At 42.6% G+C, this 129,819-nt stretch overlaps 3 protein-coding genes across 3 annotated transcripts; 2 read left to right on the top strand and 1 right to left on the bottom strand.

Annotated features, from left to right (window-relative positions):
• Positions 1-25,910: 25,910 nt before the first annotated feature.
• Positions 25,911-39,320, top strand: PCNP (PEST proteolytic signal containing nuclear protein). Its single transcript, XM_082245655.1, has 5 exons — positions 25,911-25,980; positions 33,435-33,655; positions 33,745-33,816; positions 37,502-37,557; positions 38,944-39,320. Exons 1-5 carry the CDS (start codon positions 25,938-25,940, stop codon positions 39,062-39,064), a joined length of 513 nt encoding a protein of 170 aa, XP_082101781.1. The 5' UTR covers positions 25,911-25,937; the 3' UTR covers positions 39,065-39,320.
• Positions 39,321-57,497: 18,177 nt separating this feature from the next.
• On the bottom strand, positions 57,498-100,429 carry ZBTB11 (zinc finger and BTB domain containing 11). Its single transcript, XM_082244960.1, has 11 exons — positions 99,899-100,429; positions 94,391-94,614; positions 93,845-94,076; positions 86,440-87,548; positions 80,504-80,674; positions 77,706-77,927; positions 75,973-76,117; positions 73,903-74,020; positions 68,521-68,679; positions 64,330-64,505; positions 57,498-58,270 (listed from the first exon to the last, which is right to left on the bottom strand). The coding sequence occupies exons 1-11, from the start codon at positions 100,206-100,208 to the stop codon at positions 57,759-57,761; spliced, it is 3,378 nt and encodes a 1,125-aa protein (XP_082101086.1). The 5' UTR covers positions 100,209-100,429; the 3' UTR covers positions 57,498-57,758.
• Positions 100,430-100,451: 22 nt separating this feature from the next.
• Positions 100,452-121,062, top strand: LOC309545684 (ribonuclease P protein subunit p21-like). Its single transcript, XM_082244962.1, has 6 exons — positions 100,452-100,659; positions 109,793-109,852; positions 114,239-114,339; positions 117,729-117,811; positions 120,699-120,830; positions 120,907-121,062. Exons 2-6 carry the CDS (start codon positions 109,796-109,798, stop codon positions 120,990-120,992), a joined length of 459 nt encoding a protein of 152 aa, XP_082101088.1. The 5' UTR covers positions 100,452-100,659; positions 109,793-109,795; the 3' UTR covers positions 120,993-121,062.
• Positions 121,063-129,819: the final 8,757 nt, after the last annotated feature.

Genomic DNA, 129,819 nt, shown 5'->3' on the forward strand with positions numbered 1-129,819 from the left:
CTCTGCCAGGCCTCTACTGCAACTGTCTTCAGTTCCTGCTTGTTCTTGGGGCATTTTCCCTTCAGTTTTGTCTTCAGCAAGTGAAATGCATGCTCAATCGGATTCAGGTCAGGTGATTGACTTGGCCATTGCATAACATTCCACTTCTTTCTCTTAATGGTCATTGTCCATCTGCACTGTGAAGCGCCATCCAATGAGTTCTGAAGCATTTGGCTGAATATGAGCAGATAATATTGCCCGAAACACTTCAGAATTCATCCTGCTGCTTTTGTCAGCAGTCACATCATCAATAAATACAAGAGAACCAGTTCCATTGGCAGCCATACATGCCCACGCCATGACACTACCACCACCATGCTTCACTGATGAGGTGGTAGGCTTTAGATCATGAGCAGTTCCTTTCCTTCTCCATAATCTTCTCTTCCCATCACTCTGGTACAAGTTGATCTTGGTCTCATCTGTCCGTAGGATATTGTTCCAGAACTGTGGAGGCTTTTTTAGATGTTGTTTGGCAAACTCTAATCTGGCCTTCCTGTTTTTGAGGCTCACCAATGGTTTACATCTTGTGGTGAACCCTCTGTATTCACTCTGGTGAAGTCTTCTCTTGATTGTTCACTTTGGCACACATACACCTACCTCCTGGAAAGTGTTCTTGATCTGGCCAACTGTTGTGAAGGGTGTTTTCTTCACCAGGGAAAGGATTATTCGCTCATCCACCACAGTTGTTTTCCTTGGTCTTCCGGGTCTTTTGGTGTTGCTGAGCTCACCAGTGTGTTCTTTCTTTTTAAGGATGTTCCAAACAGTTGATGTGGCCACACCTAATGTTTTTGATATCTCTCTGATGGGTTTGTTTTGTTTTTTTTTCAGCTTAATGATGGCTTGCTTCACTGATAGTGACAGCTCTATGGATCTCATATTGAGAGTTGACAGCAACAGATTCCAAATGCAAATAGCACACTTTAAATGAACTCTAGACCTTTTATCTGCTCCTTGTAAATGGGATATTGAGGGAATAACACACACCTGACCATGGAACAGCTGAGCAGCCAATTGTCCCATTACTTTTGGTCCCTTAAAAAGTGGGAGGCACATATACAAACTGTTGTAATTCCTACACCTTCCACATGATTTGGATGTAAATAACAAATTAAAGCTGAAAGTCTGCAGTTAAAGCACGTCTTGTTTGTTTCATTTCAAATCCATTATAGAGCCAAAAAGATTATTATTGTGCCGATGGCCCAATATTTATGGACATGACTGTATGATACAGTCCTGGCTAAAAAGGTTTTTCTTATTTTTTTTTCCTTTCTCTTCATATAGCTGATTATTTATATTTACTGCTGCATCTACATATTTAAGAATAATTAGTAGGGTTTTTTTTTTTTTTTTTTTACTTTACATAATAACTAAATTGCACACCACACTTGTTTTGAGGTTTTTATCTAATTATTTAAAACAGTAATTGGCCAACTAATTGATCATGAAAATATTTGTTAGTTGCAGCCCTGGTCTCAGCTGTTCAACCTGTTTTTAGATCTTGGACTGAACTGTTCAATCTATTTTCAGACCCTTAATCCATTTTTAGATCCCAGTCTCAATTGTTCGATCAATTTTTAGATCCTGGTCCAAACAGTTTAATCTACTTTTAGATCCTGACAAGAATCCAGAGTCCAGTCTGGTTATATCCAGTGCCACATCCCATAAATTGAATATGAGAAGAATAATAGCAAAACTCCGGGATTTTTAGGGCACCAAAAGACAATAAAACATTAATTAAAACCAAAATATTTATTATGCTAGGTTTAAAAAGTATAAGAAACACTGTGCATAGAAAAAAAAAAATTTGGTCCGTACTCAAATAGACAAAACCACAATATTATATATACAGTGCCTTGCGAAAGTATTCCCGACCTTTTGCCACATTTTCAGGCTTCAAACATAAAGATATAAAACTGTAATTTTTTATGAAGAATCAACAACAAGTGGGACACAATCATGAAGTGGAACGAAATTTATTGGATATTTCAAACTTTTTTAACAAATAAAAAACTGAAAAATTGGGCGTGCAAAATTATTCAGCCCCCTTAAGTTAATACTTTGTAGCGCCACCTTTTGCTGCGATTACAGCTGTAAGTCGCTTGGGGTATGTCTCTATCAGTTTTGCACATCGAGAGACTGAAATTTTTGCCCATTCCTCCTTGCAAAACAGCTCGAGCTCAGTGAGATTGGATGGAGAGCGTTTGTGAACAGCAGTTTTTAGTTCTTTCCACAGATTCTCGATTGGATTCAGGTCTGGACTTTGACTTGGCCATTCTAATCCTGGATATGTTTATTTGTGAACCATTCCATTGTAAATTTTTTTACATAGTTACATAGTAGGTGAGGTTGAATAAAGACAATAGTCCATCCAGTTCAACCTGTGTAGGTGTGTGTGGCTGTAATCATCTCACATACCCCTGAATGTTCTGATCCTTGAGATGCACATCCAATAGTCTTTTGAAAGCCACCATACTACCCGCAGAAACCACCTCTTGTGGTAGAGAATTCCACAATCTTGTAGCCCTAACAGTAAAGAACCCCCCACGTTGCCTGAGGTTAAAACGCTTTTCCTCTAATCGCATTGTATGCCCCCGAGTCCTCATGCAATCCCTTCGACTGAACAGCTTTTTTTCTAAGCTGAGATCCCCATTGAGATATTTAAAAATTGCTATCATGTCCCCCCTCAGGCGTCTCTTCTCCAGGGAGAATAAATCAAGCGATTGCAGACGCTCTTCATAATCAAGGTCCTCCAATCCCCTAATTAGTTTAGTTGCCCTTCTCTGGACTTTCTCCAGCTCCAACACATCCCTTCTGAGGACTGGCGACCAGAACTGGACAGAATACTCCAGATGCGGTCGGACCAGAGTTTTATAAAGTGGAAAGATTATAGTCTTATCTCTGGAATACATCCCTTTCTTTATGCATGCTAATATTCTGCTAGCTTTGGCAGCTGCCGCTTGACATTGCATGCTGTTGCCTAGTCTATCATCAACCAAGACTCCTAGATCCTTCTCCATTTTTGATTCCCCCAAGGGTTCCCCTCCTAACGTGTATTGTGCTTTTATGTTTCTAGTCCCCAAGTGCAAAACCTTACACTTCTCTACGTTAAACCTCATTTACCAAGTCGTTGCCCACTCAGTTATTTTGTCCAGGTCATCCTGTAGGATATCTGCTTCATGCTGTGCAGTTATTGCCCTGCCCAATTTTGTGTCATCTGCAAAAATTGCTATTTAACTACTGACCCCGATCTCAATGCTGTTTATGAATAAATTGAACAAGGTTGGTCCCAGGACTGAGCCTTGGGGGACCCCGCTTACTACCTCAGACCAGTCTGAGTATGCACTGTTTATTACCACCCTTTGGACACGCCCTTTTAGCCAGTTCCGTATCCAAAAGCAAACCCTGCTGTCGATACCTGCAGACCTTATTTTATAAATTAAGCGCTTATGGGGAACTGTATCAAACGCCTTAGCGAAATCTAGGTACACCACATCCACTGGTCTGCCCCTATCTAGCTCACAGCTCACCTCCTCGTAGAATGCTAATAGATTGGTTTGACAAGAACGCCCATTTGTAAACTGGTGCTGGTTATTACTGATGATGCTGTTGTCTTTAGCAAACTCTACGATATAGTCCCTTATCATCCCCTCCAGAAGTTTACATACTATCGATGTCAAACTGACAGGCCTATAATTTCCCGGGACATGCCTCTGACCCTTTTTGAATATCGGAATCACGTTAGCTTTCCTCCAATCTCCTGGTACATCTCCTGTCCTAATACTGTCCGCAAAGATCAGGAACAGTGGTCTGGATATAACCTTACTGAGTTCCTTGAGTACTCTCGGATGTATGCCACCCGGGCCTGGTGATTTATTTGTGTTAAGTTTATCCAGCCTTTCCCTGATTTCACCCTCTGTTAGCCATAGTGGCAAGTCCTGTGTATTACTACTAACCAAACAGTCATGGTCAGTGTACCCCTCCGTTTCCTGTGTAAATACTGACGAGAAAAAAGCATTCAGCACAGTTGCTTTTTCAGTGTCCTCTGTAACCATCCCCCCATCATCGCTAATTATGTGTGCAATATGCTCTGCCCTAGTTTTTTTGCTGTTGATATACTTAAAGAATTTCTTTGGGTTTTTTTTTTACTATCCTCCGCTATTTGTCTCCCAAAGTCTATTTTAGCCATCTTGATTTCGTGTTTACACTTCTTATTTGCCTCCTTGTATTGGTCGAAAGCCAATACTGTGCCTTCTGATTTATATTTCCTGAAGGCCAATTTTTTTCCCCTAATAAGATTTTTAACGCTACGGTTTAGCCAGCCAGGTTTGGCCTTGTCTCTTCTAAATTTATTTCCCATAGGAATGCACAGCAAGATGCCTTTGCTTAATATGTTCCTAAAGCATTCTCATTTTTCCTCTGTGGTCAGGGATCCTAGGGTTCGGTCCCAGTTTACCCTTTCCATCAATGAGTACAATTTTGGAAAGTCTGCCCTTCTGAAGTTAAGGGTTCTTATGTTCCCCACTTGCCTTGTTCTATTGTTATTTACACTAAATGTGATCATCCTGTGATCGCTAGAGCCCAGGTTGTCCTGGACTCCTACCTCCGAGATTATGTCTGGGTCATTAGTGATCAATAGATCCAGGATTGCGTTTTCTCTAGTAGGAGAATCCACCAGCTGTGACATGTAATTATCCTGTAAGGTTTCCGTGAATAGACGGGCCTTATGTGAGTGTGTAATCCCCTCTCCCCAGTCAATGTCGGGATAATTGAAGTCCCCCAATATGATGACTGATCCTAGCTTTGCCACTTTACCCAAAAGTACTAAAAATTCCAGCTCCTCCCCTTGTTTAGGTGGCCTATAGCAAACCCCCACAATTACTTTTCCCTTTACTCCTTCCCTAAGGAGTTCTACCCACACGGATTCTAACTCCATACTCATCCCTTCCGTAATGTCACTCCTCTCTATCACCCTTACATTGTTCTTGATGTAGAGACATACCCCTCTTTTTCCTACCCTGTCCTTCCGGTACACCGAATACCCTTGGATATTTGCCAGCCAGTCATGTGAGGGGTCGAACCAAGTCTCCGCTATTCCCACAAGGTCTATGTCCTCCTCATGAACTAACATTTCCAACTCATCCATTTTATTAGCTAGGCTCCTGGCATTAGCATATACCCCTCTTAGTTTTACGGAAGTTAAACGTGATTGGTGGTTATGTTTATTGCTGTTTGGTCTGAGGTTCTCCCGCACAGACCTACCGATTGACGTTGTGGACCTACTGTCGCTGCTGACCCTACAACTGCCTTCAGTCCTTTGCTCCCTCCTAACTGACTCTACTTCTGAGCCCTCCCCCCGTCTCCTAGTTTAAAAGCCCCTCCAACTTGGTAGCCATCTTTCTCCCCAAAAGAGCTGTACCGTCCCCATTAAGGTGCAGCCCATCCTTACTAAAGAGCCGGTAGCCGACTGAGAAGTCAGCCCAGTTCTCCAGGAACCCAAACCCAAATTTTGCTTTATGTTTTGGATCATTGTCTTGTTGGAAGACAAATCTCCATCCCAGTCTCAGGTCTTTTGCAGACTCCATCAGGTTTTCTTCCAGAATGGTCCTGTATTTAGCTCCATCCATCTTCCCATCAATTTTAACCATCTTCCCTGTCCCTGTTGAAGAAAAGCAGGCCCAAACCATGATGCTGCCACCACCATGTTTGACAGTGGGGATGGTGTGTTCAGGGTGATGAGCTTGTTGCTTTTACACCAAACATAACGTTTTGCATTGTTGCCAAAAAGTTTGATTTTGGTTTCATCTGACCAGAGCACCTTCTTCCACATGTTTGGTGTGTCTCCCAGGTGGCTTGTGGCAAACTTTAAAATGCACTTTTTATGGATATGTTTAAGAAATGGCTTTCTTCTTGCCACTCTTCCATAAAGGCCAGATTTGTGCAGTATACGACTGATTGTTTCCTATGGACAGAGTCTCCTACCTCAGCTGCAGATCTCTGCAGTTCATCCAGAGTGATCATGGGCCTCTTGGCTGCATCTCTGATCAGTCTTCTCCTTGTATGAGCTGAAAGTTTAGAGGGACTGCCAGGTCTTCGTAGATTTGCAGTGGTTTGATACTCCTTCCATTTCAATATTATCGCTTGCACAGTGCTCCTTGGGATGTTTAAAGCTTGGGAAATTTTTTTGTATCCAAATCCGGCTTTAAACTTCTCCACAACAGTATCTCGGACCTGCCTGGTGTGTTCCTTGTTCTTCATGATGCTCTCTGCGCTTTAAACGGACATCTGAGACTATCACAGTGCAGGTGCATTTATACGGAGACTTGATTACACACAGGTGGATTCTATTTATCATCATTAGTCATTTAGGTCAACATTGGATCATTCAGAGATCCTCACTGAACTTCTGAAGAGAGTTTGCTGCACTGAAAGTAAAGGGGCTAAATAATTTTGCACGCCCAATTTTTCAGTTTTTTATTTGTTAACAAAGTTTGAAATATCCAATAAATTTCGTTCCACTTCATGATTGTGTCCCACTTGTTGATTCTTCACAAAAAATTACAGTTTTATATCTTTATGTTTGAAATGTGGCAAAAGGTCGCAAAGTTCAAGGGGGACGAATACTTTCACAAAGTACTGTAAGCATAGAAAAAAAAAAACTATATAAATCTTCATCAGGGAGAGGAGTATCATGGTGGTGGATTAGGACCAGTTCATAATCAGTACATTTCTGGAGGAAATTACCCATTTCCTGGCAACCCAAAAAAAGCAAAGTGTTGGAGAACAAAGGACACCAATGGAGTTTCCCACTAAAAGTGTACAAAAGACTTCCAAGTAGATGGATATCACCAATGTTAAATAATATAAGCCAAACCCCAAGATACAGGGCGTGTGAAGGGGGATTATGGGGCTACCAGCAGAAACAGGCCAGCCATATATCGATCAGTAACAAAACAGATGGATAAGCGCCCCCAGAGCCGTGGCTATTCTGCTCCAAAAGCTTGCTTTTTGGAAATGGCACAGCAAAGAAGAAATACCTTAGGGCACAGCAAGGGAGAAGGATTCTTGAAATGCTAATATCGAACAGAGAAAAGATAGTCCACAAGGCAACCAGAAGGCACAGCAAGGGAGAAGGATCGCCGGAACAGTAATATGGAACAGAAAAGGAGAGAAAACGGGTTCTGGGACCCATGCTTAGGACACCGGAGGGCCCATGGCTGCTGGTGGGGTGGACTGGGTGCTGGATAGCTTGTCCTGATGGCTGAATGGTAACAGGGGATTGACAGCTTGAAGAGGAGCAGGAGGTGAAGACAGGGAGGCAGCTGGGCAATGGGAGGCCAGGGGTCACTCCTGGATGTCAGACGTCAGTCTGGGGTCCTCACAGGCACAAGTTGCACACAGAGCTGACAGCAGAAAAAGAACGACTGTTTTTTCCCCAGCCTAGGTAGATATATCTGAGTATCAGATTGCCCAGGCTACAAGCTCTGCCCCTTCCCACGAGGCTGCATGAAGTGAGCAGGCTGAGGGCGTGCTGTTTGTTCTCTAGCAGGGCACAGCGTGGAAAGTGGAGCATGCTGTGTCCGCTATTACTGGGGGGAGGAAGTGATCTATTTACACTGACCACAGCAGGAGATCCAACCGTCTGCGGAAGGCACAGGGATCGGATGCATTGCTCCCCACACATATGTGGTGTGAAGAGATGGGGGCATGCAGAGAGCTGAAAGGGAAGCCCTAGCGCCATGACATGTTCAATCTATTTATAGATCCTGGATCTATTTTTTAGATCCTGGGCTAAACACTGCAATCTATTATTAGACCCTAGATCTATTTTTAGACCTTGGTCTATACAGTTCAATCTATTTTTAGATCCTGTTCTCAACATTTCGATCTATTTTTAGATCCTGGTGTAAATATATTCATCTATTTTTAGATCCTAGATCTATTTTTAGGTCTTGGTCTAATCGTCTAAATAGCTTGATCTATTTTTAGATCCTGGTTCTATTTTTAGACCTTGGTCTAAACAGTTCAATCTATTTATAGATCCAGGATCTATTTTTAGATCCTGATCTAAACAGTTCAATCTATTTTTAGATCATGGGTCTATTTTTAGATCCTGGTCTAAACAGTTCAATCTATTTTTAAAACCTGGATCTATTTTTAGAGCTTGGTCAAAACAGTTCAATCTATTTATAGATCCAGGATCTATTTTTAGATCCTGATCTAAACAGTTCAATCTATTTATAGATCCAGGATCTATTTTTAGATCCTGATCTAAACAGTTCAATCTATTTTTAGATCATGGGTCTATTTTTAGAACTTGGTCAAAACAGTTCAATCTATTTTTAAAACCTGGATCTATTTTTAGAGCTTGGCCTAAACAGTTTGATTTATCTTTAGATCCTGGATCTATTTTTATAATAGAAAGAAAGCAAGCGCTCTGGGACACTTCTGTGGGAGGCCGGATGTAGCCAATATTAACAATGAAATAGATCAAGGATTAAAAATTGTCTGAATAAATTATAAATATAAAATATAAAACAATCATGTACATGGGGGAACATGGAAGATATTCAAGTACATGATAGTATGTAGAAGTCCCGGGGAAGAGACAGTGTGCCAGTAGAAACCATATTTTGGACTGCAATAAGGGCTAGCTCCAGTGGCGGCTGGTGCTCAAAATTTTTGGGGGGGCGCAAACAGAAAAAATGTAATAGGCATTGCTTCACGGCAAAAAACGCGGTAAAAAATTGCGTGACTTTGAGGTCACACAAGTGTGAAAGGGGCCTTCAGTAATCAAGGTACAGTGCTCTGAAAACGTATTCATAGTCACCCTTTGAAATAATCCACATTTTGTCATGTTAACTTACAACCAAAAAGGTAAATGCATTTTATGTGATAGACCGGTACATAATTGTGAAGTGGAAGGAAAATGATAAATGGCTGATTCTGGGGGCAGTGTCCCCCCCCCCCCATACTGATCCTGGTCAGTCCCCAGTGTACACCCCCCCCCCCCCCCCATTGAGGGTACAGTAGTAAGGGAGTTAATGCATATGGAGATGAGGGATGTATAGATATGGGGGGGGGGGGGGTTGTGATTTATATGAAGATAAGGGAGTGCAGTAAGGGAAGTATGGAGATTGGAAGGAAATAGATATATATTATTTATATATATATATATTTCTATATCACTAAGAGGCACTGAGTGGCAGCACTGATAGTTGGCACTGATAGGGACTGATAGGCAGCACTGATGGGCACTGGTTGGCTGCACTGATTGGCAGCACTGATTGGCAGCATTAATAGGTGGCACTTATTGACAGCACTGATGAGTACTGATAGGTGGCACTGATAGGCAGCACCGCTGGGCACTGATTGGCAGCCCTCCTGGGCACTAATAGGCAGCATTGGTGGGCACTGATTGGTGGCACTGATAGGCAGCACTGATGGGCACTGATAGGTGTCACTGACGGGCACTGATGCGGCACTGGTGGGCACTGATGTGGCACTGGTGAGCACTGATAGGTGGTACTGATGGGCACTGATGAGGCGGCACTGGTGGGCAATGAGATAGGTGGTACTGATGGGCACTGATGAGGCGGCACTGGTGGGCACTGATAGGTGGAACTGATGGGCACTGATGAGGTGGCACTGATAGGCACCACTTATGGACACTAACAGGGGAGAGGGGGAGTTTCACATTCAGCAGATAGTGAGGCTTGCCAGAGCTGCTCAGTGTGTATGACACTGTCTTGTAATGTAACTGCTTGCAGGGAGAAAGACCAGTTGTCAAAACTCAGCGGTGATGTCGGGGGTGGGCGGGATTGAGCAGCTGTCAAACACCAGCTATGCTGCCAGGCTGAACCAATCACAAGACGGCAGAAGGTGAGTGGCAGTGTTCAGGGCACATCGCTCTGTGCCCCGAGGACACTCTAAAAGGCCGCCAATCACCTTACAAGTAAAGAGGCACATGATGCCAAAGACCCACCCCTCCCATAGCCATCAATGTGTCCTGCGCCCCGCTGCCATATTGAAGGTACACTTTTTTTTATGCTGATTTTACACAGTGATTAGCCTTGAGGGGGGACGACGCCCCTGTGCCCCCTATTGACCAGCCGCCACTGGCTAGCTCCACAGCACAGGGAAGTCAGCTCTGTGAGAGAAAGCATATGAAGAAACAAGCAGAGCACCTCTAAGTGCAGTATTATTTATTCCAAGGAAGCACACAACAATCATAACTTAGATAGGTTAAGTACTCCGGTGATCTGCGGGAGGGGCTGTAGGGTCCAGCGTCTGGAGATGTATGAGTTGTAGCAGCTAGGAGATGAAGCCAGGAGATGGAGAGGCCGGCTATGCATCTTCTGGGTTCGACTGTTTCCGGGAACCAAGCTGGAACGCGGCGTGACGTCACCGGGGCCGAGAGGATGACACAACGCGTTTCAGAACATGCGCCAAGCTCACAAAGGGCATGCTCGCTCTTTTCTCAAGTGTGGATCCAGCAGCGCACATTGCGTTCCAGCTTGGTTCCCGGAAACAGCCGAACCCGGAAGACGCACAGCCGACCTCTTCGTCTCCCGGCTTCATCTCTTGGCTGCTACAACTCGTACATCTCCAGACGCTGGACCCTACAGCCCTTCCCGAAGACCACCGGACCAACCTTGAGCCTATGAGTAATTACCCTATGTGAGTTTTGATTGTTGTGTGCTTCCTTGGAATAAATAATACTGCACTTAGAGGCGCTCCGCTTTTTTCTTCATATGGATCTATTTTTAGACCTTGATCTAAACAGCTGGATCTATTATAAGATCCTGTTCTCAACCTTGCAATCTATTTTTAGATCCTGGTCTACACAGTTGGATCTATTTTCAGATCCTTGTTTATTATTAGACCTCGATCTAAACCAGGGGTCTCCAAACTTTTTAAACAAAGGGCCAGTTTATTGTCCTTCAGACTGTAGGGGGGCCAAACGGTGTCCAGCGGGAGTGGGCATTTTCCTGGCATAAGTTGGAGTACACATCACCACATTTGGTATTAGGGGGAAGAATAATACCCCATTGTTGGTGTCAGTGGGAGAAATGGTGCCCTATTGTTGGTGACAATGGGAGAAATGGTGTCCTATTTTTGGTGTCAATGGGAGGGCCAGATAGAGGCAAGCAAAAGGGCCACTTTTGGCAGACCACTGATCTAAACAGTTAGATCTATTTTTAGATCCTGGATCTATTTTTAGATCCTGTTATGAACATTTCGATATATTTTTAGACCCTGGTGTAAAGAGTTTGATCTTTTTTCAGATCCTGGATCTATTTTTTTGATCTTGGTCTAAATAGTTTGATGAATTTTTAGATCCTGGTCTAAACAGTTTGATCTATTTTTAGACCTTTGGTCTAAACAGTTTGATCTATTTTTAGACCTTGGTCTAAACAGTTTGATCTATTTTTAGAACCTGGTGTAAACATTTTGATCTATTTCTAGATCCTGGATCTATTTTTAAACATTAAACTAAACAGTTTGATCTATTTTTTAGACCTTAGTCTAAACAGTATGATACATTTTTAGATTCTGGATCTTTTTTTAGACCTTGACCAAAACAGTCCAATCTAGTTTTTGATCCTGTTCTCAACATTTTGATCTATTTTTAGATCCCGGATCTATTATTATATCTTGGTCTAAACAGTCTAATCTATTTTTAGATCCTGTTCTCAACATTTCGATCTATTTTTAAATCCTGTTTAAACAGTTCAATCTATTTTCAGATCGTGGATCTATTTCTAGATCTTGATCTAAACAGTTTGATCTATTTTTAGATCCTGGATCTATTTTTTCGATCTTGGTCTAAACAGTTTGATCCCTTTTTAGATCCTGGATCTATTTTTAGATTCTGGTCCAAAAAAGTTTGATTTATTTTAAGATCCTGGTCTAAACAATTCAATTTATTTTCAGATCCTATATATAGAATAGATTGGTTGTTGGATAGACTGTGGTTACATGGTATGATAACCCTACAATCCCAAAAGAAATACAGATAAAACACAACAGGGATAGTGGGGTCCCCCTACTATGAGTGGGGTCCCAACTAGACCTATAAAAAGAGGGGATGTTGAAGAGGGTATCATAGACCAGTAAGTCAGAGCATCAAAACACAATAGTTGAGAGGATGAAAAACAACATTGTTGTATAAAAAATTCATTTTATTTTATTAAGACATACATAAGGATATAAAAATGGACCCAGGTCCATAAACCTGACATTGTTTGTCTTACAATAAGCAACAGGCACTTGTAGTAGTAGCAACCGATGAGGATGGGCTAACGCGTTTCGCTTAAATTGAGCTTTCTCAAAGACCGCTTAACAATCCTCAGTTGACTATCAAAAGAAAGGAGAAAAAACTCGGCACTCTCCCTGTCTCCACAAAGTGAGGTGCTAGGGGTGGTTTACCCCGAAGTCCCCACCTGGTTGTATCCCCCTTTTGCATATGGCCCTCAGAAGGGTGTCCTGAACAGCCAGCACCTTTGTTCTATGTCCGTGCATCTGCAGCACTAGCACTTTGGTGAGCATCCATCTTTCTCATATAGGATATAGTGATGTATTGTGATATAAATGTTTGTTCATATATTTATGCATTTCTTTAATGAATATTGCATGTAACTGTTTTCCTTTTTTGTTTTTTTTTTGTTTTTTCTCCTTTCTTGTGATAGTCAACTGAGGATTGTTAAGCGGTCTTTGAGAAAGCTCAATTTAAGCGAAACGCGTTAGCCCATCCTCATCGGTTGCTACTACTACAAGTGCCTGTTGCTTATTGTAAGACAAACAATATCAGGTTTATGGACTTGGGTCCATTTTTATATCCTTATGTATGTCTTAATAAAATAAAATGAATTTTTTATACAACAATGTTGTTTTTCATCCTCTCAACTATTGTGTTTTGATGCTCTGACTTACTGGTCTATGATACCCTCTTCAACATCCCCTCTTTTTATAGGTCTAGTTGGGAGGACCCCACTATCCCTGTTGTGTTTTATCTTATTTTCAGATCCTGGATCTATTTTTAGACCTTGGTCTAAACAATTCAATCTATTTTTAGATCCTGGGTTTATTTTTAGACCTTGGTCTAAACAGTTTCATCTTTTTTTGAAATCTTGTTCTCAACATTTCGATCTATTTTAAGATCCTGGTGTAAACAGTTCAATCTATTTTTAGATATTAAATCTATTTTAGATCTTGGTCTAAACAGTTTGATCTATTTTTAGATCCTGGATCTATTTCTAGATCTTGCTCTAAACAGTTTGGTCTATTTTTAGATCCTGGATCTATTTTTAGACCTTGGTCTAAACAGTTCGATCTAGTTTTAGATCCTGTTCTCAACATTTTGAACTATTTTTAGATCCTGGTGTAAAAAAAGTTCTATCTATTTCTAGATCCTGGATCTATTTTTAGATCCTGGATTAAACATTTCAATACATTTTTAGATCCTGGATCTATTTTTAGTTTTTTGTCCAAGCAGTTTGATCTATTTTTAAATTGTGGTCTAAACTAATCTATCTGTTTATAGATGCTGGATCTATTTATAGATCTTGGTCTAAACAGTTAGACCTATTTTTTTTTTTTAATTCTTTTCATTAGTGGAGAAAAAGCAAAAAGTACATACATCAAGGCACTCAACAGGAATGCCAACATATCAAATAAAGAGCAAACAGAAACGGTACATCAACTTATGCAAGCATACATTAGAGATCATTTCCATGATAAACATTGTATCGCAATCATGTTATCTTGGAGATCATTTAGCATACTGCAATTCAACACGGCATAAGGGAAAACCATCAGACATAATATGAGAGCAATGTAGAGCACGGCATATACAAAAAGGGACCAATTTCATACAGCCAAAGCTAGACAGCAGAGTTGGTAAGATCGATCAGAGGAGCACCATGCCCCCCAGACCAGATCAAACACAAGTTTTTCATACGGCAACACTTGATTAACCAACTGCAGCCACATACGTACTGAAGGAGTAGCAGGTTGAATCCACTTGAGGGCAACGGCCTTACGTGCCATAAACAAGGACTCCTGTAACAGTGTCCTAGCATGTCTTGGCCACTGCTCCTCGTCCAGAACTCCCAGCAGGCACACCATGGGCGTGCACGGCACCGTGTCAGACAGGACCAAGGAGAGAACCTCAGTCACCCTCCGCCAGTACCATGCAATGACCGGGCACTGCCACATGACATGCGCAAAATCCGCACGCGGGTGCGTACACCTGGTGCACGCAGGAGTTGGAAGTCTATGCATGGCATGCAACCGGACCGGGGTCAAATAAGATTGGTGTAGCATGTAGAGATGGATCAACCTGTTGTTAACAGCCGGAGAAACCGAGAGGTGCGTCAGACACGCCTCCTCCCAGTCTTCATCTGACAAATCAGGGATAAGTTGCTGCCACTTGGTGCACACCACCAGATGATTACTATTAACTGTGGCCGATAACAGATGCAAATAAATCGTGGAGATAAGGCCCCTAGTTCCCTGAGAGTGCAAGATACCAATTAGTGGATAATCAGAGAGAATAACTTCCTTTGAGCTAAACTGGGAATGGAGAGCATGGCGAAGCTGAAGATACCTATAGAAGGCGCTATGGGGGAGATCACATTTGTCCCGCAGCGACAGTTAGTCCTATTTTTAAATCCTGGACTAAACAGTTCAATCTATTTTTAAATCCTGGATCTATTTTTAGATCTTAGTATAAACAGCTCACTCTATTTTTATATTTTGTATTTGTTTTTAGACCTTGGTCTAAACAGTTTAATCTATTTTTTGATCCTGGGCTAAACAGTTGGATCTATTTTTAGATCCTGTATCTATTTTCAGATATTGGTCTACACAGTTTGATCTATTTTTAGATCCTGGTTCAAGCAGTTCAATATAATTTTAGATCATGGATCTATTTTTAGAGCTCAATGAAAACAGTTCATGCTATTTTTAGATCCTGGATCTATTTTTAGCCCTTGGTCTAAACAGTTTGATCTATTTTTAGATGATATTCTCATATTCTCACCAATTCAATCTATTTTTAGATCCTGGGTTAAACAGTTGGATCTATTTTTAGATCCTGGATCTATTTTTAGATCTTGGTGTACACAGTTCCATCTATTTTTAGATCCTGGTCCAAACAGTTCAATCTATTTTTAGATCTTGGTCTACACAGTTTGATCTATTTTTAGATCCTGGTCCAAACAGTTCAATCTATTTTTAGATCTTGGATCTATTTTCAGATCCTGATCTCAACTGTTGGATCCATTTTTAGATCCTGGTCCCATTGTTAGATCCTGGTTTCAACTGCTTAATGTGTTTTTAAAATGTGGCCTAAAAAGTTGGATCTATTTTAGATCCTGTTCACATCTGTTAAATCTATTTTTAGATACTGGATCTATTTTTAAACCTTGATCTTAACAGTTTGATCTATTTTTAGATCCTGTTCTCAACCTTGCAGTCTATTTTTAGATCCTGGTCTACACAGTTCGATCTATTTTTAGATCCTTGATCTATTATTAGATCTCAATATAAACCAGGGATCTCCAAACTTTTTAAACAAAGGTCCAGTTTATTGTCCTTCAGACTTTAGGGGGGCCAAACAGTGTCCAGTGGGAGTGGACATTTTCCTGGCATCAGTGGGAGTACACCGCCACATTTGGTATTAGCGGGTAGTGTTAGTGTCAGTGGGAGAAATGGTGTCCCAATATTGGTGTCAATGGGAGGGCCACATAGAGGGAAGCAAAAGGGCCCCTTGTGGCTCCCAGGCCGCAGTTTGGAGACCACTGATCTAAACAGTTAGATTTCTTTTTAGATCCTGGATCTATTTTTAGATCTTGGTCTAAGCAGTTGGATCTATTTTTAGATCCTGTTCCCCTCTGTTTGATCTATTTTTAGATACTAGATCTATTTTTAGATTCTGGATTAAACATTTCAATCAACTTTTAGATCCTGTATCTATTTTTAGATCATGGTCTAAACAGTTTTATCTATTTTTTTAACCCTGGTCTAAACAATTCTATCTATTTTTAGATCCTGGATCTATTTTTAGATCTTGGTCTAAACAGTTCAATCTATTTTTAGATCCTGTTCTCAACATTTTGTTCTATTTTTAGATATTGGATCTATTTTTCGATCGTAGTATAAAAAGCTCACATTATTTGTAGATCTTGGATTTGTTTTTAGACCTTGGTCTTCACAGTTCAATCTTTTTTAGATCCTGGGCTAAACAGTTGAATGTAATTTGGATCCTGGATCTATTTTTAGATCTTGGTGTACACAGTTCGATCTATATTTAGATCCTGGTCCAAACAGATCAATCTATTTTTAGACCTTGAATCTTTTTTAAGATCCTGATCTCAACTGTTGGTTTCAACTTGATGTATTATTAAAACTTGGCCTAAAAAGTTTGATTTGTTTTTAGATCCTGGATCTATTTTTAGATCTTGGTCTAGTGGGATCTATTTTTAGATCCTGTTCTCATCTGTTCGATCTATTTTTAGATACTGGATCTATTTTTAGATCCTGGATTAAACATTCCAATCAACTTTTAGATCCTGGATCTATTATTAGACCTTGGTCCAAACAGTTTGATCTATTTTTTAATCCTGGTCTAAACAATTTGATCTATTTTTAAATCTTGGTCTAAACAGTTTGATCTATTTTTAGATCCTTGATCTATTTTTAGATCTTAGTAATAAACCGCTCACACTATTTTTAGATCTTGGATTTGTTTTTAGGCCTTGGTCTTAACAGTTTAATCTAATTTTAGATTATGGATCTCTTTTTAGAGCTTTGTCAAAACAGTTCATGTTTTTTTTTAAATCTTGGTCTAAACAGTTTGATCTATTTTTAGATACTCATCTCAACTGTTGGATATTCTTTTTTTAGATCCTGGTCTAATAGTTCGATCTATTTTTTAGGTCCTGAATCTATTTTTAGATCTTGGTCTAAACCATGTGATCTATTTTTAAATCCTGTTGTCAACTGTTTGATCTATTTTTATATCCCAGATTCAATTTTAGATCCTGGATCTATATTTAGATCTTGGTCTAAACAATTAAATCTATTTTTAGATCCTGGATCTATTTTTAGATCTTGGCCTAAACAGTTGGATCTATCTTTAGATCCTGGACCTATTTTTAGACCTTAGTCAAAACAGTTTCGATCTATCTTTAGATCCTGGTCTAAACAGTTTGATCTATTTATAGATCCTGGATCTATTTTTAGACCTTGATCTAAGCAGTTTGATCTATATTTAGATCCTTTTCTCAACATTTGGATCTATTTTTAGATCCTGGTGTAAACAGTTCAATCTATTTTAGATCCTCGGTCTATTTTTAGATTTTGGTCTTAACAGTTCAATCTATTTTTAGATCTTGATCTAAACAGTTCAATCTTTTTTTTAGATCCTGAATATATATTAGATCTTGGTCTAATCAGTTTGATCTATTTTTAGATCCTGATCTAAACAGTTCAATCTATTTTTAGATCTTGAATCTATTTTTAGACTTTGGTTATAAATAATAATAATAATAATAATAAATCAGCGCTTGCCTATATAAAATTATATGTACATCAAATCAATAAAGTGTTAATGTGCAAAACATCAATAAAGTGCAATCAGATAAAGGAATAATGAGCAGCTGTTGTTCACTAAGTATAAAACTCAGAGAAATAAATAAAAAATGAAACCGTGCTTGCCTACATAAACTTATATATATGTCAAAATCAATAAAGTGTTCATGTGCAAAAATATGGTATATGCATAACATCAATAAAGTGCTAAATTATTCCAATGAATATGAGTGCTGAAAAAAGTCCACAAAAGTGTATGAAAGTGCTTGAAGATATAAAAGTGCTGAAGTGCTTAAAACAAATCAAATGGTGCAGGGTGCTTCACTCCCCCCTGTGCCCCCACTCACTAGAAATAATGGACCCTCAGCTGTTTCAGTCTGGTGTCAATAAGGCTTAAGACTGGTGAGGTAAATGCAAATACTCCTGCTTGATACTGCCACACTGCCGTTGTGCACCAACTTGCATAGGGTCTTTAGGACTCAAATTAGATAAATAGCTGACATAGTGAAGTCCGTTAAAAAAAGTTTATTGCGCATAATAAAAACTATTTACAAGAGATAAGTACAAATTCCACTTGTAGGAGAGTAGAACTCTTCCGGGAACGCCGTCTATATCACTTCCTGTCCTCCGTGGAACGCACGCTAGACGGTGTTCCCGGAAGAGTTGTACTCTCCTACAAGCGGAATTTGTCTTTGTAAGTCGTTTTTTTTATTATGCGCAAAAAAATAAATAAAAATGTTAACTGACTTCACTATGTCAGCTATTTATCTCATTTGAGTCCTAAGGACCCTATGCTAGTTGGTGCACAACGGCAGTGTGGCAGTATCAAGCAGGAGTATTGGCGTTTACCTCACCAGTCCTAAGCCTTATTGACCCCAGACTGAAACAGCTGAGGGTCCATTATTTCTGGTGAGTGGGGGCACAGGAGGGGAGTGAAGCACCCTGCACCATTTGATTCGTTTTAAGCACTCCGGCACTTTTATATCTTCAAGCACTTTCATACACTTTTGTGGACACTTTCAGAACTCATATTCGTTGGAATAATTTAGCACTTTATTGATGTCATGCATATACCATATTTTTGCACATGAACACTTTACTGATTTTGATATATATATATATATATATATATACACACAAGTTTACGTAGGCAAGCACTGTTTTATTATTATTATATATATTTATTATTATTTCTATTTTTAGACTTTGGTGTAAACAGTTCGATCTATTTTTAGATCCTATTCTCAACACTTCAATTAATTTTTAGATCTTGGATCTATTTGTAGATCTTAGTATAAACAGCTCACACTATTTTTAGATCTTGGATTTGTTTTTAGACCTTGGTCTAAACAGTTTAATTTATTTTTAGATCCTGGGCTAAACAGCTGGATCTATTTTTAGATCCTGGAACTATTTTTAGATCTTGGTCTACACAGTTTGATCTATTTTTAGATCCTGGTCCAAACAGTTCAATCTATTTTTAGATCTTGAATCTATTTTTAGATCCTGATCTTAACTGTTGGGTACATTTTTAGATCCTGGTTTCAACTCTTTGATGTATTTTTAAAACCTGACTTAAAAAGTTTGCTTAGTTTTTAGATCCTGGGTCTATTTTTAGACCTTAGTATAAACTGCTCACACTATTTTTAGATCTTGGATTTGTTTTTGGACCTTGGTCTAAACAGTTTAATCTATTTTTAGATCCTGGTCTAAACAGTTCAATATAATTTTTGATTGTGGATCTCTTTTTAGTGCTTTATCAAAACAGTTCATGCTATTTTTAGATCTTGGTCTAAACAGTTTGATCTATTTTTAGATCCTGGGTCTATTTTTAGATCCTAGTCTAAACAGTTTGATCTATTTTTAGATCCTGGGTCAATTTATACATCCCGTTCTAAACAGTTCAATCTATTTTTAAATCCTGGATTTATTTTTAGATCTTGGTCTGAACAGTTCAATCTATTTTTAGATCCTTGTCTCAACATTTTGATCTATTTTTAGATCCTGATGTAACAGTTCAATTTATTTTTAGATCTTGGGCTAAACAGTTTAATCTATTTTTAGATCATGGATCTATTCTTAGATCTTCTTCTAAACAGTTCGATCTATTTTTAGATCCTTGTTCTATTTTTAGACCTTGATCTAAACAGTTTGATCTATTTTTAAATCCTGGTCTAAACAATTCAATCTATTTTTAGATCATGGACCTGATTTTAGACCTTGGTCTAAACAGTTCGATCTATCTTCAGATCTTGGATCTATTTTCAGATCTTGGTCTAAACAGTTTGATCTATTTTTAGATCCTGAATCAATTTTTAGACCTTGGTGTAAACAGTTTGATCTATTTTTACATCCTGTTCTCAACATTTTGATTTATTTTTAGATCTTGGTCTACACAAATCGATCTATTTTTAGCCCTTTTCTGAACAGTTCAATCTATTTTTAGATCCTGGATCTATTTTTAGATCTTGATCTAAACATATTGATCCATTTTTAGATCCTGGATGTTTTTTTAGATCCTGGTCTAAACAGTTCAATCTATTTTTGAATTGATTTTGAATATATTTTTAAATCTTGCCCTGAACAGTCCCATCTATTTTTACATCCTATTCTTTACATTCCAATCTATTTTTAGATACCGGTGTAAACAGTTTGATCAATTTTCAGATCCTAATCTCATTTGTCAGATCTATTTTTAGATCCTGGTTTCAACTGTTTGATGTATTTTTTAGATCCTTGCCTAAATAGATTTAGATCCTGGATCTATTTTTAGACCTTGGTCTAAACAGTTCCAACTACACTGAATAATATTACAAACACAATACTTTTGTTTTTGCCCCCATTTTTTATGAGCTGAACTCAAAGAGCTAAGACTTTTTCTTTGTACACAAAAGGCCTTTTTCTCTCAAATATTGTTCACAAATCTTTTAGTGAGCACTTCTCCTTTGCTGAGATAATCCATCCACCTTACAGGTGTGGCATATCAAGATGCTGATTAGACAGCATGATTATTGCACAGTGTAAACAGTTTGATCTATTTTTACATCCTGTTCTCAACATTTTGATCTATTTTTAGATCTTGGTCCAAACAATTCAATCTATTTCGAGATCCTGGATCTATTTTTAGATCCTGGTCTAAACAGTTCGATCTATTTATAGATACTGGACCTATTTTTAGACCTTAGTCTAAACAGTTCAATCTATCTTTAGATCCTGATCTAAACCGTTTGATCTTTTTATAGATCCTGGGTCTATTTTTAGGTCTTGGTCTAAACAGTTCTATCCATCTTTAGATCCTGGATCTATTTTTAAATCCTGGTCTAAACAGTTTGATCTATTTAAAGATCTTGGATTTATTTTTAGACCTTGGTCTAAGCTGTTCGATCTATTTTTAGATCCTGTTCTCAACATTTTGATCTTTTTTTAGATCTTGGTCTAAACAACTCAATCTATTTTTAGATCCTGGATCTATTTTTAGAGCTTGGCCTAAACAGTTTAATCTATCTTTAGATCCTGGATCTATTTTTAGACCTTGATCTAAACAGTTTGATCTGTTTTTAGATCCTGTTCTCAACATTTCAGTCTGTTTTTATATCTTGGTCTGCACAGTTCAATCTATTTTAGATCCTTGATCTATTAGACCTTGATCTAAACCAGGAGTCTCCAAACTTTTTAAATAAAGGGCCATTTTTTTGTCCTTCAGACGTTAGGGGGGCCAGACAGTGTCCAGCAGGAGTAGATATTTTCTTGGCAATAGTGGAAGTACACCACATTTGGTATAGGGGGAAGAATAGTACCCCATTGTTGGTGTCAGTGGGAGAAATGGTGCCCCATTGTTGGCGTTAGTGGGAGAAATGGTGCCTCATTGTTGGTGTCCATGGGAGAAATGGCGCCTTGTTGTTGAAGTCAATTGGCAGAATAGTGTCTCAAGGGCTGGATAAAGGCAAGCAAAGTGCCACATCCGGCCCTCGGGCCGCAGTTTGGAAACTACTGATCTAAACAGTTTGATCTATTTAGATCCTGGATCTATTTTTAGATCCTAGTCTAAACAGTTTGATCTATTTTTAGATGCTGGGTCTATTTTTACATCCCGGTCTAAACAGTTCAATCTATTTTCAAATCCTGGATTTATTTTTAGATCTTAGTCTGAACAGTTCAATCTATTTTTAGATCCTTTTCTCAACATTTTGATCTATTTTTAGATCCTGATGTAACAGTTCAATTTATTTTTAGATCTTGGGCTAAACAGTTTAATCTATTTTTAGATCATGGATCTATTCTTAGATCTTGTTCTAAACAGTTCGATCTATTTTTAGATCATTGTTCTATTTTTAGACCTTGGTCTAAACAGTTTGATCTATTTTTAAATCCTGGTCTAAACAATTCAATCTATTTTTAGATCATGGACCTGATTTTAGACCTTGGTCTAAACAGTTCGATCTATCTTCAGATCTTGGATCTATTTTCAGATCTTGGTCTAAACAGTTTGATCTATTTTTAGATCCTGAATCTATTTTTAGACCTTGGTGTAAACCGTTTGATCTATTTTTACATTCTGTTCTCAACATTTAAATTTATTTTTAGATCTTGGTCTACACAAATTGATCTATTTTTAGCCCTTTTCTGAACAGTTCAATCTATTTTTAGATCCTGGATCTATTTTTAGATCCTGGTGTAAACAGTTTGATCAATTTTTAGATCCTTATCTCAACTGTCAGATCTATTTTTAGATCCTGGTTTCAACTGTTTGAGGTATTTTTTAGATCCGTACATAAATAGTTTTAGATCCTGGATCTATTTTTAGACCTTGGTCTAAACAGTTCCAACTACACTGAATAATATTACAAACGCAACACTTTTGTTTTTGCGCCCATTTTTTATGAGCTGAACTCAAAGATCTAGGACTTTTTCTTTGTACACGAAAGGCCTTTTTCTCTCAAATATTGTTCACAAATCTGTGTTAGTGAGCACTTCTCCTTTGCCGAGATAATCCATTCACCTCACAGGTGTGGCATATCAAGATGCTGATTAGACAGCATGATTATTGCACAGGTGTGCCTTAGGCTGGCCACCATAAAAGGCCAATCTAAAATGTGCAGTTTTATCACACAGCACAATATCACAGATGTCGCAAGTTTTGAGGGAGCGTGCAATTGGTATGCTGACTGCAGCAATGTCCCCCAGAGCTGCTTCCTCTGAATTGAATGTTCATTTCTCTACCACAAACTGTTCTCAAAGGCGTTTCAGAGAATTTTGGCAGTACATCCAACTGGCCTCGCAACCGCAGACCACATGTAACCATACCAGCCCAGGACCTCCACATCCAGCATCTTCACCTCCAAGATCGCCTGAGACCAGCTACCTGGACAGCTGCTGCAACAATCAAACCAAAGAATTTCTGCACAATCTGTCAGAAACTATCCCGGGGAAGCTCATCTGCATGCTTGTCGTCCTCATCAGGGTCTCGACTTGACTGAAGTTCGACATCATAACCGACCTAAGTGGGCAAATGCTCACATTTGATGGTGTCTGGCACTTTGGAGAGGTGTTCTCTTTATGGATGAATCCCAGTTTTCACTGTACAGAGCAGATGGCAGACAGCGTGTATGGCATTGTGTGGGTGAGTGGTTTGCTGATGTAAACGTTGTAAATCGAGTGGCCTATGCTGGCGGTGGGGTTATGGTATGGGCAGGTGTATGGTATGGACAACAAACACAGGTGCATTTTATTGATGGCATTTTGAATACACAGAAATACCGCAATGAGATCCAGAGGCCCATTGTTGTGCCATTCATCCATCACCATCACCTCATGTTGCAGCATGATAATGCATGGCCCCATGTTGCAAGGATCTGTACACAATTCCTGGAATCTGAAAACATCCAAGTTCTTTAAGTAGAAAAATGGTTTGGATCGAGCGCCAGGGAAGTCTAAGGCTAATCAGAAACAATTTACAATTGCTGTCAATTAACTGCAAATTGCAGCAATTCAATGGAAAAGAATATAAATGGAAGAGTCAGCACAACCACCCCTGTTACAATTTTGCACTTTATTTTTGAAAAATTAGCACAGTTTGCACTTTTTTGCAAATTTTTCTGCTGCACTTTACTTGGACTTTATCTTGGGACTTTTTATGAATCACTATATCTGACTTTATATTTATAAGAACAAGTTTCTGTTTTTGTTCTTTGTATCATGAATTGATGATAATTTATTGTCATTTAACATTTAATTTCGTTGTAGACTAACATATTTATATATTTACATTTACTTATTTATTTATAGTGAAGCACAACATTGCACAATTTTTGCAAATATGCATAATTTGATCACTTCTTGATATGATCACATGTACGGAAGTTTATTTTATATTGGGGTCACCAATCATTTAGCACTGTGCACTTTGGTGCATCATATATATTTTTTTGCATCTTGTACTAGCATTTTTTATGCACTTTATTTATACTCAATCAGTAATGCACGTGTCATTTTAGGATATTTATGTTATACAGCTGTGCCGATTTCCATTTATATTTTTTCCATCCCAGTTCTTGCATGGCCAGCATACTCATTGGACATGTCACCCATTGAGCATGCTTGGGATGCTCTGGATCAGCATTTACGACAGCATGTTCCAGGTCCTGCCAATATCCAGCAACTTCGAATAGCCATTGAAGAGCAGTGGACCAACTTTCCACAGGCCACAATCAACAACCTGATCAACTCTATGGGAAGGAGATGTGTTGCACTGCGTGAGGCAAATGGTGGTCACACCAGATACTGACTGGTTTTCGGACCCCCCCAATACAGTAAAACTGCACATTTTAGAGTGGTCTTTTATTGTGGCAAGCCTAATGCCTTGTACACACCACACAATCAGATAATCGTACGAAAAAATTGCTTTCAAATTGATCGCACGATAATCTGATCGTTAGTACACAGTTTTTGACAGCCGATCACAACATTTCATCCAACAAAATCCGAAGGGACAAAAACGAAAAAGTTTGTCGTATGATAGCCTAGCGAACGACAATTGTTTTTATCAGTACAGTATGCATTCGCTAAAAATCGAGACAAAGAGCACGCATGATCAGAAACACAAAAATAACCCGGAAAAAGGGTGACTGCCATTGTTTTTGTTTTGCACTATACGATACGTAGCTATGCAACTAGGAAGCGTTTCCAGAATTGTAACAAAATGTAAACGATATATCGTCCGATTATCTGATTGTGTGTACAAGGCATAAGGCACACCTGCGCATTAATCATGCTGTCTAATTAGCATCTCGATATGTCACACCTGTGAGGTGGATGGATTATCTCGGCAAAGGAAAAGTGCTCACTAACACAGATTTAGACAGATTTGTGAACAATATTTGAGAGAAATAGGCCTTTTGTGTACATAGAAAAAGTCTTAAGGCCCGTACACATGATAAGAAAATCTGTAGGGAAATTTTATCTGACGACCGATCTGTTGATTTTCGGATTGTTAGTTTGGTGCTTTCGACAGCCGACTCCGACTTTTCGGCTGACAAAATCCTGATGTGCAGGCTATAAAATTTTTATCGTCTGTCAAAACAACGTCTGATTTTTGTCTCATTAGTACAGATTTTGACAGAAAAAAATCTTAAGAGCAAGACTAGGCATGCTCAGAGATGAAAGAACACATACAAAGCAATCCAACACATGACATCACTTCTGAAGTAGAATTCTGTCGTACGGGAAAATTCGTATGAAAAAAACCTCTTCACTTTCCACATCAGACTAGCATGCCACAGGAAACGGACAACAGATCGTTCGATAATCTGATCGTGTGTACGGGGCTTAAGATCTTTGAAAAATGGGGGCAAAAGCAAGTGTTGCGTTTATAATTTTGTTCAGTGTGTGTGTATATATATATATATATATATATATATATATATATATATATATCTTAAAAATATATATATATATATATATATATATATATAGATATATAGATATATATATAGATAGATATCTATATATATACTTTATCATATTCTTAGTCCTAGCTCTAATAATACATGCACATAATCACTATATACAGAAATGTCCCCAGCTACTGTGTCACACTTCCGAAATTCCCATACCAATACTGAGCTATACTACCCAACATTTGACCTCAGGTTTAAATAAAGCTTTATCAAAGCGGAAACTCCCCGACCTGACAATAGAGCGTGCACAGGTTGTGAGTATAGGCGGTGGAAGATCTGTACCAGCAGGACGTTTCTCTATGATACTTGGGAGGGCGGGGGGACTGGTCGTTTGGGAGCAGTGACGTCATGGCTGCCCAGAAGATGGCGGATATGAAGGGGAACGTAGGAGGTGATATGAATCGTGTGTGATTTGATATACAGAGCCTGCTGTGCACACAGACGGAGCTCGGTGTGCAGTGCTGAGCGGGGTGTGACTGGACATTGCTATGTGTTCTATAGGAATACTAATGGTTGCAGCGTTTAGTCCATTGCAGATGACGCTGAGTGTGTTGTATGATGGGAAGGCACGTACAGCTGCTGCTTCGCAGTCTGTGGAGATCATTGTTCTATTGTATTGGTAGCCCAGTAATGAGCAGATGTATTCCTTTACCTATTGCACTGATACAATGAAATGTGGTTGGGTGTTCTGGGCCGAGGCTCCTCCCCTCTGCTGCCCTGTATGTATTCAGAGTGTGTGCCACATGTTATCATTTGTACTATTGCCTTCTTGTAATGGGAGAGCCCAGGCACTGGGGGGGGGGGGGGGGGGGGATTTACCTAAACTGAGGCAGCTGTGCATGGCAACCAATCTGATTGCTTCTAACTTTAGCTTATTCGCTTCGTTTTTTGTGTAAAGAAAAACGAATATAGTGTATACAATTGCAACACAAGTCATATTGTAATCAAAAGTTATTAAAAATCACCTTTCCTTTTCAATCTGCAGCTCTGTAATGTTTTCTGTATAATGCAATATGGCTACCTGGAGGTGTTCTGCACCCCCTCCACCCAATATGGTTTTCTGCTTCTGTGATTGGCTCCAGAAATCTGCATTAGGATCCAAATCAGATTTTAGGCACCCCTTGCAACAACGCTTTCGGCTTTGGTAAGATATTAAAGCTGAAGGGTTAAAGCTGAACTCCGGGTAAAATTGTTTTCCCATGCAGTGGAGCTGTGTCTGCACTGCACAGGTCAGATGCTTGTTTATGTCTAGGGCAGGGGTCTCCAAACTGTCTTCAAAAAGGGTCAATTTGCTGTGCTTCAGACTTTAGGGAGCCGGACTGCAGCCAGCAAGAGTAGAAAATGGCCTAATGTCAGTGGGAGTAAACAATGCCCCATCTTTGGTAATAGCACCTCCATCATTGGTGTCAGTGGGAGGAATAGTGTCCTATGATTGGTGTCAGTGGGAGGAATAGTGCCCCCATCATTGGTGTCAGTGGGAGTAAACTGCGCCCCATCTTTGGTATTAGTGGGAGGAATAGCGCCCCGTCATTGATGTCAGTGGGAGGCATAGTGTCCTATGATCGGTGTCAGCGGGAGGAATAGTGTCCTATGATCGGTGTCAGCGGGAGGAATAGTCTCCTATGATTGGTGTCAGCGGGAGGAATAGTGCCCCCATTATTGGTGTCAGTGGGAGTAAACTGTGCCCCATCTTGTATTAGTGGGAGGAATAGCACCCCGTCATTGATGTCAGTGGGAGTAAACTGTGCCCCATCTCTGGTATTAGTGGGAGGAATAGTGCCCCCATCATTGGTGTCAGTGGGAGTAAACTGTGCCCCATCTTTGGTATTAGTGGGAGGAATAGAATATTGCCCCCGTCATTGATGTCAGCGGGAGGAATAGTGCCCCGTCATTAATGTCAGAAGGAGGAATAGTGTCCCATCCTTGATGTCAGCGGGAGGAATAGTGCCCCCCATCATTGGTGTCAGTGGGAGTAATAGTGTCCCATCATTGATGTCAGTGGGAGGAATAATGCCCCCGTCATTGATGTCAGCGGGAGGAATAGTGCCCCCCATCATTGGTGTCAGTGGGAGGAATAGTTCCCCATCATTGGTGTCATTGGGAGGAATAGTGCCCCGTCATTGATGTCAGCAGGAGGAATAGTGCCCCCGTCATTGATGTCAGAGGGAGGAATAGTGCCCCCCGTCATTGGTGTCAGTGGGAGGAATAGTGCCCCAATCATTGGTGTCAGTGGGAGGAATTGTGCCCCCATCATTCATGTCAGCGGGAGGAATAGTGCCCCCGTCATTGATGTCAGCGGGAGGAATAGTGCCCCCGTCATTGATGTCAGCGGGAGGAATAGTGCCCCAATCATTGGTGTCAGTGGGAGGAATAGTGCCCCAATCATTGGTGTCAGTGGGAGGAATAGTGCCCCCATCATTGATGTCAGTGGGAGGAATAGTGCCCCGTCATTGATGTCAGCGGGAGGAATAGTGCCCTCGTCATTGATGTCAGAGGGAGGAATAGTGCCCCCCTCATTGGTGTCAGTGGGAGGAATAGTGCCCCCATCATTGGTGTCAGTGGGAGGAATAGTGCCCCCATCATTGGTGTCAGTGGGAGGAATAGTGCCCCCATCATTGGTGTCTGTGGGAGGAATAGTGCCCCGTCATTGATGTCAGCGGGAGGAATAGTGCCCCGTCATTAATGTCAGCGGGAGGAATAGTGCCCCGTCATTAATGTCAGCGGGAGGAATAGTGCCCCCGTCATTGATGTCAGAGGGAGGAATAGTGCCCCCGTCATTGTTGTCAGTGGGAGGAATAGTGCCCCGTCATTGGTGTCAGAGGGAGGAATAGTGCCCCCGTCATTGATGTCAGAGGGAGGAATAGTGCCCCCGTCATTGATGTCAGAGGGAGGAATAGTGCCCCCGTCATTGGTGTGAGAGGGAGGAATAGTGCCCCCGTCATTGGTGTCAGTGGGAGGAATAGTGCCCCGTCATTGATGTCAGCGGGAGGAATAGTGCCCCGTCATTGATGTCAGCGGGAGGAATAGTGCCCCGTCATTGATGTCAGCGGGAGGAATAGTGCCCCGTCATTGATGTCAGCGGGAGGAATAGTGCCCCCCATCATTGGTGTCAGTGGGAGGAATAGTGCCCCGTCATTGATGTCAGTGGGAGGAATAGTGCCCCGTCATTGATGTCAGCGGGAGGAATAGTGCCCCGTCATTGATGTCAGCGGGAGGAATAGTGCCCCCCATCATTGGTGTCAGTGGGAGGAATAGTGCCCCGTCATTGATGTCAGTGGGAGGAATAGTGCCCCGTCATTGATGTCAGCGGGAGGAATAGTGCCCCCAGCATTGGTGTCAGTGGGAGGAATAGTGCCCCCATCATTGATGTCAGTGGGAGAAAAAGTGCCCCGTCATTGATGTCAACGGGAGGACTAGTGTCCCATCAACGGGAGGAATAGTGTCCCATCATTGATGTCAGTGGGAGGAATAGTGCCCCGTCATTGATGTCAGCGGGAGGAATAGTGCCCCCATCATTGATGTCAGTGGGAGAAAAAGTGCCCCGGCATTGATGTCAACGGGAGGAATAGTGTCCCATCATTGATGTCAGTGGGAGAAAAAGTGCCCCTTCATTGATGTCAACGGGAGGAATAGTGTCCCGCCATTGATGTTAGTCGGAGGAATAGTGTCCCGCCATTGATGTCAGTGGGAGGAATAGTGTCCCGCCATTGATGTCAGTGGGAGGAATAGTGCCCCCGTCATTGATGTCAGAGGGAGGAATAGTGCCCCCGTCATTGGTGTCAGAGGGAGGAATAGTGCCCCCGTCATTGGTGTCAGTGGGAGGAATAGTGCCCCCGTCATTGATGTCAGCGGGAGGAATAGTGCCCCGTCATTGATGTCAGCGGGAGGAATAGTGCCCCATCATTGATGTCAGCGGGAGGAATAGTGCCCCGTCATTGATGTCAGCGGGAGGAATAGTGCCCCCGTCATTGATGTCAGTGGGAGGAATAGTGCCCCCATCATTGGTGTCAGTGGGAGGAATAGTGCCCCCATCATTGATGTCAGTGGGAGAAAAAGTGCCCCGTCATTGATGTCAACGGGAGGAATAGTGTCCCATCATTGATGTCAGTGGGAGGAATAGTGCCCCGTCATTGATGTCAGTGGGACGAATAGTGCCCCCATCATTGATGTCAGTGGGAGAAAAAGTGCCCCGGCATTGATGTCAACGGGAGGAATAGTGTCCCGCCATTGATGTCAGTGGGAGAAAAAGTGCCCCGGCATTGATGTCAACAGGAGGAATAGTGTCCCATCATTGATGTCAGTGGGAGAAAAAGTGCCCCTTCATTGATGTCAACGGGAGGAATAGTGTCCCGCCATTGATGTCAGCGGGAGGAATAGTGTCCCGCCATTGATGTCAGCGGGAGGAATAGTATCCCGCCATTGATGTTAGTGGGAGGAATAGTGTCCCGCCATTGATGTCAGTGGGAGGAATAGTGCCCCGTCATTGATGTCAGCGGGAGGAATAGTGCCCCCGTCATTGATGTCAGTGGGAGGAATAGTGCCCCTCCATTGATGTTAGTGGGAGGAATAGTATCCCGTCATTGATGTCAGCGGGAGGAATAGTGTCCCGCCATTGATGTTAGTGGGAGGAATAGTGTCCCGCCATTGATGTCAGTGGGAGGAATAGTGCCCCGTCATTGATGTCAGCGGGAGGAATAGTGCCCCCGTCATTGATGTCAGTGGGAAGAATAGTGCCCCTTCATTGGTGTCAGCGGAAGGAATAGTGTCCCATCATTGGTATCTGTAGGAGGAACAATGCACCATTGTTTGGTTTAGTGGCAGGAACTATGCCCCACTACAGCTTACAGTAAAGGGGAATTATGCCCCAAAGACCGGATAAAAGTAACCAGAGTTACAAAAAAAAAAATATATATATATATATATATATATATATATATATATATATATATATATATAAAATAAATGCACATCATTTTCCAGGTAAAAAAGTGCATTTATTTATTTTTACACTGCAGCCTTCAAAGCATTACACCCGTTATCAGTGAATGCCAGGCTCCTGCGAACACTCAGTACAGCTGTCTGCCCATGTAGTATAGGATGAATCAATTAATTACAAGGGCACTCACCAGTGCCACCAGTTAATTTAGAACTACCAGCGGCCTGCCACAGTGGCAGATGGGACTTGGTTCATTCATTCACAGAACTCTGCGAGTGAATGAGGCGACTGTGCAGGCCGAGTCCTGCACAACAGCATTGTTTTTAAATTTTGACAGCGGGTGTGGGGGAGAGCGACCCCTGCACATTGTCACAGGGGAATGTTCCAAAGGAACATGTTACAAAAGGAGCTCTAATTCTGTAATAGTGAAAAAGTCACTCCCATTCCGATCTATTCTGCAGACAACAAATAGCTATTTCTTCAGAGCAGAAACGGGTAGGAATCTGCAACAAAGTTTGTTAAAAACCCTTTTAAAGTACATTGATCACCCAGCGGGGATTGTTTTTTGTTTCTCAACAAAAGTGGGGTTACATAGTTACATATGTAACTATATAACCCCACTTTTGTTGAGAAACAAAAAACAATCCCCGCTGGGTGATCAATGTACTTTAAAAGGGTTTTTAACAAACTTTGTTGCAGATTCCTACCCGTTTCTGCTCTGAAGAAATAGCTATTTGTTGTCTGCAGAATAGATCGGAATGGGAGTGACTTTTTCACTATTACAGAATTAGAGCTCCTTTTGTATTTTGGGTTATTCTTTAAACTTTGTAAACGAAAGCTAGAAGCAGATTGGTTGCCTTTTGGGTTATTCTTTAAACTTTGTAAACGAAAGCTAGAAGCAGATTGGTTGCCATACACCGCTTGTCCAGTCTTGAGCTGCATTCACAATATAGCATTTTGTGAGTGCTTAAATTTGTGCAGCTTGCATGTTGTGCTTGTAGTGCCTTTTATAATTAATACGGCTCAACCACTCATTTTTTGCTCCCATCCCAACTGCAAATCTAAACGAGGTCTTACTTTCAGTGGTACAGTGTGGATGATGATCGTGAGGCTGCATTGGACCTGCTTTGTGCTTCTTTAGGCGCAGCAGGTCCCATTGAGACAGGACTGGATTTAGCCTGTCTGATCTGAGGGGGCATATTAACCCTGTGTGTGAGTCATTGACAGTCTGTCACAGATTCAGGGAACCAGTATTCCCTTGTTCACTTGGCACTTCTGTATCATGAGTCACCACCAGAAAGTAATGTCTGACTGATAGTGCAGAGGCAATGCAGGAGTGAAATGGGAACAACTAGTATGTATTAGGCTTTCTTTAGACTAGGACAAATAAAAATAACCTGTACCCCCTATACGTCCCTACCAGAATCCCATTTTACTTTAGGGTCCTCAGTCTCCCTTTACACCTTGGCCTGCATCAGAGTTCCCCCTTATATCAGCTGTCCCCATCAAAGTACCCCCTTACATCACGTGCCCCTTTACATCAACTCTTCTCTCAAGAGTACCCCATACATCAACTGTTTCCATCAGAGTGTCCCCTTACATCACGTGCCCCCCTAAATCAACTGTGCCCATCAGAGTGAGTTCCCCTTACATCAACTCTCTCCATAAAAGTGCCCCCTTACATCAACTCTTCCCGTCAGAGTGAGTTCACCTTACATCAACTCTTCCCGTCAGAGTGAGTTCCCCTTACATCAACTCTTCCCGTCAGAGTGAGTTCACCTTACATCAACTCTTCCCGTCAGAGTGAGTTCCCCTTACATCAACTCTTCCCGTCAGAGTGAGTTCACCTTACATCAACTCTTCCCGTCAGAGTGAGTTCCCCTTACATCAACTCTTCCCGTCAGAGTGAGTTCCCCTTACATCAACTCTTCCCGTCAGAGTGAGTTCACCTTACATCAACTCTTCCCGTCAGAGTGAGTTCCCCTTACATCAACTCTTCCCGTCAGAGTGAGTTCCCCTTACATCAACTCTTCCTGTCAGAGTGAGTTCCCCTTACATCAACTCTTCCCGTCAGAGTGAGTTCCCCTTACATCAACTCTTCCCGTCAGAGTGAGTTCCCCTTACATCAACTCTTCCCGTCAGAGTGAGTTCACCTTACATCAACTCTTCCCGTCAGAGTGAGTTCACCTTACATCAACTCTTCCCGTCAGAGTGAGTTCACCTTACATCAACTCTTCCCGTCAGAGTGAGTTCACCTTACATCAACTCTTCCCGTCAGAGTGAGTTCACCTTACATCAACTCTTCCCGTCAGAGTGAGTTCACCTTACATCAACTCTTCCCGTCAGAATGAGTTCACCTTACATCAACTCTTCCCGTCAGAGTGAGTTCCCCTTACATCAACTCTTCCCGTCAGAGTGAGTTCCCCTTGCATTAATTGGCCACATCAGAGCAGCTCATTGGATTACTGCATTCTGAGACCCTGGGGGGGGGTGGAGATAACTAAAATCTGGGGGGTACACAGCCCATTCAGCACCCCCTAGATCCAGGCCTGTATTGAGATCCATGAATCGCAGGCAAAGCAGATCAAATGCAGTCTTTTCTGTTTGAATGTGTGTATTCATACAACTACACCAATCTAGAAAACAGTGAAGTGAATCAGCCAGCCTGTAGGTATATAAATATACTTTTTTATATGCAGTATTATTAGATTGCAGTTTTCGAATTTCATTTTTATATACTGTCTTGATAAAGGTTTTTTTTTTTCCTTTTTACCCTGTAAATATGTTGGTGTGGGTTTCTTGCCTACACAAATACTAAGGTGCATTTTGGTATCTTTTGTGGTTGCTGTTCCCATCATTCAGCCCAGTAACCAAATGCTCATCTTGGTAAGTTGTTTCAACTTTACCAGGACCAGAAGAAGAGGCAGAAAATGAAGTGAACACTAAGACTGTTTCTTCCAGCAATGGAGGGGAAAGCTCGAGTCGAAGTGCCGAAAAAAGGTCAGCAGATACATCTTCTGATGAGTCCAGCACGCAACCCTGTCCACCTAAAGTCTCCAAGGTTGGATTTGCCGTAGGAGGTCAGATTGGAAAAAAGTCACCATCCATATCAATCAAGCTTGGTGCTTCTGTACGTAGGACATGAAACATTGCTCCATCACAATTGATTAGAAGTGTTCGGTTATAAACAGACTTAATCATTTTCTTTTGTTAATTTAGAAACCCAAGGATGTAACTCCTGCCGCTGTTCCAAAAAAGATCTCTGTAGCAGCAGTATTTAATGAAGACGATGTAAGTAAATCTATCTGACATTTTCCTTTAATATCTAATGAACACAGAGTAAAACAGTGGAGGGGTGATTAGTTAAAGGAATAGTTACTGTTCACTTAGCAAAGTGAAAGTTTATGTAGTAAATGAGAAGTGCTGTTCACTTCCAGTTCACAACCTGTCCCAAGCTAGAAAAATGTTTTTATATTCCCTCGCTTACCAATGTATATAATAGTCATGTGATCCTATTATTAATTTCAGGACAATAATGCCTACCTATTGAGTATTAGTCATGCCCCTAGAAGTCTGGGAACTAAGAAGCTTTTCTTGCTTCTCCACTGTGGGCAGTACCCCCACACTACAAGCAAAGGGTTCTTGGTGTCCTGGCTTAGATCATAGATGCTTTTATCTTTTCTGGTGTTTTCTCATTTCATTAGTAAAGTCTTTTTTTTTTTTTTTTTCATTGCCATTTATTTAATAGTGCTTTCTTCAGGACTTGCTTTAGGCTGCCTTTAAAGGGGTGTTGATACACAAAGTATCCAGCACTCCTTAAAATGCTGGCAGCATTAGTGCATGTCTTAGACCCGCCTAAGCAGGAAAATAACTTCTTCAAATTAACATATGGAGGGCATTCATATACAGCTCCAATAGAGAAGTTCTAACCAACTATGTGTAATAAATGGTCCAGGCAAATTTTTTTACAAAGTGATGCAAATGCTCTACATGTTCTCCTGTGTATGCTATCTCAGCTTCTATGAACAGCAGTTTTCAAGTCTTGCCACAGAATCTCAATTGGGTCTAGATCTGGACTTTGAATGGGTCATTCTAACACATGAATATGCTTTGATCTAAACCATTCCATTGTAGCTCTGGCTGTATGTTTAGGGTCATTGTCCTGCTGGAAGGTGAACCTCTGCCCAGTCTCAAGTCTTTTGCAGACTCTTAACAGGTTTTCTTCTAAGATTTCCCTGTTTTTTGGCTCCAACCAGCTTCCCTGTCCCTGCTGAAGAAGACCATCCCCACAACATGATGCTGCCGCCACCATGTTTCCCCATGGATGGTGTGCTCAGGGTGATGTGCAGGTTTAGTTTTCCACCACACATAGCGTTTTGCTTTTAGGCAAATGTTGGTTTCATCTGAACAGCGATTTTCAATTTGGTGAAGGTGTTCTCACCTTCTTCCACATGTTTGCTGTGTCCCCCACATGGCTTCTCACAAACTGTAAAGGGGACATCTTATGGCTTTCCTTCAACAATGGCTTTCTTCTTGCCACTCTTCCATAAAGGCCAGATTTGTTGGGTACACAACTAATAGTTGTCCTGTGGACAGATTCTCCAACCTGAGCTGTGGATCTCTGCAGCTCCTGTCATGAGTCTCTTGGCTGCTTCTCTGATTAATGCTCTCCTTACCCAGGCTGTCATTTTAGGTGGACGGCCATGTCTTGGTAGGTTTGCAGTTGTGCCATACTCTTTCCATTTTCGGATGATGGATTGAATAGGGCTCTGTGAGATGTTCAAAGCTTGGGATATTTTTTATAACCTAATCCTGCTTTTACCTTTTCTACAACTTTATCCTTGTCCTGTGTGGTGTGTTCCTTGGCCTTCATGATGCTGTTTGTTCACTACGGTTCTCTAACAAACCTCTGAGGGCTTCACAGAACAGCTGTATTTATATTTAGATTAAATTACACGCAGGTGGACTCCATTTACTAATTAGATGACTTCTGAAGGCAGTTGGTTCCACTAGATTTTAGTTAGTGGTATCAGAGTAAATGGGGCTGAATACAAATGCACGCCACACTTTTCAGATATTTGTAAAAAAAAATTGAAAACTATTTTTCATTTTCCTTCCACTTCACAATTATGTGGCACTTTGTGTTGGTCTATCACATAAAATCCCAATAAAACACATTTAATGTTATAGAAAAATATACTAGTATATTTCCACGCGCCACTGGAAAAAGGGTGAGTGTGGTATAATGTGCAATCTAATAATGATTTCTAATAAATAAATATATATGTGAGGTAGCAGCTGCTGTAGAAAATAATGAGATAGTATTAGACAATTGGTCTAGCAGACCAAATACAGCACTTGCTAATATTAAATCTAAAACAACAATCTGGTGAATATAAAGTGCAATAGTGTTGGATAAAATTTATAAATTACACAAATATTAATATAGATCAAATATGAATATATAAATAAACTAAATAAAAATTCAATTCCTGTGAATAAAAAGTGCATCGATCTTGAAAAAATAAATGGTATTTTTAGAATAAAAACAGTGATTAGTGATAATTTAAAAAAAAAAGTGTCCTTGAAAAGAGTGATTGTCCAAAGTTCATACAAAAGTGCTCGTGCCCAGGCTTGATAAATATAATCTCGGCTGTTTCTTATCCCAAGTGGGTAATTTAGCTGGGTCACTTACCAAATGAAGTGGGTACTGAATGCCATACGGCACCAGCACCAATCAGGCTTTGTAAGCCCCCTGGGCTCAATGGATCTCCTCCAGATGTTGTCCCATGGGCTGGCCACGGTCCCTCAGGCTCCAGTAGTGTACGATCCAATTCAATATGGGGGGGGAAAGAATGCTCCAGATAGTGCAGTATTTTAGATTAAGGCAATTTATTTATCTTTTTAGAGGGTTCTCAGCGTTAAAAATGACTTGCAGACATTAACATTGGTGGTCAGCGGTGCGGGCTGCACGTCCTCTCGGAACTAGCTTCCGGCTTGCGCTCCAACCAACGTAATGTACCCACGCTATGCGTTCCAAGCTAAGCTAAGCTCCCCCATATTTAATTGGATCGTACACTACGGGAGCCTGAGGGACCGTTGCCAGCCCATGGGACAACATCTCGAGGAGATCCATTGAGCCCAGGGGGCTTACTAAGCCTGATTGGTGCTGATGCCGTATGGCATTCAGTACCCACTTCATTTGGTAAGTGACCCAGCTAAATTACCCACTTGGGATAAGAAACAGCCAAGATTATATTTATCAAGCCTGGGCACGAGCACTTTTGTATGAACTTTGAACAATCACTCTTTTCAAGGACACTTTTTGTTTTAAATTATCACTAATCACTGTTTTTATTCTAAAAATACCATTTATTTTTTCAAGATCGAAGCACTTTTTATTCACAGGAATTTAATTTTTATCTAGTTTATTTACATATTCATATTTGATCTATATTAATATTTGTGTGATTTATAAATTTTATCCAACACTATTGCACTTTATATTCACCAGATTGTTGTTTTAGATTTAATACTAGCAAGCGCTGTATTTGGTCTGCTAGACCAATTGTCTAATACTAAAACACATTTAAGTTTTTGGTTGTAACATGACAAAACGTGGAAATTTCAAGGGGTAGAAATACTTTTTCAAGGCACTGTATATATATATATATATAGCGTGTCCTAACACACAGGAAGTTAGTTTTAAAATAAAACATTTTTCTTGCTTGGTTTTGGTGAGAGAAGTGTTGCAATGATGCTGATGATGTGTAGGGGAGCATTGTCTGGATATAATAATCTACTTCATTGACATGTTGTGTTCCTCATAAGATACTAAATATTGTTGATGTGATTCCAAAACACCAGTTTTCTAAAAGTGTTTATATGACTCTTGGATTTGTGTATTACAAAATTGTTAGCTATGAAGTTTTGTTTCGGGCTGGTGCTGTTCCTTATTTTTTTTTCTGAATTTCAGAGTGAGCCTGAAGAGATGCCACCAGAGGCAAAGATGCGGATGAAAAATATTGGAAGGTAAAATTAACTGTTGGTCAGATTTACAGTACCATCTTTCACTGACAGCACAGTGTTGGACAGTTTTCATGTTTCCTGATGGACTTTTTTTTTTTTAACTACTTGACCTCCAGAAGGTTTTACCCCCTTCATAACAGGAGCATTTTTTGCTATTCAGCCCTGTGCTACATTAAAGCAGAGCTCCACCCGAAAGGCACATTTGGCATTTTTTTTTTGGTGGGAGCAGTTACCTGGTGATGTGAGTCGGAAGTTCTCCCTGCTTTTTTTTTTTTTTTCTTGTTTACAGAGCCCTGTTTGTATGTAAACACAGAACTCTGTGTGGTGATTGGCTACAGCTGGTCAGCAAGTCTCATAAATCATTGACCGGGACCTGTTGACAAAATTCCACTGTAGCCAGAGACAGCGTGAATAAGCAGGGAGCATGCGCATGCGCGCCCCTGACCTGGAACAGGCTGGGTGGCGTAAATGTACTGTGGGGGGGGGGGGGGGGGGTGGGAAGTAGTTTAATGAAAGATTTCGCTTGCAACAATTTGGTCAAAACAGCTTAGACGTCATCTGATCAGATTTCTATATTGGAAATGTTGTGACACTGCAATCTGCAATATTAGAAGTTGTTGAGATAGACAGTCAGGGAACACTCCACTGTGTAAGTTGACTTCTTGATTTTCATTGTTTGTGTGATTATTCATATCAGCAAGACCAGTGCATTTTTTGTCACTTGCAAAGACGAAATCCAAAATATCCCACTTCTGTTCATGATCTCTAAACGTATTCATTTCTAACACTTTTTTTTATTTTTTTTTTATCATGATTGCAGTCCCAGAAGAATAAAATATATGTTATTGGCATTCTTTGTGATCCATGCCCTTAAACTTCTTGCTTCCAAACGTTCTGCTGAGAAAAGCACAGCAGATCTCTGTAATATACTGTATATCATACTTATAGAAGACAGACACTAATAACACTGGCTTCCTCATCGACATAGCAAACATAAAAACGAACCGGTCAAGAATTTTCCTGTATTTTAACATCTGAATATGACTGCTTATATTCATTTGCATGGTAGACACAGTCATATTCAGATGTTAAAATACAGGAAAATTCTTGACCAGTTCGTTTTTACATTGCTATGTCGATGAGGAAGCCAGTGTTATTAGTGTCTGTTTTCTGTAAGCATGATATACATTATATCATAAAATATATATATATAATATATTATAATATAATATAATATAATTTTTTTTTTTTTTTTTAATGTGGAATGGCTTTTTATTTAATGTCATTAAGGTAGGAAAAAAAAAAACATGAGCTTTGTAGTATAATATTTTGTGAAATCTCCTCCACTGCCTATCCTGCTAACGTGTTCATTTGGCAAACTCTTTTTAGGGACACACCGACATCAGCAGGGCCAAATTCATTCAACAAAGGAAAGCATGGATTTACAGATACCCAGAAATTATGGGAACGGAATATAAAATCACGATTAGATCATGTTAAAGATAACTGAAATATTTGTATATTTGTGTAAAAGCCTTAGAATATTGTGTTATCGCATTCAGAATCTTCCTTTTTTTTAGGGATGGAAATCTTTACAGTTGGATCAAGTGGGTTTTTTTTCCCCCCCTTTTTTTTTTCAATACTGGAATACATTTGTAAAAGTATCTATGGATATTTAATTTGTATCCAGTTTTCAGATGTTTTGTTGTCTATAGTTTTTTCATTTTTCAATGGGAATAAATACGCTTGCTGTTTTGTCCTGAGAAGTGTGTATATATGTTTTGTATCTTGCCTTTAGTGGGACATACTCTTCCTGTTTTGTACATCATCGGGAATTGTTATCAATATAAAAATGTTTCAAAAATTAAAAATTTAAAATCATGGTATAAATGAGAAATTCTGCTTTCTTCTTCTTTTTTTTTTTATTTGTCTAGTGCAGGGATGGACTATTCATTTTGCCAAGGGGCCACATGAGAAACTGGGACTGTTATGGAGGACCAGTCCAGTAAGCTGAACTTAATTCTGCTCAAATAAATATCGCAGGTCAATGAGTGAACATAACTTGACATGATATCGACCTTAAAACAAATCTAACATACAAACCTATATAGGGAACCAACCTTGTGGTAAGCTAAAACCTCCTTAGACCAAACATACACACAGTCAGTAGAGCAGCATGTCTATGGGAACCCCATGAGTACTGTATATTTATATATTCCTTCTACTGTTATACAATCCCCTGGTGTGTGATGTCACCTCTGCAGCAAGGCAGATGTTAAGGCCAACTAGTGTGGGGTATAGGCTCACTCTTTTCCTTTGTGAGGTGGAGAGAGGGACCTGGCACCACCATCCCACATGCCCTCAACTGCATCCTATCCTTGTTGTCCACCCCAGCCATTCGAGGGGCAGCAACATGCCCAAAGCTGTTTGAAAAGGGAGAAAGTGTGACCGACACCATCTTGGTGACCAGAGGACAAATGAGGGTGGATGTATAGCCACCACCATCTTGTCGACTGGCCAGCCTGTATCCATGGATTCTACACTCTGAGCCATGGAGCTGTGTCACATGGCCTGGGGGGAATCAAAATTTGGCCACCGCCATCTCATATAGGCCTGATCTTCAACATGTTACTGTGAATATGCATAGGCACACGCATACTTACGTAAATTGGGGGGAAAAAAATGTAAGTCCCCTTCAAAATAAAAGCATTGCAGTTGTGTTGTGTGCATGTTGTATACTTATTTTTATTCAATTTCTGATTGATCTCATGCGAACCAAAGGGCTGGATGTGGCCCGAGAACGTAAAAAGTTCAACCCAAAGTTAATTTGGTTTTGGTTGAAGTAGTGAATGGTTGGATCCTGTCAGCTCTGTCAGGTTTTGTGAGTTCCCTGGTCAGATCAGGAAGTGATGGAAAAGCTTTCCAAGACACAGGAACATTGTACAGTGGTTGAGGATTAGAACTGTGTTGTTTTTTGTATTTGCATCTGTGCCTTACTGTCCGGGAGACAACTGATCCTCTATTCTTTGCTTTGGAATCAGAAGAAATAAGCCGCAATCTCCCCCAATGTGCTCAGAGAAAAAAAAAATTTGAAATTTGGTTGGTGTTAGGGAATTGCACATTATGGGGAGTGTTTCTATCTCCTGGTTGAATGTTATTCTTTAAAGGATAATTCTTTAAAGGATATTTAAAAGAATTTAAAGGATAAGTTCACCTTTAGGAACATGTTGCATGTTCCACCTCGTTTTTAGGGTGTAACATGTTCCCAATGCTGCAGCCCCTACCCAATCCCCTCTCTCCCTGTGACAGCAGTACGGGGAGAAGTTCCAAGTACTAGGTGTCACTTTTTGAAATCAGTGTGGCCGTCTGAATGAACTACAAGCCCTAACATCCTTTGCGGCTGTCGGCTTGTAGTTCTCAATGAACTACCACAGAGCTGTGGAGCGCAGTTGTAGTTCATTGATTCTTCCGGTCAGTGTATCTGCTTACCCATACGGGCACACAGATACACTGACAGATCTGCACAAGACCTGCATGGCACCAGCGATCTGGTGCAATGGTTTACAGGCTCCTGCAACAAAAAATAGAAAAAGCACAATCATTTTTTCTTTACCTGCAAACCAATGTTTTTTTTCTTTTATGTTAACTATTTATGTTAAGTTATCTTTTAACGAATCAGGAAAATACTGCATTAAAACCACTAGATGACGTTGACAATTATAGCAATGCGAAAGGCCTGATCTTTTCCTTGTCTTCAAGAGGTAACATTGGAAAGAGGAAAGGCTGCTATGAAGGTTTGTAGTGTAATTGTTATAATTACAAGGGTTTGAGTAGACAAACAAAAAAGGCCGGATAGCACCCAAAGAAAATGTAAGGTGGGTCTGATAGGTAATAAATTATGAAGCTAGGTGGGGAACTGGCAATAGTCGTCTCCAGATCCGCTGGTGATGAGCAAAACTTGACACACTAACATGAAGTAGTCATCTTAAAGCCTCTGTCCAGACCCATCTGAAGAAAGTCCACTGTGAAGACTAGATTAGTAGACAATAATTTTTCCTACCATGACAAAAATTCAAAAGTATGAGAATACACTTAATGAGTACATGGTTTTCTGTTTTGTAGCTCTCCTTTAAAAGGATCTGTCTTTGAAATGCCAAATCAGATACGTTGGATTTTTGGGTGGATGACCTCTGCTTGAGAAAGTAGGTCTTCTCTGGCTAGAAAAGTTATACCTCCTTCAGATGGGCAATTAGCTGCATACACCAGATTCCAGCTGCACAAATCAGTGGATTATTGAGGCTGGGATGACAGGTACGTGTGAATGGTGGCACTGGCAACCACTCAGCATATAAAAAGTAATGACAAGCTTACAGCAGCCATCACTGTTCCATGTATCCACGCACCAAGCGGGACAGATATCTGAGCCTGGGCGCAGTTAGATGCATCCAAGGGCAAACATCCATGGCAGATGGAAGTTCTCAGTGGAAAACAAGTGTGGTGAACACCACCCCATAGACCTCTTCTCCAGCGTTCTAACTGAAAGTTTTGTACCTCAGTATGGACCTAGAATTGGAGGAAGAGTCTACAGGAGCCTGGCATTGTCCCCACAATCCACTGATTGCAGTCACACTGCTTTGCAAGAAAAAAATAATAATTGCACATTTTTTTTCCTGCAAATATACAGGTGCATGTCATAAAATTAGAATATCATCAAAAAGTTAATTTATTTAATTTCAATTCAAAAAGTGAAACTCAAGTTTTATATAGATTCGTTACACACAGAGTGATATATTTCAAACATTTATTTATTTTAATTTTGATGATTATGGCTTATAGCTAATAAAAACCCAAAATTCAGTATCTCAGAAAATTAGAATATTACATAAGACCACTTAACGACCACCCAACGACTATTTACGTCGGCCGTTTAAGGTCCGGTTCACACTTATGCGATGCGGGAAGGCTGCGAATCCGCAGCCTGTTCCCGCATCGCACACGCACCCCCGGCAGTTAACACTGCCATATGCGATACGCTGGGGGTGTCAATGTAATCTTAACGACACCCCCAGTTTGATCGCATATCGCAGTGCGATCTTGCAGTTCGCACAGGATCGGATCGCACAAGTGTGAACCGCTGTGCGATCCGATCCTGATGCGGCTGCCAAAAAGGGTCCTCCTGTGCGAGTTTGCTGCGGGTGCGAATTTAGCCATACAAAGTGTATGGCTAAACTAGCACCGCATAGCCGATCGCATGTAATGAAGGAGCAGTGCGCTCCGACATTACATGCGAACCCCGCACTCGCATAAGTGTGAACCGGGGCTCAACCTAAATATCGGTGTTATGGCAGCAGATAGCTGCCATAACCCTGGCATTTTTTTAAACGGCGGGTGGTCGGCTTTCCGATAAAGGTGGTCCCAGCAGCGGATTCACCATGGGATCACCCTTCCAGGGTGGTGGAAGAGGTGCCCCACCCCCTCCTGCCGCGTCTTGGTACGGACCCACCGGCAGCGGGGAAAACGATCCGGTCCCGGATCCTCACAGACAGGGTGTCGAGTGAAGGCCATCTTACTCTATGGTCTTGGAGGACTGGAGCGACGGCAAACGTCGTTGCCTAGAAACCAGTTTAAAGGTCCCTTTTTTTTTTTTTTTTTCATCTTTTAGTGTACTTGTGAGGTCTGAGGACTTTTTGACCCCAGATCTCACAAAAAAAGAGGTCCTGTCGTGCCTATTTCTATTACAAGGAATGTTTACATTCCTTGTAATAGGAATAAAAATTATCATTTTTTTTTTTTAAATAATAAAATAAATAGTAAAAGAAAAAAAAATTAAAGTGCCCTATCCCCATTAGCTCGCGCTCAGAAGCAAACGCATACGGAAACCCCGCCCACATATGTAAACAGTGTTCAAACCACACATGTGAGGTATCGCCGCGATCGTTAGAGCGAAAGCAATAATTTGAGCCCTAGTAACTAAGATGGCAACCTGTAGAAATTTTTAAAGTGTCGCCTATGGGGATTTAGAAGTACCAAAGTTTGTCGCCATTCCTTGAGCAATTTTGAAGCATGACATGTTGGGTATCTATTTACTCAGCGTAACATTATCTTTCACATTATGGGAAAAAATTGGGCTAACTTTACTGGTTTCTTATTTTTTAATTAAAAAAGTGATTTTTTTTTTCCCCAAAAAATTGCATTTGGAAGACTGCTGCGCAAATACGGTGTGATAAAAAAATATTGCAATAATATCCATTTTATTCTCTAGGGTCTCTGCTAAAAAATATATATATATATATATAATGATATAATGTTTGGGGGTTCTAAGTAGTTTTCTAGCAAAAAAAATGATTTTAACTTGTAAACACAGAGTGTGAAAAACAGGCCCGGGGCTTAAGTGGTTAAAAAAAAATGGATTTTTCTTTCGTTCATCGACGGACACAGATCCATGTCTCCTTGGGCTTATGCTGCTCTCTTAAGGAGTAGGACTAAGCGGAAACAAATTTGGCTACACCCCTGAGGCACTCCCAGGGGGTATACCCTCTTTTCCTGCTATAGGACTTCAGTTTTTCTGCTAATCAGGAATAAGGACCTGGCTCCCTGCTGGGATCTGCGTTCCTGGCATTTATTCCTTTTTAAATGGATTTTTTTTTTCTTCCTTTATTTTTTTCTGTTCCTGTGTGAACTACAATCAACAGCCGGACTGGGCGACGCACTGGATATTCTAGATCCTTACGGTCTTCCCAGTCTAGCCTGCGAGCGTGACCAAATTATTCGCTCCACATTAGGTTGGCCGTGACATAGCCCCACTGGACGGGGGCTGGCCAGCGAGTGAAACAGCCCGGGAGGGCGCATACCTCTGTTCATGACCAGAGTCGCAAAGTACCTCTGGCCAAAGCACCCCCATTCCAAGATGACACGGTGGACTGCTAGGAGTGATGCCCGCCTGGTTGCCAGGTGTGGTGAGTAGTGTGCCCCCTCTCTTCTCTGGGAAATGCTGGTGTGGATGTGGGCCCATCTTCGGGTTGGTAGGTACATTCTGTGCCCTTCCTTCCCTCGATTCCCCCCCCCCCCCCCACGCTGGTGGGGATCCACTGTAATGGTCGCCCTCACCTACCCCCCCTCTTCCCACCTTAGTCCCCCTTTGGGGTGCATGGGCGTTTCTGGGTGAGGGGTGTCCCTTTTGGTGATGGGCTGGGGGGCATTAGGAGAGCGCCGGCGGCTCATTTTTGGTGTGTCTGCGGCAATAGCTGTACGGGGGGGGGTCCCTGTGGGGGCTCCCCCTTGGTGACTACAAGGACCCCAGGGTCCTGGTTGCAGCACGGCCCCACCATTTTGTTGTGAATGGCTATATTCAGCCTCGGCGGCCACGTTCTTTTTTTTTTTTGGAGTTTCCCATTCTAGTCAATCAATGCAGCAGCCATTTTCTTGGTGTCTGGAGCGGTCACGTGCGGCAAGGCCCTCTAGTGACAGTGTCAGCACTTCCTCTTGCTTTCTGATCACAGGAGTGGCAGGAGACTGGCCTCGCTGGTCTTGGAACACAGGCCCAGTAAGGTCATATTTTTTTATTTATTTTTCAAAGGCTGTTGGCTTAGAATTCCTTGGTTCACACTTTTGTGCAGGGGGTTCACTGTCTGGCTCCTCCAGTAAGATCCCTGGTACCTCCATAGGATCTCAATTTGATACTGTCGGTCCTTCAAAAGCTTCCTTTTGAAAATATTCATGAACTTCTTCTGCTCACTCTGTCACAGAAGGTGACCTTTTTGGTGACTATTACATCTGCGCGTAGGGTGTTAGAGTTGGTTGTGTTGTTACCTGGTGGTTCACACGGACAAAGTGGTGTTATGACCGGCAGGCTCGTTCCTTCCCAAGATCGTCTTGGGGGTTTCATTTAAATGAGGATATTGTGTTGCCGTCTTTGTGTCCTAAGCCGAAACAGCTTGGATGTGGTTTGGGCAATCAGAGTGTACCTGGCGGTGACTGAGTCGATTCGTAAATCCGATGCTATGTGTGTCCTTATGGATGGACCTCGTAAGGGGCAGGCTGCATCTGCTGTGTCCATTTCCAGATGGATCAGACAGACGGTGGTGCAGGCCTATTCTGTTAAGGGTCAGGTCTCTCCTTTCCCTGTCGAGGTGCATTCTACGAGGGAGCTTAGTGCCTCCTGGGCCTTCCATCATCAGGTGTCAGTGGTTCACGTGTGCAAAGCCGCTACGTGGTCATCTGTACACACATTCACAAAGTTGTATAAGGTGGATGTACTTGCATCTTCAGATGCTGCATTCAGCCGCAAAGTTTTGCAGGCTGCAGTTGCAGAGGCTCCTGCCTCTTGAGGGGTGTGTATTTTCCTGGTGTTAAGCTTCATTTGTTCCTGATTTACCTGGTTGGCTATGTTTAGCCCTTGTTGGGAATTATATCTTTTACTGTGTTTTTCCCACCCTTCATATTGACACTGCTTTGGGACATCCCAAGGGTCTAAGAAGATATGGAGCTTTGTCCATCAGTGAACGAAAGAGAAAATAGATCCTTTTCTTTGAGGTTCACTGACGGACACAGCACCCGCCACTCTGTTGGGTTGAGTTATGTATTCTTCTGACACTGCTTGTTACAAACTGAAGTCCTATAGCAGAAAGTGAGGGTAAACCCCCTGGGACTGCCTTAGGGGCATATCCAAAATTTGTTTCCGCCTAGTGCTACTCCTGAAGAGAGAGCAGCATAAGCCCAAGGGTCTAAGAAGAGCTGTATCTGTCAGTGAACCTCAGAGAAAAGGATTGTAAGGTAAGACAAAAATCAATTTTTCTGTCTTACCATAAAATCCTTTTCTCTGATGTTCATTGACGGACACAGCTACATATTTTCTTGACCCTTGGGTTTATGCTGCCCCCTACAGGAGTAGGACACTAGGCAGAAAAAAAGTTTGACTACGCCTATAGGGCAGTCCCAGGGAGTATACTCCCACTTCCTGCTATAAGTCTTCAGTTTTTTAACCATCAGTGTCAGAAGAACATATAACCCAACTCAATAGAGGGGTGAGTGCTGTGTCCGTCAATGAACATCAACAGGGACCGGACAAACTTGACCCTTGATGGAACAGGCCTGTACCACCGTCTGTCTTGTGCATCTAGAAATGGTCACAGCAAACGTGGCCAGCCCCTTACAGGGTCCATCTGTAAGGGCAAACAGTGAATTTAATTTTCAAAATGACTCAGTCCCTGCCAAGTACACCCTGATTGCCTGAACCACATCAAAAGAATGTAAGGCAATCTCTTTAGGGTGCTTAGGCTTAGGGCACAAGGAAGGCAACACAATGTCTTCATTTAAATGGAAACCAGAGACGACCTTAGGAAGGAACGACTGGCAGGGACAAAGCACCACTTTATCTCCATGAACCACCAAATAAGGTGAACGACAAGACAAAGCTGCCAGTTTAGACATCCTACATGCAGAAGAAAAAGCAACCAAGAAGGCTACTTTTCTGGGACAATGTAAGCAGAGGAATCACGCAAATGTTTACCAACGGCGGTTACAGAAGAAAAACATCACCAAGTTGAGATCCCACTAGGGCAATGGAGACTGCACTAAAAAGGAGCCAAGTGGCAAACCCCCTGATAAAAGGTGCGAACTAAAGAATGTGTAGCCAAAGAACGATGAAAGAAAACCACCAAGGCCGAACCTGGCCCTTGATGGTACCCGAGGCCAGACGCTGCTCAACACCTTGTTGGAGGAAAGCCAAACTCCGAGTCACCAAAAAAGAGCGGGGGTGAACCCCAAGAGCTTCACACCCACAAAGTACGCTCCTCAAACACGATGGTAAATTTTCCTAACAGTAGATTTACTAGCTTGCAGCAGCGTGGCAATCATCGATTCAGACAACCCTCTATTCTTTAGCACCAGGCTTCTGACAGCCAAGCCTTTTCAGCCAGCGACTGCAAGATCGGATGGAAGATTGGACCATAGGTCAACAGATCTCTTAGAAGTCTCTAAGGAGCATCGGCGACCAACCGTATCCGATCTGCATACCAAAAGACCCACTGTGACTGTTTAGAGGGGGATGAAGGGGAACCTGAGAGTCCGACCATCCCAAGGAGGGGCCCACGTTCACTCTGAAAGACCCCCAAGTGAGAGGAGGGACACTACTTACTACACCTTGAAACCAGGCAGACCACCACATCATCATCTTGGAATGGGGGTGCTGCGTCGCTGCGACTCAGGTCATGACCAGGGCTATGCGTCCTTGCGAGGCGTTTACTCGCCGGCCAGCCCCCGTCCAGTGGGACTATGTTATGGCCAACCTAGAGCAGAGCTGTGGTCAGATCGCACTCGCTGGCTGGACTGGGGAGACCGTAAGGATCTAGAATATCTAGTCCGTCGCCCAGTCCAGCAGTTGATTGTAGTTCTCACAGGAACAGAAAATAATACAAGAAGCAAAAAATTCTATTTAAAAAGAAAAAAAAATGCTAGGACCAGCTATCCCAGCAAGGAACTAGGTCCTTACTTCTGACTCGGCAGGAAAAAAAAACTGAAGACCTATAGCAGGAAGTGAGAGTATACCCCCTGGGACTGCCCTTAAGGCATAGTCAAACTTTTTCCACCTAGTGTCCTACTTCTCTAGGGGGCAGCATAAACCCAAGGGTCAAGAAGATATGGAGCCATGTCCCTTAATGAACGAAAGAGAAAAAGGATTTTTAATAGAGAAATGTTGGCTTACTAAAAAGTATGTCTATGTACAGTATAGTATGCACTATACCAACACTTGGTCCGGGCTCCTTTTGAATGAATTACTGCATCAATGCGGCGTGGCATGGAGGTGATCAGCCTTTGGCACTGCTGAGGTGTTATGGAAGCCTAGGTTGCTTTGATAGTGGCCTTCAGCTCATCTGCATTGTTGGGTCTGGTGTCTCATCTTCCTCTTAACAATACCCCACTCTATGGGGTTTAGGTCAAGTGAGTTTGATGGCCAATCGAGCACAGTAATACCATGATTAAAAAACAGGTATTGTTACTTTTGGCAGTGTGGGCATGTGCCAAGTCCTGCTGGAAAAATTGGATTTTTGACTTACAGTAAAATCCATTTCTCTGATGTTCATTACCAGACACAGCTCTTCATCTTCATGACCGTAGGGCTATGCTGCCCCCTACAGGAGTAGGACACTAGGCAGAGAAAAGCTTGAGCACGCCTATGGGGCAGTCCCTGGGGGGTATACTCCCACTTCCTGCTATAGGTATTAGGTTTTTTAACAAGCAGTGTCAGAAGAAAAACAAAACAACCTAACTCCAAAGAAGTGTGGGTGCGGTGTCTGTCAATGAACATCAGAGAAATGGATTTTACAGTAAGTCAAAAATCCCATTTCGTTTATTGACAGACACAGCTCTTCACCTTCATGACCGTAGAAACATCCCAAAACCATGTCAAGCATGAGGGGTGGGAACAGCAGAAAACAAAACTTCCCAAAGGCTAAACATAGCCAACCAGGTAACATGGAGCTCAACTGAGAGCAGCTGAAGCTCACCTGAAGAAAAAAAAAAAAAAAAAAAAAACACCCTCAAACAGGACCAAGTCCTCTAAACAGCAGCCTGCAAAAGTTTGCGGCCAAAAGAAGCATCCGCAGATGCCAACACATTCGCTTTATAAAACTTTGTGACTGTGTGCACAGTGGCCGCTTTGCAAACTTGCATCACTGACGCCTGAATGACGGAAAGCCCAGGAGGCACTAAGCACCCAAGTAGAGTGCGCCCTGACAGGGAAAGGAGGAACCTGACCCTTGATAGAATAAGCCTGAACCACAGTCTGCCTGATCTATCTGGAAATGGTCACAACAGAAGCAGCCAGCCCCTTGCAAGGACAAATGATGAGTCTGACTTTTGAAATGATTCCGTAGCTGTCAGGTACACCCTGACTGCCCAAACCACATCCAGGGAATGCAAAGCAACTTCCTTAGGATGCTTAGGCTTAGGGCACAGGGAAGGTAACACAATGTCTTCATTCAGATGAAATTGGAGACGACCTATGGAAGGAACAATGGACATGGTCGAAGAACCACCTTATCACTGTGAACAACTAGATAAGGTGAACAACAAGACAGCCCTGCCAGCTCAGACACCCTGTGCGCCGGAAGTAATTCACCCACCAAAAAGGCCACCTTCTGGGATAATGTAAGCAGGGGAATCTCCCAAATATTTTCAAAGGGAGGTTTCTGAAGATCCAATGATCCAGGCAAAGCCTGATAGCTCGGAGCTCTAGTACATTGATCGGTAGCCTGGACTCGTCTAGACCCCTTGAGCACAATCCGTGCCGAGGACACCTCCCCACCCGGATAGGCTTGGCATCCGTGGTTACAACTATCCAGTACAGGGGAAAAAAAGATTTTCCCTGAAGAAGTACCAGAGAGCGAAGCCACCAAACCAGGGACCCCCCTTGTTCTCCGGCTCAACATGATGAGATTGTCCAGAGACTGAGGATCCTTGTTCCACTTCACCAGAATCTCCTTTTGCAGAGATCTTGTGTGAAACTGTGCAAACGCCTCGAAGGTAGATACTCATCAGGTAAATAAATGTGTAGTAACCGCACTAGTGAAAAGATAAACAAAATGCAGCAACTTCAAGTGAGACCACACCCAACCAAAGTACATATATAAAAAGTCGCGCTATGAAAGTTCAGTATGATAACATAAAAATGTCCATAGATGAATAGAAAAGTGAATAGTGATGTGTAGATTCATATGATGATTAATCCACGCCTCCCAATGGTAATATGCTTGCCAGAAAGCTAAATAGATTATGCAGGGATACCACAACAGCAATCCTGACGACCTTGACCACAAGAGGGGATAACCTGTTGAACTCCCAGAAGATAAAACGTGTATGGTGTTCATAATTTAAAGAAAAGAAAAACGCCATAGCGTAAAAACCACAAACAAAATTTGAAGAAAATGTGATGCATTTACAAATGGTGCAAATGTTTCCACCGGTGAATAACACCACTTGTGAATCAGGCTCATGCAAATACTCTTTACCAAGTGCAGAAGAATAGTGGTCATCAATATGTTGCTGACAGGTAGGTTCATAATTAAACACCTCCACCAATCTCAACGCAGCTTACCAGATCACCAAGGTGATATACACTAAGGTTAGTAATATCCAAAAAGAGGCACCGATAGATGAATCAGACATATGTGGGTACTCCTTACCAGAATACAGATATAGTGCTCATATAGTCCAAAAACATTGATAGGAAAATAATGGCCACCACCGATCATAACGCCTCTTACCAGACCTCCATTGTAATGCACAAAAGGAAGCCCAGGTAATAATGAAATAGTTCACTGGCTCCACACAACTTCCTCAGAGCATCAATCCCCGATGGGTAACACCAGCATAAAACAGAGAGGGGAGCTCCATAGTGTAAATCCAAATGACTTTATCAAAATATATAAAGTAAAACACTCACATGCAGGAAAAACGGTATCGCATATAGAAAGCCGCCGGCCGTGCTCGTTCGCACTTCCTGGACACTAAAGGGATGACGTCAGCACGCCGTCTACTTACGTGATTCGTCACAGATGACGTTCTCAATGCTATACCGTTTTTTCAATGTACAGCCAGCAACCTGCACTGGGCCCGCCCTCCTGTCAGCATATGCCAAACCTAAAACACAGTACCAGCTCCTAAGTGCCCATCTTGTACTGTAACTCTTTCCCATGTGTTTACTTTCAGCTGTCAGCTAGGGAATCTTCTGACTTGAAGCTTAATAGAGCTGGCGATGAGTCATCTGTTGCTTTGACATGGTCACCTGCACAGCCAACAGTGTCCTTGTTAAGAAAGGGTTCAACATGCACCGAGAACAGAGTGACAGCAGGGTATTGACACTAGCCTCAGTGCACCCCTCAATCTGAGAGATAAGTGTACCTTTTTCTGACAAGTACATGCATATGTTGGCCACACTGCCATTTGTCTTTAGGACACGGAATTTTAAAGAGTGTGAAAGACCACTGTTAATGTTTTCATCCAGTCTCAGAAATTACACATGAAAACCATGAGGCCTTTTGCTCCTGCTGCTCTCATTCAACTCTGCTCTCAGTGCATCCTTTCAGAGCAGCATAGGGCAGTGCTGCTGCAGACAGGACATTACCAGATTGGTAGAAGAGTCTGAAATTTTTTCGGGGGGGGGGGGGGGAGAAGGGTCACAACTAGTGGGAAGTTTTCTTATGTAATGCAGGGAATGCATTAAGGTAGAAAACGTTTAGACTTCAGAACCAAATTAAGTTTGCAAGAGTCCAATTTTTCTGTAGGCAACAGTACCAACAGACAGTATCTAAATTCCTATGTCTCTCAATAGACTTCAAGAACAGGCTTTTGAGGGGAGGACAAAAAATGGAGTTCGACGGACTCAGTGCTCAATGAATCATAACTACTGGGTTATATTGCCTCCTTCAGGAGTAGGACTAGGCAGAACAAAAAAAACACCTGGCTACGCCCATGGGCCATCCTCCGCTTGGTATATAACCCCCTCTCTGCTCTAGGTAATCAGTTTAGTACAGTTTAGAATCAAGCAGTATTGAACTATCAGAACTCCATAGAGGGGTGGGTGCTGTGTCCGTCAAACTCAGAGAAATGGATTTTAGCCCATTTTCTTTCATTCATCTACAGAAACAGCGCTCCGTAAATCTTAACTAATGGGACGTCCAAAAGCATTGCCAAAAGGAAAATGAGGGATGGGGAAAATAACCCAAGGCAAAACATAAGAGCCCTTAACCAGGACACAGGAGCCTTAACCGGGTCACAGGAGCCCCATCTGAAAAATAAAAAAGTTTATAAGAAAAAACACCCCTTGAGAGGGAACAGCCCCTGTTAAACAGTAGCCTGCAAAACTTTGCGGCCAAAAGAAGCACCTGCGGATGCCAAAGTATCTACCTTATAGAATTTTGTGAAGGTATGCAGTGATGACCATATGGCCGCCTTGCAAACTTGCAATATTGATGCCTGAAGACGAAAGGCCCAGGAAGTACTCGGCGCCCAAGTAAAATGTGCCGTAACAAGGAAAGGTGGAACCTGACCTTTAATGGAATAGGCCTGAGTCACCGTCTGTCTGATCCATCTGGAGATGGTAGCCGAAGAAGCAGCCAGCCCTTTTCTTGGTCCGTCCGTAACCACAAAAAGCGAGTCTGACCTCCGAAAGGACTCAGTAGCTGCAAGATACACCCGAATCGCACAAACCACATCCAAGGTATGCAAAGCAAATTCCTTGGGATGAGCTGGCTTGGGACACAAAGAAAGCAACACATTGTCCTAATTCAAATGGAAGTCGGAGACAACTTTGGGCAGGAGTGATTGACAGGCACGAAGAACCACTTTATTCCCATGGACCACTAAATAAAAACTGCAACAGAATGTCGCCAATTCTGATACCCTGCGGACCGAGGTAATAGCCACCAAGAATGTCACCTTCTGGGATAACGTAGGGAAGGGAATCTCCTGAATATTCTCAAATAGAGGTTTCGGGAGAACCGAAAGTACTAAATTTAAATCCCATGGCAGCAAGAGAGACCGTACAGGTGGAGCCACATGTCGAACCCCCTGAATGAAGGTACGAACTAAAGAGTGCGTGGCTAGGGGTCTCTGAAAGAATATTGCCAGGGCAGACACCTGGCCCTCGATAGTACTCAAGGCCAACTTCTGATCAACGCCCTGTTAAAGAAAGGTTAAGATCAGAGCCACAAAAAAGGATAGAGGATGAGCGCCAATCGACTCACACCAAGAAATGTACGCTTTCTATGTACGATGGTATATTTTGCTGGAAGACTACTTCCTCACTTTCACCAAAGTAGGGATCCAAACAACAGACAAAATCACTGACCAGTGAATCAGCGCTCACTGTTCCAACAGGATAAGAGAAGGCAACACTCATGGAGAGGTCAAAGACTAAATGGTGAATGATATAAACAAACTTAACAAGAAGGCATTAAGAGGAAATGTTAAAAAGATGAGGCATAATATGTAAAACCTCATCCATGGATCATCAGTGTTCAATGTTTGTTGTTCATGGCAGCAACAGGTCCTTCTGATGGGAAAGTCACAAAGTCCAAAAAGGCTGGGATGTTATTTGGGACCGGCAGCTCCTAAAAAGGTAGGGAGTCCCTCCAGGCATGCAGTAAGAAAAGAAAAAAGGGCGCCAGGTCACAAGGATGTATAAAATAATAACTTTATTGTAGCAACTTACATGTGGATATTCCAGAATCAGCCTGTGTGATATCGGAGGGAGATCCCCGCAGTGAAGCCAGGTGGTGTGTACAGACTATGGAGCCTGGATGGTGGTCCTGTACTAGAAGAGCGGCACAATCCGGGCACTGGACTGTAGCTGTAGATGGACAGAGGCTTCTTGGATGAGCAGCCTCGCTAGTGTCTGTGACCGAAAACCGGAACCGGAAGGGACGTAATGGTGACCGGCCCAGCTGTTTTGGATCCCTGACGGACTCCATGGAGAAACCGACAGGTCACCATTACATCACTTTCGGTTCCGGGTTTCGGTCACTTCCGGTCACGGACACTAGCGAGGCTGCTCATCCAGGGAGCCTCTGTCCATCTACAGCTACAGTCCAGTGCCCGGATCGTGCCCCTATTCTAGTACAGGACCACCATCCAGGCTCCATAGTCTGTACACACCACCTGGCTTCACTGCAGGGATCTCCCTCCAATATCACACAGGCTGATTCTGGAATATCCACATGTAAGTTGCTACAATAAAGTTGTTGTCATTGTTTATATATCCTTGTGACCTGGCGCCCTTTATTCTTTTCTTACATTAGTAGGGATCCAGATAGACCTCTATCCCTCAGTATCTGGCTTTCAATGACTAAGCCATTAAAAACAGCAACTGTAAAGCAGGATGGTAGATCAGCCTTTGGGACAACTGGTCTTCTCTGAGAGGAAGCCCTAGGGACATTTTTGGCCACCAGACTGATTGGAAGATCCTCGCCCTTGATTCCTTGCAGGAATTGCAGAAGCAGCCCGAGCTGAGGATAATACTGATCTTACCGTGGCCCTTGGACGCCCGCAGAGGAACCCGTGATCTCGGCTCGAACCTCGGTATCCTCCTGTGGAGCTGAACCTGCATGTAGTACTGTGCAGAACGGTCTTAAAAGGTGGATACCACCAGACTCATAACCTGTATGAAATATAGGAGAGAGAGAACTATCTGTGTGACAACAGCCGGTGAATCACGCTCTGCGGTTCTTGAAGTTTGTCCAGAAGAAGAACCACCCTGGTCCGAATTAGAATTAGACCTAGGTAAATCAATTCCCTGGACAGGTATAGGGGGGACCTTAGGTAGTTCGGACATCACCTGAACCTTTGCAGGAATTAAATCTGCACAAGGAGACTCAGGACCTAAAAAACCTGAAAAGGACAAGCTTTGTCCTCCTTTCTGGGTACCACACACAGAACTCATTTTGTGGATCCACTTGACGCTCATGAAGGAGGTCTACGAGGCCAGAAACCAGCGAAGATGTCCCCCCCATCCCAATAATGGGTGAGGGCAGACCTTTATGCTGAAGGGGTCTTGTCTGCGGTCCGGAGAAGCTAGCTCTAAGCTTACTAGACCAAGGATGCTTGAAACCTCCCGGGGAAGATTTGAAAGATCTATTTCCCTTATTCTCCATCCCAGAAGCACAAAATAATTTTCTATGTGCTGAAAAGGAGAGCCCCCTATCTGCAACGAGGCTCCTTCCCTTTCCTAGAGTATGGCAGGAAGTTACTTTTCACCCCTGTGATACCCTTAATGATGTCACTCAGGGTAGCCCCAAACAGGTGATCGCCTTGAAAGGAGAGATCAATGAGAGCTTTCTTAGAGGATTGGTCTGCGGACCAATTCTTAAGCCACTGCACGCGCCATATCACCACGGCTGAAACAAAGTTCGGACAGCACAGGAGCTGTATTGAAACCAGCATCACAAATACTGCAGCCCATGAACCAACTGGTCTGCTAAATCAACATAAGCAGCGGGGACCTGCACTCCCCCCAGGCCCTGGCGCAAAAGCTTGGCCCATTCAGTTAGGGTCCGAGACACCAGGGCTGAGGCAAAGACTGGCCACAATGTCGAACCAGCCTTAGTAAAGATGCTGCGTGCCACAGTCTCTGCTTTCCCGTCAGCAGGGTCCTTAAAGGACGGGGATTCCTCTACTGGGATCATGGTAGCTTTTTTCAACCTGGAAACAGGAGGGTCCACCACTGGTGAACTAGTCCACTTATTTTGAAAGTGACTCCTCAAAAAGGGTAACGTACAGCAAAATGTATGGGGACCACAAAGGGTAATTTTGGTTGTTCCCATTCCTTACAGGAAAAGCTGTCAAAAGAAGGCACATAAGGAAACACCTTTGGAGTGTGAGGTGACTTATGCATACCAAACGACACAGCCACATCCATGGCTACATCAGCGGCATCCTCCATTTTTAAAGTCTCACGCACTGCAGTGATAAGTGCATCTACCTTAATTTGCTGCTGCGACCATGGAGGAATGATCCTAACTATCGGATGGATCTGGGGGTGTGATGTTAAGCCCCCCTGGACAGGCCACGTCCACGGCAGCACCAGGCTCAGAATCAGATGAGACAGACTGAGCAGGGAAAGGCGGGGGACACTTCCTCCTGGGCCTTTGCCCACATGCCACTTCCACCTGGGACACCAAGGACTGCAGGTCCACCATCAGTGCAACCATGGGAAGCTGGGGTCAGTGGGGGAGATGTGACCCTGATGCTCCATAAGATAAGAAAAACCTTGCAGTACAAAAACAATCTTTAGGCACCACTAAAGGATCCCCCCCCAAGGCTCAAGGTACCTATCGGCAGACTACCAGGGCAGGACCTTTACAGAGTGGGACCCCAGGGGCCTCCGCTGCATCCTCTGGGGCTGGAGTATGGTGAGGGGCCCAGGGCAGACAGGTGGGAAAGAGAGCGGGGGAAGCCCAGCTTACTGCAGGTTCCCTCCTCCCATCCTTAATTTTTAGGAATGGGAGGAGGGAACCTGCAGGCAGGCCTGACCGTCCCTGGAGGTTACCCGCGTTTACCCCAAAAAAACACCAAATGGGAAGAGGGGGGACTGTACTTACCCTTCCATGGTGCAGGTATTGCTTCAGACAGAATCCTCGCCACCGAAGTAGGGGAGCTGTCGGCCAAGGGACCACTGCAACTCAGACCCAAGCCTGTTCGTATGCTACCCTGTGAGACGTTTAACTCGCAGGCCAGCCTCTGTCCGTGAAGCTATGTCACGGTCGACCCAGCGCGTAGCTGCGGTCTGCACGTGCTCGCTGGCTGGCCTGGGGGGACCACTTGATCTAGATTATCCAGCCCGGAAAGATCTCACAAGAGAAAAAACAAAAAAGATGTAAGAAAGGAGAAAAAAATAATTGCTAGGGCCAGAGATCCCAGCCAGGAGCCACGTCCTTACTCCTGACTAGAACATGGAAGGTTGGGAGACAAGGATTTTGCTGGCAATGGATATATATTATATCCATTGCCAGCAAAATCCTTGTCTCCCAACCTTCCATGTTCTAATTAATATTTAAGGATTTGGCATCAGTAACACATAGTTTATATGCTCAGACTGCTGCTGTCTGAAGGCATATCCCCCTCAGTATTCTTAGTCCTGACTAGACAGATTAAAACTGATTACCTAGAGCAGAGAGGGCAACCTGAGGACGGCCCATGGGCATAGCCAGGTATTTTTTGTTCTGCCTAGTCCTACTCCTGGAGGAGACAATATAACCCAGTAGTTAGGATTTAAGGAGCGCTGTGTCCGTTGATTAACGAAAGAGAAATCTTATTACTCATTTGATGAAAAATGGACCCAACCTTCCAATCCACTCTCTAGCAAGCAGGTAGGTTTCCTTTCTGGAGTTTCACAAAAAAACTGAAGAACTAGAAGATGTTAAAGACAATTTCACAAACCAAAATGAAAAGAAATGGAAAGGACATTTATTTTAGGCTGTCTAACAAACCGGTTCAAATTCTATCCTACCCAAAGAAATATTACAACTTGTACTGGAATTGTCGAACAGCTGTAAAAATAACATTGTAAACTGGAATATATTCAAATACACAACATAAGCAAGCAAACCATTAAAGTCTTGAATACACTTATGGGTCGCATACTTCATTGCCTGGAGATAATATTAAGTGCTACAGTTATATACAGCAACATCTTCTTATCCATTGCTGTGTCAAAGGACCTCAGAAACCTGATCGACCTCTACTTCCACGGTTTCTAGTTGATCAGTCACTTCAAGTTTAGTCCCCTGTTGAGCCAGCACATAATTTACCACCTGCATGATGCTTTGGTCAGAAAGTGAGTTCACAGCAGAACCCTCCTGGGCTGTTGCCGCTTCCACCGAATCCTCTACATTCTCCGCTATTAATACAGTTTCAGTCTCTTCCCCTATTATCTCTGGCTGTGCCTCTACCAGTTCATTTGGCACAAAGCTGACTGCATGTTCCACTTGAGTTCCTTGGTGGTGGAATTGTAGACTGTCTTTCTCCAGCATAATTTTGCAGGGTATATAGTTGCGATGGTACTTGGTCATGTGTTTCCGTAGATTGCGGGCATCAATGTAGGCTTCATTGCAAACAGGACAAACATAGGGCCGTTCCCCTGTGTGTGTTCTTACATGGCGCTTTAAAGAACGGGCATCTGCCCATGCCACTCCACATGTTAGGCATTCAAAGGGCTTCACACCTAAAAAGGAAAAAAAAAAAAGACTCCTTTATACAAGCAAATAAAGTAGGATACATTAACATGTATTCTGTTTTATGCACTACAGATTTGTATCAATCATGCTTGCCTTTAATTTAAAAAATTGCATTTTTGTCTTGCCGTAAAAATCCTTTTCTCTGATGTTCATTGACAGGCACAGCTCTATATCTTCTTGACCCTTGGGTTTACGCTGCCCCCTAGAGGAGTAGGACATTAGGCGGAAACAAGTTTTACTACGCCTATAGGGCAGTCCCAGGGGGTATACTCACACTTCCTCAGACCAGCAGAATATTTAAATCAGACCAGCAGAAAATTTTAGCGAGTCCCAAAGTGTGAGTGTGGAGCAGAGAAGGGCCTAAGGTAGAGGGACGGGACTCTAGAGAGAGCCAGGGCAAGGCACAAATCGGGATAGGATGAGAGTCGATCATGTCAATTAGTTGCCCAATGCGGAAGATACGAAAGCTGAGCTATTTTAGCCTCTAGATAATAAGCCTGGAGGTTGGGAACTGAAAGCACCATCTATCCTGCAGGGGAATATTACACAGCGGTCAATCTGAGGGCGAGAAGATCACCAGATGAAAAGTAAAACTTTCCGCTGGTGGATTTAAAGAATATGAACAGGTATGGGGACTGCAAGAACTCGGAAAACATACAAGTATTTAGGAAGATAGGTCATGCAAACTGCATTATTCCTACTGAACTGGAACAGAGGACTCCAAGGAGGTAAGAGCGCAAAAAAATGCTTAAACAACACTGGATATTTGGCCTGGTAGAGCCCATCATATGAGGGGGGACAATTTAATACAAAGATATGGTAAAGATGTGGCATTTTGTTTAGCTTTATAGATAGTTTAATGCATACACTACATTATCTCACAAAAGGGAGTATACCCCTCACATTTTTGGAAATATTTTGTAAATATTTTATTATATCTTTTCTTTAGTGACAAAAAAAAAAAAAAATGACACTTTGCTACAATGTAAAGTAGTGAGTGTACAGCTTGTATAACAGTGTAAATTTGCTGTCCCCTCAAAATAACTCAACACAGCCATTCAGGTCTAAAACGCTGTCAACAAAAGTGAGTACAACCCCAAGTATAAATTTAAAAATTGGGCCCAAAGTGTCAATATTTTGTGTGTCCACCATTATTTTCCAGCACTGCCTTAACCCTCTTGGGCATGGATTTTACCAGAGCTTCACAGATTGCCACTGGAGTCCTCTTCCATTCCTCCATGACGACATCACAGAGCTGGTGGATGTTAAAGACCTTGAGCTCCTCCACCTTCTGTTTGAGGATGTCCCACAGATGCTCAATAGAGTTTAGGTCTGGAGACATGCTTGGTCAGTCCATCACCTTTACCCTCAGCTTCTTTAGCAAGGCAGTGGTCATCTTGGAGGTGTGTTTGGGGTCGTTATGTTGGAATACTGCCCTGCAGCCCAGTCTCTGAACAGAGGGCATCACGCTCTGCTTCAGTATGTCACAGTACATGTTGGCATTCATGGTTCCCTCAATGAACTGTAGCTCCCCAGTGTCAGCAGCACTCATGCCGCCCCAGACCATGACACTCCCACCACCATGACTGTAGGCAAGACACACTTGTCTTTGTACTCCTCATCTGATTGCCACCACACACACTTGACACCATCCAAACCAAATACGGTAAGTTTATCTTGGTCTCATCAGAACACAGGACATGGTTCCAGTAATCTATATCCTTAGTCTGCTTGTCTTCAGCAAACTGTTTGCAAGCTTTCTTGTGCATCATCTTTAGAAGAGGCTTCCTTTTGGGACGACAGCATTGTGGACCAATTTGATGCAGTGTGCAGCGTTTAGTCTGAGCACTGACAGGCTGACCCCCACCCCCCCCCCCCCCAATCTCTGCAGCAAAGCTGGCAGCACTCATACGTCTATTTCCCAAAGACAACCTCTGGATATGACCCTGAGCACATGCACTTAACTTCTTTGGTCGAACATGGCGGGGCCTGTTCTGAGTGGAACCTCTCCGGTTAAACCGCTGTATGGTCTTAGCAACCTTTTTCTAGCCTAGGCCATTTTTATGTAGAGCAACATGTCTTTTCAGATCCTCAGAGAGTTCTTTGCCATGAGGTGCCATGTTGAACTTCCAGTGACCAGTAAGAGAGTGAGAGCGATAACGCCAAATTTACCACACCTGCGCCCCATTTAAACCTGAGCCCTTGTAACACTAAAGAATTACATGACACTGGGGAGGCAAAATTACTAATTGGGCCCAACTTGGACATTTACACTTAGGGGTGTACTCACTTTTGTTGACAGCGGTTTAGACATTAATGGCTGTGTGTTGAGTTTTTTTGAGGGGATAGGAAATATACACTGTTATACCAAGATGTACACTCACTACTTTACATTGTAGCAAAGTGTCATTTCTTCAGTGTTGTCACATGAAAATATAGAATGATTATTTACAAAAATGTGGGGGGTGTAGTCACTTATGTGAGATACTGTGTAATTACACACACACACACACACACACACACACACACACACCTCCAAAAAATTAAAGAAACATTTTAATCAGAGTACAGCATCAAGTCAGTTAAACTCCTGGGATATTGATCTGGTCAGTTAAGTAGCAGAGGGGGTTGTTAATCAGTTTCAGCTGCTTTGGTGTTGAAATTACCAACAGGTGCACTAGATGGGCAACAATGAGACAATCCCCAAAACAGGAATGGTTTTACAGGTGGAGGCCAATGGCATTGGTTTTCCCTACTCATTTTTTCCTGACTGCTGTTCACTAGTTTTGCATTTGGCTAGGGTCAGTGTCACTACTGATAGCATGAGGCAATACCTTGACCCCATAGAGCAGGGGTCTCCAAATTGCGTCCTGAGGGCCAGATGTGGCCCTTTGCTAGCCTTTATCTGGCCCTTGGGGCACTATTCCTCCCACTGACACCAACAATGGGCCACTATTTCTTCCACCGATACCAATAATGGGATACTATTCCTCCTACTAATAGAGGCACCACTACTCCTCCTCCTGTTGACCACCAACCCTGAGGCCATATTTATTCTCACTGATGCCGGGCCTGGGACATTTTCTGCCCCCACTGGCCCCAATCTGGCCCTCCTGAAGTGTGAAGGTCAATAAACTGACCCTTTGTTTGAAAAATTTGGAGGCCCCTGCCTTAGAGGTTGCACAGGCAATCCAATTCCTCCAGCATGGCACAATACATGCCAATACCAGAAGGTTTGCTGTGTCTACCAGCACAATCTCAAGAGCAAGGAGGGGATTCCATTAGACAGGCAGTTACTCTAGGAGAGCTGGACAGAGCTGCAGAAGGTCCTTAACCCATCAGTAGGACTTCATGAGGGTGGCCTGAGGGCAGGACATCCTCTAGTGGGCCCTGTGCTCACTGCCTGGCACTGTGGAGCTCGATTGGCATTTGCCATTGAACTTGAACACCAGAATTGGCGGGTCCGCCACTGGCACCCTGTGATTTTCACAGATGAGAGCAGGTTCACCCTGAGCCCACATGACAGACGTGAAAGGGCCTGGAGAAGCCATGGAGCCAATGTTAAGCTCCCTGTAACATTGTTCAGCACGACCGGTCTGAAGGTAGGTCAGTGATGGTCTTGGAAGGCATATCCATGAAGGGACGCACAGACCTCTACAGGCTAGACAATGGCACCCTGACTGCTGTTCGGTATCGGGATGAAATCCTTGGACCCGTTGTCAGACCCTAAGCTGGTGCAGTGGGCCCTGGGTTCCTCCTGGTGCACGGCAATGGCCAGCCTCATGTGGTGAAGAGTATGCAGCCAGTTCCTGGATGATGACAGAATTGATACCATTGAATGGCCTCCACGCTCCCCTGATCTAAATCCAATAGAACACCTCTGGGACATTGTGTTTTGGTCAATCTTAATCCGCCAGGTTACACCTCAGTCTGTACAGGAGCTCAGTGATGCCCTGCTCCAGATCTGGGAGAAAATACCCCAGGACACCATCCGTCATCTCATTAGGAGCATGCTTTGACATTAGAGCTGCACGATTATGGATAAAATGAGAATCCTGATTTTCTTGCTTAGAATAAAGATCACGATTCTTGCCGTAACATCATCTTTCACATTATACAAAAAAAATTGGGCGAACTTTACTGTTTATTTATTTTTTTTAATTCCTTAAAATTTATTTTATATATAATGTTTGGGGGTTCCAAGTAATTTTCTAGCAAAAAATACTAATTTTAACTTGTAAGCAACAAGTGTTAGGGAAAGGCTAAAGCCCTGTACACACGCAACGATTATCGGCCGACCGATCGTCCGACTTTTGGCCAAGTTGTGTTTTGTTGTTTGGAATGTGCCTAGACTGCACACAAATTTTCTCGGCCAACAAAATTCTACTTCAGAAGTGATGTCACGTGTTGGTTTGTTTTCTTTGTGTTTTTTCTTCACTGAGCATGCCCAGTCTTGCTCATCAGATTTTTCCCTGTCGAAATCTGTACTGACTGCACGAAAATCGGCCGTTGTGTTGGCGGCCAACAAAAATTTTACAGTCTGCACACCAGATTTTTTTCGGCCGCAAAGTCGGAGTTGGTTGTCAGAAGCATCATACTAACAAGCCGAAAATTGGCAGATCGGACTTTGGCCGAAAATTCCCCGACAATTTTCGACGCGTGTGTGCAGGCTTTAGTCTTTAAGAGGTTAAACTGACCTCACTTAGTGCCAGTTCACACTATGGCGCTGTCAAACATCGCATGCAATTCCCACCGCTATGCAAATCACATGCAATGTCTGTGCGATACGAATTCAGCCATACAAATTGTATGGCTGAATTTGTATCGCATTCGGCCCAAAGTCATGCAGGACCCTTCTTTTGGTCCGCACCAGAATCGGATCGCATGGGTGTTCACACCTATGCGATCTGATTCCTGTTCGAGTTGACAGTTCGCACTGCGATATACAAACTAATCTGGGGGTGTCATTAACTTTGTATTGACACTCCGAGCAGTTTGCATATAACAGTGTGAACTGCCTGCGAGTCAGATGCGATGCGGGAACCTGCAGTGGATTCGCAGGGTTCCCACATGGCACCAGTGTAAACGGGCACTGACAGACGGAAGTTCATTCCTTTGATCTAAAAATACGAAATTATATATTGTAAAGCATTGTGTTTATAGTTATCTCACAGTCTTAGCAATTGTAATTAACATTTGCCATAGGCTTTTTTTTTACAGCTGTGAGTGAGCAGAGAACAGCTCTGCTCTGTATAAATCGAGGAAATGCCGTTTTAGGTTTCGGGAGGGGGGGGGGGAGGTGCATCTCTACTCGACATTGTCTTGACATTGTCTTGAGCTGATCAAGTACTAGGAAGATTGAGAAAAACAAAGTAGATTATCATGAACAGGAGGAAGGAATGTTAAACTGATCCACACTAGAGCAAGAAAGAAAGCAGAGAGTAGGTCATGGAGAAAAATTAAAAGTCAGCAGCTACACATTCTGTAGCTGCTGACTTTTAATATTAGGACGCTTACCTGTCCTGGAGTCCAGAGATGTCGGCACTGCAGCCAATGTTTCCATCGGCTGTCGGGTGCTGCCGCCACCATTGCCGGTAAGGGAACCCAGGAGTGAAGCCTTGCGGCTTCACAGGCAGGTCCCTACTGCGCATGCGCAAATCGTGCTGCAAATTCCTACTAGCTCGGCGGCGGAGGAGGCTGTCAAGCTTCCGAGGGATAGCGCCGTATCCCGGAAGAGGAGGAGGGTACCTGTCAAAAACAGATACCCGTTCCCCCCCTCCCCCCTGAAAAGGTGCCAAATGTAGCACCGGAAGGGGGGGAACAAAAGAGCGGAAGTTCCACTTTTGGGTGGAACTCCGCTTTAAGAACTTAAGATCTTAAGAACAGCAAATCATTTCCAGAATGATTGCCAGGTATAGTGCAACGCAAGAGAGTAACGCAACATCCTACAGGTCAAGATAAGATACCCAGCAAAAAACCTCTACAAAGAAAACAGTTTTTTTTTTCTCTCATTTAAAGACTTTTAGGTGCAGAATTGTATTCTTACCTTCATGGTTGTTAACGTGTCTTCTGAACTCTCTAAGCTGTGAAAAAGCTTTACCGCAGTGGTTACAAACACGTTCAATGTTTCTCTTTATTCTTCCTTTCTTGCCATGAGTAGCCTTATTCACATGCCTTCTGTATAATGATTTCTCAAAGAATTCCTTGCCACAAATATTACACCTAAAATCATTAAAATGGATTTTAAGAAAACCTGATTTACACCTCAGACCGGCTCATGCTAAATATTGAGTAATTTCCTTATAGTGCATGATATACAGCAGGGATGTGCAAACTGTGGCCCTCCAGCTGTTGCAAAACTACGAGTCCCATCATGCCTCTGCCTCTTGGTGTCATGCTTGTGGCTGGCAGTGTCTTGCTATGCCTAATGGGACTTGTAGTTCTGCCACAGCTGGAGGGCCACAGTTTGCATATCCCTGACATACAGTATATGATTCAGTCTGTCACTAGCATTACTACAGCAGTCTTTATTTTGAGTCCACCCACTAACATAGTGGCCACAATGTAATAAGTCTAATGTTTTTTTAACTTTTTTTGACAGACCAAGCTGTCCATCAAAACTTACCCCCCCCCCCCATTTTTAATAGAGTAAGGGAGGGTTATAACCCCCATCAGTTTTTTTTTTTTACCTACTTTGTCCCAGTGAAGAGATTTCCCTTCAGTTCCTGTCCCGTAGCCAAAACAGGAAGTGGGAGGAAATTCCTCCAAAGTGAGAGAATCCTGATGTGTTACCAGAACTAGTGCCCCCCCCATTGGAAGATTTCTCTATTTATTTTTTAGTGTTCTGATGTCAACCCAAAACGTAGGATTTCCTTTTACTTTTGATGATAATGTTAAGCATGGCAAATAGAGAGGGTAACGGACCGCAATAAAGACTGACGGGTGTTCTAAACCCTCCCCAAAAAAAAAAAAAAAAAGGTTTTGCTTTTAGTTACACTTTAAAAGATTCAGACAAAATGATTTAAAGTTTTTGTGGGAAAAAATAATAAAATGCACATATTTCTGCAATAAACAAAATTTGCATTTATTATTTTTTTTCTGCATGAGCCTGGAAAGCATTGTACCTGTAACCAGTAGACTGCAGACTCTCAGTATAGCTGTCTACCTGTACCAGGAAGATCAATGAACTTCAAGATCTTCCTTCTTCAGCCCTGTTACCACCGAGGAAGTTGCCAAACTCTTCCATGGCCCACCTCACAACCTGTCCTAAACTCTCTAACCCACATCTTCAACCTCTCCCTCTGCTCAAACATGCACTGGACTATGCCTATATTTAAAAAAACATCACTGGACCCCACCTGTTTGATTTACTTTAGACCCATCTCCCTGCTCCTGTTTGCCACCAAGCTTCTTGAAGGCTTTGTTCACAACCATATGAGCTCCTATCTCACAGACAACCTTCTCGATCCCCTACAGCAGTGATGGTGAACCTTGGCTCCCCAGATGTTTTGGAACTACATTTCCCATGATGCTCAACTACACTGCAGAGTGCATGAGCATCATGAGAAATGTAGTTCCAAAACATCTGGGGTGCCAAGGTTCGCCATCACTGCCCTACAGTCTGGGATCCGCCCACAACATTCCACTGAAACGGCCCTACTAAAACTCACCGACGACCTAACTGGTAAAACCAATGGCCAGTACTCCATACTCCTACTCTCAGACCTTTCTGCTGCCTTTGACACAGCTGAGCACCCACTCCTTCTCAACAAACTCCCCTCCCTTGGCCTCTGCGATTCTCTTTCCTGGTTCTCCTCCTACCTATCTCAGCGCACTTTCAGTTTCACCTACAACACAATCTCCTCCACTCCTCTTCCTCTTTCTGTTTGGGTACGCAAAGGCTCCATATTTGGGTCCCTCCTATTCTCACTTTATACCTCATCCCTGGGCCAGTTGATAAGCTCCCATGGCTTCCAATACCACCTCTATGCTGACGACACACAGATCTCTCTCTCCACTCCTCAACCCACCCCCTCAATCTCCTCACGTATCACAAACTTACTGGGCAACATATAAGTATGGACATCACACCACTTCCTCAAACTCAATCTTTCTAAAACTGAGCTTCTAATATTTCCTCACCCCCGATCCCCCTCCCCATGACTTTACCAGTGAGGTTAACGGCACAACCACTGGTCCCTCCAAACACGCCAAGGTACTGGGTGTAAACCTAGGCTCTGACCTCTCCTACAGCCCAATATCCAATCACTGGCTACATCTTGCCGCCTTAACCTGCCCAACATTTCCAAAATTCGCATCTTCCTGACTAACGACACCACAAAAAAAACATTCACTCCTTGGGTATTACCCGCCTTGACTACTGCAAAGTCTTCCTCACTGGCCTACCTTTACAAAGACTATTTCCCCCTCCCCCCTTCAGTCTATTATGAATGCTGCTGCTGCTAAGCAAATACACCTTACTAGCCGATCCCTGACTACTGCTCCTCTCTTCATTGGCTTCCCCTACCCTACCATAAAAAATTCAAAATACTAAATCACAGCATTCAAACTCATCCATAACACTGCCTCCATCTGCATCATCGACCTCATTTTGAGTTATCACTGAAATCGTCCACTTCCCTCCTCCCAAGGCATCTTGCTCTTCAGCCCCCTCGTCACTCCCTCCTTTACCTGCCTTCAGGAATTCTTCAAATCATCCCCCGCAGCTATTATCTTTGGTGCCACCTCCCATTCTCTTTAGATTTTAAGCTCCATGAGCAGGGCCCTCCTATTTCTTCTGTATAGAACTTTATTGCAATTGTACTGTCCCCCCTTTACATTGTGCATAACCTTTTGGTGCAATTAACATCCTGTATAATAATAACAACAGGACTGCTCACCAGCGTCCTCGGAGGTCATTGAGAACTACAAGCTGTCTGCCTCAATGACAAACAAGGCTTGTAGTTTATTCATTCACAAAGATCTGTGAATGATGTGGCTGTTAGGGCGGAGCCCCAAACGGATATGCGGTTTTTAAATTGTGACAATGAGTGTGGGGAGAAGAACCCCAACCCCCTGCTACAGGGGGAGGGTTGTGGAAATTCTGGAGCAGGATACATATATGGGTGTAGCGTGTAACATGCTCCAAAAAGGTGAACTTATCCTTTAACATTGAACTGGGGTGCTTACAATAGTCATCTTTTATTCATGTAAAATCTTTACCCCCAAAAAGGAAAAAAAATGGCTGCTGTAACTGCTTAATAAGTTGAACTTTAAATAAATTATTCACCTATGTAAAGTCCATTTAAATCTGCTTGTTAATCTAACACCACCCTCTCCACTGATTGACAATGCCGCTGTCCAAGGGTGGCTACATTGCTCCTCCATAGATACAGTAGAGAAGAATGTAAAATATGAAATAAAGTCTTGAAAAAAAATAAAATATCAGTCAAGAAGAAATAATAGCGTCCACCAAAATATCAGTTGTTGTTAGACCCCTAAAGCCTAAGTTTAGTCAAAAAACTAAAAAAAAAAAAAAAAAAAAAAGGAAGAAGAAGAAAAAGTAGTACAAAGGGCAAAGGGACAGTACATACAGTCAATGCAAACATGTCCCTTGTGCTGCTGGCTGTGGTTGTAGATAAAATCCTGAAGTCCTCTGATCCCCCTACTACCCCTCCAAAGCTATAATCTTCCGAGGATCTGTCTCAGGCACTCCTCCATTCATAGGAGTGGTACTATAGCATCTATTAATGCAACACAATGTATGAATGGAGGACATGTGGACTAATGAAAGGTCCGCTTCCTCCATTTGTAGATTGCTTTTCATTCACATAAGCTACAAGTACAGCTTCTTCGAATTTAGGAGGAAGGTGCAAAGCGCGGGCATAGTCGGCACCCTTGAGAAGAGTCTGACAGGCCTTCAGTAGGTATTAACCCCCGCAGCACCAACATATTATTTTCAGGGGTGGGGTGAGGGAAATCAGAGGACTTCAGATTTCAACCAAAACTGCAGCCAGCAGCACAAGGGACACTTCACACTGATTGTTTAAACTGTTCCTTGTGCTTATTTTTTTAAAAACATTTTGGCCTAAACTTAGGCTTCAAAATACCATTTATATACATTGTACAGGTAACAAGCAACACAGCTAATAATTATTTCAATCACTACCATCCAGTAATTTATAAGACAATGAAGGAACAATACAGATGTATATCAAATTGTAAAAAAGGTCCTCACCTGTAGGGCTCTGTAACTGAATGAGATTTTACATGGGAATACCAATCTTTCTTCCAGCTGTAGCACTTTCCACAAATCTCGCACTCAAATGGCTTCACACCAAGGTGTTTATTCATGTGCTGCTGAAGATCCCGAGCTTCAGAAAAGCGTCTCTCACACCTGTATACAATAGTTCACAATAACGCAAGTCAGAAACACAATACAGAAATACAGCATTTTTTACACATATCATCCTCTCTGCTGGAAACTAAAAACAGACTGTGTGCTCCTTCATAATAAATGCAATTTAACCACTTTAATACCAGGCACTTTTACTCCCTTCCTTCCCAGGCCAATTTTCAGCGCTGTAACACTTTAAATGACAATTGCGCAGTCATGCAACACTGTACCTAGATTCAATTGTTATTTTGTTCACATAAATAAAGCTTTCTTTTCGTGGTATTTAATCACCGCCGTTTGTTTTTTTTGTTTTTTTATTACTTGCAAAAAAAAAAAAAAAAAAATGAAACTTTTGAAACAAAAAAAACACGTTTTTCTTTGTCTCGGTTATAAAGATTTTCAAATAAGTAATCTTTGTTCATGAATTTAGGCCAAAATGTATTCTGCTACATTTGTTTGGTGAAAATAACCCAAATCAGTGTATATTATTTAGTCTATAGGAAAAAGCTATAGTGTACACAAACTATGGGATTTATCTGAAAAATGATCAATCCTGATGTACTGATGGCCTATCTTATTTCTTCAGGCCCAAAAATGTCAAGACCGTACAGATATCCCCCAAATGACCCCTTTTTGGAAAGCAGGCAGGCCAAGCTAATATTTAGTAAGAGGCATGGCGAGTTTTTTGAAAATGAAGTTTAAAAAATATTTTTTTTTGTACACATACTGCCACCAGTGTAGTACAGCATCATCACATAATGGGTGTGGCGGTGATAAGGGACACTGACCAGTGACAGTATGTAAAAATATTTAAAAAATTAACAGAAAAAAAAAAAAAATGTTTGTTTTTTTATATATTTTTTTCCTTTTTACAATTTGTTTAAAAAAAAAAAAAAAAACACACTTTGACCAGAGCAATATAATGTTACCAGAGTAACATTGTACTACTCTTGGGAAATTATTAGTATTTTATTAAACACATTATGTTTGCATATAGCAAAGAATTTTATTGCTACAGTATATGCAAGCATTTTACTGAATGAAAATCAAATAATTTAGTTTTGTTGTGATTAGCTGTGATTGGCCCAGTCTGTACCATGTGATCACACTGACCAATCACAGCTAGCAGCACAATTGTATACAATAGATAACTTGAAAGAAAGTCACCAATTGGGTACAACTGTCACGTGACCTATTGTGATTGGTCACGGAGGTCACATGGTACTGGCAGCGAATCAGTACAGTGATCAGTCATCGGCTGTGTCAGGTGTATTACGCCGCTGTTCGGCACATGATCTGGGAGGACATCATGTGACGTTCACCCAGATCGACGAGAGGTTCCCCGCCGATGTCATCTTTCCATAGGCAAGTTAGGAAACCGGTTAAAGCTAGACTCCATCTTTGCCTTCACTTTAGTTTCTCTGGGCCATGCTGGCCCAAATGAACCATACTCCCTACGAGCGCTGCGGGAGCTGTCAGGGCTGTATAAACTATATGTAATGTTAGTTACATGCAGTATATAGTGATGTGTTCCTGCAGCAGGACAAGGACTTCCCATCTGCTGTCAGAGCAAAATCAAGTCCAGCTGAGAGCTTCTCAGCCATTCACAGGAAGCCTTGTATTTATATCAATTAATTCAAGACTTCCTCAGATTGGCAGGGGAAGAGAGGCGGGCAGATTAAATCACGATCTCCACCTCAGCCAATCAGAGGAAGCCTTGTGTTCGGTAATAAAAATACAAGGCTTCCTGTAAATGGCTAAGAAGCTATCAGCCTGACTTGATTTTGTTTTGATAACAGATGGGAAGTCCCTGCTGGACTTCCCGTCTGCTATCAAAATGCTGGAATATTGCGCTATACACTGTATAAAGAATTTAGCTGATGCTACATACAGTTTATACAGCACCTGCAGCAGTTAGTAAAATAAATAGTTCCTCTGGGTCACCTTGGTCCAATTGAACCACTAACAGTGAAGGGAAAGATGGAGTCCGGCTACAAATTTCAATCATTATAGCGGTTAGGCTTTAACTAGAGTTCTCAAGCTGAATAATTACACCTACTTAACACACAATGCAAATAAATATATTCTGCAATTTCAATTTTCAGGTTTAGTAAAACTTTCAGCTCTTTATCAGCAAATCTAGACCAATTAAGAGGAATATACCTGGCCACTCAGCCCTGCTGTTCTATGGTGTTCTTTGGCAGTGAAACCAGAGAGTTTGCCAGCAAATCCAACCTAAGTGAATACTTAGCTGTCATCCCCTTATAAAAATACCTATATTTACTATATAAGGGCTCATTCACATAGAACTGCATGCTGAAACGTCAATGAACCTACAGTGTGAACCAACTGTTTACATTATCTGAAGTGTCACAAAGTGACACCTCTTTCACGTTCCCCACAGAGCACAGCAGTGTGCTGCAGTGACACACAGTGCTCTCCAGTGCAATACTACATGTCTGTATTTTACCACAGCTCCCTGCCCTGCACTCCCCACTTGTGTTGCAGTGTAAATGGGGCGCATAGAAAACAATTGTTGTAATCGCACTGTGTGAACAAATCCTAAAATAACGGTGGGACAAATGGTCGAGTTAACGCAGCTATCTAGCAAAATTGAACAGTTAGTGGCACTTGAGGACTAGAGCTGGGAAACAATGTAGTCATCCAAGACAGACAAACCGCTCAGGTGAGATTGAAGATCAGGTGCGAGTCGGATCCGCAAATCCAGGCAGCACTCCAAACAAAAGATAGGGAGTGTTGGGATAAGCGTACCATTACGCTAATGAAGTGTGACCCGGGGGATTGGAGTCATTAAAGAGGACCAGAGACCGGACCCCTTCTCTAAGGGAGCGATCCCTAAATATCAACCTGCGCTCTACCCCTGTGTGGGGAGTTCCTTCTGGTAAGCTCGGTAGTTACTAGAAAGGGGAGCACCAGACCCACGGGACAGGGGAGCACCGAATTCTTCACCTCTTAAAATACCCACCCCGCGGCACCTGGGATATCAGCACCCTACTATAACTGTGGACTTTTAGAATTAAATACGTTTCTGGAGACTCTTTTTTCGCACTTTTTGTGCACTTTTTTGGTCACATATTCCTGTGAACTTTTTAGTGGCACGTCACTGCTTTTGATGTACCTTATATAGGATATATATCTAATAATTTTTTGAGCTTTTATATTTTTTTCACGTTCCAATTGGAATTTTTCATCAGTGCACTGAAACCTTTTAACCTCTGCACTCCACCAGGTTTTTAGAGTCCTATGTGACATAGACCACTGTGGACTACTACTACCAGCACCTGGCACTTTATTTATTAAGGAATTCCTTTAATCAATTTACCGAGTCATTTTTTATCACTCTCTTTTATCTATCTCACTTTGCACTTTAATAAGTACTTATTGCACCTTAATTCATTATTTGGCCCATTTTACATTAATTTGCACGATTATTATTCTAGTCACTTTGTGCCACAGGATTCCTTCTTTTATAGTGGTGTTTACCACATACGTTGCACCTTTTTTAGTGTTATTTTCAAATTCTCACTCTATGGGCACTGGTCTATTTACATTCCGATTATGTTTTAAATTCTGATTATTTCTTATTCACACTATTATATAAAATACTAAGCTTATTTATTGTTGCCATTGATTGAAAGGGTCCTACATTACAGATTGAATCTTACCTTTTCTTAATTTTAAAAGAACCCTGATATATAGTACAGGGCATATTTATATATTTATTGTACTCTACTTCCTGCACATCTTTATTATTGTACATTTATTTATTGTTTTTTATTCCCTTCATATTTATACATAGGATCTCCCACTACATATACACGTACATATTGTACTTCACATATACATTGGCAGCGCCAAACACTTCCCCTTTCTTCCCAAAAGATAGGGACCGCACTTAAAATATAGATGAAAGCATTGAAGTATTTATTCATCACCACAAATATCAAACATGTCTAGCACATCACAGGACAGATACATAGGTTGACGCTTTTCATGACACTGATGATCTCTTACTCATAACCATATGGTTATGAGAAAGCGATCATCAGTGTCGTGAAACGTGTCAATCTATGTACCTGTCCTGTAATGTGCTAGTCAGGTTTGATATTCATGGTGATGAATAAATACTTCAATGCTTTTATCTATATTGGAGTGCGGTCCCTATCTTTTGTTTGGAAACAATGTAGTCAGATATATTAGTGCAGGCCAATCTATCAAGTGAAATGTTTTCAGACTTGCACAAGCAAACAGCAGCACTAGTTTAGCTTTGTAATGAAGAAGAGAATCAGAAATCAGAGAACTGGCTACACATTTCCAACACAGGAAATCCAGCACTCATCCACGATCAGTAATCAACTGTGGATCACTTTTCACAGAGTGGCGGCTTACAAATGTTCAGTAGGCAATACCTCCTAAATTATTTTTCGGCAGCCAGATGGGCTTTTTCAATGGGGGAAAGTACACCGCAAAAGGGAGCCTAGCATTTGAATAGGTCACATTGGGCAGCGGTACTACCTGCCGACTGCGTCGGAAAAATAAAGCATCATGGCCGTGGCATATGTACACCCCCGTCAGCTGCCTTTGCAACGCAAGGAGAGGTGGTAAAAATGCAACTCAATCGCGTATTTTTACAGCCTTCCAACCACAAACGTAAACAAAGCCTAAAGTTGTTGTATTTGTCTGCATCCCACATGCGGTCTATAATCGGTCTTAAGTCCCGGTTTCACACTGGTGAGATGTGGAAAACCCTGCGATTCAGTGTCCGATCCCGCATCGCACTCTTGTTCACACTGAGATCGGAGAACCGCTGGGGGTGTTAATGCAAAGTTAATGACATCCCCAGATCGGTTCGCAGTGCAAACTATAGTGAAATGGTGCAGGAATCGGATTGCATGGGTGTGAACACCCATGAAATCTGATTCCAGTGCGGACCAAAAAAAAAATCCTGCACCATTTTGGTGCGAATGTGTTGAGATTTCAGCCAGTTTGTATGGCTAAAATCGCATCGCACAGACATTGAATGTGATCTGCACAGCAATGTGGTGAAAATCACATGCTATGTCTGACATTGCACTAGTGTGAACCGGCCCGAAACCCAGTCACAACTTCACATACTGAACAGCTGGTATGTTAGGATTAACATCATTTTATGCTTGTGAAATCACCGTCTAAAACCTGGAACTATTTTCAAAGTACACTCACTGTGTGCAATGATATTCTTGAACTTCAGCTTTAGGCCTGTGCTTCTTGAGGTGCTTACTAAGTCCAGATGCTCTGTGGTATGTTTTACCGCACACAGTGCAGACATACTTTGTTTCCCCTATGAAAAAAAAAAAAAAAGCCAGGTAAAAAGGTAAGTTTAGCTCCGCTTCTGGATGCTTAAGATGTTTCTGAAAGAATAGTGCAATTACTCTGGCTGTCTCTTAGCAACTGTTGAGATAAAAAAATGATTATAGGGAGTGTTTTGTTTTCAGCAAGTTGGCTGACTTTTACGCTTGCATAGTGAAAGGCAGTAAACTAAAACCACTGAGTAGTACTGAGCAAATATGGCTTCTCCATGTGCATCATTTTAATTGCACACAAACACTGCTTTTAAAAGGATAAGTTCACCTTTGGGAAGATGTAACATGTTCCCAATGCTTCAGCCACTGAAATGTGGGATGTACGGGCACACAGATACACTGACAGGTCTGCAGGAGACCTGCATGGCACCAGCGATCTGCTGATCTCTTGTGCCAAGCATTACAGGCTCCAAAATAAATAAATGCACATTTTTTTTTTTACCTGCAAAAAGATGTGCATTAATTTATTTTTTTTTTTAAAAGTGAACTTATATGATAAAATGGGCTCCCCAGTGCAACTAGACCCTAAACAGTGCCTTTTGGGAGTTTACCCAGATGAAGACTTACCCAAAGCCCTTCTCACCTTTCTGCACACCACGCTCTTCTTGGCTAGAAAACTAATCGCCAGGAAATGGATGCGAGAACACCCCCCCCCGAGCTGAGTGAGTGGGTGGCAGAGGTGAATGGCATCTTGACTTATCATAGACTTATGTATAAGCACAGGGGAAACCCCGCCAAATTTAATAAAATATGGGATCGTTGGACACAAAGATCTGACACCTGCAACAGATCCCCGCATTGTGCCACTTGAAATTTTCTTGTTCACTTCCTTGCACCGCCTGCCTTACCGGTCTGTCGTGATGGGTTAATACCACTGCATATGCAAGCTGTTTTCATGCCATACATGTATTGTAAATGCAGTTCTTACAAATGTTGTTGTAAAACTTTGTTTTTTTTTTTTTGTTTAATAAACTCACTGTTTTGGAAAAAAAAAAAGTGAACTTATTCTTTATCCCTTTTTCTGACATATGCCATCAGTCAGCAGTAGTAGGGGGGGGCGTTTAAACACTCCCCCTGCAGCTGTATTGTGTGCATATCTGATAAGCCTACTGTTAACTGTCAGATGGAAGTGATCATGGGCTGTACACACACACCCCAGCAACAGTCAGTCTAAAAGATCCCTAAAAAGCATATCGGTCACCCAAAAAAAAAAAAAAAGTAGAGAAGGCCTTTATTAGTCCCCTATGTAAGCAAACATTAAAAAGCTTTGGCGGGAAAAAAAATAAATAAAAAGGGAAACATATTCAAAAAAAAAAAGTGAATCTTGGGTATGCCCATATGTAATGTACCTTCAATGTGCAGAAATGCTACCTGCATTACTGCAAGATAGTCTGTGACAGCAGCAATCTAACTTTATTAAATGTTTGACAGAGTAATCCATATTAAGCATCAGTTCAGTTATGCCCACCAAATGTTTTTGTGCTCGATACACCTGCAAAGTCTGCAATCTTCATATTATGTACGCATTGTGTGGCATTTGTGTCATTTTAATGGATATTAAAAAGGATTTGTAATTCCTGAGATTCCCAAACTGCATAGCCAGGCAGATAACACCACTGGATTAATTTTGGTACTCCCCATGTCACCTCTCCACCATGTGCATTGAAAATGATTCAGCATCAGCACCCTGCTAATATATTTCATTCAAGGTTCAGGCAAGTCACACAGTAATTGCAGAGCAATCTTCTTGACTAGCAATTGTGGCAGGGATAAATAAACAAAATTACAAATGCTATACATAAAACAGTCCCCAAATATATTTCAATTGTGTATTTGGCCATATATCTGAAGTTCCACATTAAAGTATAAAATGAAAAAAAAAAAAAAAAAAAAAGGCACTGACAGATACATCAAGTTAACACCACATTACCTGTATGTGTGCTCACATGCTCTTGCAGACTGCGGTTGGTTACAAAAGACTTGTCACACATATGGCATTTGAACTGCTTCTCTGTTTCATGCAAAGCTCTGTGCATCTTTAATCCATGTTTGTGTGTAAATGTTTTATCGCATATCTATAAAATGATAACAGAGAACATATTACTGGCAAATAATTGTAAAGAGGACAACATTATGTAAAAGACTAGAGACAGATTGTTAAAGGAGAAATACTGCCAAAGTTTGTTTGGCTGTAGTTCTCCTGCGGGTCACAGGAGTGCATTTAGATCTGCACTCCTGTGATCTGTATTCAGCCAACAGTGGGCTAAAGTGCACTGTCCATTGACATTACTCAGCTTGTCCAGACTCTGGAGTGATCCAGACTTCAATGTCAAGAATCGCTCAGAAGCCAGGACTGCCAGCTAGTTCAGCCTTTCAGCGCACCGCTGAGAGCATGAGCTAGACGCTTTTGTCCCCTCCACAGCTTGGCGCTCAAGTGAGTGCTGGAGGGGCACAGCAGAGAGCCAGTCTGAAAACTGAGCAATTAGCATTTGTTAATCGCTTGATTCTCTTAGAGGCAGCAGGGGACAGATGCAGCATTGAACCAATACTGCAACAATTTAGATGAAAAAAAAAAAATGATTATATATATATATATATATATATATATATATATATATATATATATATATATAGATATATATATATATATATATATATATATATATATATATATATATATATATATATATATATATGTGTGTATGTATCTTTTTTTTTTGCCAATAATATGTAGCAGGATACAAATTGGCCTAAACTGATAAAAAAATGTAATTTTTAAAAACATTTTCATTGGGAATGTTTTATAGCAGAAAGTAAAATATGTGGCTTTTTTTTTTAAATTGTCGCACTTTTTTTGTTTATAGCGCACAATCTGAAAACCGCAGAGGTGATCAAATACCACCAAAAGAAAGCTCTATTTGTGGGGAAAAAAAGGACATCAATTTGGGTACAGTGTCGCATGACCACGCAGTGCCGAATTGCAAAAAATGGCCTGATCATTAAGGGGTAAAACCTTCCGGAGCCAAAGTGGTTAGGAAGCATATCCAATGGAGATACAGAGAAAACAAACAAAATACTGCCTAAATTCAAATACATACTTCCCTAGTATTAAATAATCACATTTCCACTCCATAAATATTTTCTTTTATCTGTGAAACAAAATAAAAAAATACAATTAAATAAAAATGTTTTAAAACTGCATGGCCTTACACAAATATACTAGCAGCACTTTTTCTCAAATTTCTTGCCCCAATATCGTGCTAACCAACCCCATGGTGTGGCATTCAAAGGCCACATCAATGGTTATGTGATCACAGGTGGGATCAAAAAAAAAGGAGTATAATCATTAAACAGGACATTTTAATTCATTTTTATCTAAACGGTGTTTACTAGAAAACAATGTTATGCAATAGGACCACCAAAGACCAATAGCACTAAATGTTTCAATAAGAATAAGTCACACTGGGACAAGAATTGATTCTTTGCTTTTTCAAGAGTGTAATACTCAAGTAAAAATCTCAGCTTTTGTTAATATCACAGATCATGTAGGATATGTTCATTTGCACTTTTCTATTTCCAAGTTTTGACTGACTTTATCATCAGAAAAATACCCATAGGGAGAGGTCAGTTCTACTGTTATGTTTCCTAATGCAGCACACTTACCTGACATGCATGCGGCTTGACACCAGTATGTTTCAACATGTGCATTCTCAGCGAGCACATTTTAGGAAGCGTTCTTCCACAAATATCACAAATGTATTGTCGCTTGATCGCTCCTTTGGTCACTGCTCTGTCGGTCTCTTCAACAGTTGGTTCTGTTCTCCGTGCGTGTCTTATAAGATGGGCACGTAAGGATGCTCGATACTGAAACTCTTTCTTGCACAGCTGCAAAAAGTAAAACAAGCAAGGTCTTTAATACAATATCATTTAGATTTTATGCTTATCAGAGAAAGAGGATTCATCAATAGAACTTTTATTTTACAGTTGTATCTCCTATGGGACAAAAAGCCCTACATGGACTTTAGCCCACGTTTCTTAGTGCTTTCCAACCTTAGTTATGAGTACCGATCTCCCCTGCTGCCACAGCAAACCTGAAAACAGCTTTGAGCCTAGGGTGACACTAATCCAGTTTGGGGTTCACACCGGTTTATGTGCGTTTCCCACACCGCATCACAATCGCACTCAACCGCTGTGGATGTCAATGTTAACGACACCCCAAAAACGGTTCACAAAAACGCAGTGCGATTGGCAGAATGTGAACACCCATGTGATCCGATTCCATTGCTGCCAAAAAAGGGGCAAGCACCTTTCACACTTGTGATTGTGAGACAACAAAGTTGCGTGACTTGCAGTGTGAATTTGACTTTACATTCTCTGAACTAAAGTCACATCAAAAGGTCAGACCAAAGTAATGCAGGAACCTTTTTTTTAAGTCGCAGAAACTTCTGTAGTGTCCGAAGGAATGGCTCTCAAAGAAATACATTGAATTTCAAATATCCCGTGACTTGGGGTCTCACAAGTTGGATCTCAAGTCGCACAAGTGTGAAAGGAGCCTTCTTTGCTCAGTTGTCATGGGGATGATCTAGCTAGGCAGCGCACATAACTTCCAATGTGCAATGCAAGGGGGGAATAGGAAACCCATTTCCCATGAGACAATAAAAACTCATGACAAATGGGTATGTGAAATGTGTTCAGGGCTGACCTAGATTGTGAATGGACCAAGATCCATTGCTGCGGGGAACACAGCCATCCATAGAAGGAATCTGTAAACTACAAGGAGAGGATTGACACAGAAGAAATGTTACCATAGTGAGAAAACAGTGGCACCCAAGCGCACAAACCAAAACAACTTTCAAGAAGAGGAAGACGAGACATGCTTGAAGGGCAAAAAAAAAAAAAAAAGAATGCTAGATTGCATTTTAAGATCAAATAGATAGGGTTTTGGCAAGGAACAACCTTTAGGGCTCTTTCACACACGCCAGAAGGACTCAGTTTTTCTCAGCGGGGGATTGATCCGCCGATCCCCCGCTGAGCAGGAGGATGACAGCTGTTTCCGTGCTGTGTGCGGAGACACAGCTGTCAGGTCCCCATTCATCTCTATAGGGGAATCGGATGGGAATGGACCGTCTGTCCATTCTCATCCGATCTGATCCGCCAGACGGATGGAAAATAGGGTTTCCATTCGTCTGGTTTTGACGGATCGGATGTCAGCGGACATGTCTCCGCTGACATCCGATGCCCCATAGAGATGCATGGGGTGTCCATTCAGATCTGCCTGTCAGTTTTTTTTGGCGGATCTGAACAGACTCCATGTGTGAAAGGGGCCTTAAAGTGTATGTAAACCTTTCTATAATCTCCGCATATAAAGTAGGTTGAGAACACAAATAGTAAAAAATCCACCAACACAATACAGGAATCTATGTAGCAGAAATAGACTTCCTAAAGTGGAACTCTAGTCAGAAAATTAATTCCTCCTAGATCACTTCAGGTTGGCCCTTTTTGCAGGAAAAGCTATGTAAAATAATAAAAATAGGTGCCTATAAGTACGGTTTAAAATCCAGCAATACACTGTGTCTCACCCTGCTCGGCACCATGCTCAGTTGCTCTCCATTTTTAGACACCGTGCCAAATTTGTTGTGGCCAATTTGCTGAGAGCAAGAGATTTACTGCTGTTCAGGGGCTCTGGGCTTCAGCAAAATGGCAGCCTCCAGCAAGAAGAAACAGGAACAATGCTGGTTGGCATAAATATTAATATTGTAGAATGTATGTTCCTTTCTAAAGAACATTCTTTTTATCAAGTTGTTATGGGTAAAGTTCCACTTAAAAACCTCTTCATCATTATTACTTAAATCAATTATTTTCACAAAGTATGGCCCTAATCCATGGGTGGGGCTTCACCTGTCCCATGAAGCACACTGTCACTTTGTTTTGCCCTATGATAGCAGTGAGTTTCCAGGAAGTACTCACCACCAATCACCAAGCTGGAGGCATGCCCTCGTAATGTAGGTAGCTCATAGAGCGCACTATATTATTTGGGAAAGAGAATGGACACTCAGGTGGCAGCATTGCATAAGAAAATTAAACTGTCAGGGTCACCAAGTGTTTTCTTTGTACTGGAGCACTTTTACATAAAACGACCATTTTCATAGGAAGCCTTTAACGCAAAAAAAAATAAAATATTAGGTCTACTGACACTTTAATATTTTTTCCTCCTGGCTGGAGATCAGCGTTAATGGGCTACTTTCACAGCTCTATGATGGCCACATTTTTTTAACAAAACCATAAAAGGTTCTGGAATGTCATTTAGCTGTAGGTCAATTAGGATTTTCCTTACACTATAAATTTCCAGCTAATGTTCTTAATTATTCATATTGGGTAGACAGGTATTTATGTAAATTGATGAACTGAATAAACCTTTATTAGAATAAGAAGCTGCATATTGCAGAAAACTGACAACTCACCGGACATTTGAATTCTTTGTGGTTGTGCTTTATGCCATGCATAATTAAGGCATATTTCCGTTCAAACACCATTCCGCAATCTTTACACGTGTGCTCCTCTTCATCTTTTACAACCTCATTTTTGGGGGGCAACATCCTTTTCTTGCCCCTCTCCACCAGTTTTCTGGCAGCCTAGTAGTCAAGAGAAAACAGTTTCATTTGAAGTGCAAAGATTTTGTTTAACCACTTAAGGACCAGGCCTAATTCTGACACATGTTCTTTACAAGTTAAAATCAGTATTTTTTGCTGGAAAATTACTTAGAACCCCTAAACAATATATATAGATTTTTTTTTTTTTGCGACACTAATTTCGAAGTGGTCTTTCAAACGCAATTTATTAGAATATAGTCTGTTCACCTCACCTTTACATATGCCAAATCCTTACTCCCTCTATATCAGCCATGTCCAACCTGCGGCCCGAGGGCCGCATATGGCCCAGAACCACAGGCAATGCGGCCCACTGCCCCCTGACAATTTTTTTTTTTGCTGGGGAGGAAGGACGTCGAGTCAGGAGGCATGGCCACAATGGCTTCCAACTAACTGTAGGCAGAGGCTGCCTTGGAGCCTCTGTCAATGATAGACAGCACATTGGTGACTACTATTATATGAGCCAGTCCAGGAGGCAGGACTTCGTATTACAGTGGTCGCCGTGTAAATGGGAGATCCCCGCTCTGTGTAATCCAGCGGCTCTCCTCTCTCTTCATTGCAGACTGCATTGGATGGGCATGCACTGGTGAGGCTACATTGGATGGACACTGATCAGGCTGCATTGGATAGGCTTGCACTGGTGAGGCTGCATTGGATGGGCACTGATCAGTCTGCATTGGATGGGCATGCACTGGTGAAGCTGCCTTGGATGGGCATGCACTAGTAAGGCTGCATTGGATAGGCATACACTGGTGAGGCTGCATTGGATGGGCACTGATCAGGCTGCATTGGATGGGCACTGATCAGGCTGCATTGGATGGGCACGCACTGGTGAAGCTGCATTGGATGGGCACTGTTTAGGCTGCATTGGATGGCACGCACTAGGCTGCAAGTGCCGTGCAATCTCCCGCCTGCTGTGGGAGACTTAGGATGTCTGCAGTCAGTGACAGAGCCGCTGCTTCCTGTATAGTTCCAGCTCTGTCACAGGGGGAGTGATATGAAATGCACTCCCCCTGTGACAGGAGCCATTCAGGAAGTAGCAGCTCTGCTCTCTACTGCAGCCGCTGCTTCCTCCAGCAGTACCCGATCTCATGACCAGCAGTACCCGCCAGCAGTCTGCAAAGTTAGTGGAAAAGGTATGTACATTAGCGTGTGTAAATTGTTGCAATATGTTTTTTTGATACTTAGTTGTGTTTTGTCATATTATGTCATGTCCTTGTTCATACATGTATAAATAAGGACATTACATTTTCTGGCTGCCTAAGTCATGTGTGCTAGGGGTGCAACTAGCCCCCAGCACATAACTGTAAATATCCCAGCATGTGCAGTGTTTCCGACTCCTACCACCATGACCACTTCAAATCACTGAAGTGGTCATGGTGGTTAGAGTGTTATTTTACTATCTCCCAGAAGAAGTAAACCTCTGTGAACTGATTCCCATTTCATTTGATCATCCTCTAGTTGTGTTAAATTAGTGCGGGGGGGGGGGGCACGGTAAGGGCAGGGCGGCGTTTTATTACTTATATACCTTAACTATAGTTTATGTTTTATATGCGGCCCGAGAAAATTTCTCTACACTCAATGTGGCCCTTGAGAAGCCAAAAGGTTGGACACCCATGCTCTATATGGTGTACCAATTCCTCCGCGCAATTCCCCCCCCCCCCTTTTTTTTTATTCCCTTTTCCGTTCGCTTACCTTCTCCCCTCTTCCTCTCCCTTGCTTCTGTTATTAATTTTCATTATCCTTGCCCTATTCCCCCATTTTTTTTTTGTCTCAATGAGTGCTTAGAACAAGCGAACCTCTATAAAAACGATGTTGTCTCTCGTCACGTCACAATCTGATACCCAAGGGGTGATGGATGTAGAGCAACAACCTCAGCATAGTGTAGCTCTAAATGTTTAGATATTTTTTTGTAACCGATATTTCCTACTACCAAGGTTCACTTTGTATGTTTTTGTATGATAATGTTCATCCATGAAAATGTTATTTCATAGGTATTATCTGTATTTTGAGACAAAACTTTAATAAAAAATATTGAAAAAAAAACAATTTATTGGGAAAACATACACTTCACTGAATTAAAAAAATAAACAGTAAAGTTAGCCCAATTTTTTTGAATATTGTGAAAGATGATGTCACACCTAACATCCTACGGATTAAAATTGCACACACTCGTGGAATGGCGACAAACTATGGTACTTAAAATTCTCCTTAGGCGACACTTTAAAAATGTTTTACAGTTACCAGTTTAAAAAGTTACAGAGGAGGTCTTTTGATAGAATTATTGCTCTCGCTCTGATGATTGTGGCACTACCTCACATGTGATTTGAACAGCATTTACATTTGCGGGTGCAACTTATGTATGCGTTTTCATTGGTGAGCGAGCACAGGGGGGTCGGGTCCCACCCGACCCAGTTTTTTGCCAGTTTTGAGTCCCTGGCGCCACCATCTTGGATGTGGGAAGCCAGATTCTTGGTGTCAACAAGTTGCTGCACTTGCTCAATGGACCTGCAGCCCTTTAGGGACTTGTGACGTGTCCCAGGAGGTTGCTGGCTGAGATACTGGGGGGGGGGGGGGGGGGGTAGTAGGAGCAGGTACCTGCTCCCTGAAAAGAAAAAGGGAGAGGGTGAGTGGGAGGTAGGAGAAAGGCAAAACTTCCTTTTTTAGGCCCCACCAATGGCTTGCCAGGGTAAACATTCAAAACATGGGAACACTTGACCTCTTCCCTCCGAGACAGATATGAGGAACACCAAAACCATTGCTTTTTTGGGATCTTTTTCACTTCTCAGATGAATACCTGCAGTAAATGTAGTATACCTCCAATCTTGGTCACCTTAGGATGCTTACATATAGTCCCCACCTCCACTCCCCTCGGGACTCTACTAATCCCCTTTACCCTACTTTCCTCTTTTTTCCCTCTTCCTCTTTGCTTCCTAGAAATAATCATGCATCTGCCGATTGGTTGCTATCAAAACAAACCTATTATATCCATATTTTTTTTTTCCCTCTTGCTTATTTCCTTTTATAGTGGATAAGGGGAATGATGGATTATTGTTCTGATGTTTTGCCACTTGGAACTCATACACTGCTGGTATTGACTGTACTGACAACAAACAGGCATACGTTTGATTGTATGCAACTCAATGTTCCTGTTTTCTTTTTACTTTACCTGACTCTCATGCTGATGCAATCCTAAATAAAGGAATATAAAATGCTTGGTCTACATACTCTTTAAAGCGGAGTTCCACTCAAAAGTAGAACTTCTGCTCATCTGTCTCCTCCCCCCTCCGGTGCCACATTTGGCACCTTTCGGGAGGGAGGGGGGAGCGGGTACCTGTTTTTGACAGATACCCTGTCCCCACTTCTGCAGGACCTCACAGCGGAGAGGTACGTTCAGCCCCCTCCTCCTCCCTCTGCTTCCAGGCCAGTAACTGAATGCAGCGCACTTCACGCATGCACAGTGGCGATCCGGCTGTGAAGCCACAAGGTTTCACTGCCGGGTTCCCTGACTTGCAATGGTGGCGGCAGCACCTGACAGCCGATGGAAGTATCGGCTGCGGTGCCGAGATCGCTGGATTCCAGGATAGGAAAGTGTCCAAATATTAAAAGTCAGCAGCTACAGTATGTGTAGCTGCTGACTTTTAATTTTTCGAGGGGGGGGGGGGCTTCCCTTTAAAGCTTGCTAACTCCACTTTTGTTCAGAAAAAAAAAAAAAAAAACACATTCCCCTTTGGGCGACCTATATACATGATAGGATTTTAACAAACTTTGTTGCAGATTCCTATCTTTTGTTATTCTGAAGAAATTGTTTGTTCCTCTGTGCTGAGTGGGTCAAATGGGAGTGGTTTCCTAATTACCTGTCAGCTGTGGCAGCTGCAGGGCTCTAATGAGGGAAGCTGCTGGGCATGCATATCTTTAGATGTGTTCTTATTGGAAGTATCTCACCAAAAATGACATTTTTGTTGCAGGGGATGCCAGAAATCTGACTTGTATCTTAGGCAGACTTCTGGGAAAATTGGTGAACCAATCACACAAGCAGGAAATGATGTTTCTGGGGGTGTGGTCAGTACACATTCTGTGTAAAGGAAAAGGAATTGGCAGCACTCCGGGTTGAGTCAAAATCCAGATTTATTGACTGGACATCCAAATAATGACAATCGTGACAAGGTAGACGCGTTTCACACACTGTGTGCTTAATCATTGTAATGATTGTAACAGGTAATGATTAAGCACACAGTCAGTGTGTGAAACGTGTCTACCTTGTCACGATTGTCATTATTTGGATGTCCAGTCAATAAATCTGGATTTTGACTCAACCCGGAGTGCTGCCAATTCCTTTTCCTTTATCAAGTTTTCACGGAGGCGAGCCGGGGCATGCACCTGTGTGAGTCATCAGGCAATTACACCACCTTGAGCAGTGACTCCTTGTCTGTTCAATTACACATTCTGTGTACAGAACACCTCCAGGTAGCCATATTGCATTGCATTTTCAGAAAATTACAACAGCTGCAGATTGAAAAGGAAAGGTGATTTTTTAATAACATTCAACTTCAATCTGACTTGTGTCACAATTGTATACGCTATGCTGTTTTTTCTTTTTTCTTTATTTGCCATTTTATTCCCCCACGAAAGTGGAGTTACCCTTTAAGTACTTTTCAATCACAGACCCAGAACAAGCAGGAATTAAGTGATTGTCAATTTCCTTATCTCTATACTTATTCTAGGATCAGTGACGTAGACAGCATTGTAGCCAAACAATCATGACAGCCAGGAACAAACATTCTTAAAAGGAGACCTCAGCAGTACAAGCCTCCAGAATGTTCTCCCGATAGGGTCCTTTTTAGGAATATATTTTGGTCAAGAGAGACTGGGCTATTGTTTTATTTAACAGTTTTATGGCTTGCGTTGGTAAAATGATTGCAGTGGGTCTAAGGCAGGCATGTCCAACCTGCGGCCTGGAACCTCAGGCAATGCGGCCCACTGCCCCCTGACAATTTTTTTTTTGCTGGGGAGGAAGGAAGTCAGGTCGGGGGCACGGTCACAGCAGCTTCCAACTAACGGTAGGCAGAGACTGCCTCAGAGGGGGGAGGGGAGCATGTGCAGTGTTTCTGACTCCTACCACCATGACCACTTCAAATCACTGAAGTGGTGATGGTGGTTAGAGCGTTCCTTTATTATCGCTCAGAAGAAGTAAACCTCTGTATACCGATTCCATTTCATTTGATCATCCTCTAGTTGTGTTAAGTTACTGCGGGGGGCGCGGCAGCGCGGGAAGGGCGCGGCGGCATTTTATTACTTATATACCTTAACTATAGTATATATTTTATATGCGGCCCGAGAAAATTTCTCTACACTCAATGTGGCCCAGAGAAGCCAAAAGGTTGGACACCCATGGTCTAAGGCAGACAGTATAGCAAAGCAATGTAATACAGCACTCTTAGGTGCAGCAGGCTGAATAATGTGTTTGATGAAATCTTGGGTATTAAATGAAGACATGAACTTATTTATATACAGTTCCTCCAGGAACCAGAAAAATTACACGTGAACACATTGAATACAAACCCCCGTCATGTGTGCATGTATGTTAAGTAATTGTGTGTTTATAGAATTCTAAAATATTGTATGCCACTATTCTTTTAGGAATGACTATAGAATTACTAGAAAGCCAAAAATCACCAAGTATATTGGCAGGCAAACAACTGAAGGAAAATATACGAAATCTGCTTTTACAAAATGTTACCGTTATGTACCTGTTGAACTGCAGATTTATGGTTCATCTTTCTACTTGCATGCTTTCTTTCTTTTCCTCTGTGCATTTGAATGTATCCACCTTCTTCAATAGAGCGCTCCCTCAGCTTGCCCTTATACGAGCCCCCATCTGAAGAAGTGGGATCATCATCTATGGAAACACTTGCTTCTGCAAAGGCAGTGTCTTCCGCTGATGTCTCTGCTCCAGTATCAGCAACTCCTTCAAAAGATGTGCTTGCTCCACTATCTGGAATTCCAGCTTCGGACATCATTCCATCCCCAGGAGAATCTGGAGACATTGATATTCTACTATGTTTTCTCTTCAAATTCTCTTTATTTTTCATTGTATTTTCTTCTACAACAATGTCCATATTAACTTCTATATCCTCTGCACACGTAGAATTTGTGTTTGCCATGTCCGACTCAAATGCATTTTCTTTTAAAACAGCTTCAGAGTCTTTAGCTGCATTTACACAGTCTGTTACCTCAGAAACTTGTTTTTTACTAAGAGAGGAAGGCTGGCCATCTAGACATTCAACTACTATCTGATGAGATTGTGGCTGAACAGAAGCAACCTCAATAACAGCAGGAACAAAGACTGTAGACTGCAGCTCTGATGAGGCATTTGAAATACTGGAAATATACACTGCTGTAGCACCGTCAACAGAAGTGGCTGCAATATTGTCACTAGAAAGCTGAACAGACATTGGTGTTGAAATAGCAGTTGGGTCTTGTGATGCAATGGCAATTATATCATTTCCGGAATGCGTTTGTGCTTCAGTCTGACACTCCATGTTTTCATTCAATATGTGCTGACCATCTGTCACTTCTATCACCACAGGGGAGGTGGTCTTATCTTCAGGTGTAGGTCCTTGTATATTGACATTAAGAATATTCTTTTCTGATGCTACAGTCTGGACATCTCCCTGTTGATACAAAGTAAGCTGCTTTTCTTCCATCTGTTTATGAACAGATTCACAGATTTCCAGCACTTCATGCATGTAGAGGTGGCGAGCAAGCATGGCTAGGTCAGCCATACTGCAGAAATCAAACATTAGTTCTGAGGTGTACGCAAACTCTAGCAATGGCAGGAAGCTGGACTTACAAAAACCTACAAATTAAGCAATTCAAAAATATGATTAATAATTAAACACATCACAAGAGTGAACAGATTTTATAAAACAAAGATGGAAATGCGAATGTTCATAACATTTTCAGACCAGTGGAACCTTCAGAAAAATGGACTCAGCATGAGACACTTTTACTTCCTTCAGTAAACTAAAGTGGAGTTCCAGCCTAAAAACTAAATTTTGCCATCCGTTTGCTCTAAATTACCTGAAAAGAATTGAATAATTAAACACTTTTTTTGATTCACTTACCTTGTTTTTAAAGAAAACATACTTACCTTCCTTCCTATTCCTCCCTCTGCAGACACGGCCGCCGACGTCACTTCCTGCTTGCATTGACTCCTGGGAGCCGAGCGTCATCGCTCCCAGGAGTCAATGCGCCTGAACCGGCCCTGCACGTCACTTCCGGTGTATGTGCGTCATTCCCTGCCCAGAAGCTGTGCAGGGATGATGCGCCTGCCCCGGAAGTGACGAGCAGGGCCAGTGCAGGGCATTCTGGGACTCCGACGTCACCGAAGAGGACGCCCTGACTTCAGCTGCCCACAACTGAGATGGCAGCGCTGGATAAGACATTTTCAAGGTAAGTATTTCTTCTAAAAGGTAAATATACCAAAAACTGCGCAAGTGAGTGAATGAATAAATAAAAACGTGATTTAAGGTGGGATTTCTCCCACAATGCAAGCTGCTACGTAAACGTGAATAACGTATTGAGTGAGAGAAAAGGGAGAAATTGTAGCGCTCAACAAAATATATATGTATACATCACTTAATTAAATCAATAACATCGTGCAAATGAAATCGTGCAAATAAAAAAGTCTCTGGTGTCCAAAATAATTGGGTCAATCAGAACGGCCAACAATGGAAACACAGACTTGATAGGAGTGATTCCTTACAAAGCCTTCACCTCCACACGATCACCCAGTGAGATGTGTATAAATACCGCTTACCAGATCCACTGGACCCCTTAATTACAGGGGGTCAAACACGCTGTGTGATTCACATTAGCATCTTGTGCATCCCATTTCTACAAAATCTCTGAAGCGAATATTCCTGTAGAGATCTCCAACACCGCTGGCCCCCTAAGGGCATGCTTGACTCGTCGCTCTGTTGTGCACAATATGCTGGTAATAAAATTGCGGTTTGTCACAATGCAGAGGCCTCCGGGTATGGTGTGGTCGTTCAGGGTGCACGCTTCCCTGTTTGCGTTCCACCCATATCCGGAAGTGACCTATTGGTACAGCCGCCAGCTGGAAATTGCGCAGACGCGTTTCGCCCTCCCTGTGGACGTTATCACAGACGTTATCCATGATAACGCCCACAGGGAGGGCGAAACGCGTCTTCGTAATTTCCGGCTGACGGCTGTACCAATAGGTCACTTCCGGATATGGGTGGAACGCAAACAGGGAAGCGTGCACCCTGAACGACCACACCATACCCGGAGGCCTCTGCATTGTGACAAACCGCAATTTTATTACCAGCATATTGTGCACAACAGAGCGACGAGTCAAGCATGCCCTTAGGGGGCCGGCGGTGTTGGAGATCTCTACAGGAATATTCGCTTCAGAGATTTTGTAGAAATGGGATGCACAAGAGTGTTTGACCCCCTGTAATTAAGGGGTCCAGTGGATCTGGTAAGCGGTATTTATACACATCTCACTGGGTGATCGTGTGGAGGTGAAGGCTTTGTAAGGAATCACTCCTATCAAGTCTGTGTTTCCATTGTTGGCCGTTCTGATTGACCCAATTGTTTTGAACACCAGAGACTTTTATTTGCACGATTTCATTTGCACGAGGTTATTGATTTAATTAAGTGATTTCTTCTAAAAAGGTAAGTGAAATCAGGGACAGTTCAGAGGCTATCGTTGCTGAAATGCACTAGCCCTGACTGTCCCGGGGGGTATTTTTATCTAAATTTGTTTTTTTCAGGTCGGAACTCCGCTTTAATAAAGAAACACTTTAATTAGCAGTTGAAGTGGAACAACTTGATAAAATTAAAGGGTCACTAAACCCACATCATAAAAAAATAATTAACTGTGTATTACATGTTATTCATACTTATTCCGTCACTTTGAGATTCCCTTTCTATATTCTGCAAAAACCTGGTTGATCCTGCTGTTCTCCATCTCCACCTTCTGTCCATGTTCCCAATTCAGCTAGGGATTTTGCAGAGCAGTGTTGGAAACTCTGCACATCCTCAGTTTTCAATGAGTTTCCATGCTGAACATTTCCTCCCTATTACATCTGAGAAATCCATGGGACTATAGAATCACACATGTGGGCCTATACAGAGAAAGTTTGGGGGAAAGGGCCCCAAGTAAGAAAGTCATAGCGTGACCGTGCAGCTTAGTCACGGGATAATTTTATTCGAACATTTACAAGTACAAACAACTCTGGATAAAAAAAACTACAGACTCTAAAAGGGGCTTTTAACACTTTATTGCAATAACTCAGTGTACACTACTGGCCATACTGGCTCCTTCTTGCTGACCGCCATATGATTAATCTTAGCCAAATAGTATGACTCTGAGGTCTGTGTATTGTGTGATCGCAGCTGCGTCTATCCAAGACAACGCTATCTTTTAAAATTTTCACCAAGGTGAAGGAGGTGGTGGAGTTTTTTACCCATAGTTTTTTGTACTTGCAAATGTTTGGGGGGGGGGGGGGGTGGCGCAGTGATGTGAAGGGGGCAGAGGACACTGTTATGGCAGGGCCACCCCCATAGCAGTGTCCCCTACCACCCTGAACCCTGCATTCTGAGCGTGGCACCCTCCCGAACCCTGCATTCTGAGCACGGCGCACCCCCGTTCCCTGTATTCTGAGCGTGGCGCAATAACATCAATAATAAAGATTGCGACAGTAGTCAGGTCCCTAGGAAGCATGGAACACAACAGGTCAATTTCTGTACCTGGTTAAATAAAAAGGCCTGGCAAATGCAGCGGATTTTCCATAAATACGGGGATATCCTTAAAAAAGATTCTTTCCTAGGCAGCCAGATCCCAGACAAGCCCAACTTTATCTATAGAAAGCCCCAAGACTTGAGAAGCATAGTTGCTCCTAGTAGATTACAGAAAACGAAGAAATCCCCTAACATCCAAAAGGACCAATGGTATTCATTTTTTTGACCAAATGGGTAACTACAAGTGTGGAGTCAGGAACTGCAGCACTTGTAGTTTTATGTGGCATCGTAAGTGGGAGGTTCTAGGAACGGATGGCAAAATACACCGCATCAAACAATTCATTAACTGTGTGACCTCTTTCGTAATATATGGCATTCTATGCTCATGTGGTTTACTGTATGTCGGAACGAGGATTTAGAAGTACATAATCTAGTAAATTAGCTTTGGGTTTCCAGATATTCTCCTATTCCTTAATGCTCAGGATAAAAACACCAGATAGACGTTAGGTTCCATGCCCTTCATGTATTAGGGCGGCTAGTCACTGTCCATATTGGCTTATAGTTTTCATTCCTTTTAACAACAGTGCCAATAGGATTTTTAGTAGGACATGCAACCTATTATATATTGTAATTATATACAGTTGTATGAGCTTTTAGGACTCTGATACACTTATGTTTTGACACCTTTAAAAAGGCAGTTGGTCTTTCTCAGCATGGAATGTGCCATCTATAATATTACACATTAAATATAATTTTCAATACTTTAGTACTCTCAATGATTCTTTTAGTCACAGCACAATAAGCACTTTGTGTGTGTTTTTTGAGCAATGCCACGTTTCTCCCCTTATTCATTGTTCAATACAGTTGGTTCATCCTTACATAGAGACCAAGGCTAGCTATCTGACGGCACCGTAGTTTATTATTTACTACCTCCTGATGTTTTCCAGGGTCTGTAGAAAGCCGGTAGTGATGACTGCGGTTTCGGCTGCTTTCTGCCTCAATGTCGTGCGGGGATGACGCGACTGGGCATCATTGGAAGGGTTTTCCGCGGGTCATCAGACCAGCGCCTAAAATGCAAAACACGGCCATATTCTTACGATCTGGCCGACGTGCGTTCCAGAAGACAACCTGTCACACCCCACTGTCATGGGTATCATTAGAATTGTTGCCTGAAAGTACAGTCTGGTTCCATATGCACCCCAGTGGATTGGACATTCTAGATGAGTATATGGTAATTACCTGATGATAAATAACATTGCATCTCACAGATTCACCTGGCTTTATGGAAAATTGTAGGTCTGAACCTAAAACATTTATATTAAAATTGTGCTACTTATTTCAAAGTCGTGCTTCTGATTTTAGGAATGGATATAGGTGCATGTGCAGTTTTTCTGATAATGCTATGTGATGTAAGGCCTATTGCAGGAGATTTACATGCGTTTGCTTGTGAGTGTATAATTTATATATATATATATATATATATATATATATATATATATATATATATACACACACACACACACACACACAGTGCCACCATCCACATACAGAAATTTAAGGAACAATGTAAATTAAACAGTGTGTTTTTAGCATTTGATGTTCCTTAGCAGGGAACATACATTCTACATTAACTATGCCAGCTAAATTAGGGCATGCTGTACTTGCCTCTAGCATTGCTTCTGTTTCTTTTTGCCCAAGACTGCCTTTTTGCTGGAGCCCAGAGCAGTCACTTTCCTATTGAGAACTTTACCCTCTCAATCTCAAAAATGACATGAAACATTCTGCAATTCTGTGTGTACTTCAGCCTTGAATGCATGTCTTGGCTCAGCAATAGGGAGAGGTGCAGAGTGCTCACTCACATTGCTGCTGAGGCAGAACAAAATCAGGAAGATAAGATACTCTTTGTAAGTTTAACTCTTTGCTCTTGTATTTCCCCAGAAGCATATTTTGTCCTGTCAGCTCTCCTCCTTTTTTCTTCTCTCTCCCTAATTAGTCCTTCCTTGGCACAGCCTGGCTTATTCCGGTGGCTTCCTCCCTCCCTCAGCAGCAGCATGTGTTCTGCTGTCAGCAGATTGCCCTCTAGTGACTGCTTCACTGCTAACATTTTCAGCAAAGTGCCAGGAAAGCAAAGAACAGGATGAGAGAGTGAACTATTGGGATTTCAAACAGCATAGATACGGATTTAAAATGCTTTATATATACCTATACATACAAAAAGGAGCCAGTAGGAAGCAATTAGTACTTTATATTCTGACTGAAGTTCCACTTTAATGTTTACTAAAACATGGAGTTAGACTTTAAAGTAGAACTAAAAGGCAAACGTTTTTTTTATTTTTAGATAGGGTTGAGGGGGATTAAAACACATCAGTTTTGATTGATGTCTGTGTCCCTGTTAGCGAAATTCACCCTATTTGTCCTGTTTACCATCATCATTGAAAGTAAAAGAACATACACAATTTTTGGTTGTCCCCAGAACAGTAATAGAGGGGCCACTAGTTCTGGTGACCTGGGGGATATTCCTTTATTTGCAGGGATTTCCTCACGCTTTCTGTTGTGGCTATAGGACAGGAAGTTAAAGTGAAATCTCCCCAATGGGACAAAGATGGTAAAAATAAACCTTGCAGGGGTTATAACCCTCCCTTTCCAAATCCCTATCCAAAAATGAAAAGAAAAAAGGTTTTGCCTATAGTTCTACTTTAAAAAGATGTTTTCAACCAAGCTGGTCCAAACAAACCATTTCCTTCACCAACACATGCAGCGCCTATCAGCACTGTATAAGCTGTATGCAGCTAAATACAGTATACAGCGCTGTGTTCCAGCAGCGGGACAAAGGAACTTCCGGTTCTTCCCAAGTTGGGGAAGCTTTGTATTTTCTGAAGGAGGTGCCTTAGCCAGATAGGAGGAAACCTTGTATTCATTCAGAAAATACAAAGCTTCATTTGAATGACTAGACCAGTGATGGCAAACCTTGGCATCCCAGATGTTTTGGAACTACATTTCCCATGATGCCTAACTACACTGCAGAGTGCATGAGCATCATGGGAAATGAAGTTCCAAAACATCTGGGGTGCCAAGGTTCACCATCACTGGACTAGACAGTGCTCAGCCCAACTCGATTTTGTTTCAACAGCAGGTTGGGAAGTACCTATACTGCTGCAGGAACAGAGTACTGTATACTTTAAGTAGCGGAGGCACAGCATACGTGTACATTATAGCACATTTACCTACTAGATTGCCCTACAAATCCAGGTTTGAGATCACCTTGTTTTCTCCCCACTGCCACCATCTTCTACCCCCACTTCAGTCATCGATAAGGTAACTCCTGTTTATTTCAGGGCTTCAATTTAACCTTAAAATCAATACCAAATAAAACTTGGTTCTCACCTGATAAATCAACAAAAGCTTCGTGGCTGGAGACGGCTCCTTTTTCAATGAACAGCTCTCTAAAGTACTCACTGCTGGCTGCTAGGACGGATTTGTGAGCCTTGTATTCCTCACCTTCAATGAATAGCGTTACATCACAGAACTGATTAGCAAGTCTCTGCTGGTTTAACTGATCAAGCACAGCCCGGCTATGTTTAGAAGAGGACTGTTTAACAATGCCTTTGCTATCAACCTACAATAAAAAAGAAAAAAATCCATTAAAAGTGAGCATATCATTTGCATATATTAGGAAAGGTTACAGGTACACTTTATAGCAGTACAGTAAGTATGATGTACTTCCACCACCTTAACCTACTGCCAGAGCATCCCGAAATACAGAATTACAAACAAATAATTATACCAAAGGAGTTCTAATTATATATATATATATATATATATATATATATATATATATATATATATATATATATATATATAGTATATTCACTTGTGTCAATAATTGTAAATTAATTAGCAAGACTATGATCAATTGAACAAAACACTTACAAAGACCAGTTCGTGCTTAGCCACTGGTTTCTTTTTTGCATGTTTTGGATCAGTGCAGGTACTGGACACTGGGGCGCTGCCTTCATCATCTGTTTCCTCTATTTGCACGTCAAGCCCAAACTCCTCCAGCATTTCAGAGGGGTCATATGTCAAGCGCGATCGGTCCATTTTCTCCTGGCATTTGTTGCATTTTTTTATGTAATCTTTCATTTCTTTCAAAATTCCTAATTGAACAAAATTAAAAAAGGGATCAAAAGTAGTTTTGTGCATTTCTCATTAGAATACTGTGTGAAAAGTTAAAGCAGAAATTTAGCTACAACTTTCTATGTACCATCGGCTTCTGCCTCTGGTGCTTACTGGAAAGCTGTGCTGCTCTTAAATGTTCTCCATTCTCCTACTTTTATTGGAAGAAATCGCAAGATAAGGTACAAGACTCAGTGGCTGTCATAAACATATGCAGTAAGTACACATTAGAGTACTCACTGCATATGTTTAAGACTGCCACTGTATGATGCCCAGCCTCCTACAAGACTCAGTGACTGTCATAGATATACCTCTGGGCTTAAGGGGGTGTCAACCACAGCAGCTTCCTATGTGGTGCACATAACTTCCATGCAGCCAGTTAAATCTGGGTGAGAAAGTTGGCATCTTTCTCCAAGTAGTATCTATGCAGTGTGATCTAGACTGCAAACACATGTAATGTCATCTTGTTCATCAGGATGAGAAAAGAAGGGGTTGATTTACTAAAAATGGAGAGTGCAAAATCTGGTGCAGCTGTGCATCATAGCCAATCAGCTTCTAACTTCATCTTGTTCACATAAAGTGGTTGTCACCCAGAAAAAAAAAAGAAGGATTCTGTTCCTTTAAAGCAGGAGACATAGCATATTGCTTCTGTGGAATTTTTTCTCCCATTCTATGCTGCAAAATACCTGGTTGATCCTGCCTGTTCCTGTGTCCCACTGTGTGTGCTGACCACAGAAATCATGGCTGCTGATCCATGATAAAGTGGTAAGTTTACATGCTAATGTCAAACTGCTGTGTTAAGTCTCTCCCCCTCCTCTCCCTGCCTGTCATTTCAGATTCATCCCAGATTTTACCCAAATACCTATTAGCAGTCAGGGTGCCATTGTCTAGCCTGTAGAGGTCTGTGCGTCCCTCCATGGATATGCCTCCCCAGACCATAACTGACAAACCACCAAACTGGTCATGCTGAACAATGTTACAGGCAGCATAACGTTCTCCACGGCTTCTCCAGACCCTTTCACATCCGTCACATGTGCTCAGGGTGAACCTGCTCTCATCTGTAAAAAGCACAGGACACCAGTGGCGGACCTGCCAAATTTTGTGTTCAATGGCAATTGTCAATCGAGCTCCACGGTGCCGGGCAGTGAGCACAGGGCTCACTAGAGGGCGTCAGGCCCTCAGGCCACACTCACAAAGTCTGTTTCTGACTGTTTGGTCAGAGACATTCACACCAGTGGCCTGCTGGAGGTCATTTTGTAGGGCTCTGGCAGGGCTCATCCTGTTCCTCTTTGCACAAAGGAGCAGAAACCAGTCCTGCTGATGGGATAAGCTCTCCTAGAGTAACTGCCTGTCTCCTGGAATCTCCTCCATGCATTTGAGACTGTGCTGGGAGACACAGCAAACCTTCTGGTAATGGCACATATTCATGTGCCATCCTGGAGGAGTTGGACTACCTGTGCAACCTCTATAGGGTCCAGGTATCACCTCATGCTACCGGTAGCAACACTGACCCCAGCCAAATGCAAACCTAGTGAAAAACAGTCAGAAAAGAGAAGTAGGGAAAAAAATGTCAGTGGCCTCCATCTGTAAAACCTTTCACATGCAACTGTGGGGACCCGATAATTTTTCCTTTTTTTTTGTGGGGGCCCCCCTTAATATTCATACAATGCATACAATAGAGGATTCTACACCATATACTTAACACTATCCCTGCAGTTTGTTTACATTCATCTGTGTGTTGGGAATTCCTGGCTGACTGCCGAATCTGACACTTTTTGTTAGAATGCCCACATGGCCAGCAAAATCGATAAATTGTTGATTGTCACCAAAACAGGAATAGAGAAGAAAGGGGTGATTTGCGGTCTGGACCACTCTCTAGGGCCAATTCACACTGACTTGCGCTAAAATGTATGGAAAATGCGTGTACATTTCCATTCATTTAAGTTGCATTTTATCACACTCTGACGTCTGTTGACATGCATGCGCAACGTTATGGTGTGAATAGGACACATTGGAAACAACGTCCTTTCTTTGATCTGCATTTTACAGGTACGCTAAAACCCAGATCAAAGCACTGCTGTGACTTGGCCCTAAGAGGGGGATTTCCCTCAGATTGGAAAGGTATCCCCTCACTTCCTGCTGGGTCGTCAGGACAAAAAAAAAAAATAAAATAAAATAAAGGAACTCCCCTCTTACACCATCAAAATTTAGGGAAAAAAAAGGTTTTGCTTCAGATGCACTCTAAATTGAGGACAGAAATGTGACATCTCCTGTGCTGTGTGGCAGAGCTGTGCAAATCTCATGACTAGAAGGACAGAAATACAAATCCTTTGGCAGATAAACAAAAGCTTGGAAAGCAAAGAGGTTCACGGTAGCATTTAAAAGCCAAGACTAAAAAAGTAGCAGCTCAAAGTGCAGGAAGGAGATATCACAGTCTCAGGCATGTGATCAGAGAGTGCAGGAAGAAGGTGTATGGGCATCCAAGGTGCATGTGATCAGAGAGTGCAGGAAGAAGGTATATGGGCATCCAAGGTGTGTGTGATCAGAGAGTGCAGGAAGAAGGTATATGGGCATCCAAGGTGTGTGTGATCAGAGAGTGCAGGAAGAAGGTATATGGGCATCCAAGGTGTGTGTGATCAGAGAGTGCAGGAAGAAGGTATATGGGCATCCATGGTGTGTGTGATCAGAGAGTGCAGGAAGAAGGTATATGGGCATCCAAGGTGTGTGTGATTATATGGCTGTCGAAGGTGTGTGATCAGAGAGTGCAGTCAGGCAGTACATGGATGTCCAAGGTGTATAATCAGAGAGTGCAGTCAGGAGGTATATGGGCATCCAAGGTGTGTGGGATCAGAGAGTGCATTTAGGAGGTATATGGGTGTCCAAGGTGTGTGATCAGAGAGTGCAGTCAGGGGGTATATGGGTGTCCCAGGTGTGTGATCATAGAGTGCAGTCAGGAGGTATATATGGGCGTCCCAGGTGTGTGTGATCAGAGAGTGCAGGAAGAAGGTATATGGGCATCCAAGGTGTGTGGGATTATATGGCTGTCGAAGGTGTGTGATCAGAGTGTGCAGTCAGGAGGTATATGGGCGTCCAAGGTGTGTGATCAGAGTGTGCAGTCAGGAGGTATATGAGTGCCCCAGGTGTGTGATCAGAGAGTGCAGTCAGGAGGTATATGGGTGTCCCAGGTGTGTGATCAGAGAGTGCAGTCAGGAGGTATATGGGTGCCCCAGGTGTGTGATCAGAGAGTGCAGTCAGGCAGTATATGGATGTCCAAGGTGTGTGATCAGAGAGTGCAGTCAGGAGGTATATGGGTGTCCAAGGTGTGTGATCAGAGAGTGCAGTCAGGCAGTATATGGGTGTCCAAGGTGTGTGATCAGAGAGTGCAGTCAGGAGGTATATGGGTGTCCCAGGTGTGTGATCAGAGAGTGCAGTCAGGGGGTATATAGGTGTCCAAGGTGTGTGATCAGAGAGTGCAGTCAGGGGGTATATAGGTGTCCAAGGTGTGTGATCAGAGAGTGCAGTCAGGCAGTATATGGGCGTCCAAGGTGTGTGTGATCAGAGAGTGCAGTCAGGCAGTATATGGGTGTCCCAGGTGTGTGATAAGAGAGTGCAGTCAGGAGGTATATGGGTGCCCCAGGTGTGTGATCAGAGAGTGCAGTCAGGCAGTATATGGGTGTCCCAGGTGTGTGATCAGAGAGTGCAGTCAGGCAGTATATGGGTGTCCCAGGTGTGTGATCAGAGAGTGCAGTCAGGAGGTATATGGGCATCCAAGGTGTGTGTGATCAGAGAGTGCAGTCAGGAGGTATATGGGTGTCCCAGGTTTGCGATCAGAGAGTGCAGGAAGGAGGTATATGGGTGTCCCAGGTGTGTGATCAGAGAGTGCAGTCAGGAGGTATATGGGTGTACAAGGTGTGTGATCAGAGAGTGCAGGAAGGAGGTATATAGGTGTCCCAGGTGTGTGATCAGAGAGTGCAGTCAGGAGGTATATGGGTGTACAAGGTGTGTGATCAGAGAGTGCAGGAAGGAGGTATATGGGTGTACAAGGTGTGTGATCAGAGAGTGCAGTCAGGAGGTATATAGGTGTCCTAGGTGTGTGATCAGAGAGTGCAGGAAGGTATATGGGTGTACAAGGTGTGTGATCAGAGAGTGCAATCAGGAGGTATATAGGTGTCCTAGGTGTGTGATCAGAGAGTGCAGGAAGGAGGTATATGGGTGTACAAGGTGTGTGATCAGAGAGTGCAGTCAGGAGGTATATAGGTGTCCTAGGTGTGTGATCAGAGAGTGCAGGAAGGAGGTATATGGGTGTACAAGGTGTGTGATCAGAGAGTGCAGGAAGGAGGTATATAGGTGTCCTAGGTGTGTGATCAGAGAGTGCAGGAAGGAGGTATATGGGTGTACAAGGTGTGTGATCAGAGAGTGCAGGAAGGAGGTATATGGGTGTCCCAAGTGTGTGATCAGAGAGTGCAGGAAGGATGTATATGGGTGTACAAGGTGTGTGATCAGAGAGTGCAGTCAGGAGGTATATGGGCGTCCAAGGTGTGTGTGATCAGAGAGTGCAGGAAGGAGGTATATGGGTGTCCCAGGTGTGTGATCAGAGAGTGCAGGAAGGAGGTATATGGGTGTCCCAGGTGTGTGATCAGAGAGTGCAGTCAGGAGGTATATAGGTGTCCTAGGTGTGTGATCAGAGAGTGCAGGAAGGAGGTATATGGGTGTACAAGGTGTGTGATCAGAGAGTGCAGTCAGGAGGTATATGGGTGTCCCAGGTTTGCGATCAGAGAGTGCAGGAAGGAGGTATATGGGTGTACAAGGTGTGTGATCAGAGAGTGCAGTCAGGAGGTATATGGGTGTCCCAGGTTTGCGATCAGAGAGTGCAGGAAGGATGTATATAGGTGTGTGATCAGAGAGTGCAGTCAGGAGGTATATAGGTGTCCCAGGTGTGTGATCAGAGAGTGCAGTCAGGAGGTATATAGGTGTGTGATCAGAGAGTGCAGTCAGGAGGTATATAGGTGTCCCAGGTGTGTGATCAGAGAGTGCAGTCAGGAGGTATATAGGTGTGTGATCAGAGAGTGCAGTCAGGAGGTATATAGGTGTCCCAGGTGTGTGATCAGAGAGTGCAGTCAGGAGGTATATAGGTGTGTGATCAGAGAGTGCAGTCAGGAGGTATATAGGTGTGTGATCAGAGAGTGCAGTCAGGAGGTATATAGGTGTGTGATCAGAGAGTGCAGGAAGGAGATGTGGTGCTGCCGGAAGTTGCCATTAGCTCACCTCTCCACCAGTAGCGCTTGGACAGGAGGTGCCATGTCTGGAGCCGGGTGAGGTGCAGCCCCCCCTCCCCGATGTGCGCCTCCTCTATGAGCCCCTTCCTGCGGTCGGCCTGCAGTACCACCTCCAGCTCGGTGAAGCGCTCCTTGTCCCGGTGCCGGCGCTGATAGTACAGGGTTCCATCTCTAACCACATAGCAGGCGGCCGCCTTCCGGATCTTGCGCTTGACATTTCCCTCGGTGCCCGGGGCATAGGGCTCCCGCTCATTGGTCAGGTAGCGCAGGATAGCCAGGTAGCTCTCCTCACTGGACATCCTCCCACAATGGCGGCACCGCGGCCACTCCTGACCTTCCAGGTACTGGCTCCGTACAGCACAGCCCGACTTCCAGCCTCTCTGTGCACCGCCACCACTGACAGCTCCACCAGGAACTGCAAATATCGGAACGTCTGGCAAAGTCTTTTCGTACGGAAAGTCAAAATGGCTGCTGCACCACAGGAAGTGACCTCACATCCTACAGGAAGAGCTTCCATGGTGAAGACGTACTAGACCTAAGCTGTCTCCAGTTACCTGTACAGGAGTGAAGGGGAGCCGCCATTTTGGAGGAGACCAAGGTCCATTTAGGTCAATCCATGAGGCATCGATGTAGCTGCTCTCTTAGGTCCCAGTTTGGCAAGTCTGTGAGTGCTCTAGTGTAGTCATGTGTTATAATACATGCTGCAGGGAAGAACTGTTATGGAATTGTAGCCGATTGGAGAGATCCTAGGTGGGTGCCCACATTGTAACAACGTTTTTTGTTTGTTTTTTATTCATTGAATTTGGATTAGCTCATCTTTAAATGTAGTGCAGCCTTCTATGAGCTGCTTGTTTGTTGATCACTCTGATGCATGATTTCCTTTACTAAGTTTAAGTGGTGGAGTGCCTTTATCACTCTGTCATTCATAAAATCTATCAGTCACCGCTGTCTGCTCTGCCCCCCCCCCCCCCCCTCACTGGAGCTCTTGTCTGGGGAGGGGGCAGGAGTGATCGGCTCAGGCTCTCAGCGGCTTGCTGGGAGGCTGAGCCAGGTCCAACAAACATACATACACCGCTCAGGCCAAAAGGGGAAAAGTACAACAGGTACTCGTCTTGGCTCACCACTGTAGACCATAAAGATACCAGAGAAAGAAACGGCCGCACTCCACAGCTGAGATAAGATTATGAAGTTCCTTAATTCATCGTCAGGACAGACAGACGGGTCAGGTAGACAGGTTAACATTTCACATGACACACCGTGCTTGAGCCAGGTGTTGGTCCAGGCATGTGGTTAAATCTGGATCATATGGTCGGGATCTTTCCCGAGTCTGACTGGTTCTGTGACTTCAGCCGACAGCGAGCTTCAGCCCACTGTCTGCTGAAAACGGGTCACAGTAGAAGTACAGACAAATGAGATTTGGCCGTACTACTTTAATTCTTCAAGGTGGTCCTGATATGTCTGAATTTTGCCTGCAGGGCTATATTGGGAAAAATAGAACCACACCCAATGTAAGGAAAATGGGCATATTTTATGCCTTTATTTTCCCCATGGGTTAGTTAACAGGGCAGTTAATATAAAATTAAGTTAGGCCTATTGAGAAATTATTAGTAGGTGTTAGGTTAGGTTAAAGTAGGTATGGGTTACTGAGGTCATATGAACTTTTGACCCGGCCCTCCTGTGTTCATTTTCCCGCTCATTATAGGGCTGTAACTAGGGAGTTTTTTGAACTGCGGGGTTTTCCCGCCCAAATATTAGCCCTGTATCTGGGGAGATTTTGTGGAACAGTCATCTTCCCGCTCAAATTAGTAGGTCCAGAGCCTTAAACCAGTTGATTCTGGCTCAGTATTGGGCTATTTAAGGGGCTCGCTGCCGCCTTTTTCAGTCAGTCATCTCTGTGAGGACAAGAAGAGAACTTCAGCTTCCCCTCAGCATTTTTCCCCGGCTTCTCGGAAGACAGGTCGACGGGTTCAAGTCTCCTGTGTGCAGCTATCAACTTGAGAAGTTATTGGCTGTTGTACAGTGAAGACTGAAGACTCTTACCGTGATCTGAAGATGAGCCTGATGAGACGTCTCATAGAGCGGGCCGGCGGCGCGGGAGGCGAGGATTGGATCCGTCGGTGCCTGGACCTGCCGTTGGAAGAATCGGTCGGCCAGCCAGCAGATGTCGGGACGAGAAGACCCATCGTCAGCGGAGCGGCGGAGGCCGGGAGTTGTCTTCAGAGCGTGGAGGAGTCCGGCGGAGGAGTGATGGCGTCACCGGAGCCGGATGAGGAGGAGCGGTCGCATTCGTCAATGCGCAGCCGCGGAAGTTCCGTCACCTCCGGTTGTGACGCGGTCTCCGGGAAACGGAAGAGGACGCCCCGGCGAAGATTTTCTCCCCCTTCTTCTTCTCCCCACAGGAACCCCGGGCAGCAGAAGGAACAGCGGTCAGCGAGTCGGCAGAAGAGTAGCGGGTCGGCGACAGCGGCAAAGGCAGCAGCATCGGAGGCTTCAAGAGCGGAGGCAGCGGCGGCAGCAGGACGGCCGGCGGGGACGCAAGCGGCCGAAGAGGTCAGAGGGCACTCATCCACAAGTCAGCCCGACAGGGTGACAGGTGAGAGAAGCGGTAACCTGTCTGCACAGAGGCAGATCTTTTTCCCACAGGTGGAGCGGAGCGGGAGCATGGATGCGGCAACGCCGGGGACTCAGATTTTCTTAGCGGTGAGTCTGGAAGACGGCCGGTTAAAGATGACATGTTTAGCTTGTTTGGGAAATTCTTTTCTGATTTTAGATCCCTGATGGAAAGAGATGATCAAAGGCTTAGCCACAATGCTAGTGAAGTATGGTTGCCACCTTGTGGCGAGGTTAGAGAAGACATGAATAGGGAATCACACCCTGGTTCGGTCCCTGGACAATGCACCACAAATAGTGACAGAAATGTCAACTCTTTTAGGTTGGCTCGGGAACAAAATTTGCCTGAGGTGGCTTTAAAGGAACCTTTAACATGTGAAGTCTCGTCCTTAGGCTTTCATTTATCGGAATCCATGAAAGATAAAATTTGGCAAGGAGCCTTTATTGATATCCTTTCCTTATTGCCATCTTCCAGGGAGTTCTTCTCCAAGTCGGATAAGAAAGAAGAAGAGGATAGAAAAAGGCCAGTTACAAAGTCTTTTAACAACTGGCTTCAAGCGTTTTTTATTTACTCTGCAGTTGTTTGCGAGAGATTTCCTAACAAGAGCTTGGGGCTGTTCCAACATATGGACATCATCCTAGAAGCCTATAAACACTTTGGCGGAACAGCGTGGTACAGCTATGACGTAGCTTTTAGACAGAAGTTAGCTGTACAACCTAATCTTAAGTGGGGCGTTAAGGATGTTAGTCTGTGGTTGGACCTTTTCCTTCCCCAGAAGCCATTTCTTACTAGATCAAATTACACACAGCAATCACAACAAACGTCCACTAGCTTTAAAAAAGGAGTTTGTTTTAATTTTAACGAGTCACAATGCCGATGGCCCGGCTCATGTCGTTACAAACATGAATGCGCCTTCTGTTCGGGGGCGCATCCAATCGCCAAATGTTTTAAGAGGATGCAGGCAACGAATCAATCAGCTGCCGGTATTCCCAAAAGCTTCAACCCCAGTGAATCTCAGAAGCATGGTAACCTGGCTTCAACAGTACCCCGACAAGTTGAAGGCTGACCTGTTGTTTGAGGGTTTCAGTGAAGGTTTTTCGCTCCCCTCCTTCGAAGGTCAAGGGTGTGCTTTTGTGAAGAATCTAAAATCGGTTAGTGGTTTAAAAGAAGTAGTCTTAGACAAAATTAACAAAGAAATCAGTTTGGGTAGATTTATGGGACCATTTACCTCTCCTCCTTTTGAGAATTTTCGGCTCTCCCCCCTGGGGATAGTGCAGAAAAAGGAGCCTAATTCTTATAGGCTCATTCATCACCTGTCCTATCCGCAGGGAGGATCGTTGAATGATCAAATAGAGGATGAATGGGCAACGGTTCAGTACTCTTCATTTGAAGATGCGTTAGTTAAGCTTAGGCGTTTAGGTAAAGGAGTTTTGATGGCTAAAGCCGATATCAAGTCAGCTTTCCGGCTTTTACCAGTTCACCCGAAATGTTTTAACTCTTTAGGTTTTTTTCTTTGAGAATTTATTTTACTTTGACAGATGTTTACCAATGGGATGCTCGCTGTCCTGCTTTTATTTCGAGTGTTTTTCGTCATTTTTAGAATGGGTGGTTGACCAGAAGTCAGGTTTGAGGAACACTATTCACTATTTGGACGATTTTCTTTTCCTGGGTTCAGGTGGGTCACATGACTGTCTGTTTCTGCTGAATACTTTTCAAGACATTTGCAGAAGTTTTGGGGTCCCCTTGGCTCAGGAAAAGACATCTTTGCCATCCACTCGTATTGAATTTTTAGGGATAACGATAGATTCAGTTTTAATGGAATTCAGTCTCCCAGAAGAAAAGGTCACAAAACTAACTAGACTACTACTGACAGTGATCCGCAAACGCAAGGTTTGCCTAAAGGAAATGCAATCGTTATTAGGTTTATTGGCTTTCGCCTCGAGAATCATTCCTTTAGGTAAACTTTTTTCTAGAAAACTGTACCTTGCAATTTCGGGACTAAAATCGCCGTCAGCGCACGTCAGGTTGTCTCACGAAATACGTGAAGACATGTTAGTGTGGACACAATTTTTAATAGGATTCAACGGTAAATCAATCTGGCAAGAAGATTTTATTCTAGATTCCGATTTTTGCTTATACACGGATTCGGCGGGTTCCGTGGGATTCGCGGCAATCTGGAGGTCCCACTGGTGTGCGGATAACTGGTGTAGGAGATGGATTTCCATGGGTTACACGAGGAACAGTGTGCTGATTGAGCTCTTTCCTATTTTGGTGGCACTGGAGATATGGGGTCATCATTATAGGAATAAGCGTTTGTTAATTAGCACAGACAATAAAGGCGTCATGTTCGCCATAAATTGTCTGTCAGCAAAATCTCTGCCGGTAATAAAATTGCTGCGATTTCTAGTTTTTAAATGTTTACAACTGAATATTTGGTTAAAAGCAAAGTACATCCCTGGTAAGGACAACTCCATGGCAGATTCTCTGTCTCGCCTGCAGGTAGAGAAGTTTTTCAGCATTTACCCAGAGGCGGATCGTTCGGGCTTTCCTTACCCACAACATTTATGGGACCTGGTCTAGAGCTTATCAACTATAATATTGACAAGTCTTTGGCCCCATCCACCCTAGCTGGATATAAGTCGGCTTGGGTCATGTGGGTGTCTTTTCTGCACGAACATAATTTGGAGCCAAGTCAAATTTCAGAAGATTCAGTTTTACTATTTCTTAATTCTCTTTTCCTGAAACGGATGTCTTGGTCACATGCCAATAGAATATTGGCGGGGATATCATTTTTTAACAGACTTAGGGACTTGCCACCATGCACGTCTTATTTTTCAGTTAAGCAAGCTCTTAAAGGTTACAGGAAAAGTAACCGAGGCAAGGACCTTAGAAAGCCGGTTACTTTGGAGCTGCTGGAACAGCTTTGTTCCGTTTGCAATGTTGTCTGTTATTCGGAATTTGAGGCAGTTTTGTTTCAGGCTGCATTTAGTCTAATGTTTTTTGCAGCTCTGCGTATATCCGAATTGATCCCAGATGGTAGATTTAAAGATGCTGGTCTGTTTGCTTCCGACCTGATTGTTTCGGAGCACAAAGCACATCTCTTTATCCGTTATTCTAAAACGGACCAACTAGGTATAGGCAAATGGGTTCATCTAAACAGTTTTGTAGGCTCCAAAGTTTGCCCTGTATTACTGCTAAAAAGGTTTCAACGGGTCAGGCCGTGGGATAGTAAGCTATTCTTTGTACATATGTCTGGTAAACCATTGTCCAGATACCAGTTCAACAGTGTGTTTAATAAATGTTTGCACAAGCTGGGTCTAGAGCAAGAAAGGTTGTCATCCCATTCGTTTAGGATAGGGGCTGCCACTGAGGCGGCTAGATTAGGTTTGAAAGGTGAGGTACTTAAAGGTATAGGTAGATGGAAATCGAATGCTTACATATCTTACATTCGTCCTAATCCGTTTTCATAATCTTTTTAGGTCAACAGCGGGTGATTTGGATCCTGGGGCATTCCTTTGTACACTGGGCGAGACTGAGAGCTGAAGGCAGATCTTACAAGGAGAACCTGGGTCTGGATATCACAAAATTTAAAGTATTTTGGTTTAGCAAAAGAGGGATGAAATGGTCCGAGTTTCGTTTCGCAATTTTTAGGTTGTTACAGTTTAATTGCCCCCCGGATGTACTCATCGTCCATCTCGGGGGCAACGACATAGGTAAGGATAGGACTTTGGACTTGATATTTAGGATCAGGGATGATTTTCAGTTAATAAAGTTGCACTTCCCCAGCATTTTAGTGGTTTTTTCCGAAATTGTCCCGAGACTAGCATGGCATAAGTTCAAACACCTTAAGCCGCTTGAGAAAATAAGAAAGCGCGTTAATAAAGTAGTTGAGAAGTTTTTACCTCAGATGGGTTTCTTTTCTTTCCGTCACCTAGAATTAGAGGGTTGGGTTAATAGTTTATACAGGTCAGATGACACCCACCTTTCAGAAATCGGTTTGGATATTTTTAATACCAACTTAGGCACTTGTATTGAAAAGGCCGCGGTGTGGGGGTTGACAGGAGGGAATTAATTCCCTCCTGTCTTTTGGATAAAGTTTTGATGATGTATCATTTTAATGGCACCCGGATCTTGGTGATCGGGTGGCTTACAGTATTTCAGATATTGTTATATTTTAAATTATTTATTTATTTATGTTTTATTGCAAATAATAAATGGCCGCGGCCTAAAGAATTTTTATTCCACAAAAGAAAGGTGTGGTGTCATTTATTTATTTAGTTAATTTATGTATAAGGGTGATCCTGGATACTAACCCATGTAAGGAAAATGGGCATATTTTATGCCTTTATTTTCCCCATGGGTTAGTTAACAGGGCAGTTAATATAAAATTAAGTTAGGCCTATTGAGAAATTATTAGTAGGTGTTAGGTTAGGTTAAAGTAGGTATGGGTTACTGAGGTCATATGAACTTTTGACCCGGCCCTCCTGTGTTCATTTTCCCGCTCATTATAGGGCTGTAACTAGGGAGTTTTTTGAACTGCAGGGTTTTCCCGCCCAAATATTAGCCCTGTATCTGGGGAGATTTTGTGGAACAGTCATCTTCCCGCTCAAATTAGTAGGTCCAGAGCCTTAAACCAGTTGATTCTGGCTCAGTATTGGGCTATTTAAGGGGCTCGCTGCCGCCTTTTTCAGTCAGTCATCTCTGTGAGGACAAGAAGAGAACTTCAGCTTCCCCCCCCCCCCCTCCCTTGGATGTCGCGGCTAAATTTATTATTTGAGGGTCACCTTTGTTTTGCAAAGGGGGACATTATGTTTATATGTTATGGATAAAGTTTTGATGATGTATCATTTTAATGGCACCCGGATCTTGGTGATCGGGTGGCTTACAGTATTTCAGATATTGTTATATTTTAAATTATTTATTTATTTATGTTTTATTGCAAATAATAAATGGCCGCGGCCTAAAGAATTTTTATTCCACAAAAGAAAGGTGTGGTGTCATTTATTTATTTAGTTAATTTATGTATAAGGGTGATCCTGGATACTAACCCATAATATAAGTGTGAGACGAATAACAATATGATAAGATGGATTAATCTCAGGTGATTACTTTTGCTAGCTTTGTTGTGGTGGTGTACTGGTTGCAAAGATTGCTCCACTTTTGTACATAATTTTTTTTGTTTTTCTTTTTTTTTTTTTTTAACTCAGCAGGTTGAACTAGGATACAGAAGTATTCACAGCCTTTGCTCAATACTTTGTTGAAGCCCCTTTGGAACCAATTACAGCCTTAAGCATTTTTAAGTATGATGCTAGAAGCTTGGCACACCTATTCTTGGGCAGTTTCTCCCATTCTTCTTTACAGGACCTATCATGCTCCATCAGATTGGATGTGTTGGTGTACAGCCATTTTCAGATCTCTCCAGAGATGTTCAAGTCTGGGCTCTGGCTGGGCCACTCAAGGACATTCACAGAGTTGTCCTGTAGCCACTCCTTTGTTATCTTGGCTGTGTGCTTAGGGTCGTTGTCCTAATAGAAGATGAACCTTCACCTCAGTCTGAGCTCCAGAGCGTTCTGTAGCAGGTTTTCATCAAGGATGTCTCTGTACATTGCTGCATCCATTTTTACCTCCATCCTGACTAGTCTCCCAGTTCCTGCCACTGAGAAACATCCCCACAGCATGATTCTGCCACCACCACATTTCACTGTAAGGATGGTATTGGCCAGGTGATGAGCGGTGCCTGGTTTCCTTCAGACATAATGCCTACTATTCAGGCCAAAGAGTTCAATCTTTGTTTCTTCAGACCAGAGAATTTTGTTTCTTATCTGAGAGTCCTTCAGGTGCCTTTTGGCAAACTCCAGATGGGCTGTCATGTGCCTTTTACTGAGGAGTGGCTTCCGTCTGGCCACTCTATCATACCGGCCTGATTAATGGAGTGCTGCAGAGATGTTTGTTCTTCTGGAAGGTTCTCCCCTCTCCACAGAGAAATACTGGAGCTCTGTCAGAGTGACCATCGGGTTCTTGGTCACTTCCCTGACTAAGGCCCTTCTTTCCCGATCGCTCAGTTTGGCCAGGCAGCCCACTCTAGGAAGAGTTCTGGTGGTTCCAAACTTCTTCCATTTACAGATGATGGAGGCCACTGTGCTCATTGGGACCTTCAATGCTGTAGACCTTTTTCGGTACCCTTCCCCAGATCTGTACCTCGAGATAATTCTGTCTCGGAGGTCTACAGACAATTCCTTGGACTTCAAAGCTTGGTTTGAGCTCTGACAGGCACTGTTAACTGTGGAACCTTATATTTACGGGTGTGTGCCTTTCCAAATCATGTCCAGTCAACTGAATTTACCACAGGTGGACTCCAATCAAGTTGTAGAAACAGCTGAATGATCAGTGGAAACAGAATGCACCTGATCTCAATTTTGAGTGTCATGGCAAAGGCTGTGAATACTTCTATACATGTGATTTTTTTTTTTTTTTTTTTTTTTTTTTAATACATTTGCAAAGATTTCAAACCAACTTCTTTCACGTGGTCATTATGGGGTTATGTTTGTAGAATTTTTAGGAAAATAATGAATTTAATCCATTTTGGAATAAGGCTGTACTATAACAAAATATGGAAAAAGTGATGCGCTGTGAATACTTTCCAGTTGCACTGTAAACAAGGAGGTGGGAATGACCCAGTCCACAGGTCATGGGATAAAAAAGTGTGAGTTTGAAGTCCAGCTAGAGAAGAGTTAGGATGGCCATACACTGTTTGAATCTCGGCCGGTTCAGCAGGAGCCAGCCGATATTCAAACCATTAATAGGCAGGCTGAATCTACCAAATTTATTGATCGATCAACTTGAGTACAACCAGCTGCCGGATTCTCCTGTGGTTATCGCTGCTAGCGATAATAATCACTATCTTCTACCAGCTGGGATGGCTTCCCCCCCGCCAGGCGAAGACAATTACCGCTTCCCATGTCAACACTACCTGTGGTAATGGGGGAATCCTGCACATTTCTTTCTTGCAACCTTTGGTTGCAGGAATGAAATTTGCACCATGTATGGTCTGCCTTAGGCCTCATTCACATGGGGCGATTTGATTCATGCCCCATGCAGGGTCATGTTCTATAGGTGTCGCTTGCATCTCCATGCTGGCACTCCCAAAGCTGTCTATTGGGATGCAACAGCTGCACCCAATATGAGATCCGTTGATAGTGTTTAAAGTTTGTATAACTGTAAAATGTCCATATACATTTTATACATGTGCATGTTTCTGTTGTATCATTCCAGAACATGGCCGGTCAAATTAAAGACAAGGAGGCTTTTCAGCGGCTTAACTTTCTTTATCAGGTACATTTTTTTTTTTTTTATCTTGCTCAAGTTCCAATCACTCCAGTCATGTGGTTAGAATTTACAATCCTCATCAAATCAAGCTGCCTGATTGTCCTCCCATGATGCAGCCAGCTGGGTGCCATGGCTCAGGGAGCCTCTCTGCATTCCATGTAAAACACACCACTATTGAGTAAGGGACTGCACTCCGATGACGTCTAAAAATTTTTTTTTTTACGTCATCGGAGTGCGACTCCTTTCTTCATAGTGACTCCAGGTAACATTGTCCTATTTTTTTGTTTATTAGATTAAGGTATTCATCACATGTGAAATGCATTCCTGTAACCACAGCGGAAGGAGAGCATTCCTAGCTGAAAAAAGTGGCAGTGTTTTGATGCGTAGTGTATGAGTGTGTTAGATCATCGCTCATTTGTAAACAACCAAAACCCACTTGTAATTACCTGGAAATAATTAAATAATTAGATATGTGAATGTATTGTATAGGCATGTATAGAATATATTGCAACTATTATTTTTTTCAAATGTTATCCATAAGTAGTTCCTAAAAAGAAGCCAGATGTATTTCAGGAATTAAAAATTTACCCTTGCAGTGGGTACCGTCTCTAGGGCAAGTTTTAACTACCTATTATGCCTACGTCATTAGGAATAAGGAGAGCCAGCACCCTCCTCTGCTGTTCTATGCTCTGGAATTTGAGTGGTACGCATACAATGTGGGATGCTGGTCCTACATTGTACAGACTGACTTCAAGGAGTTGCGACTGGTTGGGCAGCGAGGAGAAGAGGCTTTGGATGACTGGTCACACAAAGAAAAGGAAGCCTGCAGAAGCGAGAAATAAGGTAAGTATATCACCTTACTCAGGAAAGAAAGGAAAAAATAGGCAGTTAAAGCGGTAGTATACTCCGCTTTTTAACTTTTACCTACAGGTAAGCCTATAATAAGGCTTACCTGTAGGTAAAATGAATATCTCCTAAACCTGCACAGTTTAGGAGATTTTTCACCCTGCATGCAGCCGCTGACACCAGCAGCGCATGCGCTCTGAAGGTCCGGCGGACCTTCAGTGCTCCTTGCCGAAAAGTGAACTCCTGCGCGCATGCGCAGGAGCAACATCATCGCAGCTCCGGCCACTCACAGCGCCAGAGCCGCTGAACCCGGAGGAGACGCAGAGGGAACATGACAGCTCCCTCAGTGTCTGGGCGACCGTGTGGGGCTTCGTTCTAAGGTAAGTATTTCATAATGTGCTAGTATGCGATGCATACTAGCACATTATGCCATTGTCCTGCAGGGTTTTTTTTTTTTTTTCTCAGGGGATACTACTGCTTTAATCCTTGCTGTGGACAGGGGCACATACTGCAAGTGCACTGTTTCTGTCTTGGGAGTCCAGTTTTACATCTGGAAAAAGTGAACTAAACATTAAGCAACTGTCAAACCCATTCAGAAATAACCACAGAAAAAAAAATCCTGACCGTCTCCCCAGAGTAGTACACTGTTACTGTTACTGATGTTTCTACATACTTCTTGATGACCCTGTACTGCACTGGTATGTACAAAATTGCGAAAAAAAAATTTTTTTTTCGTCTTCATTTTCCAAAACCTTGTGAGCAAAAATTTTAACTTCTCCACAGAATCTCCACACAATATATATTTAAGATAAGATTCAAGATTATGCTCCATCAACTGCTTAACCTTAGTAAATGGAAATTGATGTCAAGCGCTTCATTCTAACTTATCAGCAACATTACATGGTTTAAAACAAACAACTTCTAGAATTTCGAGCACACAGTCCAGTTAATGTCCTCCCTTTACAGATCAGTTCTCCCAATCTAAGCTTTCATTCACTTACATAAGACAAATCTGACAATCCCTGAAGACTACGTCCCAAGACTTCTAGGCTTATTACCATAGCTTTTAACAGTGAAATTGACTAACTTTATTTGATAAGTGGCAATATGTAACTCTGAACTGTTTTCATGTTTTTACCTATTTTATTTACTTCAAAATATGCTGATGGTCACTGTATGAAGTCATGTATCTGTACCTGTTATGTTTTTTTTTTTTTTTCAATAAAAGTTGTTATGGAATAAAAAAAATTATAACTTCATAAAACTCGCCATGTCCCTTACTAAATACCGTATTTATCGGCGTATAACACGCGCCGGCGTATAACACGCACCCCAATATTTGGAGAGAAATTTCAGGAAAAAAGCTTAAATTTAACATAAAACAGCTTTGAACTCAGAACATTTTTTTTTTTTTAAATCAAATGACATCACCAGTGACCATGAATGCATCCTCATCATCAGTGTCCATAAATGCAGCCCACCATCAGTGTCCATAAATGCAGCCTCACCAGCAGTGTCCATATATCCAGCCTCAATATATGCAGCCCACCAGCAGTGTCAATGAATGTAGCCCACCAGCAGTGTCAATGAATGTAGCCCACCAGCAGTGTCAATGAATGTAGCCCACCAGCAGTGTCAATGAATGTAGCCCACCAGCAGTGTCAATGAATGCAGCCCACCAGCAGTGTCAATGAATGCAGCCCACCAGCAGTGTCAATGAATGCAGCCCACCAGCAGTGTCAATGAATGCAGCCCACCAGCAGTGTCAATGAATGCAGCCCACCAGCAGTGTCAATGAATGCAGCCCACCAGCAGTGTCCATAAATGCAGCCCACCAGCAGTGTCCATAAATGCAGCCCACCAGCAGTGTCCATAAATGCAGCCCACCAGCAGTGTCCATAAATGCAGCCCACCAGCAGTGTCCATAAATGCAGCCCACCAGCAGTGTCCATATATCCAGCCTCCATACATGCAGCCCACCAGCAGTGTCCATACATGCAGCCCACCAGCAGTGTCCATATATCCAGCCTCCATACATGCAGCCCACCAGCAGTGTCCATACATGCAGCCCACCAGCAGTGTCCATATATCCAGCCTCCATACATGCAGCCCACCAGCAGTGTCCATACATGCAGCCCACCAGCAGTGTCCATACATGCAGCCCACCAGCAGTGTCCATGAATGCAGCCCACCAAGTGTCCATACATGCAGCCCACCAAGTGTCCATACATGCAGCCTAGCAAGCGCAATGTCCAAATATGCAGCATCGCAAGCGCCATTGGAACTAACCTCATTTTGTTTTAAAAAAGACCGGGAAGCAGCGCCGAGAGCAGAAGGGGCGGGCCGGGCCGAGAAGGAAGGACGAGCTGTCATACCGTAAGAGCAGAAGGGGGCGGGCCGAGCCGAGGAGAAGGGAGAACGAGCGAGCGCAGTCATCGGAAGTCCCGCCTCCTCTGCCGAGACGTGTGACGTCTGTCATAGGCGGGACTTCCGATGACTGCGCTCGCGCGTTCTCTCTTCTCCTCGGCTCGGCCCGCCCCCTTCTGCTCTAATGACAGCTAGTCCTTCCTTCTCCTCGGCCCGGCCTGCCCCTTCTGCTCTCGGCGATTGCTTCCTGGCCGTTTTTTTTTTTTTTTAATATCGGCGTATAACACGCACTGCTGCTTTTTCCTCCATTTTTTAGGAGGAAAAAGTGCGTGTTATACGCCGATAAATACGGTACTTTGAACTGTCTACTTTCCAAAAAGGAGATCTTTGTACTGTCCTGGTATTTTCGGGCCTCAAGAAATAAGACTGTCTGTACATATATACACCATAGTTTGTGCACTCTATAACTTGCTTACAGACTAAGTAATATACACTGATTGAGTTATTTTCACCAAAGAAATGTAGCAGAATACATTTTGGTGATATAATTTAAATATAGTGATATATTTATATAAAAAAATCATTGTTTTGAAAACTGTTTAACAAAAACAGAGAAGAACTTTTTTTTTTTTTTTTCGTTTTATTTAAAAAAAAAAAAAAAAAACGCAAATAAAGGTGACTAAAAGAAAGCTTTGAGTGAAAAAAAATGCTAAAAATTTCTTAGGGGTAGAGTGCGGCATGACCGTGCAATTGTCATTCAAAGTGTGACAGCGCTGAAAACTGGCCTGGGCAGAAAGAGGGTAAAAAATGTCTGGTTTTAAAGTGGTTAAACCATTGCGTCTTACAAAACTGTTAATATTTCTAGGATACCTTGCATGAATAGCTCTCCTTAGGTCATTACGCATAATAACAGTTTACATCAGGACTCTGAATTAACTCTTGCAGAATGCATTTTATATTCCATTTATGCCATAATGATTGAAGTTTTGTGTTGTTGCATATTAGACATGACATTATAAAAGGCCTGTTTTCTTTACAACGTTGTCGTTCTTTATTTAGTTTGATAAACATAAGACTACGCTTTCTCTCATGTAGAGATCCATGTAATTCCAAAGCGATCAGTTCTGCACCTTTTAGCTTTCTTTTTAGCTACATGTTTTATTATATTTTTTTTCCTAGGCGGCACATTGCGTTTTGGCCCAAAACCCTGAGAACATAGAACTTGCCCGGTTTTATTGCCATACACAAAGAACGATTAGCAAGCGATTAGTCCTGAGACAGTAAGTTTGAATTAACAGTAGTTTTATGTTGTGTATACTTTTATACTCGGTTTCGATAAAGTAGATGGAATGCGATATATGCTATTGTATTAAAAAGATCAGAACAATGCATGCCCTTAGCTAGATAGATCAGCACAGCTCAAAAATCGCAGGGCTGTGGTCTATTTAATCACTACGCACCTTTTATTCATGATAATCTTTAATGATCCAAAGCACCTACAGTGCTTTATAAAAGTATTCATATCTCTTGAAAATTACAAAATTTTCCACATTTTGTAACATTACAACCACAAATATAAATGTATTTTATTGGGATTTTATGTTATAGACCAACACAAAGTGGCACATATTTTGAAGTAGATAGAAAATGAGAAGTGGTTTTCAAAAATTTTCGCAAATATATGAAAAGTGTGGTGTGCATTTGTATTCAGCCCCCCTGAGTCAATACTTTGTAGAACCACCTTTCACTGCAATTACAGCTGCAAGTCTTTTTGGGTATGTCTCTACCAGCTTTTCACATCTAGAGAGTGACCTTTTTGCCCATTCTTCTTTGCAAAATAGCTCAAGCTCTGTCAGATTGGACGGAGAGTGTCTGTGAACAGCAATTTTTAACTCTTGTCACAGATTCTCAATTGGATTTAGGTCTAGAATTTGACTGGGTCATTCTAACATATAAATATGCTTTGATCCATTGTAGCTCTGGCTGCATGTTTAGGGTCGTTGTCCTGTTGGAAGGTGAACCTCCATCCCAGTCTTAAGTGATTGTAAAGGTTTGTGGTGTGTTGTGTTTTTTTTTTATAACCTGCTCTGTGCAAGGGTTTTGCACAGAGTAGCCCTGATCCTCCTTTTCTGGGGTCCCCCGGCGGCGCTCCTGGCCCCTCCACTTCATTGGGTGCCCCCATGGACAGATGCTTTCCATGGGGGCACCCATGCTGGCACACTTACGAGACCCGCTGCTCCGTCCATTGACACAGAAAGCAGTAGTCAGCCCTGCCCCCGTCTTCCGTGTCACTGGATTTGATTGACGGCAGCGGGAGCCAATGGCTCCTGCTCCTATCAGTCTAGCCAATGAGGACTCGAGACAGCGGCTATAGCAGCTGGGGTCGTGCTTGTCACTGGAATGATCTGGTTCAGGTAAGAAAGGAGGGGGGGGGGGGAGTCTGGGGGGCAGCTAAACTAAATCACAAAATGTTTTTCACCTTAATGCATAAAGGTGAAAAAACATGAGTCTTTACAACTTCTTTAAGTCTTTTGCAGACTCTTTTCTTCTAAGATTGCCCTGTATTTGGCTCCATCCATTTTCCCAACAACTCTGACCAGTTTCCCGTCCCTGCTGAACAAAAGCATGCCCACAACACAATGCTGCCACCACCATGTTATACAAAAATATCCCAAGCTTTGAACATATCACAGAGCACTGCTCAATCCATCATCCAAAAATTGAAATAGTATGGCACAACTACAAATCTACAAAGACATGGGCGTCCACCTAAACTGACAAGCCGGGAAAGGAGAGCATTAATCAGAGAAGCAGCCAAGAGGCCCATGGTAACTCTGGAGGAGCTGCAGAAATCCACAGCTCAGGTGGGAGAATCTGTCCACAGGACAACTATTAGTCATGCACTCCACAGATCTGCCCTTTATGGAAGAGCGGCAAGAAGAAAGCCATTGTTTAAGGAAAGCCATAAGAAGTCCCGTTCGCAGGTTGTGAGAAGCCATGTAAGGGACACCGCAAACAAGGGAAAAAGGTGCTCTGATCAGATGAGACCAATTTTAACTTTTTGGCTTAAAAGCAAAACACTGTGTGGCAGAAAACTAACACTGCACATCACCCTGAACACACCATCCCCAACGTACAACATGGTGGTGGTGGCATTATCAGGTTGTGGGGATGCTTTTCTTCAGCAGTGACAGGGAAGCTGATCAGAGTTGATGGGAGGATGGGTGGAGCCAAATACAGGGCAATCTTAGAAGAAAACCTTTTAGAGTCTGTAAAAGACTTGACACTGGGGTGGAGGTTCACCTTCCAGCAGGACAACGACACTAAACATACAGCCAAAGCTGCAATGGAATGGTTTAGATCAAAGCATATTCATGTGTTCAAATGGCCCAAAGTCAAGACCTAAATCCAATTAAACTGTTGCAAGACTTGAAAATTGCTATTCAGACACACTCCATCCAATCTGACAGAACTTGAGCTATTTTGCAAAGAAGAATTGGCAAAAAATGTCACTCTACATGTGCAAAGCTGGTAGAGACATACCCAAAAATATTTGCAGCTGTAATTGCAGTGAAAGGTGGTTCTACAAAGTATTGACTCAGGGGGGCTGAATACAATTGCACGCCACACTTTTGAATGAATACTTTTTCAAGGCACTGTAGGAAACCTATCAAGGAATGGCTCGAAAAGAAGAGATGGAGTGTTAGACTACCCTAGTCAAAGACCGAAATTGATTCCCACTAAAGTTTTTTGTAAGGGGATTTGAAATGGCAGTGCAGGTAAGAAAACCCACAAACATTGCAACTGAAGGAATTGTGCATTGAGAAGTGGTCAAAAATTCAATGTTAGAGACTAATGGGCAATTATTATTATTATTATACAGAATTTATATAGCGCCCACAGTTTGCGCAGCGCTTTACAACATGAGGGCAGACAGTGCAATACAATTATACAAGGAGTCATTTTTGCTAAGGGGCAATACAAGCTTTTGATGCCAAGGGTGTACTTTTCTACAGTACACCATTATATCTATTAATATTTTTGCTGAATAAATGATAGAAAAGAAAAAAAAAATCTCCCTGCCTTTATTCAACTATATCGCCCTTCTATGCAGGCACTGTTTAAAATATTTAAATGTTTGGCTTTTCAAATATATTGCAAAAGTTAACAATTTCCATGGGGTGTACTTTTTTTTTTTCAGATAACTGTGTATATTGTGCATGGCAGCTCAGTGGTTAGTTGCCCTGATTACTTGGATTTGATTACCAGAGACAATGTCTGCATAAAAAGTAAATGGTTATCCCCAAAGTGTTCTTAAATGTCCTCTGCCTTGCTGAACTTTACACATTTGTGTGTCAGCAGGCCTTTAGATTGTAAGATTCTGTGGAGACACGGAACATTGTAAATGGTTAACTGTTCTCCTTAAAGCTCTGGAATAATTAAGAGCTATACGTTAACCTCTAATAAACAGAACAGATGTTTAATCCTAAGCAGAATCCAAAGACTTTTTACCATGATACTCATGATTATTTAGAAACTATTTTGACATTCAATGCTTAAGCCGATATGAAAAGTGACTCTAAGTAATTGCCTGATCTCTTCCAGGCTTTATATGTTTTAAGTAACAGCAGCATTTGTAAAAACTACCTCTTGAAATTGCTTTTTTTAGAGATCCATCTGTCAAAAGAACTATTTGTAAGCGATGCAGCTCCCTCCTTCTTTCCGGAATCACGTGTACTGTGCGTCAAAGAAGTAAGCTAAAAATAATCAACTTAATGACTGGTTTTGATAGGTAACACTATCCTTATTACAGTGGTTTGAATGAAGCTTTGCTAACTCTTAAAGCTTATGCATTTCTGATAAAATACATTTTAGCTGATTAAGGTATTTGAATTCAGGTTTGTGATCAGTTTTTAAAGTGGTTCTAAAGGCAGAAGGTTTTTCACCTAAAGTGATACTAAACCCAGGACCCTGCATTCAGTATATCTGGTCTCCCACAGTACACAACAAGGAAATGCAATTTTTTTAAAGTAAATATTAACTGCTAAATAGTCTCTCATCAGCTGTATATAGCAGTCTTGTGACTTTTTTTTTTTTTTTTTAAATCGGTGTCCAGCCAAGCTTTGATTAAAGCTTGTAGGGGGAGTTTTCTGACCAACCTATGAGAATGCAGGACCCCTGACTCTCTGTCTGGACAGTGCTGATTGGTCCTGTGCTGATCACATGCACCCTCCCCAGAAAAAAAAAAAACTATATAGCAATACACACCAAACAGAGCATGTGCAGCCTGACTCCATAAGCCCTGTGTTATCAGGAAATTATTAGGAGTCATTGGAAGGAGGGGAGGATCAGAGAAGACAGGGTCAAACATCCTTTTTATACAATGCAGAGGATTAACCCCTTGGGTTCCACAGTGAGTATAAAATGCATGCTTTACTGCATATTCACACTCATTTTATTGTTGTAACACTTTAATGCAATCTCTGCATTATGGTAAAAACCTTCTTTGTGCAGATCCTCCAACCAAGCCTCCTAACTACTTACCTGACCCCGATCTTGATCCAGCGATGTGCAAGAGAGCAGAGGCTCTCTCCCTTCTCACTTGTTCACACACAGCATTGGGAGCCATTGGCTCCTACTGCTGTCAATCACAGAAAGTGGTGAGGGAGCGGGGGGCGAACTGTGTGTCTTATGGACACACAAAGCTGGCTTGGGAGCGAGCACTTAGCATTGGGGAGGAGCCAGGAGCACCTGCAGGGGAATCAAGAAGAGGAGGATCGGGGCTGCTCTGTGCAAGATCATTGCACAGAGCGGATAGGTATGACATGTTTGATATATATAGATATATACTCACACTATATTACCAAAAGTATTTGGTTACCTGCCTTTACACGCACATGAGTGGAGATGTATAGTGACAGGTTAGGGTCTCTTAGCTCATTGGTAGTGCCAAAACAGTGAATTTACTCCACTCCAGATATAGTTTCAAGGCTTTCCTGTCCATTTTTGTTAAAGTCACAATTCGGACCAGTATGTCTTCCCACGCATGGGGTTCTTACCATCACTATAAATAAAAAGAAAAAACATTTAGCCCCCTTGTTCTTGTGACAGCTTTACTGCTCCAAGTATGGCTTCAGGGTCCTCCTGACCAATAGTACCTTTTTGATCCTCCTGACCATGAAACGCGTACCAGTGTTTTATGTACAGACGCTGCACCTCGGCTCTGCGTCTTCCTTACAGCATCCTAGCTGTTCTGTCCCTCATGGACTCCTTCTCCAGCTTGGACCTTGGCCTGTCCCGACCTGGACACCATGGTGCACACCAGCACCTTTTACGGCTCCCTTCACACACTGACCCACTTGGGAGCGCTCTACCTCTGGCTCTTATATAAAGCCAGCACATATATCTGCCAATCGTGTTCTTGCTTCTTAGAAAATCTAGCGTAAACCACCATTTTAAACAGTGGCACGGGCTAATCCTGCCACAATATTTATGCCTTTACAGTCTAGGGTAGTTATGTCTCAAACTAGAGCAGTGGTCCTCAACTCCTGTCCTCAGGACCCACTAACAGGCCAGGTTTGCAAGATAACTAAATTACATCACAGGTGATCTCATTGGCTGCTCAGTGATTGCAGTATTCTAGTCTGCATCTCCCCAAGGTAATACTTAAAATCTGGCCAGAGTTGAGAACCACTGAACTAGAGCAATTCAAACTAAGCATATGATGGAAAAATTCATATGCAGAGATTCTCTCCAGTAAAAAACAAATTTTTTTGGTCTGTGCATATCTTGACTTGGCCTGCTTCCCTATGCTCTCTAATATGATGGCTGGGCTAATGGCAGTTAAGGACCAATAGGGTGGTGAGAGAATGCAGAGGCAGACTAGATTTGATTTTTTTTTTTTTTTTTTTTATTAGGCCTAACGCACACAGGTATATGAATTCATGGTCCAAATATGCGGGATTTTTTCTTGCAGAACCTAGCAGAAAAAAATGCCTCTACTGTTACATATGTTCACATGTATGGTGTTGAACCTAAACGCATTCTACTGACCAGAAAAATAATTTATTATTTATTGCCATTGGAAAACATTTACTCTTTTATGCACATGAAATGAAATTATGCTCATAAGTTCCTTTCTGAACGTAGCTTTTTATGGTGTGTTTGTTTTTTTTTTTTTTTTTTGCTTCTAAACTTAAAACACTGATCCAAATACCTGATGTGTGTAGTCACATAGGCTAACCTAAAATTGTATTAAAAGGAATAAAAAAACTGCCAGACCCCTCTTAACAGTGGCACTTTTACTGCCTGTGTGCATGAAGCCTTATGGTTTCAGCTCCTGAAACATCTATTTGATATTGGTATTACCATGGTAAAGAGCCCCAAACACTTTGCTACAGCCACAGAGGTCTCATGCCTGGTATCAATTTTTTTTTTCTCAAACTAATGAAAGTTCAATTTTGCAGAATTCTATCAGTTGAATAAATCTGTTTTGTGTAAAATGACTGAATCTCCAAAAGGATTACCCAACCCTAGGCACAGTCATGTGATCACGCTTTCTTTGACTAGACTGTCTGTTTCAAAGTGGAGTGTAGGTCAAAAGAAAAATCCAACTTGTAAAATATTATTCTTCACACAGAACGCCGAGGACAACGACTAACAATTGTTCGATGCTTGAGTTGTGGTCTTACCAAACGTTTCCTCAATAATCCAAACTACAAACTGTGGTGTGAGCAGCCAGAGGCACAATTAGAAAATCAGCCAAAGCCAGGTAGGATACCCCTTTAGGTGCCATATTTATTTATATTTTTATTCTATAATTTTTAATTTTTATTTTTGTTATCCAGATCTAAATCCTGGTTCTCAGCAAGACCCAACAAAGGAGAGAAGACCGCCTACCCAACCAGACTGTGAAAAGAGAGCGACTACTTAACTTCCCCCAACTGCTAAGCATGGCATTGCTGCAGATACACACTGCATTTTCTATATTTACTTATAGTGATTGTTTTTTGTTTTTTTTTTCCAGTAAATCTGCTGTGATGAAACAAGCATCTCCTAGTTTAAGGTTTAAATAAAATTTATCTTGCTATATTTATTAGATATCCTTGTTTGACCTGTGTATCTCTAATCTAATCTGTGTAAAATATCCAGGTCATAGTTCAGTTTGTTAGCCCTGCAGCTCAGACCATCAGGGTGAGATGGTTCCTTCTATCAAGTTATGCTTATGTGTGTTTGATTTAGAAACTAAACATCTGTATTACTTTGGACCCCCAAACTATCAGCCTACCACATACATTAAACCAGGGCTCAACAAATCCCATGTGCCAGATCACCATGGCGACCAGAAACCGCGTCCAGGCCCCTGGGCTTCCCCCCCCACCCCACTCACGGCCGACACTAGGCACAAACATGCAGCTTCGGGCGCCGGCAGCTGATCCAGCTCCAACATCCAAAAGAAAACAAAAAACAGAACTCCAGCTCTGCTGCTTATCTGCAGCAGAGCCAAACTTTCCCTCTTCCTCTCCACACTTCGGCAGCTCCGTGCACCATCTGCCCCTTCCCCAGCAGACCTGCCACCACCATAAGGAAAGGCTCCCCCACAATCCCCTCCTTCGGCACCAGCCAATCTGTGCACACTGTGACCCACCCATGCTCCTCCTCCCTGCCAGTCCCAGTATGTGGCGCTGGAGACAGTCCAGCCTGCACAGCATGCCACACTCCACAACACACACATCAAAAACCTCAGCCCCAACCTCAAGTGTCAGATCCCCATACTCCGAGAGCCCCAAAGAACAACCATCCCCTGATACCACCCAGTGAGAAATCCGTCCCATCCAGCAGCATGCCCCGCTTCAGTTCCCTCCATGTGCAAATTCAAGATCTTTCATCTCCATCAAAAAAAAAAAAAAAAAGCACTGTTAGTCAAAAAACAAAGCTGGCTCCTAACTTTTTTTTTTTTTTTTTTCAGCTTGTTTCTAGGTTCAAAGCAAATTTGTTAAGCATTGCCTTAAACTGACCTCATTTTATGATTTAGCTCAAAGCCAGACTGATCTGCTTAACCCATCAGGTGGTTGCACACACATACTGTATGTGTTCATTAACTCACATTTATAAAGACCTTTTAAGCCACTCTTGAACAGTTGGTACACATGTAAATTGAGGGAACAATTTTCTAGGATGTGTCGATGGTGCACATGTACTAATAAATAGGCAAAAACAAGTAATGTATCTACTTATGTGAATTCATCATATTCATGTGCCCTGAAAATGCGTGCTACGTTTTATATTTAAACGGGGCCAGTAAATTGCCCAGAGTGAAATAAAAAAAACAACAATTTCACTGCTGTGGGCATACTTACTTTATATCTCAAATGCTTAAGGTTCACATCTCAAAAGTGCTTTTAAAATATAGCATTCATATCCTCGCAGGATAAACCTAAAACATTTTATAAAATGCGGTACTACTGGATGGACTTTACCTTCTTGGAGGCAGGGAAGGCTCTAGCAGGAACATCCTCTTGAGGAGTTGGACGTGATCCAAATGTTAAAGGCCCAGGGGGGTGCTGAACCCCTCTTGACCTTTTTAAAAAGTCCTGATTTACAGCTGTGCACATGTTAAAATGGTATTTTTCATGCACAGACTTGCATTAATCACTTTATACAGGTGCTTTACTAGCATCAACACTTGAAATAAGCACCTACACTACTTTTAGGCAGTGTAGTGCACCACAGACCATTCACAGCACCTGCTATATGACCCCGCCCCTTCCATCAAAAATTGTGCTGTTAAAAGGATAAAACAAAAAGAACTTTAACCCCCGTTCACATGGGCCAAATGCTGGGCGACATTGACCGGTTTAGTAAAAACTGGCCAACATTCGGCCCGTGTGTATGGCAGCTGGTTGGATGTGCATGCAGGAAAGCCAGCAGTCGACCGGCTCCTGATCCGTGTTCTTTGCCAATGGCTGAGAGCGCTGACCAGAGTGTTCTGTCGGCGGGGGCGTCCCTATGTCAGAACACAACAGCTCTGGGGGGAGATCACTTTATTACATCGGATAGTTAATACATTGGCTCCAACTGGATTGAAAGAAAATAAGTCGATAGTGTGTACTAGGCTTAAGGGATATAAACAGACTTTTTCTTTCCTCTACTTAGTAGAGGGAGATTCTACTCTCTCTGATCTTCCTGGCTGTGTGTGAACCTAGAAGCGCTGAGCACCTCTGAGCTGTGGCACAAAGGAGGAATGTCTTTTAGGTTTGAGGATGCCATTGGTGGCCCTATGGGCTTGTTCACACATGTGGCAATACCCTGTATTTTAAGCCACGTTTGGAAGCAATGTTTTCTAAAGCCTCCTAACTGCCCGTTTACGCCTGCCATGAATATTACAATGGGCACCACACAGTGCAGTACACACAGGTGCAGTAGCCTTGTGCAGTGTTAGGAATTAAGCAGCATGTTATTTTCGGGAGGCATTATATCTTGTCAGCCGCCTCTTAATTTCAATGGTAGTGTCTTATAAGGGCACCGATAGGGTTTACAGCGCGTTTGAAGCATAGGAGATTAAGCCATAGGGATTTAGAATCCCCGGACCGGTGAAGCAGCTTGCCAGTGTCTGACAAAGGGGGATCACAGGTACAGCTGAACCTGGGGGGTAGGGAGCAGGTACAGTGTGTAAGGTCACCTACAGATTTTCTGTAAAGATGAGCTTACACTTTTAGGCCAAAGGTAATTTTCGTGACTATGGATTTCTATAACTGGACACTGGAATACATCTCTTGAAACCTGTCCCTGCCCCTATATTATTATGGAACCACGGAATTGGAACATTCGTGTTTCATGAGCTAAAATCAAGTGTATCTAAACCCAAAAACAAACAAAAAATATAGTAAATCTTACAGGGAGGTGGATGGATTTGTTTTCTTTTTTAGACTTTTTTTCTTTTTTTTTCTTTTAGCAGCGTTTAGTGGCAGGAGCTTTTAGAGGCAGGAAAGGACCCAAGAGCAGCAGAGTTTGGGCAGAAAAAAATGCTTGGCGCTACTAAAAGCTGTTAGAAGCTGCTAAACGCCGCTTAATTGTGCCTAAAAGCTAGTGCTTGAGCATTATTAACTTCAATGGCCAGAATAAATTATTTATTCTGGTCAATGAAATTATTGATGCCTGTAAAAGCTCTGGACACTTTTTCTTCAAAAACGCTGCTGGCTTCTAGGTACATTAAAAAAATGTCCTGTGTGCATGATGCCAGCTTAAGGCAAAAAGCTTTTTTTGTTTTGCCTTAAGCCCCATACACACACGCAGATCGTCGTCATACAAACGTCGGCGGACGAAAGATCTGCCGATTGTACGCGTGTTAGTATGGTGCCTCCGACAGCTGTCTGCAAGAAAGACTCTTGTCTGCAGATTGTGTGCAAACATGAAAATTTTTGTCTGCGGACACCAGAACGGACAATTGTTCGCCTGTCAGTACAGAAATCAGCCGACAGACCGCAGATTTGCAAGACTGGGCATGCTCAGAAAATAAAAAACACAGGGAAAGTCAACCATTACATGACATCACTTCTGCAGTCAGCTGAAGTCTGCAGACAAAATTCTTGTGCTGTCTTTGCACTTTTCAACAGACACCGACATCCCGGGGAGAAAAGACGAACATTTGTATGACGACGATCTGCGTGTGTGTATGGGGCTTTAACCACTTCCCGACCGTAGGATGAACCACACATGTGAGGTATCGCTGGGAATGGTATAGTGAGAGCAATAATTCTAGTGCTAAACCTCCTCTGTAAAGCCCCGTACACACATACCGATCGTCGGCCGAACGATCGGCCGTCTTTTGTCCGAGGGCTGTCTTGTCTGTTGAAAAGTGCAAAAGACTGCACATGAATTTTGTCGGCCAACAGCCGACTGCAGAAGTGATGTCATGTGATGGTTAACTTTCCTTGTCTTTTTTTCTTTTCTGAGCATGCCCAGTCTTGCAAATCTGCTGTCTGTCGGCCGAAATCTGTACTGACTGGCGAACAATCGGCCGTTCTGGTGATGGCCAACAAAAATTGTATTGCTTGCACGACAGATTCTGTTTCGGCCGAAAATGCGCTGTCGGCTGTCGGAAGCATCATACTAACAAGCCTACAATCGGCTGATCGGTCGCCGGCCGAATCTTTACCGCCGACAATCGGTACGTGTGTACGGGCCTTTACTCTAAACTGGTATCCTGTCAAATGTTTTTGTGCGCAATTTTAAAGCGCCACATGTTTGATATCTGTTTACTCGATGTAACATCATCTTGTATAATTTAACAAAATGTTAGGTTATATATTGTTTGTTTGCATTAAAATTCACTTAAGTGTAATTATCCCCAAAAAATGGCATTTAAAAAATCACTGTGCAAATACTGTGTGACATTAAAAGTTGCAACACCCAACTCTAGGGCCTCTGGTTAAAGTTTATATAAGCTTTGGGGGTTCTAAATAATTTTCTAGCAAAAAATGATTTTTACATGCTGGAGAGAAATACCAGAATTGGCCTGGGCTGGAAGTGCTTAAGGCATTTTGTGTATATTAAGATAAAATGTGTCTTTGGCTCCCTCTCACCCCTAAACACTTGCCTGAGCTCAACCCACCACTATGCCTGTGTGCAGCAGCTCTTCTCCCCTCTCACAGAAGACTCAGCTGCAGCAGGGGCCAGTTAACTTTTTTTTAAACGTATTTTTAAACTTTTTTTGGATAGTGGCAGAGTTGCTGTAATGTACCTGGTGATGAAGCCTAAAGTGTAGAGGAAGGCCTCTCTTCCAACTCTGGTTTAGGAGCCCTGGTAGAGTAACAGGGAATGATAGAGCACAGAATGGCATGAGTGCCTGATAGGACTTGCTGGAAAATGTTGATGTGCATTGGGATATGCAGGAGCAACTGGCTGGTAGCAGGCTGGCAGAGTAGGAACTAATGACAGGCACAGCATGGCTGGATCAGGTGCAGGAAGAAAAGCCAAGGCAAGGTCGGACAGTCCAGGTCAGCAACTAGCAGGCAGAAATCAGGCTGGAGGTCGGTAACAACAAGGCAGTTTTTAAAAAGTTTTAAGCCTTTTAAACACACTTCATCCCATGGACCAAAGGCAATTTTTTATTTTGAATAAAGTATGGGTTTACAACCCCGGTCAGGTTTTTTTTTGCCATTTATCTCCCACTGGAGAGATTTAATAATGCCATAACGCACATCAGTACACTTTGACGTGTGTCTTAACACAGCCGTTGACATGAATTTTGTAGCATTTTCATTCAGTTCAGTAGAAAAATTATCAAGCAATTATGCAAAGGTGGGAATCCAGCCTAACTAAGGCAAGACATCTGCATTGCAGCAACCCACAATACATAGTAGTTGGGGGGGGGGGGGGAAGGGTGCTCCTCTTCAGGATGCAACATCCGTAAGATCCTTCATTGGTGTGGAGATCTCCCTGGCTTTTTTTTTTTTAACTGTGGGGTCTTTGGATGTATTAATTTGCTGGAATGATATGCCCCCCATGCATGCACAGCTCAGTGTAAATTCCAAAGGAAAATTATAAACAGGGGCGTAAGTTTGTTTTCCTGCAGAAGAGAAAAAGCATGTCTCTCCTACAATAAAAAGCCTGCTTGCTTGATTTTTTTATTTTTATTTTTTTTACATATTCACTTTATTTCCTCTTTTAAAGTAGTATAAAATCATCATTTTTTAATTTAACACAATGAGCACAATAATGTAAACATTTTCCATTAAACTGTTAACTTTTTTTTTTACCCTAGCACTTGCAGATTACAGCTTTCAATGCAACTGGATCCTGTTCACTCAGTACTACTTCCCGACTTCACAGGAAAAGGGGAACAGTGGACAGTGCAGTCTTCTGCCAGCCTCGTGGATGGGTGGGTTTCTTGCCATCTATGGGGCTGTGTGTTTCTATTGATATACACCGTGCAGGAAAACACAGCTCTACTTCAGGCATGCAAGGGTGTCTCCAAGGGATGCTGCAAAAGAAAGGAAAGCTGGGGCAGTGGTCATGTCAGTAGCTTATACTGGAATATAGCCAAGGATTAAAAGACAAAAAAGCTGCACACTCAGTAAGTGATTAAAGGCTTGTTTACACATTCATTGCCCTCATACAGTGTATTGCTTTTTAGATGGTGTTTAAAGTTTCTGCCTGCGCTATAGCCGAAAGACAGCACAGCTCTCCAGTCCAGGGAGGACATCCACAGCCATCCTTCTACGTGGGCGCGCATCGGGCGTGCTCTGTGATGGCTGTGTCCTTTGAAAAGAAAAAAAAAAAGGGGACAATCACAGCTGGTCACATGTACACAGACTTGCCAGTTATTCTGTATTCCTTTTCTCACGCACTGCTCCTGTGTGAGGAAAGGAGAGCTGATAACCGTCAATTCTGACAGGGCACAGTGAGAACCCTGTTTACATTGCCCTGATTTTCAGTGCCTCCTTATAAGTGCATCCTCATCAGTGCAGGTTATGAGTGCACATAAATGCAACCTCATCAGCGCATATCAGTGAAGAGAGAAACTAAGAAAACACGTATTTTTTCAAAATGTTCGGCTTTTTTTGTTTAGGAAAAAAATAAAAACCCCAGTAGTGATTAAATACCACCAAAAGAAAGCTTCATTTGGGTACAGTGTTGCATGATCGTGCAATTGCCATTCAAAGTGCGACAGCGCTAAAAGCTGAAAATGAACCTGAGCAGGAAGGGGGTGAATAGCCAGTATTTCAGTGGGTAATAGGCAGTGAGGAATCTATAGGCCACCCCCTTGTCAGCTGTTTTTAACCTGTAAATGACACACAACCATATGCATTGCACCCTGTTACAAGGTGGTACTGGTACAGCCATATTTGCTTGGATATGATCCATTTTGCAGGCTGTACTGCCCACCAGGGCTGCTGTTTGAAATCACAGGGCCCCATACAGCCTACCTGACAGGGCCTCTTTCCCCCAGCTGAAAGTGACTGAGATTTTTCAGTCCCTTGCTCTGTAACCTTAGCTGCACAGATGAATGAATAGGAAGCGCTCTGAGGCTTCCTGCTCATCCACAAATTGAAGCATAGTAAACACAGTTTACTATGCTTTAGGAATGAAAAGACACCGGAGTGATTGGTACTGACTTTCCTGGCTCTTCATCCTGAAACATCCCTGTGTGCCCGCAGCAGCTGCCAGTGTGGGAGGGAAACCGGCAGTACTGCAGGGGAAAGGGGCACAAAGGGGGGCCCAGACAGCAGATGGAAGGGGCGCATCTGCTAGAACCAATGCCCCTGCAGTGCAGCCAGAGCTAGAAAGAAGAGGAGAAGCTGTCAGCGCTGCAGGAGGGAAGCAGAAGAGGATTAGTGTCTGCAATAAGACAGTAGAGCCAGACCTCCTTCTCAGCAGGAGCCCGGGCCCCACTTTTAAACTGATGGGGCTAGGGCCCATTACAGGAGGGCTGGCTTTACTGCCTTATCAGCGGCCCTGCTGCCCACCAAATATGACAGGGGGTACATTTTTGCTGCTCTGTCATGCAAAGCATCTTGGCTGTGGCATCTGTACACCCTTGTCTGGCTGCCTTTTAATTTATATTTCAACATTTTTATTGAGGTAATAAGATAATATCAAAAAGGCAACATTTTTGAACAATAGTGCAATCAGATATAAGATCGAAAACAAGTACAGGAATGTATTTTCTTCAAGTTGTTCGTAACCATACAATCTCCTAATGGTAAACAGGGATATCCCAGCAATGAGTAATCTCGATAGAATTATCAGTCGGGGTAACTAAACAGTATATAAGGGTTTGAGAAAAGAGAAAAAAAAAGATAAAGCGTAACCCCACTGTACATTCCTATTCACATTGTCCGTATAGAACTATAGGTTCCATCAAAATATTATGTAATTATTTTTGGAAATCATATAAGCTGCCTTGTAATTTAAATTAGAATTCTAGAAAAATCCTAACTTATCTTAAAAATACTCCCTCCTAACACCTCTACTGACTAACCTGCATAAGAAAGATGTTTACACTTACCTATTTTCGCGCCGTTCCATTCCAATCATGATACCTGAATCCTCTGTGTCAGCCAGTGCCACTGCAGGGGAGAGGAGGGAGCACAAAATAAAGATGGCCCATAGGGGCTTATGTGTGACGTCACTACTCCCAGGCATTACCAACTGTTGTCCTCTTGCCTGTAACTATCCGCAGGCTGACACAGGGGAGATCATGTGACCAGACCAGAGCTGCATTAAAAATGGGTAAGTAGGTACACATAGCTCCCAACTGTCCCTGATTTTGAGGGACTGCCCCTCATTCAGAACAGTCTCTCCGCCCCTCTTTCCTCCTCATCTGATCCTCCTTTTGATCTGATCTATATAGTTTTATAAAAAAAACACTTCTTACAGTATCTCACAAAAGTGAGTAGACCCTTTTTGTAAATATTTTATTCTATCTTTCCATGTGACAACACTGAAGAAATGACACTTTGCTGCAATGTAAAGTAGTGAGTGTACAGCTTGTATAACAATGCAAATTTGCTGTCCCCTCAAAATAACTCAACACCCAGCAATTAATGTCTAAACTGCTGGCAACAAAAGTGAGTGCACCTCCAAGTGATAATGTCCAAACTTGGCCCAATTAGCTATTTTCCCTCCCTGGTGTCATGTGACTCGTTGGTGTTACAAGGTCTCAGGTGTGAATGGGGAGCAGGTGTGTTAAATTTCATGTTATCGCTCTCACTCTCAAATACTGGTCACTGGAAGTTAAACATGGCATCTCATGG

The sequence above is a fragment of the Pelophylax lessonae genome (genome assembly GCF_965119305.1).
Source record: "Pelophylax lessonae genome assembly, chromosome: 2".
Lineage (NCBI taxonomy): Eukaryota > Metazoa > Chordata > Amphibia > Anura > Ranidae > Pelophylax > Pelophylax lessonae.

Excerpts from the sequence above, each read along its gene's own strand:
- ZBTB11 (XM_082244960.1), bottom strand. The coding sequence starts at position 100,208 with ATGTCCAGTGAGGAGAGCTACCTGGCTATCCTGCGCTACCTGACCAAT. Across the intron at positions 94,615-99,898 it reads CAAGCGCTACTGGTGGAGAG|GAATTTTGAAAGAAATGAAA; the intron begins GTGAGCTAATGG and ends TTGTTCAATTAG. Across the intron at positions 64,506-68,520 it reads TCAGTTACAGAGCCCTACAG|GTGTAATATTTGTGGCAAGG; the intron begins GTGAGGACCTTT and ends TAATGATTTTAG.
- PCNP (XM_082245655.1), top strand. The coding sequence starts at position 25,938 with ATGGCTGCCCAGAAGATGGCGGATATGAAGGGGAACGTAGGAG. Across the intron at positions 33,656-33,744 it reads CAATCAAGCTTGGTGCTTCT|AAACCCAAGGATGTAACTCC; the intron begins GTACGTAGGACA and ends TTGTTAATTTAG. Across the intron at positions 33,817-37,501 it reads CAGTATTTAATGAAGACGAT|AGTGAGCCTGAAGAGATGCC; the intron begins GTAAGTAAATCT and ends TCTGAATTTCAG.
- LOC309545684 (XM_082244962.1), top strand. The coding sequence starts at position 109,796 with ATGGCCGGTCAAATTAAAGACAAGGAGGCTTTTCAGCGGCTTAACTTT. Across the intron at positions 117,812-120,698 it reads GTGTACTGTGCGTCAAAGAA|AACGCCGAGGACAACGACTA; the intron begins GTAAGCTAAAAA and ends TTCTTCACACAG. Across the intron at positions 120,831-120,906 it reads AGAAAATCAGCCAAAGCCAG|ATCTAAATCCTGGTTCTCAG; the intron begins GTAGGATACCCC and ends TTTGTTATCCAG.